Raw genomic sequence first — 101,487 nt, 5'->3', positions numbered from 1 at the left:
GGATGCCCACTGACCTTGGTACTGACTTGGAGATCCACAGAATTGTGAAGTTTTGTGAAAAGAATTCTGAACTTGTATTCATAAGAGCTGGTTTCAGGTATTAATCATTTTACCTACTTTCTGAGTAGTTTTGGTGGACTAGTGGACAAGTCACTTTCCCAATTCTGTGCCTCAGTTTCCTCATCTGTAAAATGAGAGAATGGGACTAGACAGCCACTCTTTGCTCCAAGTTTATGAACCTATGTTCCTCTCCATGATTAGTCCAGCCCCTCCCAAGTCTGACATTCTGTACTGTAAAGTCCTTCAACTCTAAATCCTATTCTTCCTAAATACATAATATGAACATGTATACAAATGTATACATGGCAGACAGAAAGTTAAACAAAGTGCTTTCAACTGTGGAAGATAAGGGAAAATTTATGGAGAGGAGATCCTTGAAGGAAGAGATTTTTACCTTGTAGAAACATGGAAGAAAGATGGTACATTACAAAGACTGTGTTATGAACTGATGATCTTCCACTCGAGGCAAGAGTCCCTTTCCAACTCTGTGCTTTGGCTATTAAATTGAGATAATAGGATTTGTATTTCCTGACTCACAGAATTAGTATAAGTACCAAATTTGATAATATATACCTTCAAAATATGTGAGATATATACCTTCAAGGAGCAGCTCCATTTCCACCACTTATAGGAAGTCTATCCCTGAGCCCTTCATCTACTAATTTTTTTCCCTGTCTAAGATTATCTTTCCTCTTATTATTAAATAATGTATGTATGTATCTTTTATGGACTTATAAGCACATATGTTCTCTGTCCAATAAGAATATAAGCTCCATGAGGGCAGGGACTGTTTCACTTTTAGATTTGTATTCTCAAATGAATGTGAACTATTTACATTTTTGATTTTCTTCCCGAGTTATTTTTACCTTCTGAATCCAATTCTCCCTGTGCAACAAGAGAACTGTTCGGTTCTGCAAATATGTATTGTATCTAGGATATACTGCAACATGTTTAGCATATATAGGACTGCTTGCCATCCTGGGGGGGGGGAGGAGGGAGGGAGGGGAAAAAACGAAACATAAGTGATTGCAAGGGATAATGTCGTGTAGAAATTATCCTGGCATGGATTCTGTCAATGCGAAGTTATTATTAAATAAAATAAAATTTATATATTAAAAAAAAAAAGATTTGTATTCTCAGACATTAGAGGAGTGTCTGGCATGCAGTAAGTTCTTAATAAATGGATATTATACTGCAAATTCTTTCATCATTTTGAGCTCTGGCTATCATTTACCTTTTTATCACCTACCAACTTGGAGACCCAAAAAGAACCAAAATAGTTTATAAAATATAGGCTTAGTTTACATGTAATTCTTTAAAATGTTCTTCTTTGAATACTAAAATGTTCATGTTTGCTAATTTTTTTAAGTTTATAATTTTTTTTAAGTGTAGATACTAACCATATACAGGACTAGTTAATTTTCTCTCACTAGTATGTCTTATGACCCCCATGTGGGATGATATTATTATTTTCAAAGTTTTACTGATGCTTTACGTTGATATACCACAGTCATTTCCTGATATACCCCTTCCTTTGAACCTTCTCTTATCACATAGAAAAACAGTTAAACAACAACAAAAAAGCCTGCAGACGAAACCAAATGTATCTGACAAGGTGTGAACGCTAGCTCCCCTACCCCTTCTCTGCCAAGAGGAAGGATTGTATTTAATCAGTTTTTCTCTAGGACAAAGATCAAACCCTTCCATTAGAAGATCAATCTTTAGTGTCCTTTCTACTTTCATGGCTATGTATGTATCTATCTATATATGTGTGTATATATACATACATATTATTTATGATTCTGCTACAGTACATACAAATCTTCCTAGATTTCTCTGGCTATTGCTGTTTGTTGTGGCATAATAATATTGAATTACATTCATGGACCAGAGATAGCCACTCAATCACTTTTCAGTGGATTGCTAACTTTGGTATATTATAATGAAATTTATAGATTCTCTCCATATTTGTTTGTGGGGAAAAAAAACCCTAGAAATTTATTCCTGTTGTAGAATCTGTATATTGCAGAGTATATACATGTAGTGGGATGGAAAGTAAAGAGGGAGATGTCAGATTAAGGTATCCAGTTACAGTAATGGAGGAAGATAATTAAAGACTAGGTGGACTGCTAAAACTGGAAACCAAACTGTCTCTGAGGGTCAGGAAGGTCAGGAAGCTTGGTCTCCTTAGGATAGAGTTCTTCGATTGGGGAAATTGTAGAAAAGGTGAATAATGTATTGATTTGCCAAATTTTGTGATATAATACAGACATGATTTACCTTGATTTTGCATTTGTAGAAGTGTCTATGATTTAAGATGCTGAATTGTGGGCATGTGATGGTCACTTTGAAATTGAAGAGGAGCGAAAATAAAAAAATAAAATAAAATAAAGTTATTATTTGAAAAAAAAAAGAATGAGATCCATTCTCCAAAACATAGTCAAACTGTAGTTCTTTTTATTTCCTCCATTTTGTTTTGTAACTCTCAAATGGTATAGTATTTTCTATTATGTCTATCTTTCTCAAAATTCTTTAAGCTCCACCAAGGTAAAAATCATGTCTTCTCTAAACTTGTGACATCCTCCTCCAACAACTTCAGAGTGATCTGCATGTTCTTTCTGGGGAGATGAGGAGTGAAAATAAATATCCTTTGGCCCTGACCAATATCTTAGAAATTGGAAGTCCCTAATCAGCATTATATACTGCCTTAATCTCAATTTTGTGACCTGTGTGAGCAACTCACCATCCATTTCTTTTATCGGTGGTCTTCATTCTACTCCCCCCCCCTTTTTATTCACTTCAAAAGGCTCACCATACTGTTTCCTTAGAAATTAATGATGGGATGTCATTTGAACAGTTTATGGTTCTATAAGTCAGAGGTTCGATAATTCTATGATTTCCTGATTCTAATATTCTATTTATATTGTATAGAATATACATGTTTCCTAACTCAGACTTGATTCCACATAGACATAAGTTTTTTTTTTTTTTGATAGCCATTTTGAGAAGGGACCAAAGAGGGCATCTAGCTAAACTTTCTCCCAATGAAGTAATATCCCTCATAGCATCACACGTCATCTAGATTGTTCAAGTACTTCCAGTTTTCTGGGAACTCACTACTTCACAAGGCAATCATTTCATTTTAAAAGCTTTTAGAAAGATTGTCTCATTTTAAAAGAGCAATGGGTGAGGAGCCAAGTACCATTTATAAAGGCTAGCTCTGTGATAGCTATCCAGGTGATCTTGGATATGGTTGTAGAACCCTTCTCTTCTCTGGCTATCATTTTTCTCATCTGAAAAAGTGGAATTGATGGTCTCTGAGGTCTATTATGTTCTCTGAGCAAGAGGGTTTCTGGCTGGAAACGTGCGGCATGTCAGTTTGTATCTGTTTATTGGTGTGGTTAAAGCCAGACCTTCTGTCCATGAGTATACCTGACTCAAAGTTTCCATTGTCACAAAGAATGTGAGAAAGTTCTCTTCAAAAACCCCCAAATATCTTTTTATCCTTCAGCCCCAGACCATTGGTGGAGAAAGCGACAAAAAGATTCATGCCAGAGTGAGTGGCGATGACCACGGCAAGTTTCCTCCTTCAGGCAGATGGATGTCAACCCTTTGGGATGGTGGGGGATTGGGAAGGGATGGCTTTGAAGTCTTACAGGAACATCGTTGGCATTTTGCCAAAAAAAATTCATGATAAGTCTAGGCCATTAAATTGAAAATTCTAAAATGTTGCTCTATATGCAACTGAATAAACAAAAGTATTATTGCATTTACTGCATTTGTGTCCTTATTACTTGGCAGAGTTTCTGGAACATAGTAGGTGCTTAAGAAACACTTATTGATTGAGAAAAAATGAATTTAGATATGGAAGGTATCTTAGAGCTCATTGCATCTGACCCCTTCACCTTAAAGAAAAGGAATTTGAGACTCAGACAAGGAAAGTGGACAGCTAGTAAGTGGCAAAGCTGGAGTTTGAAGCCAAGTCTTTTGATATACACTTATAGAATTTCAATCTCAGAAATCATCTTGTTTGGGGCAGCTAGGTGGCACAGTGGTTAGAGCATCAGCCCTAGGCAAGTCACTTAACCCCAATTGCTTCAGGGAAAAAAAAAAGTCATCTTGTTAAACTGCCTTATAATGTAGGAATCACTGTGCACTACTTGTTCAATAAATGTTTGGTGAATGGATGAATGAATACTGAATTTGGAGTCAAAAGATCTATGCTAAAATCCCTGTTCTAATATTTGTATGACTACAAGGAAGTTCTCTCTCCACTGTGGGCTTTTTTCTCCTCTTCTGAAAAATGGAAATATTGGGTTAAATAACCTATCAAGTCCCTTCTATTTCAAAATATGTGACTCTATGATCATTTTAGGAGTTGATAGGAAGGATCAGAAACATCAGGAAGAGTTTATGAAAGAGAGGTAAGGATAGGAAGGTAAGAGGAGTACCACAGGAAGTTGCAAAATGACCAAGGAGGGAATTAAGAAGATATCTGGATGGAGGGAGGTCACACTCTAGGAAGGAGGGGCAAGTGAGCAATAGGGTCACAAAAAACAGTAATGATGTAACTTCCATTCTAGCATCTCAGAGTTTGTAAAGAATTTTCTCCAGGTAATATAGTCAGGATCATTTTCTGAAAGCTTGGAGAAAGAACTATGAATTGTTCCTTTTATCATTATTTACTTCTCCTAGACTACTCTTACCAAACTTCAGAAAGGGAAAATTATATGGTAGACAAAGAAAATTGGGAGGGGACTTAGTTGAAAATAAAGAAGGAAACTGTACCCAAAGGCCATTATTTACTCCCTTTAAGGCATTCGAGCATCCTATGTTGTCTCCTGATTCCACCACCCTAAATGCAAATGCAAGCCATACAAGACAAGATGGCACCAGAGGCTGGAGAACTGGCTCTGCTGCTTAATTTCTGTGTCATCTTAGACAAGTCACTCTGATTTTCTGAATCTTTGTTTCTTCTCCTGGATAATTAGAATGTTAAGAACAAAAAGTAATAGTCAGTAGAAAGCTGGTCATGGAGTCAAGAAGACTTGGGTTCAAATTCTGCCCCTAACTCTAGCTGTGATCACACAAATCTCTCGCTTTCTTTGCCTGCCCCCCCTCCCATTTCTCCTCTGTAACATGATGGAATTAACTAGTGTCTCCTGAAATCCTTTCCATATCTAAACTTCTGCCCCATTGAGCTCCAACCCCGCTCCCAGCTCTGACTTTCTGTCTTTCTAAGTCGCCTGGCTCGTTGTTTCTCTATTAGTTTCATCAAGACAGCCCTTTCTTTACCACAGAGATGGTGTCAAACATCCCACACAGATTTTCAGAGAAATACCAAGTCTTGGTTTGTCAGCAAATGCCGAGCCCATATTTCATTTTCTAGGTACCATAACTGACTTTTAGACGAGTGATGAGCTGTCTCCCTCTGAGAGTCTGTGACATATCCTTGAAAGAATTCTAAGCGGTTCCCCCAACTCTACAACACATCAGTTAACCTATTTAGCCAAGAACTAAACACCCCATCATCTACCCCACCCCACTTCCGTGACCTTCCCCCCTTCCCTACTAATGGCATAACTTGCGCGGTCTGTTGCTAGTTTGAGATCTAGCCCATGGGCTCTATAGTTATCCTTGCGACTGACCTATCTATCATATTGCTCATGTAACTTGGGCAATTCCATGGGCTTCATTTTCCTTATCTATAAAGTGAAGGGTAGGAGCAGATGCTCTTGGGACTCCCACCATAGCTTAGTCTGTGATCCCAGGTATACCATTGAAAAGGCAAAAGTTGGAGAGAGATTGGTGAAGATGATGAAATATCTCATTTTTAAGGCAGTGTCTACACTGATTAGAGCATTGGATTTGAAGTCAGGAGACACAAGTTCAAATCCTGGGAAATGCCATTTACTACCTATATAATTTTGTTTTTATTGATCCCAAGGCCTCTCCTACCTTTAAATTCCCTATGATCCCATAGCTCTGTCCCACCAATAAGAGAATTCTTATTTAGTTCTCCATTGTTTGCTGAATTATTTAGCTTAGTATTCAAAGTTCCTTAATGTTAGGGTTCCACAAAAATCTGGCTACCAATATTTCAAGACATCTAACCTAAATGTAGTTTAAAGAATAGATCTTGAATCAGAAGGTTTGTCAAGGGAGATGTTACCATCATAGAGTCAACATGGCTTGAAGGATACTTCAATATTCTCTGTGCCCGTGACCTCAGACAACTTCAAGCAAGGATAGCACAGAAAACATTTGCAAGAATATTCACCCAACAAAGAGAAATCTGCCTTGTAGGGGAAGCTCAAGCCCCTCCCCCAGACCCATATAGTAGCCTTTCCTTCCTTGTAAGGTAGTCAACCACTTCAGTAGAGCATGCTGGTCTAAACACCAGCAAACACATTTGGAGTCTCCCTCTTTTTTTTTTTAACCAGTTGTGGGGTTCCTGGTCATCCTTTTTTGAGTTTTCAGCATCAGTATCTGACTTCTCAGTGCTAATGTCGATTACCCTTCTGATTACATTTTTAAGACCTCTCATTTCCCTTTTATTTCCATTAATACCCAATACTCCATATACACCTACAAGTTGTCATCCTCTGACCACACATAAACTCTTGCCTCTGTACATGGTTCTTCCTTCTTCTCCACCTAGAATGCTCTCCATCCAATCTGTCATCATCCTCTCTCTCCTTCAAAGCCCAAGACAAAAGACACTTCCTCGTTGAAGCTTTCCAGGATCTAATTAACCCTCATTTCTTCTAGACATGCTTTCTCCCTGCTGGACACTTCCACAGCATGATGTACCATTCTTATAACCCATTTACAACATCCTAATATTTAGAGCTGGAAATGGCCATCCAGGCCAGCCCACTTTTTTTGTTGAAGGTTAAACTTCCTTATCTTATAATTATCTTGGATTGTGGTTTTTTGGGGGGCACATGACACCTTTTACCTCCTTCATCCTTGACATGGCATTGGAAATGACTAAACATCAACTTGAGTTCTGCCTTCTTACTGGCTGTATGGAATTGACCTCTCTGGGCCTTAGTTTCTTCATCTTCAGATAAAATTATCAGACCAGATGGCTTAAAGTCTAAAGTCTTGTGTTTATTAAATTGGGAATATAGTTATAACACTAATAATGCAAATCATGTTGTGAGGACAAAACATTACTGAGAATATTGGCTACATAAAGGTAATCATCGAATGGCGACTTGTCTTTGGACTAGTTCTTTATGAAACCATTATAAAGGGTGAAAACAAAATAGGGGAAGAAGAGGAGAAAGAAGAAAAAAGAAAGTAAGAAATGAATGAAAAAAGGAAGGAAAGGAGGGAAGAAGGAAGGAAGGAAAGGAGGAAGGAAAGAAAGAAGAAAGAAAGAAAAGAAGGAAAGAAGAAAGGAAGAAAAGAAGGAAAGAAGGAAGGCAAGAAGAGAAGGAAAACTGGACAGGGATGAGGAGGGAGACGGAAGCATTTACTAAGTGCTTCAAATATTAACTCCTAAGGATAGGAATTTTGATTTACATATTTCCATTCTCCTCAGTATCTCAAATGGGGGCCTGCACAAAGCAGATGTTCTTGAAGTATTTGTTGAGGAGAACAAAACAAACCATTCCAAGGGTTTTTCATTTAAGTTCTCCTTAGCTGGGGTAAAAAAAAAATGAACTTGCCTTGTATCATATTTTTCTCTTTAGCCAATATGCCAGAGCTGAGAGGAGCCTTACAACATGGAATGTCAGGACTGGGAGGGGCCTTAGAACAGGGGATGTCAGAGCTGGGAGGGAGCTTAGAACAGGGGATGTCAGGGCTGGGAGGGCCTTAGAACAGGGGATGTCAGAGCTGGGAGAGGCTTAGAACAGAGAATGTCAGAGCTGGGAGGATCCTCAAATTAGAGCTGGGCTGATCATCCAAATCTATCATTATACTGAGGAGGAAATCAGAATGGGTGGGTGGTTTCCTTGGGTTCCTGGGGCACACCAGGGTCAGAGCCAGGACAGAAGCTCAGAATCCCAGATCTGGGGCCAATGTTGATCATTCTTCTATCTTCCCAGAGCTTTCAGTGCCTGAGGGAGCCACCTGAGGGTGGGGACATCCCAGTCTCTCATTACAGAGCAGTCAGAGCAGTCTACACCTCTGGGAGCCCAACTGACACTTTCACCAGTTCTCAGTCCATCCTTAGAGATCTTTCTTTACCCTGAGGAGCTAGAAATAGGTTTATTGGAATGGGGAGGAGACTTCCTCCTGCCTATGCCAGAAGCTTTTACACAATCAAAATGTCTGGTGAATTCATGTTTATTCTGCAGGACTTTTAGAAAGAAGGCAGAGTGTATGAGACTAGACTGAGAGATGTGAGGTTTGGGGCCAAATCCCTTTCCCCAACACAGTACCTGTGCAACCTTGAGCAAATTCCCTCTTTCCTAGGCCTTGGTTCCTCTTTTGTAAAATAAGGAAATTCATAAAAACCTAAGTTTAGGGATCTGAGAGACCTTCAGCACCTCTTTACTTTAATTTGGAGAAACTGAGGTTCTTCCTGGCTCTGAATCCAAAAATCTCTTAACATTTTGGTTTGATTGCAAGTTTGGCCACATTTTTAGCTCCCTAAAAAACAAGGAGCCTTTTCCTGGATTTCACAAATCTCTTTTTGTTTTAAATATATTTTGATAATTCTAATTTAATAAAAAATTTTGCCTTTGTAATTCTATGTATTTTATTTTATTCCTTTATTAAATAGCAGGATTCCAAGAAGTCTATAGGCTTTCCTGAACTGCCTGCCAATGAGTCCAGGAAATACAAGGAATTTAAATTTATTCCTTTAAACCTTGACCTCCTGGTCATTTGGCTGTTGATCGATAAGGAAAGGAGAGGGGTCAATGGCTCACTACCTCTCTGTAACTCTTAGCAGAGGGTTGAGACATATGTGGTCACCTGAACTCTTGGCTGAAACTCCAGAACCCAGAGCTCCCTGGCCTGTTTGCAGAGGAGAGTGATTGCATAAAGTACGTTGGTTCTTTGTGACTTTCTCTTCAAACTCTATTCTATTCTATTGACTCCCTCCATAAAGCCACAACCCCCCAAATGTATCTGGGGACCTTTGGGGGAGATTGAGAGAAGAAGGGTCTATCATTCTTGGAGCCTCTGCTTGCAACCCCCAGCTAGACTCTGCTACTGCTGGTTCCCACCCCCACTCTCTGCAAACACTCACAGGGCAAAGACCCAGACATCTCTTCTTAGTTTCGCCCACCACCTACTTCCTTTCTACCTTCAGGTAGGGGTTGTCCCTATGGGGAGGGATTGTCCCTATGGGGAGGGATTGTCCCTATGGGGAGGGGTTGTCCCTTTGGGAATAGGTGGAGGAAAAGACTAACAATCATCCTTGATGGGGAAGGGTGGGGTCATCTTGATGAGTTTGTGGAGTGCAGTGGAAAAGACAAGCTCTGGAAGTCAAATTAGCTGACATAGAGCCCCACCTGTGACCTTAGACAAAACCCCTAACTTCCCTTAATGTCCTGATCTGTCAAATGGAAGGGTGATTGGAGTTAATGGCCTCTAAATTAAGTCTCTCATCTTACTCACTTAAGTAAAAGTCTCCACAGCCTCTGAGGTCCCTCTTAGCTCTGGATCTATGAGCCTGAGAGTACAGGACTCTTACACATCTTCAAGGCAAATGAAAGGTCCAAGGTTATCTCTAAAGTAATAATGTGGGGAAGGGCTGTAATGTAGTAACATATAATGGGGATGGGCTAGTAGTGTCCAGGGAATTTGAGGAAGGGAGGACTCCATAAGGGTAAGGACAACAACAATGTTCCAAAGGTGGTGAAAGATCTGATGGGAGTGGAAAGCCAAGGTCCATTCTAGGTGAGAGCTGGAATGAGTGAAGGACTCAGTGGTCTTCTTTGAGGAGGGGGAGGAGGAAGAGTTATTTCTAGGGGGAAGGACAAAAACTATGACAGTGAGAACCCCAGAGTCCCTTGGGGCTGGGATGTTCTTCAAGAGTGCTAAGGATAAAGCTAGAAGCTGGAGCTGAACAGGACAGATGCTAAAATAAATCCCAGCCACTTTTCCCCTCCAGGCCTTTTACACATCCAGAACCTACTGTCAATGGTAATCAACTGGAGTAACTAAGACTTCTACCAATATCCTTGAGCCATTGGAGAACTAGTCAATGTATGTCAGTGAGGCTAACCTAGAGATCACCTCATTCACTTCCCTCACTTTGCAGATGAGAAAGTGGAAACCTAAAGAGATGTGAATTATCCAAGTTTTTACAGGGAGTTATTGTCTAATCATCAGACAATAACCATTCTGGAGAGTGATTGGGAACTATGCTCAAAGGACTGTGCGTACCGTTTGATCCAGTAATGATCCAGTAGTAATACTGGCTCTCACAAAGAGATCTTACAGAGGGAAAGAGACCTGTACGTGCAAGAATGTTTGTGGCAGCCCTTTGTATAAACTGAGTGGATGCCCATCAATTGGAGAATGGCTGAATAAATGGTGGTATATGAATGTTATGGAATATTATTGTTTTGTAAGAAATGACCAACAGGATGATGTCAGAGAAGCCTGGAGAGGCTTACAGGAACTGATGCTGAAATGAGCAGAACCAGGAGATCATTCTATACTTCAGCAACAATACTATATGATGATCAATTCTGATGACCGTGGCTCTTCAACAATGAGATGATTCAGGATAGTTCCAATGGTCTTGTGATGATGAGAGCCATTTATACCCACAGAGAGAACTATGGGAACTGAGGGTGGATCACAACAACATTCTCACTCTTTTTGTTGTTGTTTGCTTTATTTTGTTTTCTTTCTTTTTTTTTTCTTTTGATCTGATTTTTCTTGTGCAGACAATAATTGTGGAAATGTGTATAGAAGAATTGCACATGCTTAAATATATATTGGTTTGCTTGCCATTTGGGGGGAGAGATGGGGGAAGAGAGGGAGAAAAAATTGGAACACGAGGTTTTGCAAGGGTCAGTGTTGAAAATTATATACATGTTTTGAAAATAAAAAGCTTAAAAAAGGAGGGGGGCAATGTGGAGTAGTGGAAAAACTTCTGCCTTGTACTTGAGTGCCACTTGGTAAGTATGTCACCTTGAATGAGTCACTTCTTTCTGAACTTCAGTTTCATTTGCTATAAAAGGGGATAATTCTATCCATTAAATTTACCTCTCAAATAATATCATAAAGATTAAATTTGCTGCCTAAAGAACTCTTACTTACATAGCATTCTCCCTATGATAATACTCTGCTCTGAAGAAACTGGCAAACCCATTTTACAGGTGAGGAAGTCTTAACCAGAGAGATAATCAGGGATAGGAGTGTGCTGCTCAGGTCTCTCTGGAGTTCAAGTCCAAGGTTATTTGTCTCGAGATGTCTCTCATAATCATCCATCTACAAGAGCTTTACATATATGACCTGAGGATATTTTCAGCAGACACATGGATGCACATAGCCTAGAACACACACACACACACACACACACACACACACACACACACACACACTGCTAAATTCATCAGCTCTGGCTGGGGGTGACAGACCTTGGATTAGAAAAACTCCAATTATGTACATGGACAGCCTCTATCAGATTGTTTGCTGTCTTGGGGAAGAGGGCAGAAAAAAGAGAGGGAGAAAAAAAATGGAACTCAAGATCTAACAAAAATGAATATTGAAAAGTAACTTTACATGAAATTGGGGGGGAGGGAATAAAGTATTGTTAAGTTAAATATATATATATATAAAAGTCGGATGCCCAACGGAATAATACCGGTGCCAAAATTCACTCTCTTGTGTCTGCCTTCTCCATCTCTCGGGTCAGATTTCTATGTTTCTTTTTAGACCCCAGCTCCTGGGGAGCTAGGTCAGGCCGGAGGGTAGAGTATTTTCCTAGGCCAGCCCGGCTGGGCCACATGCACGTGTGTGAAACAGGCCGGCAAGGCCCGCCCCATCTCCTCATCACCCCCTGTACCCGTCCATCCACACACTGCGCACCTTTAGCCCCACCTCAAACTCCTAACGGGGACCTGGGAACAGCAGATGTAACTAAGAACTCAAGGACGTCACTAGGCAACTGAGGCTCCCCTGGGGGAGAACTTCAATCTCCCTGCACCTGCTTCCCCGGGGTGCCCATGGAGGGCAGGGGCGGGGGCTGGCTTCTTCCCCAGCTGTTTACAGCATCAGCAAGTTGATCCCAGCCCACTGGGGTCCCCCCCCAACCCTGGAGAAGCACAATAGTCTCTGGGTGGCCGGGACTGGCAAAGGGAGCTGGCGGTGCTGGGAGAAATGGAGCCAGGGGCCCTGGGCCAGTGGGGACAAGGGCCGGAGCAAGAGGCCATGGAGTCCGGTCATTGATCTGGGGCCCGGGAGGGGGGAAGCAGGGGGAGAGACCTTGAGCCTGGACAAACAGGGCCTCCTGCGGCCTGCATTCTGGCCCTGCCTTACCTGTGCCTTACAAAGGTAAGTCAGATTCTCTGGAAACGCTCTTCCTTCCTTCTCAGACTCGGTGCGGGCAGAGGGGAAGCCGGGCCCTGTAGCTTTCAGTGTCTTCTTCTAGGGGAGCGGGATGGCAGTGCCCTCTCATGATCCGACATCTGCTGGGACCCCAGACCCAGAGGACAGTGCCCTGGAATGACCACGGAGAAGCAGAAAGGGAGAAGAGGCAGGGGGACATTGGGGAAGGGGAAGAGAAAATGGGAAGGAGAGAAGTGGCCTTGGTACATGAGTGTTCTCAGAGAAATCTGACCCAAGATATTGAGGAGGGAAGAGGAAGTAGGATGAGTGGAGGAGGGACAAATGCAGAGAAAGATTGCTTAGAATCTCCCCCCCCAGCTCCCCTTCCCACCCCCCACCCCCCCCCCGGACGAGTGCAGTCAGGACTCCTGTTCTGTTTAGTTATATCCCGGACCCCTTGGCGGTCCTTCTGGTGAAACTCTGGGACCCTTCAGCATAATGTATTTAAAGGCATAAAATAAAATGCAGTTTTACAAAGGAAATCAGTTCTACTGAAATAAAGACCGATGTGGTTTTTCTCCATGCACATTCCCAGACCCCCTGAAGTCTACCCAGGGAGCTCAGGGGAAGAATTGCTGATGTAGCCCAGACCCCTCACTTGTCAGATGAGGAAAGAGGTCCAGAGAGAGAAAGGGGTACAGCAAAAGCCTGAGTATGGAGAGAGCCTGACTTGCTATCTATATGAATCATCAAGCTTTCCCAGACCTCAGTTTCCCCATGTGAGAAAGGGCTGGCTGGACTAGAGGGTCCCCGAGACCTCTTCCAGGTCGGGGATTGGACCGGGATGACAAAGGAAGCCGGGGACGGACAGCCATTCTCCTGGTTTGCAGTCCAGAGTTCTTGCCTCACATTAGGTCAGTGAGCTCTGGATTCAGGGACAGAGGGTGGTTCTGTCCCAACCATTTTACTGATCGTGCCAGGGACATGGACACCAGAGGTCACCTCTGGGGAGAGGGGGCGGGGTGGCCCAGCCCACCCAACCAGCGATTCCCAGATCCCCCATTCATTTCATCAGAGGCTTGCCTGCATCCTGCTGTTCACCCCCACGCAGGCCAGCTGGGGAAATTAGCGTTCTAGAGCTATTCTCCCTCCCAGGCCTGAATCTACTGGGCGCAATAGCCCTCGCCCAAGTGCCCAAGGGGACGGGGTGGGATCCTAAAACTATCTCCCTCCAAGCTCCTCATTTCAGAGACAAAAACTGAATTTGGGAGGATTGAGTGACCCAAGAGCCACAAAGATAGTAAGTGGTGGAGTCAGGTCCTCAAATGCCAAATCCAGCTTTTCCCCCAAGCTATTGAACTCTCTGTCAATTGTGGGGAAGAGGGGGGACAGAGAAAAGTGTATGGGGGGGGAGGTCACAGGACGGGGATGGAGCAATCATCAGGATCTGCACACACGTGTATGTGTACATGTATGCAGACATGCATGAGATTTCAGTGTCCCATCCTGAATTGGGAGCCAGGAAGAATCAAGTAAAAGTCCCAACTGTGATGCACATGGGCTGTGTGACCCTGGGCAAATTATTGAACCTCTCAGTGTTTTAAGCAACTAAGAACATAAATTGCAGAGAAGGTGTCTATCTGCATCGGGGGGAAATATCCCACTTGGATCTTCCCTGCATCAATGAGATCCCAAACCTGTCCCTGTAGATATGTATTATATCTATTAGGTGCATATGTGTATGTACATATTATACATATATTTATAGATATATGACTTATAGATATATAAATGTCTATTATATGTATTGGGTGTATATATATATATATACACATATAGATATGTATATATTTATACATATATATGTATAATGTGTATATGTATTTATTATATATTTATACACATGAGTGTATGTGTATGCATGTATGATGGATATATATACATATATTTATAGATATAGAAATGTCTATTATATGTATTAGGTATGTATATTTATAGATATATGTATATGTGTGTATATATGTATTTATTATATTTGTATACACATGAGTATATGTGTATGTATGTATGTATGAATGGATGGATGCATTTATACATATATTTATAGATATAAAAATATATAAATTTATAGAGAGAGAGATAGAGAGATATATATTATATGTATTGGGTGTTTATGTATACATGTAGGTATATATATTTATAGATATCTATGGATATGTGTGTATACGTATTTATTACATATGTATACACATGAGTATATGTGTATATATGGATGGATGGATGGATACATATGCATATATTTATAGATATTGATTATAGATATAGAAATGTCTATTATATGTATTGAGTGTATATGTATACATATAGGTATGTATATATTTGTAGATATATGTATATGTGTGTATATATGTATTTATTCTATCTGTATACACATGAGTATATGTGTATGTATGTATGAATGGATGGATGCATTTGTGCATATATTTATAGATATATAAATTTATATAAATATAGATATAGAGAGATATATGTATTGAGTGTTTATGTATACATGTAGGTATATATATTTATAGATAACTATGAATATGTATGTATATGTATTTATTACATATGTATACACATGAGTATATGTATGGATGTATGGATGTGTATATGTGCACTGTATATTATGTGTACCTGTGTATGTAAGTGTGTTGCATGTCTGGATGTTTACGTGTGAATGTCATGCATAGTATGTTGAAGAAATTAAACGGATTCTGTATCATTTTATAATGGACCGTATTCTGTATTATTGTCCTATTTCCCCTCTGCATTAGTTAAAGGAATAATTAAAAGAGAAACTATTACTGTCACACTTTTCTTTGAAGGCCTACAAGCTGAGGGAGTATATTTTCACCAGGTCTGGACTCTGTCTTCTCCTGTCCTTGTTAGGACAGGATTGAGGAGGGCCTTATCTCCCTAACAAACCCTTCTAGCAACTGGGGAGGGAGAGTTATGATTTGTTATCAGTAAGTGTCTGATTTGCATATCTATTTTATACCCATATATGTAAAAATTTCTTAGATAAAAAAGGTGACAAGAAAGTTTAAGAAGCAGCGCAGTAGACTGTAACTTTCCACTCAAGTTTTTTTCTACAGAATTTTCCCTCCCAGTCAGCTTTGTTTCTGTATTTCCAACACCTGGCACGGTGGTACATAGTAGGTGCTTAGTAAATGTTGACTGAATGGATAGATCCTATGGGAAACTCTGAGGGGTCAATTGTTACCGGTAGGGAAGGTGGGTTAGTCTCAGAGACAGCATGGTGTCCTGGACAAAGCTCTGGATCTAGGTTCAGGTAAGCCCTGAGTTCAAAAATCCCCCCGTCCCCTGATACTTGCCAGCTGGGCAGTTGTGGGACTGTTAACCCTCCAGAATTTGGGTTTGCTCATTTTCAAAAGGGGCCTAAGATGTCGGGAGCACCTTTTCACAGGGCTGCTGTAATGATGGTCTTACACAGTGTTTTGTGAGCCTTGAAGGATGATTTTTTTCTGGGAGTAAGGGGAGAAAGCGCCCCTCATAATCAGGCACACTTAAGTGTCACTTATAACTTTAGAGTTGCCCGGGGTACTGGGGAAGGATGAAAAATGTTGGAAGAGCTGCTATAAGTGAAGGGAAGAGTGCTGATTAAAGAGGTGTAAGGGGGTTGCTTTGCTGCGGTGAGGGCTCAGTTGAGGTTATGTAACAAATTTGCAGATTTGCCCAGATTTGTGATTTTCACCAGCTTTGGGTCAGTCGTGAATGACCAAGATGGTGGAAATGATCCAGGGCTGAGACTTGGCCGTACAGGGTTGGTCATAAGATAGGGGGACCCAGACTCAGAAACATGAGGACCATGGAGTTCAGTGGGAGGCATCTAGATGGGGAAAGGAGGAAGACGTGGCCAGGGCAAGAGTGGAGGCCTGGGAAAGAACTGAGAGGCCTGGAGATTATGGTCTGAATGAAGGACAGAGGTCAGGGGTTCAAGGCAGAGAGGGAGGGGTGGAATGAAACAAAAAAGGGATAAGGGAGTTTCAGAGTTCTTGAACGCTGACGTTGAATGAACACAAGGGTGATGGCTACAAGTGTTAGATTGAGTCAGAAATTCTTGATTTTCACAATTTGTGAAATACGTACTTGCAGATATTATTATTTTACAGATGAGGAAACTAAATCATAAACACATGGGCAGTATCAAAGTCAGAATCTGAATCTAGATCCTCTGATTTCTATTGATGTGTTCGAACCATTGGGGCTGGTCAACCTATCTCCCCCTAAATGTTGCTTCTTCTCTTTTGTCAGGAGTCCGGGATGGAGGATGAAGAACAGAGGGGCAATGAGCAGGCGGTCCAAGGGCAGTTATATGGGGGGGACACGGAGGAGCCAAGATCCAAGCAAAGAGGCCAGGGTCGAGTTGGGAAGGTGAAAGCCATTGACGATCCCAAGAGAAAAGGACGGCTTTACATCCGCCTGGCCCCTCTGTGGATCGCTCTGCTGCTGTTGGCAGCAGGTGGAATCCTGCTCTGGTATTTCCTAGGTAACTAAAGCTGGAGACATTGGGGGTAATCATGAGAGCTATAACAACACATGGCAAATGGAGCTTTGCCACAGAGTGCTGATTTCTAGGGTGACGTGTTTCCTCTCTGATAGAATGGATAGCATGAAACTCACACCTGTCCCCGGGTTCTATGATGGTGGTCCCCCTCCCAGGTGGCCTTTCTCCTTTGTGCCTCCCAAATGGAATTGTCCTCACGGATGGTGATATCTACTTTCAGCCCTAATGGCCAGAGGGATCATTACAATTAGGGAATCTGTTGGTCAGGGCTTGAGAGAGAAGAACTAGGAAAGTCAACCCTGAAGGTCAAGGATTGGAGCGGCTTAAACTAGGGTTTGTGGGTGATAGTTACAGGGAGGCAGATTCTGTCTTCAGATAAGGGACCTCAGAACAATTAAAGCCGTACTACAAGGGAGGAGACCACTTTGGGAGTCAGGACTTTTGCCTTCCCTGGAAGCATTCCAGACTTATTGACCACTTCCACCAGGCACCCTCGCCCCCCAACACTGCCAAGCTACCACTCAGCTCATTTTTTTTTTGAGCAGGATACAAGAGAGAGGTGACCGTCAGCCAGTTGTATTCAGGCAGTCTTCGGGTGCTCAATCGCCATTTTAACTTGGACCTCTCCCGCCGGGAATCCAGTGCCTTCCGCAGCGAAACTGCCAAAGCCCAGAAGATGGTAGGGAAAGGCTGAATGGGAGAAAAGTTGGGGTGAGAGCTGGTGGTTCTGTGAGGTGGGCTGGATGGGAGCTGATGGACCTGTGGTATAGTCTGGACAGGAAGGTGGGATGAAAGCTAACGTTTTTGTTATAGGAACTGCCCAGGGGGAAAAGAGTTAGAGGAAGTAATAATAATAATTCTGAGAAATGGGTTGTTCCCAAATTAGAAAGACATGGCCTGGTATCTTGAAGAGGCTGGCAAGGAATCAGATAAGTCATGACAATCAGTGATTCAATTTGAGCACCCAGTTTGTGTAGGGAGCCCTGTTGAAGGAGAAGACAGGATGAGATGTGGTCTTTAAGGAAGGAAGATTATAATCACAAGGGTATCTAATGATACTTCCAAAGGTATATACGAATGAGTGGATGCTAAGAGAGGGTTTGGCTCATCCGTAGGTTTTGGGAAATGAGAACCACACATGGAATGATGGATCAGGAAGGGTCTCATGAGATGAACAAAATGGAACAGTAACGGGGTGTGCTGGAGTCGAGATTGCTAAATTTCCAGTGTTAGCATTTATCCCTCAGAAATACCCAATAAATTAGAGCTTGATGGATTGTTTTATTAGTTATCTAGACTTAAGAAAGTATCAATAATGCAAATTAAACTTAAAAGTGCCTCATGCATACAATCACCCCATCTGAGAACTGATTGTTAAATATTTACCAGAACACATCTGGGGAAAAGTCTATGAAGGAAGTGGCCAGACAATGGGAGAAAGCTCTAGGTAAGGGGTGGGGTTGGTGTGTATGTGAAGGGATTGACAAATGATCTTTCTCTTCCCAGCTTAGGGACCTCATCTTTACTACCCGCCTGGCCCCATACTACAACTCAAGCACAGTGTATGCATTTGGGTGAGTCGTGGACCTCCTCCTCTCCAGCCCCTTTTAGGTAGATATGGTCAGGAACTATTAAAGTGGGAGGAACCAGAGAGATCATCTTATATAATAAAGCTTTCTAACCTACACCGAGTCTCTCAAGCCATATGATGGCCCTCCGGGGCGCAGAGAACTATCCTACTGAATTAATAAGGTTTGTGAAGATCGAAGGCAATAGTAGAACCTGTAGATAGTATCGAGATAGGCTTGATAAATGTTCTGGAAAGGACCTCAAAGATCAGTCAGTCCAATGTCTTCGGTTTACAAATGAGGAACTTGGGAATTAATTGATCAATTCAAAATCATTGAGATGGCGAGCCGTCAAACTGGGATTTGAACCATAATTCTCTGACCCCAAATCCAGTTTTTTCCCATTATACCACAGTGTTTCTTAATGAGTGATAGTCTCTAAAAAAAAACAACAACCAGTTTTTGATGTTTCAAATATCATTTATGATGCAGAGGTTATTAACCTAGAATCCTGAACTTAAAACAAAAATTGAATAAGTACATTTCAGTAAAATTGGTCCCTTTCAATTCTTTTGCATACATTTCTAAACATAATTTTGAGAGGGATCTGTGAACTTCACCAGAATGATGGCCAGAGGAGCCCATGATGCACAAAATGTAGAGAGCTCTTGTCCTAGACTAAAGTCCTTAACAGACAGCAGAAGAAAAGAATGATGGGAAGGGTTAAATGATTTACTTATAATCCCCCTGAAAAACCTTTGCATGTACTTATCTGAAGATATGTTTCCCCTTGTAGAATATAAACCCTTTGAGAATAGAGATTGCATTTTTTTTTTTTTTTGCTTTTGAATCCAGTACCTAACAAAATCTGTAGATCATTTATGTAGAACTGAAAGAGAGCTTGGAGACCAGTTAGTACAATTTTTCATGAAACTATAGATTTATAGCTATAAAGGGCCAGCCCCTATCATTATACATATGAGGAAGTGAAATCCCTATTGAGGTTAATTGGTTGACTCAAGATAATATAGCTATGAACTGGCAGAAATCTGAATTTGAACCCATGTCCTCTAATTCTGAATTCAGCCCTCTTTCTACTGCACCATATTGTGCCTGGAGCAGCCACCTAAAAATGTTTATTGAATTGAATTAAATTGAAATCACCATTCAGTGGCTAGTAAGTACCTGAGCAAGGGCTAGATCCCAAGATTCCCAAAGAGGGCGATCTCATGAGCTTCAAGAGAAGCAGAGGGTGCAGAGAGAGGGACATGATATTCCTGCTGTTCTCTGCCCTGCCCAGACCATCTCTGGAGGAGGAAGAGTCATTTCTGGATAACGAATTTTAGGAGGGATGTTGACAAGTTGAAGAGTGTCTGGTGGAGGGTAATTAGGATCATACCAAAACTAGGAATCATGGAAGGAAGGATGTCAACCCTGGGGAACAATGCAACTTTAATCTCCAAATATCTCTTAGGTGGAAAGAGTTTCTCTATTGGGCTGTTGGATGAAAAGGTGATTAGATGTGCTCAGCTTGCTCCCAGAGGGTAAAATGAAAACTGAAGGATGGAAATTATACGGAAGCAGATTTTGGGCTCATTATAAGTTTCCCCATAATCAGGGCTGTTCCGAAATTAAAGAGATTTTCTTGTTCAGGATCAGCCAGCAGTGAGTTTCTCATCACTCTCCATGTGCACAGCTGAATGATCACTCCTGGGGCACATTTTGGAGAGTGTTTTTTTCTTTAAGTCTGCACAAGGTGACTTCTAAGATTCTTTTCAATTCAATTCAAATTAATTTAAGAAACACATATAAAGAACCTGGGGTTTCCATAATCCCATACCACCCAAATGCCAAAATCAAAACTTTTACAGCTAGAAGGACCTCAGAACATAGAGTGCTATATATTCAAAGAACTTTAAAATGCCAGAGATCAAAGACCTTAGAATAGGGGATGTCAGAGCTGGGAGGGAGCTTAGAACAGGGGATGTCAGAGCTGGGAGGGAGCTTAGAACAGGGGATGTCAGAGCCAAGAGGGAACTTAGAACAGGGGATGTCAGAGCTGGGAGGGAGCTTAGAACAGGGGATGTCAGAGCCAAGAGGGAACTTAGAACAGGGGATGTCAGAGTAGGGGAGGAGCTTAGAAAAAGGAATTTCAGAGCTAAGAAGGGCCATAGAACATGCAATGTCAGAGCTTGAAAAGACTTTAGAACATAGAATATAAGGAGGAAATTTAGACCATAGAATGTAGATTCTGGAAAAGACTTTAGAACATGAGAGGTTAGGATTATAAAGGACCTTATGTATCATTCAAACTTACCCTCCAGTTTACAAATATGGGGACTGAGACATACACACATAAAAAAGAGATAAAGTGGAGAAGTCTTAGAGGTACTGAATTTGAAAGCAACGTCAACATTAACTTTTCTGAGGTCCCTTTCAGCTCTGGATCTGTCATTCTTTGAACATTTTTACACACTGTGCCTTTTTCCAGGAATTGTCTCATTATCCCCTCCTAGCATCCTCGATAATTAAGAGGAAGGGGAGCAGAAAACTGTTGACTTCTTCCTCCTTAGGGAAGGGCCTCTGACTTGCTTCTTCTGGTTCATTCTCCAAATCCCCGAGAGTCGCCGTCAGATACTAACCCCAGATGCCGTGAAGGAGGTGCTGGTGGAGCAGCTGCTGTCCAATGCCAATGAGACGAGTGGGACCCCTGACCAGGAAGAGTATGAGCTGGACCCTGGGGGTCTTGTTCTTCTGGGTCAGTATAATCAGAATGTGCTGAAAGACTGGAGGGATTTGGGAGGGAGTGAGGGTAGTCTTCCTCTCCCCCATGTAACAGAATAAAGTTGACTAAGGAAAGGTAATGAGAGAACAACTGGGGAGAAAAGAGAATATCTGAGATGATGGAAAGAAAATAGCATCTGCATTCACAGAGACAGGAACTAGGGCAGCTTTCCCTGTATTACCTTTATCTTGTACCTCCTTAGGTACCTAGCTCAGTAGTCTGCACATAGTAGATACAATAAATATTGGATTGGACTGAAAAGTGACATGGGCTCATTTATTCATTCAATCAACAAATATTTTATTAAGCTCCTATTATTTCAGAGGATCAGGCTAGATACTGAGGAAGGTAGAATTTGGTTTAGGTAGAATTCAGCATCCGCCCTCATGAAAATTCTAGGAAATCCTTGAGCAAAGCATTAAATTCTCATTGACTAAATGAGGAGGGTGAAAATAGATTAGCCCAAATGATCCCTCAAGTGCCTCCTGAGAGCCTCTATTAGGTCAATGAGTCATAGAATCCAAGAGCAGGAGAGGACTCCAAAAATGATCCTACCTGAGTCCTACATGAACAGGAATCCCATCTGCCCATATCTGAGAAGAGACCATTCAGCCTCTGTCTAAAACTCTCTATTTTGCAGTTCACTCTATATTTGTGTTTGTTTATTTTCAACAGCTCTAATTGTTAAGAAATGTATTTTTCTTTTAAGATCATTAAGTTGAAAGGAACCTTACTTAGTATCTCTATCGGTGGGTCTGAATCTATCTGATGAGTTCCAAATTATAAATCCTATAGTTTAAACCAACCTCCTCTTTTTACAAATGAGGAAACTGAGTCACAGAGAGATGAAGAGTGATTTGCCCAAAGTCACACAGGTAGCAAATAGTAGATTTAAAGTCCAACTCTCTCTCTCTCTCTCTCTCTCTCTCTCTCTCTCTCTCTCTCTCTCTCTGTCTCTCTCTGTCTCCCCCTCCTTCTATCTCTCCCTCCCTCCCTCTCTCTTTCTCTCTCTCTACCCCTGAAGAAAAATCTCTCCATTGAAGTAAAACATCACCTATTTTCAGCTATTCTTTACCTTATAGCTTTGGAGATCTTCCTTATGGTCCTGAGAAATAAAGTGACTTGTCCAGGGCAACACAGCCTTTAAGTAACAGAAGCTTTATTTCAACTCAAATTTTCCTAACTCCAGACTCAATTCTCTATCAATAATACAGAAAAAAAAGTCTCCTCCTTCATCTAATCCCTAGTCCAGACCTCCAGGGCCAAGTCTGATTCTTGTGAAGGCATGTGATTTCGTAAGTCCAGAACAGGAGAGCAACTTGATAAGGAAGAAGGGCATACTAAGATAATAATGATAAGAAAGGGCAAAAAGAGGGCAAGTTTAAGGGGAAGGAGGATCAGGATCCCTGCCCCCATATACATGCATTGGGCTCCAGGTACAGTTGCTCTGGGAATTTCATTTGATTTTATTTCTTTGATTTTTGTTTCTATTCATTTCTTCATTTGTTCCTTTTCAACAGAGACCAGTGTGAAAGACATAGTTTTGCTGAATTCTACACTGGGTAGGCAACTTTTGTCTCCCTTTGCTTTTTGAGTTTCTTTATTTTGCTTGGATGGGCTTCTGAAGAGTAAGGAGAGGTAGGGAAGGGCACAGGACTCATTGGGTATGTAGGAGGGACATGCGCTCGGGTAGTGCCAGTGTAAGAAACTAAATGAACATTGAGATGCAGCTCACATGTGTGCAATAAACTCATGATATTATGTGTGTGTGTGTGTGTGTGTGTGTGTTTGTGTATGTGTGAGTGTGTGTATGTATGCCTGTTGGGTACAAAGCTTTCCAAGTGTGTTTATTTCCTCTTCCTCCTTCTTCTCCTTTTCTTTCTCCTCCTCCTCCTCCTCCTCCTCCTTCTTCTTTTCCTCCTCCTCCTCCTCCTCTTCCTCCTCCTCCTTCTTCTTTTTCTTCTTGTTCTCCTTTTTTTCTTCTCTTCTTCTCCTTCTCTCTCTTCTCCTCCGCCTTCTTCTTTTTCTTCTTCTTCTTGTTCTCCTTTTTTTCTTCTTCTTCTTCTCTTCTTTTTCTCCTTCTCTTTCTTCTTCTCTTCCTCCTCCTCTTTCTCCTCCTTCTCCTCTTCCTCTTCCTCTTCCCCCTCATCTTCCTCCTTCTTCTCCTCCTTCTTCTTTTTCTCTTTCTTCTCCTTCTTCTTCTTCTCCTTCCTCTCCTCCTCCTTCTCCTCCTCCTCCTTCTCCTTCTTCTCCTCCTTCTCCTTTTCCTTCTTCTCTTTCTTCCTCTCTTCCTCCTCCTTCTCTTCCTTCTTCCTCTTCTTCTTGCTCCTCCTTCTTCTTTTTCTCTTTCTTCTCCTTCTTCTTCTTCTCCTTCCTACCCTCATCCCTTCTCACTTCTATTATCAAAAGTCCCTCTGTGAGCTTGGGGGTGGAATGAAGGCCAGATTGTTGATATTTGCAAGGAACCAACCTCTGTGGTATATAGTGTGGGGGGTGTGAATGTGGGTTTGGGGGTGGGGGTATGGGTGGATGGGAACACACATGCATACACACATCCCCCTTGTGTAAACAATTCAGCCCACAATAATGTGTATAAGCTTATGCTAAGGACTCCACACAGGGTAGAATAAGGGTGTGTTCTCTGAGTAATGTAAACATCCACCCCCTTCCTCCAAAGATGTGTATATGTGAAGGAGCATGGGCCTACTGGCTTTTTACTGCCACTTTCTGTGTATGTGTGTGTGTGTGTGTGTGTGTGTGTGTGTGTGTGTGTGTGTGTATGAGAGAGAGGGGTGGGGGTGAGGAAACAACTTGGGAGGGTGCTACGAGGGGAGGTGGCAAGGTTAGTGTTGATTCTTTCCAAGGGCTAATGACTACAAAGTGAGTTAGACTCCATCTGCCTTACAACCCTGCAGTTTGAGCAACGGAGAATATGGCTTAAATTTTTTCCTTTTTAAATTTAAAAAAACATATTTTTTTTCAGGTAGCAAAAACTAAGACTTATTTCTATACCACAAGATAATAAAAACAAAAACTGTATTACTATCCTACAAAGAATAATTAGAAATAATTCCTATAGTACTTTAAGACTTGCAAAGCACTCCACACAACAGCCCTGTGAAGAAGGTAAATATTATTGTGACTGTTTTACAGAAGAGGAAACTGAGATTCTGGGAGGTGGAGTGTTTGTTCATGATTACTCAGCTAGTAAATGTCAGTGGCAGGATCTGAAACAGATCCCCTCCCAGCACGCTTTCTACTTTACTGTACTGGTAGAAACTGTTTGATGTACAGTATAGAGTAAGGTTTTTAAAAATATAAACACTTAGATATGATCCAGGACTTTATAGTGGAGAGTCACAAACCGTTCAAGAGACCCTGCTCTCACCTCATGTGTGTTGATGCAGTTTCCTAAACTCCCTGAGGACTAATAGCCACCCAACAAGGAGAAAGTGGCTAGAGAGAAGGAAGAGTTAGACAGGACAGTTAGCCATCTTGCCTTGTGTACCAGCCAGGGGGGTGTGCATGTGCATGTGTGGTGATCCGTGCTTTTCCATGCGGCAAAGGAAGGGAATCAAATTGGCCTTGAGGGGCGAGAAGTGAAAGGAGGTTGTGGAAAGGATGAGGAGGACAAAGGGAGGAGGAACTGAATGAGACCAGAGATGGGGACACCAGAAAGTGGTCAAGGAATTGGGAGGTCTAACCCAGCATTTTCTTGACCCAGGAACTAACCACATCCCCGATCCCTGCTCTCTACCATGCCCTCCCCATCTCCCTTCTTTATACTTGAGCAAGGATCCTGTGTGTCTTGATTCCCTACGTCTCTCTTTAGGACTAACAGGGGCCAGGGGTTCTATCTCCCCTTTCCAGGGTGCTATCGATACAACTACATCAGTGAAGGCCAGATAGTGCGGCTCAAGGGCCCCGATCACATTGCCTCTAGCTGCCTGTGGCACCTTCAGGGTCCTGAAGGCCACATGATCAAACTTCGCCTGGAGTGGACGCTGGCTGAGTGTCGGGACCGGCTGGCCATGTATGATGTTGCTGGACCCCTTGAGAGCCGTCTCATCACCTCGTAAGTAACCCTCTTCTGTGACCTCAGGAAAGGACGAGGTATGAGCAGAAGGACAATCCAATGGGCCAGAGACGGTTAAAAATGAGGGTCATGTCTTAGTATTTCCCAGTTCATGACAAATCCCTGTATGGCCTTCCCCTCTCTGGACTACAGTTTTCTCATCTCTCAAATGAAGGGAATAGACTAGATAATCCCTAAAACTCCTCCTGTTTTTCACATTTTATATTCTAAGAGTCTATGTTTTAACATCGTATGTTCTAAAGTCCCTTCAAACTCTCACATTCAATGTCCTACCAGTCAATAAGCATTTATTAAGTGCCTACTATCAATCATTGCACCATGTTCTGAGGACACAAAAGGAACCAGAAAATATCTTTTGTAGAAGGTGGGATTCAAATGCATCTTGAAGGAAAACAAGAGCCAGAGTAATTCCTAAGACTCCTCCTTTATTTCACATTTTATATTCTAAGAGTCTATGTTCTTGCATCTTGTATTCTAGGTATCTTCAAACTCTCACCTTCAATGTTCTATCCTGTATTCAGTCATTCAATCAGTCAATAAACATTTATTAAGTGCCTGGTATGTACCAGTCACTGTACCCTATTCTGGAGATACAAAAGAAACCAGGAAATATCTCTGGAAAAGGAGAGATTTGAGACAGGAAGAACCCAGGCTCTTGTGCAATAGTCCAGGCACTGGATATTCTAATATTCTGTGATACATTTCCATGTGAACATTTATCCAAAGAATGTTATGCTCTACCATAATTCCATCTGTAGTCTCCCAGGAAAAATTAGCATAATTAGAGGTGGTCCAATGGTCAGGCATGGGAGTGTGCTGCTGGAGAAATTACCTAAATTTGAATACCTTCTCCTATTTCTTACCTGTATGACTAAGAAAGTCATCTCCCTTCCTCTAGGTCCATCTGTGAAATGAAGGGATTTGTACCAAATGATCTTCAAAGTCCCTTCAAACTCTAAATTTTACAAATCTAAATTTTACGATTCTATAATCCTTGTTGATCTTTAAATAAGCTGTCCATTGGGTATCTGGCATCATTAGGGTGCCAACAGTGCTCTCTCTACCCAAGGATCACAGTGCCAGAATTTCCACCATTCAATTTCTCTCTTTAATCCATTAACCAGTTAGCCAGTTATATCCATTTCTAGGACAGGCAAATCATTTGGAAGTTGTCAGTTATTTAAACCTTGTTATGAATTAGTTTGCTGTCAGCTAAAGGAAAAGGGGGTTTGAATGGGGGAGGGAGACAGAAAGGGTAAGTTAGGGGTATTCTGACACTTAGGTGGGAAACCAAAAAGCCACAAGACAGGGGGGAGGGAGGGCCTTCGAGGGAACCCCAGCATTATCTCTTTCTGCTGCAGCTCAGAACAAGACTGGGGTGAAGAGCCTCAGTGAGATCTTCTGGGGGCCTTGGTTTTCTACCAGCCTTGGTTGTCAGCTCCTAGAGTGGAGGAGCTGAGCCATAGGTCATTAGAACGTGGCATCTGAGACCTGGAAAGGACCTCATAGCCTTGATTTTCATTTTCACTGAGGCCCAGGGAACGGCAGCTTGCCAATGGTTCGATATTGGGTGCCATATTTGAACAGAGGCTCTCTGGTTCCAGAGATAGTCCTCTTCCCATTGGACATCTGACTTCTCTCCAGGTATAACTCTACCCTATCCATCTCTCCTCAGACATTATGGCTGCAGTCGCCAGGAGCCAGTGGTAGAAGTCCTGTCCTCAGGACACGTCATGTCTGTGGTCTGGAAGAAAGGCTTGTACAGCTACTATGACCCCTTCACACTCTCTGTCCAAGCCGTGGCCTTCCAGGGTGAGAAGGGGACAGTGGGAGTGGCTGGGGAAGGGGGGATCCTCTCACAACAGGGAAGGACTCACGTCCCTCCAATCCTTACCTGAGATAACCAGTCTGCCCCCGCCCCCGCCCTGAGGCTCTAGAGCTCTAGATACCAACACCCTCTTTCTTTTGACTCTCCCCCCTCCCTGACTATGAGCAGGTCAATCCAGCCTTGGGATGCACCAAAGGTGGTCATTCAATAGCCAGAGAACCTCTCGGGGATCTTTGAGTGTCTGCTCTCTCCTCCACCCACCTCCCACTCCCCCTTCTCTCATCCCTCCTTCCTACTCTCTTCCTGGCACAGAAGTAATGGCATGAGCCAGCAAGGGGACACAGGCCCTCTGGGCTTGTGGGGACCAAGAATTTACCTGTCTGTCCCCCAGGAAAGCAGGGGAATGCTTTGTAAAACTTAAAAGTGAGGCATGAATGGGAATTATTGTCATTTTATTATCTCTGTTCCAAGAGGAGGCAGTGAGGAAATCTCCCGACTTAAGGCTTTGAATCTTGCCTCTGCTGTTTATTTGGCTGCAGGACCCTGCCAAAAAATCACTTTTCTTTGAATCTCAATTTCCTCATCTGTCAAATGGGGTTTATTCATCTAGGGCTCTGTCCCCTTCACAGAGTTGTGGTGAAGATCAAGTGAGATGATTTTGATAAAGCAATTTGATATCCCAAAGAGCTAGCTCAGTTAAAACTGTTATTTCTGTGCTCTGTGTGTGTGTGTGTCTGTCTCTCTGTCTCTCTCTATTCTTTTCCTCCATCTCTTCTTCCCTCTCTATCTGTGTGTGTCTCTGTCTTTCTGTCCCTATGTTTCTCTATTCTCTTTCTCTCTCTCTCTCTCTCTCTCTCTCTCTCTCTCTCTCTCTCTCTCTCTCTCTCTCTCTCTCTTTCTCTCTGTGTCTGTTTCTCTATATTTTTCTCTTTCTTTTTCTTCTTTTTATTTTCTTTCTTCTTTTCTCTCTTTCTTTTTTTCTCTCTTCTTTCTTTCTTGTTCTACTTCTCTCTCTGGCTCTCTGTATGTCTCTTATTTTCCTTCTCTATCTTCTTCTCTTTCTTCTTCTCCTTCTCTTTCTCTGTATCTCTCTTGCTCTCTCTCACATACCTTCTCTCTCTTCTTCTTTTTCTTTTCTCTCTTTTTTCTTCTCCTTCTATTTCTTTCTCTGTCTCTGTTTCTGCCTCTCTATTTGTCTGTTCTTTCATCTTCTTTTCTCTCTTTTTTCCTTCTTTTCTCTCCTTTTTCTTCTCTCTCTGTCTCTCTCTGTTTCTGTTTCTGTCTCATCCTCTGTCTCTCTTTTTCCCTTCTCCTTTTCTCCCCCTTTCCTTTCTTTCTTCTATCCCATTTCCCTCCTTTCTCATGTTTCCCATAAATATTAAAACTAAGAACATGAGACACAATCCAATCCAACTCCCTCATTTTATAGATGAGGAAAGGGAGATCCACATAGAGGCAAACTTGCAAATCATACAATGAGTTACTACCTAGGCTGAGATTAGAATCCAGATCTTTCGGTTTCAAGTCTTCAATTACTTCCATGCCTTGCATAGCCCCTTGACTCTAACTTTATTTCAGTTCAATTCAATAATCATCATTTAAGTGTCTGCTTCACACCCTGCACTTTTAGGGGTGCCGGGGACAGCACGTACCCTAGAAGAGCTTACATTGTAGTTTTCCACTGGCCAGTACTGGTTTGAATTGTTTGACATCCAATTCAAAGCAGGATTTTCAAAATACAAACACTAGAGTACAAGCAAGACCTTATAACTGAGGTGACATCACAAGTGGTTCATGAGGCTACTGCCCTCATCCTCCCTGCAGCAGTACAGGACCCAATTTCTCCGAAGGATGACGGCCACCTAGTCAGGTGATAAAGGAAGGGAGGGTCAGGAGAATCTTCCCTGTGGGTGATTGGGTGTACGTGGCTGTGAAAATAATAGATAAACAGATGAAAACATACAGTATGTGCCAGGGCTTTCTAACAATTAGCAAAAGTGAGAAATTCTGCCCATAAAAGGTGACATCTGAGCTAAACTTTGAAGTAATCAAGATCAAGATATAGAAATGAGAAAGAAGGTAGTTCCAGGGAAAGGGGATGGTCTGGGATAACCCAGAAGTAGGGCATGCAAGGTTAAGTCAGGGAGTAGTAAATAGATCAGTTTGGTTTGAATGTGTGGGGGGGGGGGGAGAAAAAAAATGAAATTAAATAAAAAAATTAAAAATGTGAAAGAGAATTTAAAAATGAAAACCAATAGTGAGACCCAAGAGATCTGGGACATTATGCCCTCTTCCTTAGCCCTTTCTGCTGAGGATCCACACATATGGTTACCAGATTCAGTCTAACGTGGGGCCTGACCACCCAAAAGAAGGATCAGATTTCTTAAAAATGTTTGCTCCCTCCATGCATATGTTTTAAAAATAAAAAGCTTTAATTAAAAAAAAAACATTTTTTGCTCCTTAAATCCCTATTCCTGTATCCTCAGGAAGCATTATTATTATTATTATTATTATTATTATTATCATCATTATCAGGTTTATTGGGTTTTGACTTACATCTGGACCACAAAAGGGAGAGTAATTTTCTATACTCCCTGACTCAACTCCCTGACCTATGGCTCATCTCTCAACAAGAGAGATACAGAGAAAGAGAAGGAGAAGAAGAAAGAGAAGGGGCACACCCCATCTCTAGGTTGTCCCAGATCATCCCAGGAAGTGAAATGACTTCCTTCCTCATTTCTGAACCTTGGGATTCTTGATTCTTTCAAGGTTCAGCTCAGGTGACTTCTTATGGGATGGATTTCTTATTCTTCCCAATCATTAGAAAGCCCTAACACACATTGTGTTGTATTTTTTCATCTGCTTACCTTTTACACAGAGAGACACGTACACCAGGTCAGCTAGAGGGAGAATAATAATAATAATAATAATAATAATAATAATGATAATAATCATCTAAATCAGGTAGAGGGCAAGAATTTCTTTTTTACATATACAGACACAAAAATGCTTAAACCAAAAGGCCTTCTCTAACACATATTGAGGGCAGTTCGATGACACTACACAGAGGATTAGCCCTGGAATCAGTTCAAATACAGCCTCAGATTCTTCTTAGTTGCGTGAACCCAAACAAGTCAATTAACCCTTTGGGTCTCAGTTTCCTCATCTGTCAAATGAACCGGAGAAGGAAATAGCAAACCACTCCAGTACCTTTGCCAAGAAAATCTCAAAGGGAGCCACAAAGAGTCAGATAAGTCAAACCACTCCTATTGAAACAAGAATATATTGACAGAAAAACATAAATAAGCTAAGCAAAATTCAGTAATAACTGCTGTTATATTCATGAGGAAACTGGGAATTAAAGCCATCAAAACTCAAAGAGTTTGCCAAGACTGCTGGATTGACATTTTCTATTTCTACTGTCAGCCAACCGATCAATAAATATTCATAAGTACCTATTATATGTCCGAAATTATGCAAAGTATTGCAAAATACTTAAAAAAAAAACCTTTAAAAAATAAGGGCATGTAAATAATTAGGTACATACAGGAGGCAGTCATATAAAAAGAAGGAAATTTCGAAGGAGAAGGTACTAGCAGGTGCTAGGGAGGTGGGAGGTGACAAGGGAACAGGGCTCAGCTCAGGCTTTTCCCCTTCAATTATGTTAGATTCTTCTTGCAAGTTGTTCATTCCCGGCTAATTGTGAGGGACTTTGAACAACAAGCAGCCAGCATCGACTTTGCACCCAGGATCCCCAGCTCAACAGACTCCCAGAGCTACCCCCAAGTGTTAGACTTGGGGGTATTCAATCATTTAGGATCAGGCAGAAACAAAAAATAGCAGAGGCTCAGATTCAAGGTCACCCGGCTGAGCTTACTTGATCTAATTGCCACATGGGAAAGGATCACCCCTCAAAAGAAGTCCCAGAGCTACATGATGTTACCTGAAAGGACTAAGAAAGCCAGAGGCTGAGGCCGATCTTGTCCATTTAAAAATCCAAATCCTGCAAATCACCTACTCTTCCTGCTCAGAGGACAAAAAAGACATGGCTTCATCCTCCCTTGAGTACCCAAATCCTTCACATGAGGCTAGTATCCAGGACTTGGCCATTCCGAGATTCCAAGGGACTAAGCTAGGACAGTGGTCAGTCAGAAGCAGGCAAGACAGCACTTCCCATGCCCTGTTATAAGAGTAATTTGGGAAAAGGCTGGGAAGGCAAGTGGTTGGAGCCAGATTACATCCACCTCCATGACGGTCCTGGAGTTTCCTCAACCTGCCATGTCAGACCTTGTCTGTGCAAGAGACTTTGCTGAATCCAAAGCAGTCTAGATACATAAGCTTGGGCAAATCATTTTCTCTCCCTAGTCTTTGGGTTGTTATTACATAAAATAAGGAAATTTTACTAAATTGGGGATTCTAAACCTAGATTCATATATATATATATATATATTTATATATATATATATATATATATAATTATGTTGAAATATAGTTTTATATGTGCATATAAAACTGTATTTCAATATAATTGTTTTTTCCCATAATCTTTTACATGACATGGATTTAAAAACATGATTCTCATATCAATGATCTTCTCAATGGATGTGAGAGGGAGTGGGGGAAGAGAATTTGGAACTCAACTTTTTAAAAAATGAATGTCAAAAAATAAATTAATAAAAAAATTAAACCCATCATTTAGCAAAATCTGCAATATTAAAAGCATTTAAGCACATCTGTCCTAAATTACCTGTAAGACTCTCATGAAATCCCAGCCTCTCCTATCATGACTGTATCAACCACCCTTCCAACTTCTCTCTTCCTCTTAGGGCCCCACTAGAGTCCAAGGAGAGTTAGGTTTATTGTAACTTATAAAATTCTGGAATATAGGAAGACACAGAAAATTATTCCCATGGTGGATAGGGAGTTGGATTCAGAGCCAGAACAATTTATGACTAAAAGCAAATTATGAGTTCAAATTCAAAATTGTGACTTTATGCTTTATGTCTCTGGCTCTTTTTCTTCATCTGTAAAATGAAATAGATGATCTCAAAGGTTCCCTCCATCTTTAAATGTATGATCCTCTGATCCTCTGAACTGATTTATAGTTGTATAGATTAGGCAAATCACTTGACCTCTTTCAGCCTCAATTTCCTCATCTCTAAAATGGGCATAATTTGATTTAATTGCGCTGCTTTATTTTTTCCTTTCTCAGATTGCCAGGTGAACCTGACTCTGGAGGGCAAGCTGGAACTGCAGGGAAACATCAGCACTCCCTACTATCCCAGCTATTACTCCCCTAGCACTCATTGTACCTGGCACCTCATGGTAAGCTCCCAAGGACCCTGGGCTTGGTTTTATAATCCTATCCTAATCCCTTCCCATAACTGTTTTGTCATGGTAGAAAGAGAACTGGATTGGGGGTGCAAAGATTTGGGTTCAAATGCTGACTCTTCCCCCATACCCCCGAGGCCACCTCAGCTACCTGAATCCTCCTGGATTCCTTCGCCTGGGTTGGTCTGGCTGTTCACTCCCTGTGTCCCATCCTCTGCAGGTTCCATCTCTTGACTATGGAGTGGCCCTCTGGTTCGAGGCATATGCTCTGAGGAGGCAGAAGTATGACTTGCCCTGCACCCAGGGGCAATGGACCATACAAAATCGAAGGTAGGAGAATACCTGGGCTCTTTATCCCTGCCAACTTTACCTATTTCTATGGTCACCTGGTAGTTTTCATCTGAACCAGTGGTGGAACAGGAATAGAACTAGGTCATCAGGGGAAGGGTCATGTGAGCTTAAAAACTATGTCAGCAACAAGAAGTAAGGCCCAATTCAGGTGACCTCTTCTCCATGAAGTCTTTATTTAGTCATTTTAATCAACCAATCAATCAATTTTTTTTTTTACCAATTTGCTTATTTAATTAAATAAGCCTCATGTGTGTCAGGACCACACCAGGCAATAGGGCTATCGAGACAAAAGCATAGTCTCCAACCTCTATTGGGGATGGGAGGTGTGGAGGGGACACAACTTGTCCACAGATCAGACATTTCAAAATATGTAAATAATAGAAATGAAAAGTTTCATTGGCAGACAACCCTAACAGCTGAGGAAATCAGGAAAGGCTCCATGAGTAAAGTAGTGCCTGAGTTGAGTTTTAATGAAGTCAAGAGTTTTCAAGAGGCAAAGGCAAAGAGGGAAAGTGTTTCAGGCATGGTACAAGGCAAAGTCACAGAATTTCAAAAGCAGGACCTTCAATTATTTTTGTAAAGCCAGAGTACAGTTTAATTTGTCTGGAATATAGAATGCATGGGGAGTGGAGGAATACACCTTCAGCTTGGAAAAATAGGTTAGAACAAGATTTCAAAGGTTTCTAAATGCCACACAGGAGGGGGGTTCCTATGTTATCCTAGAGGCCAGAGAGGGAGCCTGAAGCTACTCAAACAAGAGAGTGATGTGGTCAGAGTTGTACATTAGGACTATCAGTGTGGCAACTGTGTAGAGGATCACAGAAGAATCGGTCATCCAAGCCAATCCATACATAAAAGGAATCCCTTACCATTACATAATGGAAAATGGTCATCCAGATTTTGTTTGAAGACCTTGATCTCCCTAGGAGAGAGAACTACCCATCTCCCTGGGCTACCCATTCTACTTTAAGATGGTCCAATGCTTTATTCTAGGGTTTCTCAGTCTAAATTTCATGGGATTTTTAAAATGTTTATTTTATAACTCTTTCTCATGGGATCTTTTAAAATGGTTTGATAAGTTTCTCAGTAACTCTCAAGTTCATGGAATTTTAAAAATATTTGGATAACTCTTTCCCAGTCCAGTGTAATTTCTGTAATTCTATGTATTTTATGTATTTGAAAACATGAATCTAAGAAAGGGTCTATAGGTTTCATCAGGCTGACTGCCCAAGAGGGTCCAAGACACAAAGGCGGTCAAGGACTCCTCTAGCTCATCAATATCTTTGGGGATCCTGACTGTTTTCCATCATCCCAACTTGGTGTCAGTTATGCTTTGTATGATCAAACCATCAAGCCTTTATCCAACTCATTGAAAAAAAAATATCTAACAGCCCAGAATAGAGTAGAGATTCTCTAGTACTCACTGGAGAATTCTAAATACATCAACTTGGAATGTGTGACAACTAATTTTCAAATCTAGCCATCCAACAAGATCCAAACTCATTTCATTATATTATCATCTAATTCACATCTATCCAGCTGATATGATACTTTACAGTATCACCTAGCTTGGCTAAAATCTAGGAAAATTGTAGCTCCAATATCCAATCATCTCTGGTTTAGTTACTCTGTTCAAAAAATGACAAGAGAGCTTAGGGAGGCCATCCTATTCTTTTTGTCAAATATATATATATACACATATATACATATATATACACACATATATACATATATATATACACAAATATACATATATATATACACATATATAGTTTTTTAAATATGCATTGCTTTATGAATCATGATAGGAGAGAAAAATTAGAACAAAAAGGAAAAACCATAGGAGAGAGAAAAAATAGAAAAAAAGAAGTGAACATAGCATACATTTGATCTCCATAGTTCTTTGTCTGGATGTAGATGGTGTTTTCTATTGAGATTGCCTTGGAGGCACATCCTGGTCTTGATAGAACCACCTTGATGCTTTATAATCATCATTTTCCTTCCAAGCTATCAGAAATCAGGTCAAATGTACTTACCTTTGGTATTCAGATGATCTTCTTTCTATTCTAAAAAAAAAAAAGTGAGACATTCGCTCTTCTTCAGTCTTGTTGATCTTTTCCATTTTTCATGATCATTCCAAGATCACAATTTGAAGCTCAAATTTTTTTCAAGACCCTATAATGGAGCTCCTCTGGGCCCGGTGATTTGAATTTATCAAGGGCTTCTTGGTGTTTCTCACTCTTTCCTAGTTATCTTGAAGAACTTTTTTTTTTCATTTTTGTTGGGTATTGAAAGTGCAACAATGAAAAAGGAGATCAAGTTATCAGAGTTGGGTTTACAGGGTTGATTGTACCTTCCTTGATCCCTCCTACCTGAAAATGATGCCCTCCCTCCTGGGATCTCTCAAAGCACATTACACAATTTCTCCTTTGCCCCACCAAAAATCTACCTTGTACTGTACATATTAATGTTGGTGTTCATGCCATATCACTCCCAGTAGACTATAAACTCCTTGAGAACAAGGATTGTCTCATTTTTCATTTTTTTCCCTGACCTCTGAACACGGAGAGTAGGAACTCAATAAACCTTGTGCTGAACAGAACTAATTCCTATATTTCTAAAGTGGTTTTCCAACATTATTTTAACAATAAAAATAACATGAGCATTATACAGTACTTTATATTGCAAAATAATTTAGTTATAGGTTACCTAATTGACTTACTTTCAGTCCACCCAAGAGCCCCAGCACCTTAATGTCACCAAGGATGCCAAGTCCCCCACCTGCTCCCATCCCCTGCTGTTCAATATCCATTCATTTCAGAGACCTGGATTCTAATTATAGCTTTACTTCATTTGATGGGTCTCCATCTCAGTGACAGCAACAGCCTCTGACAAATAAACAGGTGGATCAAATTATATCCAAAATTCCTTCCAATCTCGACTTTCATTTTCTATTCTAAGTTCCCTCCCAGTTGTGACACATTCCCTATTCTAAGCTCCCTTCCATGTTCATCCCCTATTCTGAGGTCCTGTTCTAAGTTCCTTCTTAGCTTTGATATCCCTTGTTCTAAGGCACCTCCAAGTTCTGTCATTCCTGGTTCTAAAGCCCTTTCCAGATTTGACATTACATGTTCTAATGCTTCTCTCTGTTCTAAGGCACTTCCAGTCTCTGACAACCCCTGTTCTAAGGCATTTCCCAGCTCTGACATACCCTATTTTAAGGCACTTCCCAGTTCTTGGTCTATTTTTTTTTTGCTTTTTTTTTCTGAGGCAAAAAGGCAGTTAAGTGACTTGCCCAGGGTCACACAGCTAGGACGTGCTAAGTGTCTGAGACCAGATTTGAACTAGCTCCTCCTAACTTCAGGCCTGGTGCTATATCCATTGTACCACCTAGCTGCTCCATGGTCTATTTTAACATTTTCTGCCACTATCCATCCTGCTCCTGTCTGAATCATTCCTTCAATGTTTCTTCATGTAGTGCTCAGAGATATGATATCATTGCTTCATAGATCTCAGTCCTCCTCCTTGATTCAGTTATTCTTTCAACAAAATATTTAAACACTTACCGAGTATGTGGTATTGTGCTAGGTACCTAAAAAGTCACAGAGATGTAAAGAACATGGTCCCTCCCCACAAAGATCTCCTCTTCTTGTAGGGAAATAAGAGAAGAAATGTGTGTATTAATTGACATAATTTACATAAGAGAAGCACAAACAAGGCATGGGGGAACTTAAAGAACAAAAAAATCAAGGGGACTTTATGGAAGAAAGCTTGGAAGGACATGGAGGATTGTGACAAGTAGAAATGGCAGAGAGGAGACAAGAAGAGGAGAAAAGGCACTCAGAACAGAGGGAATAATAATGTGGTTAAAGTCACTGAGGTAGGAGAGTTTGGGGAGCAGCATGAATGGTTCTGGATAGAGTGAAAGGGTAGAGTGGATGCTAAAGTTGGACAGATAGATTAGAGTATCAGAAATCTATATCTAAAAGGGACCTCAGAGCCCATCTGGTTCAATCTCCTCATTTTATGGGGGAGAAAATTCAGGGAAAGTAACAGAAATAGTAAATGGCAGAGTCAGGCTTTGACCCTAGTTTATCTGATTGTCTTATTTTCTTTCCAAAACACTGTTTTCTCCCTATAAACCAAGGTAAAAAGTATGGGATTTATCTTGGTAGCAATGGATAGCCACCAAAGATTCTGGAGCAAGGCACTGATGAGATCAGAGCCATCTATTTAAAAAATATATATATATCTTATTCATCAAATATACTGAAGCTTCAAGATTTACAAAATACTTTCCTCTCAATAGCACCTTGGAGTAAATAGAGTTGCTGTCATTCTTTACACCCACCTTGCAGATGAGAAAACTGAGACTTAAAGGAAGTGGCTTATTCAAGCTTACATAGCTGACATAAGAGTTCTCCCTCACGCCTGGGACTGAGTCGTATCTGCAGTTCTTTTTCCACCACGTCACACTGATCGCCCCGAGCTTAAAAAATTCATGATAAAAAAATAATACTCTAAGGTTTACAAAGCACTTTCCAACATCCTTTTGAGGTCAGCATTAAGTATTATTGATCACCATTTTGCAGGTGAGGAAACTGTGGCTCTACAAAAAGGAAGTGACTTGCCCACAGTCAGATGACTGATAAGGAGTGGGCCAGGAATCAAATGCAGGACTCTTCTGTCCCCCAGGTCCAAAGTTCTTTCCCCCATATCAACATACCTCCTCTTATGCTTGAAAATCTAGCCTTCCAGGATGGCTCTGTCAGCAGTTGATATATCATGTTCTTATGTTACCAAATCCATTATTATCAGGGGAATGAAAAGAAGGAAGCTGATGAATGGGATGTGTGGAAGTTTAAAAATAAAGGGAGTTTTAATATTTCTTTATATATCTACTTTTAAAAATCATATCGATTTTTTTTCACATTACAGACATTTATAGATTGCTCCCACTTTCCAAAAAGTTTTTCTTGTGATAAAGTGTTCAAAAGATAGATAACACTAATAATACATTGATATCCTCTGAAAGTAAATAGAACATTACACATCGATAGCATCCTTCCACCTTGCTACTCAATCTTTTTTATCCCTCCTACCCTCATCCCATTTTTTAAAAGAAAAGCAAAACATTTTTTGATAAATATATATAGCCAAGCAAAAAAAGAAAAAGAAAAAAAGATTCTCATCCTTGACTGAGCAACAGGCAGGCCCTCTTTGGAGAATCCCAGAATCTTATGGTTCAAAGGAAATTCAGAGGCCATCTGGTTTGAGCAATGGACTGAGAAAGATCCCCTCCACAATTCCCCCAACAAGCGGTCATCCATGATGCTTCTGGCTACACAACCACCATTTTAACTCGGGTTTTCATCACCTCTCACCTAAATGATTGTGATTGGTTTCCTAATTATTCTCATTATCCCAAGTCTTTCACCCCTCCAGTCCATTCTATACATCTCTGCTTCTTAAACTGTGAGTCATAGTTTAGAGCCTTGTAACTAAATGTGGAGGTCATAAAATTATGATTTATTATTGGTAAATGTTTGATTTATATACATATTTTACATATCTATAAACACTGGGTCATGTAAAAGTTTCTCAGGCAAAAAAGGACCACGAGTGGAAAAAATTCAGTAAATCCTGCTAGACTTTTTTTCCAGAGTAATTTTCCAGATCTGGCCATGTAAGAGTAGCTCCTTATTTTCTCTCAGATAAAATATGAGCTTCTTCAGTCTAACTTGTAAAGCAGTCCGTGACTTAGTGTTGATCTATCTTTCCCATCTCATTGGACATTTCTTCCTCTACCTATCTGCTGTTTGTTTGCTATACCACCATTCTCTTGGTTCCTCACATATACCATTCCATCTCCCACCTCTATACCTTTGCATTAGCTGTGTCCCATGCTGGGAAGGTACTCCCTCCTTACTATCACCGTCCCTTCTTCTACATGACTTCTACTTGAAGCCATTTCTATTCCCTCAACTGCTAGTACCCTCCCTCCAAAAGCATTTTGCTTTAAACTACTTTGATATATGTGTGTGCGTGTGTGTGTATGTATAAATACATTCTGCATATTCTAATATATATATTTACTGTCTGCCCATTTGAATGTAAGCTCCTTGACAAAAGGAGTTACTTTTTTTTATTTTCTCAGGACCTAATATAATGCCTGTCACATAGTAGGTACTTTATAATTATTTATTGAATATATGATTATAGAAATGTAGGCTATTATTATTTATTATTATCAGTGTTGTTATACTTGAATATATGAGAAATGGTTCTAGCAGCAAAGGGCCTGAGTTTAAATTCTACCTATGTTGGCAAATCACTTAACTTCTGAGAGAATGATCAATTTTCCAGGTCTTATGGTCTCTTTTGGCAATCTACTGCATTTTGGGGACTCGTAGTTTGTCTGGAAGTTTTTTTCTGACCTGAAATCCACCTCTTTGTCATGTATTCCCACAATTCCTGGCCTTGCTGGGGCCATGGAAAGCAAGTCTTGATTGTCCTTTCCTGCCAGCCCTTTAAATGCTCAAAAACAACTTTCCCTTTAGCATAATCTTGTGCTCCCATCCCTCTGATCTAAGACTTCCAAATACATCTTTTTAGTTTAGTATTATAATCTAATAGGAGGAACACTGGGACTTTGGAATCAAAAGATGTGGATTTGAATTCTTACTCTGATACAACTTAACTATAGACAAGTAACTTCCTCTCTGAGGGCCTGGTTGCTTCATCTGTAAGATAAAGTATCAGTAAGGTCCCGCCTAACTGAAAATCTTCATATCCTATGATCTTTGGGTAGCAGGGAAGGACTTATCTGGTGCCCCTTAAATGAGCAGACCTAGGCTGCCCCTACTTGCTCATGGCCATGTATCTGACCCTAAAGTTGGAAGAAGAGCATGAAAGAATATTATTTTATTTTCTGCTTGGCCTTTTCTGATTACAGAACCCTAGATTTCCCCAGTTCCTTCCTCCTCCCGTCCCACCCACTCTCACCCTGGAAGTCTCCATTTTATACCATTCTTGGTAGAGCAGTGTTACCCTCGTCACATTTCTGGGTATCATGATCTGGGTGTTTCCCGCCTGACTTCAATGATGAATCTGATATGGCAGACCCTGAAGAGTGGAACAGAGTTCAGAAAATATCTGGGGTTCTGACTTCCCTCAAGGGAACCTCCCCAGCAAGCCAGCAGACTCTTCCCTTTAGAGGTAGTATCAAATAAAGAACAGAGTTATAGACTTGGAATCTGGAAGCCTTGGGTTCAAATAACACCTCCTGACCGATTTACTTAAAACTCTCTGTGACTCAGTTTCCTCATTTGTATAAAAAGGGGATTGAACTCAATGACCTCTAAGGTCTTTTTCAGCTTTGGGTCTTATGATCCTATGATCCCTGGCACTAAGTACCACCTAATGATGTTGGGTCCACAGCTTTTTTTTTTTTTAACATTAAATCTCTCATTTCCAGGCTATGTGACCTCAGGCAATCATTTCTGACTCTCTGAGCCTTGGTTTTCCCAAGTATGAGATGAAAATGTTGTACTATTTATACTATTTCTAATATCTTCCCTCAATCTAATAAGTATTTATTAGATAATATTATTGTATTCAAGGCATGATTCTATATGTTAGGGGTACCTAGATTAAAAAAAAACAGTTTCTGCTTTTATGAAGCTTACAGTCCATCCTATATCCCACAATTAAATGATCCTAGAAGGCATATGGGAAAATAAAAGGAAAAAGAATGACAAAAAATAATTTGATCTTCCCTTTTTTCAACTCTAACCCAAAGGCCTTTCTAACTTTGGGACTCTTCAATCTAGAAATTCAAGAAAGATCACATAACATCCCTTCCATTGAATGCAAAGAAAAATGATCTTGTAAATACATTGTGCCTCATGTGGAGACTGGGAGCTGGCCAAGATAACCAGGCAGTTGTTACTTCTGACCTGAAGCAAGGCACTTAACCCTCTCCTACCTAAATTTCCTCATCTATAAAATGGAGATTATTAAAAAGAAAGAAAAAGAATAAAGAAGAGAGTAAAGTAAGTAAAGTAAATAAAGGAGCAAAAAAAGAAAGTAAACAAAGGAAAGAATAAAGGGAAGAGAGAGAGAGAGAGAGAGAGAGAGACGCAGAGAGAGAGAGAGAGAAAGGCAAACAGACAAACAGAGAGGAGAGGGGAGAGAGACAGAGACAGAGAGGAAGAGACTCAGAGAGACAGACAGACAAACAGTAACAGAGACAGACAGAGAGGAGAGGGAGAGGAGAGGGAGAGACAGAGAGAGAGGAAGAAGAGAAAAAACAATCCGCAAAAACCATGAACGCCCACTTTAGTGAAAGAGCTTGTAGGAGGCGGATTCTTCTCACACCTCTTCTGTGGGGCCAAATCTTGATGATTTTGTAATATCCCATTTCAACTGTTTTGTGAAATTTGATTCTTTCCGCTGACATTGTTATGGTCATTGTATCTAATGGTTTTCGGGCTTTACTTGTTCCACTCTTTGTTAATTCCTAGAAAAGTCTTCAATGTTACTCCATATTCTTCCTGTCTTATTTGTTATAACAAAGTAATTCTATGTTACATTCATGTGATGGGAATCTACTTTGTTTCCAGTTCTTTGCCTCTCAAAATGCTATTCTAAATATCTTGTTGTATACAGAGACTCCCCTTTCATTAATGACCTTCTTGGGGTGTATCCTTAGCAGTGGGATCTCTAGAACAAAGGGCATACTATTTTAGTCACTTTGTTGTTGTTGAATTGTTTCAATTGTATCCAACTCTTTGTGGTTCCAGTTGGGGTTTTCTTGGCAAAAATGCTGGAAGGACATTACCATTTTTTTCTTCAACTCATTTTACAGATTAAAAAAAAAAAAAAACTGAGGCAAACAGAATTAAGTGACTTGCCCAGGGTCACCCAGGTAGTAAATGCCTGACACTGAATTTGCACTCAGGTCCTTCTTACTGAAGGGCCAACACTCTACAACTGGATAGTTTCTAGTTATTTGCATAATTCCAAATCAGCAAACCTTTATTTACTTCCTACTATTAAGATACAGGGGCTAGAAATATAAAGAAAAAACTCTCTACCTCAAAGAGCATACATTTTAAAAGAGGAAAAAAGTGGACTTTTTAAAGTCTTTTTTTTCCTCTTCAGTATCCAAGGAACTCAGGGAAATTAATTATGATCTACTGGAAAAGGTTCTGGGTTTGGAAACCCAAGGTTTGGGTTCAAATTCTGAGTCACTGCTTTCTATCTTGTGACATTGGGTAAGACTTGATGTCTTTGAATTACTACCATGCCCCTCTCCGCCATCTTTAAAAAGAGAAGGTTGGATTAGATTATTGCCAAGGTTCCTTCCAGAATTCAGTCCCATCTCTGCCCCTTCTATTCTCCTGCTCAGACCAAGCACATAGGACAGAGTAGGGCAGACTGGGAATGGTTTAGATATGGAACTCTTGTGAGAACCTGCTCCAGTTCAGGTTCTTTTTTTCTTTCATTTAGCTGAAATTCACTTTCCCTCTCACCACTTCCCCAGCCCTCCCCATTTCCAAGAAAACCCCTCTGACCAGCTTCCACTTCCTTTGCTTTTTTCTCTCCTTTCTACATGTACTCTACTCTGACCTTTCCACCCAGCCTGGGTACTCATTCATGAAAGGCGAGCTGAGGGATGGAAACTTCTCTCCTGAGCCCAGAATCCAGACCCTTTCAGGTTCTCATTCCAGGAGCACTTATTAAGTTCCTGCTCTAGATCATAACTTGCTCCCCATCTTCCACACACACCTTCCCAGGATTCCTTCACTTTGCTCTCTTTATGGATGAGTCAATCCAGTTTCCTTATTGTTCTTCTCACAAGATACTTCATCTTCTAACTCCAGACACATGGGCTGTCCCTCCCCACATCTCAATCTCTACCCTCACTGACTTCCTTCAAGACCCATTTAAAATTCCACCTTCTGTGTGAAGCCTTTCCCAATTTCCATCTCCTCCATGAATTATCTCTCTTCTATCTTGTATGAATCTCATTGGTACATAACTGTTTACAAGTTATCTCTCCCGTTAGGCTGGGAGCTCTTTTAGGGTAGTGATTTCCCCCTCCTTTTCTTTGTATCTCCAGCCCTTAACACGGTGTCTGGCACATAGTAAGTACTTCATAAATGTTTGTTGATTTTTGACTGACTGTTAATTTACTGAGGATAGCCAAAGAATGAAATGAACTCAACTCCCAAGGAATTACAATGTATCCCCAAGCCAATAAATTTAGTGCCTTCAGCCCTTTTCCAGTCGGACTCAATGGACAAAGAATGGACTTCCTTTCTCTAAGGCAATATGAAAAATTGAATGAATAGTAAGTGAGTGAGTAATGGAAGAGAGAAAAGGAGAAAGGGAAGGAGGGAAGAAGGAAAGAAATAAGGGAGAGAGGGAAGAAGGAAGAGAAAAGGAAGGGAGGGAAGGAGAGAGAAGAACAGAGGAAATAAAGAAAGAAAGAAAGAAAGAAAGAAAGAAAGAAAGAAAGAAAGAAAGAAAGAAAGAAAGAAGAAAGAAAGAAAGAAAGAAGGAAGGAAGGAAGGAAGGAGGAAGGAAGGAAGGAAGGAAGGAAGGAAGGAAGGAAGGAAGGAAGGAAGGAAGGAAGGAAGGAAGGAAGGAAGGAAAGAAGGAAGGAAAGAAGAAAGGAAAAAAAGAAAGAAGGAAAGAAAAAAAGAAAGAAGGAAAGAAAAAAGGAAAGGAGAGGAAAAGAAGAAAGGAAGGAGGAAGGAGCATTTATTGTTTCTTAAATGCAAAGTATGGTATTAAATCCTGAGGTTATAAACCAAAAAGCAAAAAATAAAAACATGGGATAAAAAGTTATTCCTGCAGCTCTGGGACTTACCTGTTCATCAGCAGGAGTTGTTCTGTGTTTGGGGGCCACCTAGATGGTAGTTTTAGAGGCAAGATTAGAAGAAGAACTGGTGATGTGGGGGCACTGCTACTCCTGGGACACTGTGCTAGTCTCAGAACATTTGAACTCAGGACCACAGGCTGTGTCCACCTGCACGAAAGTTGGTTGAAGTGGTGACAGGGCTGCATCCTCCTGACATGTCTCCTCTGTTGCTCAGATGTTGCTGCTTTCACTGGTTGGCTTGCATGTCCTCACATATCTGTGTCTATATAGATATGTGTGTATATATATCTATATATATCTATAATGTGTGTATATACATATGTAAATATATATGTATATATAAAGATATATGTAATACACATATATAAAGATATTCATATATGCATATATGTATATATATACATATATAAAGATATATGTCTATATATGTATGTATCTATATATATATACAATATGTATATATATGTATGTTTATATACATTAATAGTCATACACTGTTAGTCTCAACTATACACACACTTATGATTTCATCCACGTAGAAAGCTTTCTGGTATGAAAAATGACTTTGTTCATACACACCATCACTTGTCAGTTCTTTAAAAGGATCCTGGATCTCTAGATAAGAGATTTCAGAAGCCATCTAGTGCAATTTCATCCTCTTGCTAATAAGGAAACTGAGGGCCAGTCTCTCCAAGAGTGACCATCTCCGTAGGCCTTTAGAGTTTACAAAATCCTTTCATATCTTTTTCCTCTCATTTAATCCATAGAAAAAAACCTCCAAAGTAGCCAGGGAATTGCATTGTTATCCCATTTCACAGATGAAAAAACCGAGTCTCAGAGAAGAAAAATTCTTTATGAAGTCTGACATTAATTTATGATTTATGATTGAATTAATTATTATGAATTAATATGAATTATTACGAATTAATGATGAACTAAGCTGTAGCCCCACACCTTACCCCAAGCTGAATGTAAACTCTGTGAGAGCAGGAGTTTGTATTGTATTGTGCCTTATCCAAGCACATATAAAGAGATTTTGTGATTGGGAGGGGAGTGAATGGTGATTCCATGACTGGAACTTAGGTTTCCAGGTGTATTTTCAGCTGCACTTGCCATTTCCTTCCTAGATCCTGTGAAACTAGAAATGAGATTCTTAGTCCTTAGGACTCTTGAATGTCCTGTTTCAATCACTCTATCACTTCTATCAATCACTATCACTATCACAATCACTATTACTGGTTCTGCACACATATATTGTATCTAGGATATACTGTAACCTATTTAACATGTAAAGGACTGCTTGCCATCTGGGGGAGGGGGTGAAGGGAGGGAGGAGAAAAATCAGAACAGAAGTGAATGCAAGGGATAATGCTGTAAAAAATTACCCTGGCATGGGTTCTGTCAATAAAAAGTTATTTAAAAAAATCACTATTACTATCTATTTACAGCTAAAGCTTGTGTCAAAATTTCCCTCCCACCACCATGGGCTTCTGAGTTGAAGATAGATGATTGTCTGGGTTCAAATTACTGCTCTACTCACTTGCTCCCTAGTCTAATCATTAGAGATTTAACTGCATAAGGAGATAAGAAAAATCTAAGTTTAAATCTTCTTTCTGTGAACCAGAGCATATTGTATGTCAGATGAGAGATTTGGGATTGGAAAGTACAGAGGTGTCAAATTATATGGCCCATGGGCTTTATGAGATGTACAGCTCTCCCATAAGAGGCCAGAACCAAATGAAATGTCATTGGAAAATGTTTAATGAAATAAATAAAATACAATAGAAATAATATATTATAGGGGGGAAGCTAGGTGATGTAGTGGATAGAGCACCAGCCCTGATATCAGGAGGACCTGAGTTCAAATCTGTCTAGAGACTTAACACTTCCTGGCTGTGTGACCCTGGGCAAGTCACTTAACCCCAATTGTGCCAGCAAAATAAATAAATTAATAATGATAATAATAATATATTACATTTTTAAATTAAGTTAAGATGTGGGACATAGGGATGCTTATATACAATTCAATGGTCTTTTTTTCCCTTGGAGGCAATCAAAATTAAGTGATTTGCCCAGGATCACACAACTAATAAGTGTCTGGAGCTAGATTTGAACACTCCTGAGGACTCCAGGGCTGGTGCTCTAGCCACTTGCACTACCTAGTTTCCCAGGTTCCCATTTCTGTTTGAGAATGACACCATTGCTTTAGGAGATATCAAAACTAAACCCCTTCACATTACAGCTGAAGAAACGAGACCCAGAAGGATTGATTTTCTCAGGGTCCTAAACATAATAAACCTTTGAGGAATGATTCCGATCTAGGTGTTCCTGACTCCATGTCCAGAGTTCTATTCACCCTACCATAGTGAATTCTGTCTGTATGACTCTGGAAAAGTCACTTCATTATATTAGTGTCTCAGAAAACCAAGACTACCAGTGTTAGATCAAGTGCTGAACTCACTGGGTGAAATCCCAGTTCCGTTCAAAAAGAAATATTTATTAAGAATAATAGACCCCCCCAAAATAATAGACCCCCCCAAAAAAAGTGGGTTTTTTTTTGTTTGTTTTTTTTTTTTTAGTGACTAACAGTCCTCCCTTCCCTAGTTGCTGAGATCTTAGACAGGGATGAATTCTTCTCTTTGAAGACTTTCTCAGGGTTGCCCCCCAGCGGTGGTACCCAGGCAGTATATATTGAAACTTAAGCCATAGGATGCCAGTGCAGGAAGAGCCTCTGAAAACTGGGGACAGGATTGCAGAATTTGAGGTGGAGAAGGCACCTAAGGTCATAGAGATGTTTAGAGGGGAAACTGAGTTCTAGAGAGAAGAAATGGCTGGGCTGAGGTCACAAGTTAATAAATGGCAAAGTTGGGGGCTTAAGTCTTCTGATTCCCAAGAAGAGCAGATTTGAGATTCAGGGAACCAGCTTCAGGTCACAACTGTGTCTCTCGCTGCCTTGTGTCTTTGGGCAACCCCCGATCCTTTCTGAGACTCAAGTTTCTTCTCTGGAAAATGAGAACTTTTTGGTATATACCATAATGTCTCTTAGCCTCTAATCCAGATTTCTCTTTTCATAGAAGGGGAAATGAATTGCTCAAAGTTGCACATGGAGTAAGTGGCAGAGCTGAGATTTGAACCCAGATCCCCGGACTCGAAATTCAGTGATCTGATTGTGCTATCCTGTCTCTGATCTCTAGTTCAGCCTCCTCCTCTTGTAGATCTTGGATACTGAAGTTCAGAGAAAGTGAATTATTTTTTCTAATTCCTTTAGGGAATACGGGGTGACAAGACTAGAATCCAAGACTTTTTACACCCAATCAGTGCTCTTCCTACCAATACATTATGCTTTTCCAAGGTCCTTTAAACATGTCCCTTCTCTAACTACATAAAGTACAGATCATTGAATAAAGGCCTAATAGTTCAAAAGTTCTTAGAGTCCAAGCCTTACCTGAAACTGTAATCTCCCTGACAAACTTTTATGCAACCACTACTTGAAGAACTTTAGGGATGGGAACCCCATTACCTCCCAAAGCAGCCTTTTCATTGCCCTACCCTGGTTATCACGTCATGGGAATTAGAATCACAAAGATCCCCGGCTTCTTATCCCAACCCTGACCGAAACTCAATGCCCTTTGTAGCAATCTCTAACAAGTCTCCACAAATATCCTCCAAATGAAAGACTCCAATGACAGGGAACTCACTATTTTTCAAGTTGCCCATATTTTTGGACAGCTCTAATCCTTGGGAAATTATTATTTCTTTGGGGTTGAAATATGTCTCCTTAGAACTTCTATTTATTAGTTCTAGGTCAGGGGAGAAGTATAATAACCCAGGAATGGGAGAACCCAGAAAGAAAGGAGTTATTTTTTCCCAGTTCTTCCCCTAGTGAGAGAAACAGAAGTCCCAGACTTTTCCATATGGAGGTAATGTTGAGTGGTCAAGAGTTCCAGGAATCTGTCTGGCCTTCTCTATAGGAGTAGACCTTCTACTTTCCTTCCCACCAAGGTCATGGTGATTAACTGAATGACCTCCCTACATCAGTGATGAGCCAATTACTACTCCTTTTAGGAACAGTGGCTCAATTACCACTGGGGAAGACTACAAGTTTAAGGAACCACCTGACCAAAGTCAATAACTAAATGTGCTCTATCAGCTAAGGAATGAGTGGAGTCCATACTGGATCATGGAAGGCTTGGGAGTGGGAAGAGTCCAGAGGCTGGCTCTTCCACTTCCCTCTCAATGATTCCCTCTCTAGGCCTGACTGGAAATGTTGCTGTTCCTGGGCATAGAAATAAATGAAAGCCCTCAACTGATTAATTATTTTATCAAAGTCGCACAAGGCAAAACCAAGTCTCCTTAACTTATCCCAATGTAGATTCTATTCCTTTGTTTTGCTTAGAGCCTTAAAATGTTAATAACCATCAGCATCATTTCATTTTATTGAATGGTGTGAAGTCCTTGCTTCTCTTTCACTATTTGATCAACTAAATTGGTTATTCAACCTAGTTTAATTAATGCCTTTGGTTGGTTGAGTGAGTAAGTGTATGATTTAGTAGACGTGCTCTCACTTGATAGTTATCTAGTTCTTGTTACTTTGGTGTGGGTGAGAGTGTTGGATTGATTGGGTGGTTTGTTCAATGTGCCTCCATGTTTCATAAGTATATATTGACCACTTGCATTAGCCTCCATCCCTTACTGGATGCTAAGGCTGGGGAATTGGGAAAGAAAAATATATAAGATCTGTCAATAAAAAGTTATTATAAAATAAAAGAAAATAAAAAAGAAAAATATATAAGAAAATGTCTCTGCCCTCCAGGAGTTTCCAGTTAGAATAGAAAGACAAAACTTTCCCTCTATGTCTGTCTCTTTGTGGCTTTCTTTGTTTGTCATTGTTTGTCTGTGTCTGTGTCTATGTCTGTCTCTGTCTCCTGTCTCTCTGTCTTTGTCTCTGTATCTTTGCTCTCTCTGTCACTCTATCTCTCTCTGTGTCTGTCTCTCTGTCTCCATCTCTGATTTTATTTCTGTCTTTGTCTCTGTTGCTCTATCTCTGACTTTATCTCTGTCTTTATCTCTGACTGTCCCTCTGTCTCTGACTTTATCTCTGTCTTTGTCTCTGTCTATCTCTCTATCTCTGTCCATTTCTCTGTCTCTGTCTCTCTCTTTCTTTGTGTGTGTTGTCACTCACACATATCCTACTAAATGAAACAAGATATGGTTTACATGCTAAAGTATGTAATTGGAGAATTTCCAGTTAAGAGTGGGATGTAGGTAATCAGGAAAGATATCCTGGATGGAGGGAGTGAGATCTGAGAATTTTCTGAGCACCTAGATAAGGAGCCATTTCAAGAATAGAATAGAGAGACTGAGGAGAAACTGTTCCTGTTCTTCCTCCTTCAAAATTATCTTATATTTGATTTTTCCATTTCTTGTACATAACTATATGTGCACATATTATCTCTCCCAATAGACTAGGGAGGTGACAGGCTACCCTGCCCTGCCTTGATCCAACCTCATAAATAAAGCACTTTGCAACCTTTAAAGTGTCCATTCCATTGATTAGAAGTGTTACCACATTTCAGGAAGGATATGGGGAAGTTAAAAAGTGGACTTACCCTTAGGGGGCATCAAGAAATGGGATGTTGAAGGTCTATAATCCAATTCACTCATTTAACCAACCAGTTTTCCTATTTTGGAGACTGAGGAGAAAAGGGCTTGATGTGGAAAAGGGTCATGTCTACTCCATGGGGCCTCACTTGTAGCCAGCAATTTTAATATGTACATGAAATTTTCTCATTAAATTAAGCCATCCCAGTATCCTTTCCTCCTATCCTTCTCCTCCCCTGCTCTGACCCTCTTCTTTCTCCTCTCCAGGTTGTGTGGCCTTCGGACCCTACAAGCCTATGCCGAGAGAATCCCCGTGGTGACCTCAGCTGGCATAACCATCAATTTTACCTCCCAGATCTCCCTCACGGGCCCTGGCGTGCAGGCTCACTACAGTTTATATAACCAGTCGGATCGTGAGTATGAGGAGCATGCACCCTGGTGTGTTTGTGCTCAGGGATGAAAGCAAGAATGGAAAGAGTATGGCCATTTGCTCAGCAGTAGGGTGATTTTCCTAGCAGACAATAGGAGTTTCTAACCTGCTGTCTTCTTCCAGTATCTTGAAGCCCTAACTCTAACAATTCCAAATTGGAAGCTCCAAATATGGCGCTCCAGATGAATTATGTGTCTTTTATCTAAGGAATAGCCTGGCTAAATTCAAGGGCTCATCACCAGGAAGTTGAGGGATTTCTTTTGACCCCAGAAACTCTCAAGATCCTTTATAACAGCATAGATAGAAGAGTTCTATCTTCATTGATGGAGGGGGATCAGCCCCACAGGTTTGAAGTCATGTTTTCTTGCAGTAGTGGAGGCTAGGTGTCTATGGGCCCTGACTCCTGCTCCCCAGTAAGTCAAGGTATATACCAGGTCCCTCCATTATTAACATATCAACTTCAATGGGATTATGGTCAACTTTCAAATCACAGATGTACATGACTATGAATCTCTCCAAGCAAACAGACTATAGACCAATGGTGATGTCAGTCTATTTCATACTTTTCCATTATTTGACCACTTTAGTAGTCAGGGACATCGTCTCACAACATTTCCAGACACTGGGATTAACACCCCATATTTTCCTCCCCTTCCCAACTTCCTCTCCTAGTAGGAATTAAAATTACTTAACTAAATATGGCTTAGGGGCTTTGAAAACCTCATTTCTGGTTTGTTCTGATGGATCTCACTTCTTGTGGTTCCAGAACACAGAAGAGAGACTCTCATTCTACCTTCTTCTGTGTTAGGGTTTTTTTTTTAGGAGGAGGGGTCCCTGCAAACTCCCCATATACTTCTTAAATTCATTAGCACAGTACAGAATCAAGAAGAACTGAGTATGAATTCTGCCTCAGATGTCAACTCTTATCAAGTTATTTTCCATCTCTCAGCCTCAAGTTTTTCATCTATAAAATGGGGCTATTAATCTACTTTCCCTCAGGGTTGCTGGAAGGGTCAACTATATTAGGTATTTTGTATACCTTAAAGCACCACATAAATATTAGCTATTGTTAGTTATTGTTATTATTCCTGAGAGCAGTTTCATCACCTTGGCTAGGGTGTCAACCCAGTCAGTTGTGTCACCAAAATCCAAATGGCCAATGTTGCAGAATTTCTATCCAAACATCTCAGCTTCCCAACAGCCTCATCACTTGCTATTTACTTTGCTATCCAAGATTCCACCACCACCATCCCACCATGACATCATTGACATCAAATGGATCTTCATGAGTCATGAGCTCATCATCATCATCAGAGAGGCAGTGGAGTACAATGGATAGAGCATCTTGGACTCAGGAAGCTTTTAGTTGTGTGTCTGTTTAGCTGTCGATGATGACTATTCTTTCTCTGTTTGTTATTCCCACGGGTTTTTCTAGCCTGTCCCGGAGAATTCCTCTGCACAGTGAATGGCCTCTGTGTGCCAGTCTGTGATGGGATCAAGGATTGCCCCAATGGCCTGGATGAGAGAAACTGTGGTGAGAGGTCTTACCCATTCCCATAATCCCTCTTTTCTCAACTCCCTCCCTGAGCAGAAACTATACTCACTAACTAAACTTGGCTTGAGACTTCCAAAACACATTTTCCAGCTCTCCAAATTCCCACCTCCCTGCCTTAGTAACTCTCCATTTGGATCCTGCTCAGATGACCCATCTTGGAGACCTACTTTCAATTCTTGGAGGCTCTTCCTCCAGAGCACAAATAGATCAAGTAGAGACTAAAAGATCACAAGTAGAGACTAAATGATGGATCTGGGAGGACCAGCCTAGGTCAATTCAACAAAGTTCATTCTTATATTGGTCACAGGGAAAACCTGTTTAAATCCCATCCCCAATGAGTCATCCTGTACTTTCTATTGGATGACGAAGGGGATCCTGATATTTTTACCCAGAGAGCCTACTACAGTACGTAACAGTGGAGGGGATACCCAGAGTAGTAAGTTCTTCAAAAGAACTTGAGCACACAGCTTGGCAACAGTAGAACCATAACTAAAATCTAGGACCCCCAACATCTGCCTCCCCTTTCCTTCTCCCCCAAGAAGAAAGTCTGCTCTTTATTCTTGTATACTAGAAATAGTACCAGTGAGACTAGGAAGAAGAACCCGTGAAAGTGGTCTGCAAAGACCTCGAATGATTTCTCTGCTGATACTTGATTTCTTTCTGTTCTTTGCCGGCCAGTGTGCCCATCCACCTTCCAGTGTGAGGAGGATAGCACGTGCATCCATCTGCCCAAGGTCTGTGACCAACATTTGGACTGTATCAATGGGAGTGATGAAAGGCAGTGCTATGAAGGTAAGGCTAGCCCATCCCCGAAATTCATTCATTCGTACATTTTATTCATTATTCATTATAAATATACATTTATACATTCATGTGTAGGCCCGGCCCTGTGTATTTCATGCAATCAGGAATACAGAGATCAGAACATTTTGCTATTTGCCTTCAGGAAGCTTCTAGTCTAGTCTAGGGAGGTGAGACATGGAAACAGAGAATCAACATGAGGCAAAATGTGTGTGAGCTTCAAGGTACACCCCAAAAGTGGTATAGAGGGGCTGGGGGAGACATAAATCATCAAGGGTTGAAGGTGGTCAAGGAAGGCAGGATTTGAAGTGGTCCTTGAAGGAAAGGAACGATTTGGATAAGCAGATGGAAGTATGGTGGGTTGAATGGTGGAATTGGAAAAACCTGAGCTCAAATTTAGCCTTAGATATTAGCTAGGTGACTCTAGACAAGACATCCTCTGTCAACCTCAGTTTCCTGGTCTTTAAAACGGGGTGATGATAATACCTGCCTGGAAGGATTGTTGTGAGGATTAAGTGAGGTATTGATATTTTTAAAGTGCTTAGAACAGTGCCTGGCAGATTGGCAGAACTTAATGATCCTTTCCTCCTTCCTTCCCTTGGTCTTCTTGCCTTCAGGTCCAGTTCTCTATTCACTGTGCCAACTACCTGTCTCAGACTCAGAGTTAGAATAGTTGCCCCAGAAATAGGGTTTCCTTCTCTATTAAAAATGATAGGATTAAATTAAAAGATCCCAAAGGTCTTTTCTGGTTGTAAAATTTATGTCACATCAGTGGGTCTAACCTCTTTCCTCTACAAATGAGAAAAACTGAGAATTTACAAAATTGTTGCTTGCCGAGGGTTCCACAACTCAGAATTGGGTTTACAAGACAGGACTTGAACCCTGGCCTTCCTAGCACCAAATTCTCTACACTAATGGCTCTTAAAATGTGATCCAGGAATTCCCAGAGGTCCTCAGGAGCCTTTTAAGGAGTCCAAAAGGTCAAAACTATTTTCATGATAAATCATTTTCACTTCTAATAAAGTACGTATCTATAGGTAGAACCAACCTAAACAAAAACTCTTTGGGGTCTTAAATAATTTTTAAGAGTATACTGGAGTTGTCAGACCAACAAGTTTGAGAACCACTACAGTATGCGACACTAAATCTCAGATTCTAATGTTCTGATTCAGGCAGAGGAAATACAAGTCTGGGAGGAGTTGAAACAAGGCTTCAAGAAAACAAATGATAATCATAAGCAAGTATGAGTGAGCTAGAGAAGGTTTTGGAGCAAGGGACTGCCCTTTATCAGAACCATGATTATGTAGCTGTAGATGGAAAGTACCAAGAGGCTTTTGGGATAAAACTCACTCTAAGGTGATAATAGGGAGAGTGGAAGGGAGGAGGCAGAAGACAAAATATGGAAGTAGAATTTTTAGGACTTGGTATCTAACTGGATATGGAAATTAAGGAAGAAGGAAATATAAAACAAGAATGGAAAGGTTGTCATCCTGTCAATAGAAACAGAAAAGTTAGGAGAGGAAGCTGGATGGTCAGAGAAAGAAGCAATAAAGGCAGATTATCACAGGATCTAATACTGGAAAGTAATGTGGAGATCAATTAACCCAACCCTCTTATTTTACAAATGAGGAAACTGAGACTAATGGAGGGTAAGTGGCTTGGCTACAATCAGAAAGGTAGCATGTTATGGAATCAGGATTTAAACCTGAATGGCCATTTGGGGAGCTCATAAAGGGTTTTTCTGTTCAGGCATGGACTGGACTAAATTAAACCCCCAGGTACTTTCCAACTCTGGAGGGTTTGTTGTTGTTGTTTTTATATAAATTATTTATTTATTTAAAACTTAAATGCAAAATAGAAAGAGAGAAAGGGATCAGTCTTTGTACGGCAGAATGTTCAGTCCTTCCACCATCTTGGCCACCTACCTCTGGAAGTATTCTCTCTTACCAAGGCCTTTTCTAAAAAGTAGTTCCCAGAATAGAATACGATTCTCTCGATGAGGTCTGATTTGGGCCACATAGAGAAAGGGAACCCTTCTTCTTTCCCCTCCCAGGGGTGCCTTGTGGGGCTTTCAAATACAGGTGTGCTGATGGGAGCTGCTTGAAGAAACCCAATCCTCAATGTGACGATAACCCTGACTGCAGTGACCATTCTGATGAACAGCACTGTGGTAAGGAGCCAAGCCAAGATTGGGGTTGAAGGGAAAATGTGTTTTATCTGCTTGGGGCAAGGCCAAGAATAAGTAGAGCATCTCATCCTCAGAATAGGGGTGAAAATTACCCTAGAGGTCAAGAAACTTGAGACCTTGCCCAACTTTGCCACTAACTCAACTGTGTGATCTTGAACAAGTAAATCACTTGGTTTCTCTGGGCTCTAGCTGTCTCATCTGTAAAATGGGGGTAATCATCCCTGTTCTGTCCATATCAGGCAGTCATATGATTTAGTACTAGAGAGTTGGTCTCATAATCAGAAGTCCATGAGAGCTCATAGTTTGTCCATTCATGCTTCAATGTTCTGCCAAGAGTCCATAATCGACAGCTAGACCATATCAATGGAGATGACAGAAACTGGGCTATGAAGATAGGGCTAGACATAGATATAGATATAGATATAGATATAGATATAGATATAGCTATAGATGTATGTATGTATAAAACCTTTCTATCCATCTATTTAGTTCTATTTTTACCGTGGCTGAGAAACAGCACGCCCTAGTGGAGAGAGAAGAATAAGGCAGGGAAACTTGGCTCTGACTTGGGGTAGTAATTAAATACTTAACTGATATAAGCCTTAATTCTTCATTTGTAAAATAAAATTCAATGGCAGCTCCAAACTATGAATCTAAGACCTCTATCTGACATTCTAGTTATCTAAATAGCAATTGCCTTTGGAACAAATGGGTATGAAAACTGGTCCCTCTCTTGGATATGGGGGGTACCCTTCCAGTGCCTTACCAAGGCCCATCAGTTGAATACATGAGTGAAAGCTGGCAAAGCAATCATCTGCCATCACTGGAGCACTGTCACCCCATCACTTATCTGTTGGGTGGATAGGTTGGCTAAAGTCTCCGAGGCTGGATACTGTATATTTAGATGTATCAGAGGGAACTTTAAAGCTAGAGAATCTTCCCCAACATTTTTATTTTAAAGAGTGTGCTGGAGTCAGCTCACACTATTCTCTCTGGAGTTGATTGTTAAAGTTACAGTGAACACACTACAAATCAGGATTCTCTTGTTTTATGGATTGTCTAGACTTAGACAAAATTATGGAGAAGATGGAAATAATGCAGATTAAACTTAAAAGTGTTTCCTATGCAAAATGAAGCAAATAGAACCAGGAAATCAGTGAATACAATAACAGCAATATTATAATGATGATCAACTGGGAAAACCAGCTATTGTGATCAAGACAATGATCCAAGATAATTCCAAAGGACCCATGATTAAAAAAAAATGCAATCCACCTTCAGAGAGAGAATCGGTGAACTCTGAATGCAGATTGAAGCATATTTTTATCACTACTTTTCTTGCTTTTTTGTAATATGGCTATTATGTAAATATATTTACATGACATCAAAAAAATAGCATAGCCCATGTGCTTTTTTTTTCTTGGAGAGCCAGTTGTTAAATATTTACTAGGCTGATTCTGGCTTGCCTTCCCATACTGAGCAGCAGAGATACCCAAACCTACTCCTGGATGGGAACCAGGGGGGTTGTATAATCAAAAGGTGATCATTTGATACAAGGAAGAGAGAGCCACTGTCTACCCTGAGGAAAGGTGTCTCTTTTCTTTAAGAGGATCATAGTTCTTCAGGGAAATCATTATACACTGACACTAATGACTTGCAGCTGTGACCCGGAGCTGGCAAGCAGAGGGACTCCACGGGCGGGCAAGAGAATGAAAAGGACCACGTTAGGGCTGGAAGGCTGAGACTTAACCTTGCCTCTTCTCTCTCTTCCTATGTGCCTTACAACACAACAACCCAGATTGTGGGCTTCAAGCTCCCGCCACCAGAATCGTGGGGGGTGCCACATCCGTGGAGGGGGAGTGGCCATGGCAGGCCAGCTTGCAGGTGAGGGGCCGGCACATCTGCGGGGGGACCCTCGTAGCCGATCAATGGGTGGTGACAGCAGCCCATTGTTTCCAGGAAGACAGGTAAGAAATTGAAAAGGGGAATAGGGCTGTGGTCTGTGAAGAGGGGCAAGGGGACAGTGAAGAGAGAATTGCAGGAAACTTTAGTGACTTGTCTCTTTAGTGACCCAGTCACTACGCATTGGGACAGGACTTATCAAAAGCTCCTAGAAATTGGTAGCAAGGTATCTAAAACCATCTAAGCTTTCTTCTAGCTCTACATCTATGAAATCTTTGATATGGTCAGTCAATATGAGGAACCAGAGACATAACCAAGAAGGGGCACCTGGGACTTTGTCCTAAGGCACTGAAATTTAGAGCTCCCAAAATTTGACACATGTACTCCAGCTATTAACTATATTGTTATATATATTATATTATTTTATATATAATATATATTAACTAATTTTGCTTAAATTAATGGATTTCAATTATTTCTTAGATTTCAATTACTTCTTATACTATTTTCCTCATCCTTTTTTTAAATGCCCACAAAATTTACAGGTCTAGCCAAAAAACCTTTTTTTTTTCTACATCATTAAATAAAAAGTTGATTTCCTGATAATGAATAACAAAATTGCTAGCAAATATTTTCTCTTTCATGGGCTGAACACTGATTATAATCAGGGACTGGTACCAAGGGGAGATAATGAAGGAGGAAGCTTAAAGAAAACTCCCTAACAATTGCGGGTATTCCCAGTGCAGGGAGGAAGTTTCCCATGATGGGAGGTCTCCAAACAAAGGTGATTTGTCAGGGATGTTGTGGAAGGAATGGCTGCACTGGAGCTGGATGGAAAAGAGGGTCCCTGAGTTTTGGACCTTCCATTTCCAAATTTCTAATTCTCTAACATTTGCATAGACCTCTACGGGTTCAAAAAAGCCATCATGTATCCCATAAGATTTGTCCCTATTAGGACCCCTGTATTTGATCTTATCAATCTCAATCTTTTTATTGCTGAGGCTAATAATCTCCAAGAAGGGAAAATGTCCTGCCCAAAGTCACTCAGGAGGAAGAGTAAGACATCAGTACAGATTTTCTTATTTCGGTTTCAGAGGATTTGCTATCTATCCTGAAAGATCTGCCAAATGGAGGGAGAAAGGAAAATGGAAAGGAAATCTGCATAGGAACATTAGGCTTTAGCCTATCGCTGCTTTAGGGAACTCTCTAATATAATAAATTGGGGGGGGGAGGGAGGGAAGTACTAATTTGCCTTAAGAGAAATTCAAGATCCGGTCCGTATCGATTTAAGGTTTACAGCTAACTCTTTAGAGCTTCACAAGAACTCTGTAAGGTGCTATTACATCCCCATTTTACAGATGAGAAGATTGACTCTCAGATAAGTTAATGACTTACCCAGGTCAAAGTAAATGTCTGAATCATGATTCTGGGAGGGGGCTCCTGATTCCAAAGGACTGGGGTTCCAGCCAGTGAAATGATATATGTAAAGCAGCAACAAGCTATTGATCCAATAAGCTACCAGCACTTAAGGACCAACCTAACGCCAGATATTATGATAGGCACAGGTAATACAAATCAACCAGTCAGCAAACACTTATTAAATACTTACTATGTGCCTAGCGCTAGCTAAATGCTAGTGTTACAAATAATCATCCAATCAACAAGCATTTATTAGGTACTTACTGTATGCCAGACATAATGGTAGGCATTAGTAATACAAATCTACAAGCATTTATTAAACAATATGTGTCACATACTGTGCTAGGTATTAGTAAGACAGATCAACAAAAATATGAATCAATAGTGTTTATTAAGCACCTACTAAGTGTGAGATCCTATGTTGGGTGCTAGTATTACAAACCAATTACCCAATCACTAAGCATTTATTAGGTACCTACTGTAGACCAGACATTATGGTAGGCATTAGTAACACAAATCTACAAGTTATCAACAAGCATTTATTAAATACTATGTATCAAGCACTATTCTAGGTACTAGTGATACAGATTAGCTAAATTAATAAATCTACAGCAATAACATTTATTAATCACCTACTATGTGCTAGGTTCTGTGCTAGATGGTAGTAATACAGACCAACTAAATTACTCAATCAATAGCTTTTATCAAGCACCTACTGTGTGCCAGGCACTAGGCTAGGTGGTCAACCATATTAATCAATAATATTTATTAAGTACCTACTATGTGCTAGGCACTATGCTAAATGGTAGTGATACAGACCAACTAAATTCATCAATCAACAGCTTTTATTAAGCACCTACTATGTGCCAGGAACTGGGCTAGATGGTTAACCATATTAATCAGTAGTATTTATTAAGTACCTACTATGTGCTAGGTACTAGTGAAACAAACCACCCACATTAATCAACAGCTTTTATTAAGCACCTACCAAATTTAGGCACTGTTCTAGGTGCTTGGAGAACTGGATCACTTGGCTAGTGGGAATAATCAAGTCTTCTCCTCCACTTCTGGCCCCTAGCATGGCCTCCCCTTCAGTCTGGACGGTCTTCCTGGGCAAGATCCACCAGAGCGCTCGCTGGCCCGGTGGGGTATCCTTCAAGGTCAACCGCCTGCTCCTTCATCCCTACTATGAGGAGGACAGCCATAACTATGACGTGGCCTTGTTGAAGCTGGATCACCCCGTGGTCCGCTCTACCCTGATCACACCCATCTGTCTGCCTGCCCCATCCCACTTTTTCCAACCCGGCCTCCACTGCTGGATCACAGGCTGGGGGGCGCTTCAAGAAGGAGGTAGGTATCTGTTAGGAAGAGAAGGGTCCAAATGGTATCTCTGGACTGATACTCATGGGCAGAAGGATGGGTTCAATACTACTGTGTTTTACTCCCAAGGAGACCAGAATAGAGAAAATGTGGAAGCCAGACTGTCCTTGGAGCCAAGATTAAGGCTGAAGGAGCCTCAGAGACCATGGAATCAAATCCCTTATTTAACAAAAAAGGAAACTGAGGCAGTGATCTCAGATGATCACTTGAAAAGTCATTTAGAGATAGAAAGCATTTTAAGGACCACACAGCCCAGCTTCCTCATTGTATAGAGGAGGAGACTGAATTCCAAGAGGGGTTAGGTGTAAGAGCTAAACTCTGAACCCAGGACCTCTGACCCCAACGCGAACACTCCTTCACAGTGCTCCTCCAAAATGAAAACTTAGGGGAGGGCTAGGAAAACTCCAAGTGGGCTTAGCTCCTTCTCAGCCCTTTTTCTCCCCCATACCTTACCCGGCAGGTCCTTCCAGCAACATCCTCCAGAAGGTAGACGTGGAGCTGATCCAGCAGGAACTGTGCAGTGAAGCTTACCGCTACCAGATCACCCCGCAGATGCTGTGCGCAGGCTATCGCAGGGGCAAGAAGGATGCCTGCCAGGTGACTGACATCTAGGGGATGTACCCCTCCCACTAGGCAGTTCTTAAAGCCATCAACTTAGAGCTGGCAGGAATTTTAGTGGGATACAAAAGACCTGGGTTCAAACTGTGCTTTTGGTACTGGGTGATGGCCTTTCTCTTCTCTGAAGGTCCATGTAAGATGAGGACATTGAAAGAGATTACATCCACAATCCCTTCCAACCCTAAACCTCCAGTCATTTGATTCCCAATCTGGAGTTCCCCTCTGTTTCCTGCTCTATTTCCCCTGATGGCAACAAAAGGGAAGAAAATTAAGACTCCCTCCCCACAGATAATCTGAGATCTAGAGAAAATCCAGTTCTCCTGAGGCTATCCCCAAGGGGGAATGATTCCCTGGGAGAGTAATAATGACAGTGCGATCCAGGCAGTGACTTGGGTTTGAGCTTTCCCATTAATACTTGTGTGCACTCAGCAAAACCTCTTCTCTCTTAATCTTTATTCCATCTTATATAAAAGGAGGGCGTAGGATCCTTCTAGCGGCAGACGAGGAGTCTATGACCTAATCCAGCTCCCTCACGTTACCAATGAGAGAAATGTCTCCCAGAAAAGCCACTTGCTTAGAATCATACAGATAGTAAATATGAGAGAATGGATTTGAATTTCCTCGTTCAAAATTCAGCAGAACCATAAAAGCTTCAGCTCCCTAGAAAGGGGGTGGGTAGTAAGATCAAGCAAAGGATCAGGGGAAAGTGGAGCATGGGATTTAAAAAGAGTAATTTCTTCTCCATATCGAACACATTATTCTTTCTAAAGACACATCTCTACCCACTCCATCCTTTATTCTTCACAATTACGTGCAGGTAGAGATTTATTAGAGATGAGGAAATTGATGTCCAGAGAGTTTAAGCATCCTGCTTCAAATCATCCTCCTAGTTAAAAAAAGAATCAAGTATCCCAACCTCAGGTCCCCAATAATATCAAAATGGAACTGCGTCTGGGAGGCCTGGGCTTCTATCAAGGCAGCAAGCTTACATAGTAGTTAGAGCAGAGACTTGGAGACGAGAAGCTTTCAAATCTTGCTTGAAAAACTTACTCGTTGAATCACCCTGGCAAGTCGCTTCTGGTTCCTTATCTGCAAATAGCAATAGTGTTTCCTGGTGAAGATTGTTGGGCAGATCGAATCCATCTCTTCCTAAATCTCCAAACAAAATATTAAAACATAACATGTTTTAAATTTAAATACAAATAATTTTGTATAAAATCAAAACATGACATGTTTCAATATTATAATTATAAATGATATGTCCATATATTTAATATATGTAAAGTGAAAAAGTACGTAGTGTTCTGCAAATCTTAAAGCATTATCCATCATGGCTATAATCATTAATCTGCTAGCAGTCTGAACCCATGGGCAACTCTGAGCTGATACCTCTGGGTCCTGTTGATTTTTTCCCTCTAGGGTGACTCGGGAGGCCCCTTGGTTTGCAAAGAGTCCAGCGGCCGGTGGTTCTTGGCGGGATTGGTGAGCTGGGGCCTGGGGTGTGGCCGACCCAACTACTTCGGAGTCTATACCAGAATCACTCGGGTGATGGGCTGGATCCAACAGGCTCTGTCCTGAAGATGCTGCATCTGTCCAGAGTAGATCCGGGCCTCCCCATCGGCCTAGCGTCCACCCAAGAGCTCAGAAGCCTTCCTCTGACTGGCTCTGCCTCTCCTATGTGGAGGATTGTGGGGGCTTTCTGGTAGCTGGTGGGAGAATTTGGATTTTTCCAGGGGGGTGGGGGAGCCACCATAGGGCTAAGCCACTTTGATCTACATCTCTCATTGCTCTGTTCTTCTGGGAGATGCTCCTGACCTGCTTCCTTATCCTACTCCAAGAGGATGCAAAGATTGACCTGGCCAAGCTCTGGTGACATCTGGACGGTGACGGCTTCCTTTCTCCAAACAGCATCAGACCGTGTTCTCTCCAAAAGCCCATGAGGCTGGGGATGATCCTAGTCGTGCAGCTTCCTTTCCTCCCAAATTCCTCTGGGCCTTGACCCTTGATCAGCTCTCAGAGGCCACCCCAGCTCGGACCCCTTTGGCCCGTTCAACCAAATAGGGAAACTGCTCTGGACACACAGTGGAGAGAAGCCCAAATCCCAGAGGTCCCTGAGATGAAAGATTCCCAGAGGCCTCCTTCTTCTTGGCCAATGTCAAAACCAAGCTTTTCAAGAACAAGCCCCCTGCTTTTTGGATGTGACAGTAGGAGGGTTTCCATAAGCCATGACTTTGGGGCTGAGGCAGTGCCTGAGCAGAGTTGCCAGGGAAGTTGGGATTGGGGGAAGCAGCCAGCCAGACTTCACACCCATAGCTATTAAAGGAGCTTCGGCTCCCATCCAAACCTACGGGGATTTTTCACAAGCCAAAGAGGAAAAGACTCTTCTCAGAGCTGAAGCTTTCCTCCATCTCCCTGCTCCTCCCCTGGATATTTGGTACCTCCGACCTTCTCCCTTCTCCCTACCTCCAGTTCCCACTATCTCCTTCACCAAGGAGAGGCTCAGGGAAAGTCACCTATTGAGACTTGGCCCAGAATAAATCTGATTTAAGAGTCTGCTGAGTCCAGTTTCAATGTGACCCATCTTCTCTCCAAAATTATAGGATCCTAGACTGGATGTAGAGCCAAGAGAAACATTAGATTCTGTTCATTTTATAGACAGTATAAACTCCTTGTGAACCTCTTTATTTCCTAGTGCCTAACGTAGAGTAGGTGCTTAATAAAGCTTGGTTGTTTAAGGAAACTGAGACCCAGACCAGAATAGTTTCTCATCTAAGGTCACACCAGAAAGATTTGAACCCTGACCTGCTGACCTAAAATCCAGTGTTCTATCTTGCACACCATGCCAAAGCAGACCTGAGGGACTGAGAACAGTTTCTGGGACTTGCTAAGATATCTGAAATATGTGGCTCAACAGTGTTTCCTTGGCCATCTTTGGACTTCTTACCCTTGTTCTTCTGCTTAGCGACAAATCATCAAAGGAACAATCTTTTTAAAACACGGGAGGACCGAATGATTCCTAGTGCTGTGATCCATGGAAGGACCCCGTCCTGCTGAAGTTAGGTTAGTGCCCAGGCCACTGGACTTGTAGAATTGGACCTGTAGTTTCTCCTTCTTCCCCTGGAGGAAAAGGGTGGGTTCCATCAAGGTCAGGAGCCATGAGCCCAGACCACTGGACCTGTAGCCTCTCCCTCACCCCCTGAAGGAAAAGGGTAGGGTCCACCAAGATAAGGAGCCATGAGTCCAGACCACTGGGCTCAATGCCCAGAATTGGACCTATCACCTCTCCTCCTCCACCTGAAGGAACAGGGTTCCACCGGGAACAGGCTGATTCTCTCTATGGAATCAAGAATCATAAAATAGAAATCCAATGGAAAGAATCCCAGGTTTGTAACCAGAGCTTCCAATCCCAGCTCTCCCATTTTTTTCTGGTGTAAACATGGACAAGTCATTATGCTTTAAGCCTGGATTTCCCCAGTCATCCAATGAGAGGATTAGATCGCATCTGAGGTCTTAGTATAGATGGTGTCTAAGATCTGCAGTCTAACACCCTCATTGGGCAGAGGCAAAAAGCCAGAGAGAGGAAAGTTCCTCATGCAATATGGGAGATGGTATTTGAGTCCAAATACTCTCTTCTTACCCCAGCTTGATGTCTCCCCCAGGAGAAAAAGGGACTCAGAAACCTGAGGTTTCTATCAAGACTTTATTATTAAGGCTGCATCCAATACAGTTGTGAAGCCCACCGCCCAGTGCCCAGGATACAGGAGAACCTCTTCCTGAGATCACAGTTTCACCCATTCAGCCCCACGCTCCGATTCTGAGTCAGGATGAGGAGCCTCAGTTTACCCTCCTTCAGGCACACCCAAAGTTTGCTAACAGGGCCTTTTTTCTCCTAACTGGAACAATCTGACAGAGGGCAGTCACAGGAGAGAGAGGGGAGTATTGAAGACAGGACCAGAAAAAGGGTCGGCTTAACACATCGGTGGGTAACTGAACTCCACAAGGCTGGGTTCTGCGGAGGGCAACATGGTCCTCCCCCCATATTTCTATCAAAGGGCGCTACCATGAAAGTCGTGAGTCAAAGGGAGGGAAGAGGAGAACCCCAGAACAGATCTGCCTTTATTTCTGATGCTTGTCCCCCAAACCATGGGGGACAACGTCTTCCCACGGAGGCCAGAAACTCCACCGTTCCCGACCCATTCCTTGGAGTTAAATACTATCGTCTCCCTGAGCAATAATTTATTGGGGAAAAAAAGCCAGTCCCCTTGGAGCAGGTCATGAGAACAGCTTGCATCCATAGTTTTTCTGAGTATTTTCATATACCAGCTCATTCCCTCCTCACAACAGCCCTGTGAGGTAGGCAAGGCAAAGGTTAGCAGCTCCAGTTTACAGACAAGAAAACCGAAGGCCACAGGGGATGTTATTGAGCCCACCTCAGTGAGGCTTGTCTTCCCTGATGAGAGAAACAGAGGGAGTTGTGGGCCCTGGAAACCAAACACTATTTCCTCATTTTTTTCAGGGGAAGGGAGAAGGATCCCTGCCCTGGTGCCCGGGTATCTGCCCTCACTTGCCAAGGGGAATGTCATCACTGCTGAAATGTAAAAAAAAAAAAAAGCCCCTATCCCAGCCTGACCAACCAATGTGAATCTATTGTGACATCTGTGTTTTTGAGGGGAGAGGGCAACAGAGGGAGTGCTGGGAAGGGACGGATGGGGTTGGCGCGACTGCTAGGGTAATGGCTTTGGCCCAGAACTGCCACAGGCCACAGTACAAAAATAAAGATTTCAGAACAGAAAACAAAAATTCCCGGAAGATGATCAATGTTCTCACATCTGGGAGCCTCTGGCTTGTAACAGCTAAAAGATAAGAGGGGTTGGGAGATGGGATGGGGGAGGGACGGGGAGTGAGCAGGAGAGTGTATAGGAGGAAGGGCAGGGAGAAGGGTGCACAGGGGGCCAGGTTAGTGGTAGAGAATAGGAAATAGAAAGGGAGAGGGAGAGAGAGAGAGAAGAGAGCAGATAAGTCACATTCATTGTCTTGGAGAGGGGCTGCTATCAGGCTGAGGATGGAAATGTTGGGGAGATGGTGGGAAAGCTGGACTGGAGCCCATGAATTCCAGCCTCTGCCCCAAGAATGAAAGAATGAAAAGGCTGGAGGGTCGGTCACTAATCCCCTCCCCTCTATTCCCCCTCCCCTTCATGTTCCTTCCCCTTTGTCTCCTCCCCAACCCCAACCCCAAGCTTAGGCAGAAGGGGCTCTAGGGCCTGAGCCCAGGAAAACAACTTCCCTTCCAAGTCAGGGAGGGGAGAAAGCCCAGCTGGTTAGAGCTGGGAGGGAGCACTGAGTCCAATCCCTTTGCAGAAGGAGCTACTGAGTCCCCAAGGAAGAAGCCACTTGCCCACAATCAAACAGCTGGTCAATGTTCTGGTCAAGGGCAGGGACTCAAACACAAGTTCATCGCCTTTTCCACCCAGGCTTTAGGACCTCGTCTTCATTGTTTCCAAGGTCTCAGGCAGCCGGATCCGGAGAACCAGGCTGCCTAAATCCGTGACATTGGGCTGAGAACAGCCTGAGTCTGAGGAGACTGGATAAAGGATCTCATTCTCCCCGAGGCAGGATGTTCCAATGGGAGGCCCAATGCCAACCGCGACGAGAAGATGTGATGATGGTTTCTGGGAAGCTCCTGAGAGGAAAGCCTGGGGACCCCGGGCCACCGGGATTGTTGTAGGAGTTCTCTTCTCACCAATTTCCTCTCTCTTCTTTCTCCCTCTTATCGGGGTCCTGCCACGTGTGAGCAAGTTCTCTGTTCCCCCTCCCTCCACCACCCATCCCCACCTTCATTCTCCTCTCATAGCTTCGAACCCCAGATCACGATGGAGATGCACCAAGAAAAAAGAAAAAGTTTAAAAACCAGTCCCCCTCCCCAAAAATGCTTAGCTTCGAAGGTAAGCCCCCTTGCTCTCACATCCCCATCACTGCAGAGCTCCACACCAGGAACTGGGAGCTCTGCAGGAACGGAGCGGATGGGAGTCCCACAAATGGAGCCTGATGATCTGGGGAGGAGGAAGGTGGGGCCCCCTCGGGACCCAGGGGAGCAGGCCCTGGAGAGGGGAGCTGCCGGAGCAGTGCGGGGAGGAGGCACAATTCCTCTCTAGAAAGTGTGGAAGCAGCCAAAAGGAGGAAGGTTCTAGAGGGACAGAATCCAGAACTGGAAAGGGCTTTAGAGGTGATCTAGCTCAACCCAGTTATTGGACAGGTGAGGAAACGGAGACTCAAAGAGGGAAACAGACATGCCCGAATCCGTGGACTTTAGATTTGGAGGAGACCTTCTAGTCCAGCTCCTTTATTTTCTAGAGCTGAGATCTGAACCCAGGTCTCCCGACACCAAATCCCAGGCTTTGGGATTACACTGAGCTGCCATGGACATCGTTGAGGTTGGAAGAACCATGCCCTGGAGGGGCATTGATGGTGCTAGGGCCCCTCAGGAGGGGGGAGTAGGAAGAGAGGAAACAGGGGCAAGAGGTGAGAGGGAGGAAGCAGGGAGCAGATGAGATCCAGGAGGTGGCAGAAGTGGGTGAAGATGAGATGGACCCTTCAGGAGGAGGAAGAGGAGGAAGCGGAGGAAGATGAGACGGCGAGAAGGGGAGAGAATGAGCAGGATCCCGAGACAGCTGCACTGCAAAAAAAAGAAAAAGAAAAAAAGAAAAAAAAAGAAAAGGCAAAAAGAAGGGATGGTTATGACCGGCGCCCAGCAGCAGGGACTGAGCTGATGAGGGCTTGTACCCAGCACCCCCCGGCCCCCAGCACAGCTCGGCGGCTACCTCCGATGGACTCTCACCAGAAGGGAAAGGTGGCTTTACGCTCAGGCTTTTACTAAAATCATTTTCCTCAGGGGGTTGCTGCACCTTTCTCGTCCGAATCTGCCTCGGCTTCCACCTGCACCTCATCCACCTGCACCACCTCCTCCTCCACCTCCTCCTCCTCCTCCTCCTGCCGCTCTTCCTCCTCCAGCTCCTCCTCCGTGCTCTGTGTCCCGGCCGGACGGACCCAGGGAAGAAAGAGTGGAGATTCTTGAAATGTGGGCCAGCACGGCTCCCGAGGCTGGGGGCTGTGAGGGCTGTGGGAGCCCGCTAAGGCTCCGGGGTGGGGGGAGACGGGAGCATACCTGCCTCCGGTTCCCCCGCACCCAGCCCAGACTTGTGCAAGGAAATCCCTCAGGGGGAGAGAAAAGGGATTAGTCAGAGGGGATGAGAGGATCAGAGCTGAGAGGTCACCTAGCCAAACCCTCCCATTTGACAGAGGAGGAAACTGAGACAGAGAGAGGGCAAAGCACCCCAAATCTAAAGTGAGAAGGGACCCTAAGGGTCAACTAACCTAAACCACATGAGGAAACTGAGGCAGAGAAAGGTTAAAGATGATACCTAACATCAGAAGGGACCCTAAAGGTCATTCAGTCCAATTCTTTCATTTTACATATGGGGAAAATGAGGCATCAGATTGTAGAATCCTCATTTTTGAGATGGAAGGGACCTGGGTCTAGTCCAGGCCCCTTGTTTTTTGGGATTTGCCCACAGTCAGAGAGATGGGGAGAAAATGTCAGAGCTGGGATCGAGATCCGGCCTCCAAAACAATCACCTTAAGCATCCCTTCGGCCCATCTCAGAGTCAACTTGAAATAAAGGGCTCAGAGCTAGAAGGGACCTTCCAAGTCATCTGAGGAAGAGGAGAAGGACCAACAGATTCAGAACTCAGAGGAAATGGGCCTTGGGGATTGGAGAAAGTCAGGTCCATGGGAAAAAAGGTCCTTGAAATCCATGCCCCTGACCTCAAATCCAGGGCCCTCACCAAGACATCTCATCCTTTTATAACTTTCAAGGGAGGGAGCAGATGGGGGATTGTGGGTAAAGAACTGACTTCCAAGCCAGGAAGGTCTCTGGGTCCTACCTCGGAATCCTACTGGCTGTATGACCTTAAGCAAGTCATTTAATGCTCAGTGTCAGGTGATTCTCTAAGGAATATCATTCTCTATGAAGAATATAAGGAGAGTTCCTTAGTTAACACCAATGCAATAGTAGATCCATTAAAAATTTAGCCTCTAGATTTAATCGATTATATAAATATTATATGATTATATTTTATATAATTCTAATAATACACACCATAAATATTAAATGTATATAATGGCAATAATATATAAATAGCATAAGAATTATAATTTACATAATGTTGTTTAATCACTTTTTTAGTCACGTCTGATTCTTTATGATTTTATTTAGGATTTGCTTGGCAACGACATTGGAGTGATTTGCCATTTCCTTCTCCAATTTACAGATGAGGAAACTGAAGCAAACAATGTTGTGACTAGCCCAGAATCACACAGCTAGTAAGCGTCTGAATCCACATTTGAACTCAGGTCCAGCATTTTATCCATAATGCCATCTAGTTACCCCTATAGAATTATAATAATATATAAATAGTTTAATAATTAAAATTGTAATATATAAAATTATACTAACTTGTATGATTATTATAATGTGCTAACATTATAATGATAATATGATAAATTTGGGTTTATTAATAATAGCTAGCACTAAAAGAGAGCTTTAAGATTTGCTAAGTGCTTTACAAATATTATTTCATTTGATTCTCACAATAACTTTAGGAAGTAGGTGCCATTATTGTTGCAATTTTATAGATTAGGAAACTGAGATAAACAGTTTAGATGATGTGTCCAGGATCACAAATTAGTTAATAAATGTCTGAGTCTGGATTTGAATTCAGATCTCCCTGAGAGTTCCAAGGTTCTATTCACTGTCCCACATAACTTTCCCCTAGTACTTTAAAAATTATAGGGTTACACTAAAGACCCTAAGCAAGTCACTTAACCCCAATTGCTTCCAAAAAAAAAATTAGCTATGTGACATCAGACAAGTTACATCTTATCTCCGGGCCTCAGTTTCCTCATCTGTAAAATGAGGGGGTTAGATCAGATAAGATATTCTTAGCTCTTTTTTGTGTCATGGACTCATTTGACATCCCAGCAAAATTTATAGACTTTTTCTTAGAATAATGTTTTGAAATATATAAAACAAAATACCTAAGGTTGTAAAGAAATCCAAGTATACTGATATTTTAGTGTTGAAAATATTTTTAAAATTAAAATTTTTATTTTTAAATTAAGTTAAAATTTAAAAACAAATTAATAAATGATTTGATTTAATTAGTAAAAAAAAAATAAAAACAAATTCACAGACATCTGGACTAAATGGCCTCAGAGGTCTCTTCCAGCTCAAGATAATTCCCTTAGCCTTAATTTCCTCATTTTAAAAACGAGAGTCTGGGATAGTTGCCTTAGAGGGCCTGTAAGTTCAATGCTAGATGTAAACCCGTGATCCTCCATTCAGTCTTTGACAAATCTCCCCACTTTCCCCAAGGATGAGAAATTCACTCCATCACAAAACAGCCCAATCTACCTAAGGACAACTAACTTAGGGATTTCGATAAATTGTCAGCACGTACTCGCCAAGGCTTCAGGAACCACAGAGGACATTATTACAAAGGAGCATGGGAGAGATTACAGAAGGGGCAGACGGACAGACAAAAAGACCTCTACTCAATGGGAGACCAGGCTACCAACAGGGAGAGCACAGGCCAATTCCCTCCTATCAAAGCTCCTCTCCTTGCTAAAAGTCAATGCTTTAGACATGGGAGGGTCAGCCTGTCTTTGCCCTGACATTTATCAGCTGTTCAGCACCATCTCAACTCATCCTTAACATCCAGAGTTCTGACTCCCACTCAGGAATTCCGACAAATGATTTGGAATTCTATAACCTGAGCCTCTGGAATACCCCGAGCCCCAGTTTATGGAAGTTCCTAACCATCACGCAGAGGCTTCCAGAAAAAGTCAGCCGGCCTCTCGGGCTCAGCCTCTAAGGCTGGCTGGAGAGCCACACAAAAGTGACCCAGCAGAGAGGAGGAAGCTGTCTCCATCACATGAAGGAGGGCTGGCTTTCCCAAGGCAGATGCTCATGCTGGGATGAGGCAAAGGCATCCCCAGCCAGCCAGGACCTTCCCTGGGGTCCACTGAATGTCACTCAACCAGCAAGGGCTGCTTAGAAAGAGAAAAGACTCAATTATTCAGGTCCTAGCCGCCCGCTCCTGCCAGACACAGCCCCTTACCTAGAAAGTGGCCGTGATCTAAGACTAACTTTAGAGACTCTCAGCCATCAAACAGAACCAAAGGCTGCCAGAGACGGAAAGAAGCTTAGGGATCTAAAGTCCAATAAATAAACTAAGGCCCTGAGACTTAAAATGATTTGCTCACATTTGGGAGTTTGAAAGAGAAAGGGGACTAAAATCCAAATCTCCTGAGTGCTTACAGTCTTGGATTGAGAATAAGCTCATCTCTCTGTGGCTAAACTCTAGCACCATCATGTGTTGGGTTCCCCAAAGTCCCTTCCAGGTCTAAGCCCTAGAATCTAGGCCCATAAAAGGAGTCTACACTCACCACAATCACTGTAATACCTGTTCAAGCCTCAATCCAAGAGCTATCCTTGCTTGAGCCTGCTTACTTTACATGAGCTCACAGACAGGAGCACAGCGTGGGATGAGATGGCCATGACTATGGAAGGTAATGGATGCCAGAGCAGGGAGGGTGAAGACAGAAGAAACAGGAATGGTGGGCTAGGAGAAGGGGAAGGGAAGGAAAGACTCAGTGAGGCAGAATCAGCCTCTAAGTTGGGTCTCACCTTGGCTTTCCGGCTGGGCTCTGAACTCAGTCCATTGGGAGAGTTGTACAGCTCCTTGGAGACAACACACAGGAATTCTGCCTGGTCCTCATTCCCATAGTTATAAGAGGACCCAATGTTCACCAACTAGGAAGGAAGAGCATGGAAAAGTTTCAGATTACAACGACGACACTGGCCATGGATTCTAAAACATGCTGTCGTTTCCTTATCCCACACAATTCAGTCGGATCGGTAGTAGGAGTATCATTACACTCATTTTACAGACAAGGAAATGGAGAAACAGAGAGGTGACGTGATTTACCCAAACTCTTTGGCAAACAGCAGTGAAATCAGGATCGGAACTCACTTTTCCTGATTCCAATTCTAGCATTCCACATACTACACTAGTTTCTCCTTCCATAGCAAGCATGTGGATCAATCACTATTCTCTCTCTCTCTCTCTCTCTCTCTCTTTTTTTTTTTGGATAAAAACTTACTAAAGGCCTACTATGAACATCACACTGTGCTAGGCATTAAGGGGCATAAAAAAGTTTAGGCAAAAACTTGATAAAATATGTATTCCATGAGGGCAGGAACTGTTCCATTATTGAATTTTGGTCTTTGTATCACCAACAGTAATCTTTAACAATAGTCTTTTCTTCACAAAGGCACCTTCACAAGGCAAAAGAGCAAAGCCATCAATAGCTCCCAAGTGCTTCTTGGATAAAGAGCAAACTCCTTAGCACGGCATTGAAAGTTCTCTGAAACCTGGTTTCAATTCACCTTTCCTTCACAAACCCTAAATTCCAGTCCAATGGTATGATGAGCTTTTTCTTTGTCTCCTCTTACCCTATGCCACATTTAGATGAGCCAACCTTGCCCGATTCCAACAAAAGTCCTTACTTTATCCAGATTAAACTCTTTTTTTTTAAATTGGGCTCGCCATCTTTCAAGAATCTTTTATTGATCAAGGATGCACAGAAGCAGCTACACCCAAAGAAAGAACACTGGGAAATAAATATAAACTGCCTAAGCATTTTTGTTTTTCTTCCTGGATTATTTCTACCTTCTGAATCCAATTCTCCCTGTACAACAAGAGAACTGTTTGGTTCTGCACATATATATTGTATTTAGGATATACTGTAACCTATTTAACATGTATAGGACTGCTTGCCATCTGGAGGAAGAATGGGTGGAGGGAGGGAAGGAAAAAATCGGAACAGAAGTGAGTACAAGGGATAATGCTGTCAAAAATTACCCTGGCATGGGTTCTGTCAATAAAAAGTTATTTTAAAAAAATGAAAAAAAAAAGAGAAGTAAGCTTTTCTTCTTCATAATCTTTATAACACTTCTTCTATGCTATGCTTTATCATACTCTACTTTCTATCATATATCTGTCCATCTCTCTCCATCTATCCATTCATCGTTCCACTCATCCTTTCTACATATCTATATAGCCATCTATCATTCATCCATCCATCGATATATCTCTCTATTCATCTATCATCTATATATCTATCCATTCATCTATCTATCCACTCATCTATCACCTATATATCTAGTCAGGCAGCCTTCTGTTTATCTATCTATCTATCTATCTATCTATCTGTCTGTCTGTCTGTCTATCTTATCCATCTATCATCTATCTATCTATCTTATCCATCTATCCATCATCTATCCATCATCTATCTAATCTCTCTCATATTCCCAGAGTCAATTGTAATCTCTGTGACAGTAGCTCTAAGCCTTTCTGTCCAATACCTACAAAAACACGTCCCACCCATCACCTACCTCCATTTTGCTACGCTCCTCCCCAGCCCTGCTGTACCTGCTCAAACCTCCAGCCATCAGACATCGTGGAGACCATCTGAGTGAGTTCTTCCTCTTGACATTGCAGTACTCGGTACACATGCTTAGGAGGCACCTGGGGGAGAGAAGAAGGAGATGTGAATGATTTGTAGGATAGGACAGAGATAGAGAGTGACAGCCATTTCTAGGGAAAGAAGGAGAACATGGAGTGAGATGACACAATGCAAGGGGGAAGATAGTAAATTTGGAGAAGGTTCAAATCTACTTGTTACCTATGTGACCTGAGTGACCCTGAGCAAATCATTGACCTCTGAATCTCAGTTTCCTTATCTGTAAAATAAGAGGATTGGACTAAATGACCTCAGAGAGCCTTTCTACCTCCCACTCTGTGCTCCTATAAATCTATAAATAATTTTGTAATGCCTGCACTACAGATGTGTCATGAGGCTGATGTGAGATTATATATGTATAAGCACTTTGCAAATCTCAAAGCACTAAGTAAATGTTAGTTATTATTGGTGCCATCATCAACATAATCAGCTTTCTTTTTATCTTATTCTGTGTGGCAGCTGGCTCATTGTTCCCATTTTTCTGATGAGAAAGCCGAGGTCCAGAGAGGGCAGCAATCTGCCAAAAATCATAGAGCCCAAGATCCTGGCTGTGGCAGGATGTGAGCTTTAGTCTCCTGACTCTCATTCCAGAATCCATAAGAGGAATTTTGGAGGTTGCTCTAGCTGCTCCCTCTTTACTTCCAAAGCATATGGTCCCATCTAGGATGGGCAGGAATTTTTGTCTTCTTATCCTCATGGCTCAAATCAAGCTGAGCAAAGGTATCTACTGTTTTATTTTCATAAGTACGTTGCCTATGAGGTAGGGAGAGATTAGAGTAACTCCTCTTAACCCAAAGCCTCCCTCTCTAATTATTTCCTATTTTTCCTGTATATATCTGTATATATCCTGTATGCATGTTGTCTCCCCCATTAGACTGTAAGGTCTTTGAGGTCAAGGACTGTTTTTTGACTCTTTTTATAGTTCTAATGCTTAGCTCAGTAGGCATACAGCAGATATTCAATAAATGTCTATTGATTAACTGTTGTCTCCCTCATTTGATTGTAAGTTCCTTGAGGTCGGGGATTAATTTTTGCCTCTTTTTGTAGCTTTAGTGCTTAGCTCAGTACCTAGCATACAATAGGCATTTAATAAATGTCTATTGATTGACTATTGTCTCCCTCATTTGATTGGAAGCTCCTTGAAGTCAAGGACTATTTTTTGCTTCTTTTTGTAGCTCTAGTGCTTAGCTTGATACCTGGCAAACAATAGGCATTTAATAAATATCTACTGATTGACTATTTTTTCCCTAGTAATTTATAACTTCCTTGAGAGTAAAGACTGTCTTTTGTACCCATAGTCCCTGGCACACAGTATGTGCTTAATATTGATCATTTAATAGACAAGCTCCACCTAGGGGATCTGAAGCTCCAAAAGGAGCAGGGTCTATACCCATCCAATAGGTGAAAGTCATTAGGGCTGGATCTGAGCCTGATTTTCTGGCTCCCAAGCCAAGAGCTTTCTGTATTCTAGAAATCTGGCAGCTCTGAATATCCCAAGGACATCCCATTAAAGGCTGGATTTTCATCCCAAGGACAGACGACATCAACATTTTGATAGGAATAAAACACAGTAGAGAGAGAGAGAGAGAGAGAGAGAGACAGAGAGACAGAGAGAGACAGAGAGACAGACAGAGACAGAGACAGAGAGACAGAGACAGAAAGACAAAGAGAGAGACAGAGACAGAGACAGAGATAGAGAAAGAGAGACAGAAAGAGAGAGAGAGAGAAGAGAGAGAGAGAGAGAGAGAGAGTGCTCTCAACTCCCTTTGTCTTCTATTTCTTCCCTTGACTTACCTGAGTCACTGTGTAGTCCTTCTCCTCCAGCCGGTCTTTGATGATGCGAATCAAGGGGCCGATGTTATAGAATTCTGCTTCCTCCAAGACTCCTAGAAGGAGAGATGAGTGTAATCAGTGATTGACATCCCAATTCTCCTCCCCAGGAGTGGTCTCCCTTCTTCCTAGCCCAGACTCCTGCCTCAATTTCTCTCCTGGAGTATGGGATAGGAGTCTAGGAACTTGGGGTTCCCTATTCCTCATAACTTCCAGGTGCAGTGAAAAGGGAGCTTGAGGAGGCCAGAGTTGGAATCTGGGATCAGTTACTTAATAGTTGTATGATTTTGGGAAAGTCACAACTTTTCTGGGTCACAGCTCTAAAATGAGCAGTATATGATTTCAGAAAAGCCTGGAAAGACTTATATGAACTGATGCTGAGTGACGTGAGCAGAACCAAGAAAACTTTGTACACAGCAACAACAAGATTACGCGTGATGGACTTGGCTCTTCTCACCAATAGGTGATTCCAATAAATGCCCTCTGTATCTAGAGAACTAAGGAGACTGAATATGGATAGAAGTATAGTATTTCCACCTTTATCATTTGTTTGTTTGTTTGTTTTTTCTTTCTCGTGTTTTTTTTCCCTTTTGGTCTTATTTTTCTTACATAACATGAGAAATCTGGAAATGTGTTTAAAATAATTACACATTTTATAATTTTAGGGATGGAGGAAGCAAGGGAGGAAGGGAAAAAATTTGGAACACAAAGTCTTACAATAATGAATGTTGAAAACTATCTTTACATAATAAAATCCTGTTGAAATCTTTAAAAATAAATAAAATGAGCAGTATAGATTAAATGAATCTAGGCCAGCTTGTGGTGCCATAGTGCAGTGAGCACTAAACCTGGAGTGAGGAAGACTCAACTTATCTTCCTGAATTCAAATCCAGCCTCAGATACTTACTAGCTGTGTGACCCTGGTCAAGTCACTTAACCTTGTTTGCCTCAGTTTCCTTCTCTATAAAATGAGTTAGAGAAAGAAATGACAAACCACTGCAGTATCTTTGCCAAAAAAGAAGAAGAAGAAGAAGAAGAAGAAGAAGAAGAAGAAGAGGCCAAATGGGGTCACAGATAATCGAGCACAATTGAATTATCTCTCAGTCTCCAGACTTTAAATCTATGACCCAAAATTTATGAGCAAAATCCTAATTCTGCCTGTGTGACTTTGAAGAAGTTACTCCCTTTCCTGGGCCTCAGTTTCCCCATGTGTAAAATGAAAGAATTAAAACAGATTATCTCTAAAGTTCTTTCTATCTCCAAATAGATGATCCCATGCTGCTTTCTAGATAATGTCCATTATCTATGGAAATATGTTTTGTATGATTTCACCTAAATAACGTAAACAAAGTTGTGTACCACTTTAGGAAGAGGGGAAGCAGAGAGAACTCAAAAATATTTAAATGAATATTTAAAATTGTCTTTACATATAGTTGAAAAGAATATTTTTTTTAAAATAGAGTTAATTATCTTTTTAAATGTATTTGTCTGGTTGTTAACTGGGGTTAAGTGACTTGCCCAGGGTCATACAGCTAAAAAGTGTTAAGTGAGACCAAATTTGAACTCAGATCCTCCTGACTTCAGAGCTGGTGCTCTATCCACTGTGCCACCTAGCTGCCCCTGGAATATTTTTTTTAAATAAAGAAAATAAAATATATAGGATTACAAAGGAAACTAAGTATACAAGAATATAGTTATTCAAACTGTATGGATATATATACGTATATTGTATTTAACATATACTTTATACTATTTATTTTATTTTATGTATTTATCCTATTTAACATATATTTAATATGTATTGCTATCAACCTGTTATCTGGAGGAGCTAGTGGGGGGAAGGAGGGGAAAAATGGGAACAAACGGTCTTGCAATTGTCAATGCTGAAAAATTACCCATGCATTTATCTTGTAAATAAAAAGCTATAATAAAAAAAAAATGACTTGGAAAAGGAAATGGCAAATATATATATATATATAGTTATTCGGATATCTGGGGTTTTTTGGTTTTTAAAGTTTACGGACCCCAGGTTAAGAATCCTTACTCTACAGTCAGGGAAATCTGCATTCAAATTCCCCATCAGACATTTACTAGCTGTGTGACTTTGAGTAAGTCAGCTCTTGTCTGTTTAACTTCAGTTTCCTCCTTAGTGAATCAGAGGGAGGTAGATTTAATGGCCTCTCTGCATTTCTTTTCAGCCCTAGCTTCTGAGGTCCTTGGATAAATCACATTTCTGTGATGCTTTTTTAACTCCACATACATACACACACACAATGAGGTTGGCAGTGCAAAAATTATCCCCATTTCACAGATAAGGAAAATGAGGGTCAGACAAATGAAGGGACAAATGGGAGATTTTTCAACTAGTAGGGTGGAAGGCCCAAATACAGAATCTCAGCACTAGTAGGGATGCTCAAGTTCAATCAGCTCATTTCAAAACTGAATAGGAACTTCTTAACAATGTCTTGGACAAGTGGTCACCGGCTCCCTCTTCAAAGCTCCTGAGTGTTAAGAGATAAGGATTCTCTCTACCTCCAGCACTGAAGCCCCACCTTCTCAGTCGTGGGCGTGGCTCATCAACAGTACTTCCTTCCTCCTCAGGGAAGGAGTCCCCAGTGGTTCTCCCAGCAATAAGGAGCCTGGGGACTGCCCTAGGCAACTGCCCTTGGGACCTGGAGCACGTAAACAGAGGCTGGCACTGCAAGATATCATTTGCATCTCTTTCCTCTGGGATTAGTGTCCGGGACCTCAAAACTCCCTCACAGGTGCCTGCCTGCGTGCAAGAGAGACAGAGACAGAGACAGAAAGAGAAAGGCAAAGAAACAGATGTATGGGATAAATGGGTGAAGAGAAAGAGAGACAGAGTCAGAGCGAAAGACAGAGAGAGAAAGAGACAAGAAGACACAAAGACAGGGAGAGAGAAAGAAATAGATATACGGGATAAACTGAATAAAGAGAAAGACAAAGTCAGAAAAGAAAAAGAAAGAGACAGAAAAAGAGAGACAGGTAGACAAAAAGAGAGAGAGACAGAGAAGGAGACAGAGAGAAAGACAAACAGATATATTAGATAAACTGAGTGAAGATACAGAGACAGTCAGAGAAAAGACAGAAAAAGAGACAATTAGACATAGACAAAGACAGAGAGAAAGAAATAGATGTATGGGATAAACTGAATGGGTTAAGATGAAGAGAAAGAAAGAGAGAGACAGAGTCAGAGAGAAAGATGAAAAGAGAGACAGAAAAAGAGAGAAGGTAGAGACAGAGAAAGAGACAGAAAGACAGATAGATGTATGGGATAAACTAATGGAAGAGAAAGAGAGAAACAGAGAAAGACAGAGACAGGTAGACACATGGAGAGAAAGAGAAAGAGAGAGAGAGAGAGAGAGAGAAAGGCACAGAAAGAGATAGAAATAGACACAGAAAAAGACAAAGAGAGAAGCAGAAAAAGAGACAGACACAGAGACAGAAAGAGAAAGAGAGAAGAATAGAGACAGAGACAGATGGAGAGAAAGAGAGGGAAAGACTGTGTGTGTGTGTGTATGTGTGTGTGTGTGTGTGTGTGTGTGTGTGTGTGTGTGTGTGTGTTTCCTGAGGACTAGGAAACAATCACAAGATTTTAAATCTAGAGCCTTAGAAACCAATGTGTCTAATCTTCTCATTTTACAGAGAAGGAAACTGAGGTCCAGAGATGGAAAGTAATTTCATAGAATCATAGCAGTAGAATTGAAAGAGACCTTAGTGGTCCTCTAGTCCAACATCCCATTTTTACAGATGAGGAGACTAAGGACTGAGGAAGGTAAGGATTTGACTAGAGTGACCAAATAGTCCTCCCTCCCTCTGCAGAACTAGTATTCTTTCATGGGTACCTTGATGAGGTGAGGGGCCCAGTAGGTGCTGAACTGCTAGTCATTGTGCTCTGTGAGGAGAGGGGCTCTGATCCAATTCCACCCTCAAACATCACTGTTTATACTGGGTGTGGGCACCTAGTCCCTGTCCATAAGGAATATAATATCTAGTTGGGGAAGGGCCCATTTAGCCAAATGACCTGGGTAGGCAGGAGGGGGGGAAGGGAAGGGAAGGGAGGGTGTCAATCACTGCCCCACCCCAGGATTCAAATCAATCCCTAAACCAACAGAGAACCTGAAGCCTGAGGAGAGAGAGGGAAATCTTCCACTACAACCATGGGAGCCGGGTTCCCTGACCAGGGTAGCCTCTTCCAGATTCCAGATCCATCAGCTGCCCTCCCAGGAAGCCGGCAAAGAAGCTGTCTGGCCAAGCCCAAGCTCCCAGGCCTCTAGGACATCTGTCTCTGTCCCTGGGCTCTCATACAGCCCGTTCCCCAGACAGTGCCAGGCCACGCCGGGCCCTAGGGCTTCTGGGAGTGCAGTCACTGCTGACGGAAGTGGAGAACAAGACTAGACCCAGGCTTCCTCTGAGATCCCCAGGCTCCCCGGGGATTTAAAGCTAGAAAGGCCTTCAAGATCATTTCCGACAGATCAGAATGGACAGGTGAAGGGAAAGGGCACTCTGGTGTCTGAGGACCCAGGTTCAAATCTCACTCCTATCTATTCCTAAATCAAATCATTTAACCTCCATAAGCTTCAGTTACCGTACCAATAACAGGAGGCAGTTGAACCAGAGGACTTGGGAGGGCCAAGACCCTTTAAGGTCCGGAGCTAGGATCCTGAAATCAGACCAGAGAGGTTTGCCCAGAGTAGCAATACCAGCCTTTGCACACTTAACCATTCTAGGGGATGATGGGCTGCCAAAGGTTCTAGCAGGTGGTGGGATGAGGAGGCACTAAATTTAGGGGGCACAGAGGATGCTTGTAATTTTCTGGGGAGTTGTTGCACTTCCCTTTTCCCACAGTAATTTTCCGGGGTCTCTCACTGTCCCCCACAAGTCAATGTTCCATCTTCTACTCAAGTTAAACTGCCTTTCGTTCCACTTGTCCAAGGTGATGTGTTTGCACGCCGGGGCACAGAAATTCCCAGTTACAGCTCTGAGATCTCTAGGCCAATCGATACAGCCGTGGCGCAGGAGCAAGTATTTATGGGTGGAAACCGAAAATAGGAAGTGATTCTGGGCGGCTGGAAACTTACCCTCTTCAGCCATATCCTTGTCCAAAACAAGCTTGCCATGACGAAGGAAATTCAGGATGGGGCCAAAGTAAGTGGGATCCCGGTCTATGAGATATGCTCCTGTTTCATCCTAAGGGCCAGAAAGAAGCAATGAGGAAATAACTGGCCTCCCTCCCACCTCCATGATTCTCCAGCTCCTTGTGACCCCTATTTAAATGCTACTTTAAACATGACATAACTGTGGGCATACACAAGCACATATATACACATGCACGCGCACAGACACACACACACAAACTGCAATGAGAAGAACATACGATTCGGAGTCGTATTCAATCCTTACTCCTCTCTGGTTTGTCTATCACATGGAGAATCTGGGCTAGATCATTTCTAAAGTCCTTATCAGATCCTGGGGCATCAGGAACCATCTCTTAATAGTTTCTATCTTAGGTCACTGCACAAAGCCTGCTTCAGTTTCCCATCTGTAAAGTCCAGTCACCAAGCATTTTTATTTATTTATTTATTCATTTATTTATTTGTTGTGGCTGAGGCATTTAGGATTAAGTGACTTGCCCAGGGTCACACAGCCAGGAAGTGTTAAGTGTCTGAGGTTAGATCTGAATTCAGCTCCTCCTGACTTCAGGGCTGGTGCTCTATCCACTGCACCACTGCCCCATCAAGCATTTTTTAAATCCCTTTTATGTGCCAGGCAATGTGCTGAATGCTGGGGATACGAAGAAAGGCAAAAGACAAACTATCCTCAGGAAGCTTACGATCCAGTGGGGGTGACAACAGGCTAACATTGACATACAAATAAGCTCTAGACAGACGGGACAAGGTGGAGACGATCCTGAGGAAAAAGGCTGCCCAGAAAAGCTCAGGGAAGTCAGAGGGTAGAGGCCGGAAGACAGAGCATTTCAGATGTGGGGGACAGCCAGAGTGTCCAGGAGTCTTTTTTTGGATTGCACGGTGGGGAGAAAAGTGAGAAGAATGGAAAGATGGGAAAGGCCCCATCAGGAAGGACTCTAAAAGTCAAACAGAGGTTTTGATATTTGATCCTGAAAATAATAGGGAGCCACTGCAAATTACTGATTGGAGGGAGGGGTGCTTGGTCAGACCTAGACCTCAGGAAGATCAATTTGACAGCTGAATGGAGGACAGACTGCAGTGGGGAGACACTTGAGACTGACACCACGCAGCAGGCTACTCCCGTGGTCCAGAAGTGGGGTGATGGGGGCCTAGACTAGGATGGTATCAAAGTAGAGAAGCAGGTCGATAGGAGAGCGAGGAGCCTAGAATGACATTTTCCCAGGGAGGCTCAGGAAAAGTATAAGCATTGGAACTAGGGCCTTGGAAAGACCTAATTCATTGAGTCCTGATTTTACAGATGAAGGAAATTGAAGCTCAGGAAGTGACCGGACTAAAACCACACAGTACATGGAAGAGATTCAACCCATTGCCCTTTTCCATTAATCCATAATAATTCCCACAGGGGAGACGACTGCCTGATCTCCTGTATTGGTATAGCTTTCCTTCGCTTACCTCCATATTCCTTATTTCTAAGGAGTCCCAAGGTGGAGATACAGGAGGGATTAATGCAGGCTATTTAAGCTTTAATTAAAGCTTAAAACCACAGTAAGACTTCTGAGACATCCCGTATTTCCATTTCACAGAGGAGGAAACAGAAAAGTGGAGATTTGAGTCAGTTGCCCAAGGTCACAGCCATGATCATCTGCTGCTCCTGGCCCAAGGCCCAGAAGGAGCTCCTCCTGGCCCAAGGTTCTTTCCCCCTGTCCCCCCCTTATGACAGATGGGGCTCCAAATGGCTGGCTCTGCTCCTAAATAATCTATGGAATCTTGGGCAAGTCCTCAGCCCCTGGAGAACTCAGTTTCCACTTCTGTAAAACTAAAAATGGTAGATGGAACAGATAATGGGATCCAGAACTGGAAGGGATCACCGAGTGTAATCCTTTCCAGGGAAGGTGAGATCCTGACAGATTGAAGTGACTTCAACGACCGCAGTAAACTTCCGAATTTGAATTCTGAGCTTCCCCTTTTTCTCCCCTTCCCCCCAGTCAGCTCCGGAGTGAGTGCGGATCCCTTCCCAGCTCTGATCCCATTGCTGAAGTTTTTTTTTACTCCATCTTTTGCCCATGATCTCCTGTAGCAGCTCTGGCCCAGGATCCCTCCACCTCCGCATCCCTCCCCGCTGCAGAAACTGGGGAGAACCGATCTCAGCCATTTGCGAGTTGGTGGGTGGACGGGGAAGGCCAGAAAGGGACCAATCCCCCCCTTCTCACACACACACACACACACACACACACACACACACACACACACACACACACGCTTTCTCTCTCAGTACCTCCCCCTCCCCAACCGCTCTGGGGGAGCGGGAAAGATTGGGGGTGGAGGATGGAGGGGGCTTTTGATGGAGAGAGGAAAGAAGGCAGGAAACAGCTTGGAGAGGAATGAGCTGCTTTCTCCCAAATGGTTTGGGGCCTCCTGCCAGCGACAGGGTTGCCATGGAGACGGAAATAGCATGCCGCTCCCCCACCCCCACCCCCACTCCTGCCCCCAGCCCTGCTTTCCCAATGATTCCCCGCCTCCGGTTTCTCGGGAAAAGGAAGGGAGGAAGGGGTTTGTTATTGTCCTGGCTCGGGAGGTGGGTGTAAAGGGAAGCAGGGGGGTTCCCAGCTGTGGACCTCGGGGGCAGAAAGGAGGCGCCCCCTCCCTCCCGAACACACACACACACACACACACACACACACACACAAGTTCTCCCCGGCACACTCCCGGAGGCGCGCCCCCACCGAGAGCAGCGCCCAGACCCGCAGCCCGGCTGGCCCAGCCTTACCCGGTCAGACTGCAGCTCCTCCCCCTGGCACAGCCGGCTCAGGAAGGACTTCTGCTCGCGGCACAGCGTCTGCCGGGTGGTCAGGAAGATCGTGCCCCCCACGTTGAGCCTGACCCACTTGCCCCAGCTGCCCGGGGCCCGGGCCGCGGTTCCCCCGAGGCCCGGCCCGGTCGGAGGCACAGCGGGCGGCGCGTGGGGGCCCCGGTCCCGCTCAGCCGCCTGCACTTCCCCACCCGCTTCCATCCTCATCTCTCTGCCCTCCTCTTCTGCATCCCTCCCCCTGCAGCCCAAGTGGAGGAGGCCTGGGCAGGTGTTGGGCGCTGGAGGATGCTGGGAGCTGTAGTTTGCTGGAGGCGCAAAGCGGAGGGTGCTGGATTGGCTGGGCCTGAGGGGAGGTGGGGGCGGGGAGTGCGGTGAGGAGGGATGCTCAAGGGGACCTCTACTCTGCCGTGCCCTCCGGGGCCTCATTCAGTTCTGCCCATGATAGGGCCAGGGGGTCACGCCCTCCTCTTGGGCATTCCGGCCTGTGATGGGCACACGCCAGCCAATTCCCCATCTCACCCCAGGCTCAAGGTCAAACTTACATTGAAGCCTTGAAGTCTTCCCTAAAGAATAAACCTCTCCCCAAAAAAATAAATAAATAAAATTGCCCAAGAACTATCCCTTTACATCCGTCCTCCCACCTAATTTAGTAATCTGCCCTTTAGTTTCATCATTCTCTAAAAAACCAAAAAAATCCACATTACATCAGTGGAATCAGTGGAATTTTTTTATTTGGCTGAAACGTGGCTCCTCGCCTCTTACTGAGCGGGCAACAAATCACCTTCAGGCCATTCCAGGGAACGGGAAGATGGAGTCCTGGGCTTCTGTGCCAGGCGGCTCCTGGCAAGTCGAGGCGAAGATGAAATCATACAGCTGGAAAGGACACTGTAGACGCAATCAAAGATGATAAAACGTTCAAGCTGGCAGGAGCCTCAGGATAGAGAATGTTAGAGCTGGGATTCACTGGAGAATAAAGATGTTAGAACATAAAATGCAGAACGGTACTCCCCGCAGGGACCGTTACATCATGGACTATGGACTGGTACCGGGGATCTTAGAACGCTGCATGGAACAACTTGAAACAATGTTATATATAGGAAAAAAAAACCTTAGAACACAGAATGTCACAGCCGGGAGAAATGTTAGAAGAGAGGATGTTTTAAAAGATGGAAAAAAATAGTCTCAGACCCAGGAGAGATCTAATGATGTTGTTGTTCGGCCTTCGTTTTTGAAGAGAACCGATGATACCACAGGTGATGTTTTGACTCGGGGGTTGGATTTCATAGGCTGACAGTTTTTCAAAATTCTCCCTCATTTAAATTCAATCCGTGCACAGGTCAAGTGAGTTAAGCGAAGCAGTTTCCCAAAGTCAACAGCCTGGCTCTTTGGAATCATCCAGGTCTAGTGGCAGGCCGAAGGTCAAGAGGATTGTGAATGGCTTAAGATGCAGACCCTGGTATCTCCCATGTCTTATTAAGCTCTAAGCACTTCACGGTGTCTTCCAAAAAAGGAAGAGGCTAGCTGGCTGCCCTCACTGAGTACAATTCAAAAGTTACCGAACCAGCAGTCTCAGTTACTGAGACAGGAAACACAGTACCATAAGACTGGAGAAATGAGAAAGACAGACAGGCAGGAGACAGAGACAGAGACAGAGACAGAGACAAAGAAAGACGGAGAGTCAGAGAGAGAGAGAGAGAGAGAGAGAGAGAGACAGAGACTCAAGAGTGTTTTAAACATGTTACTCTTGGAAGGAATGTAACATAAGACAGAACAAAAAGTCAGAGGTGGGAGGCATTTTTAAAGAGGAGATGTTCTAATGAAATACTACATATACAGAAGAGACCTTTGAACATAGAATTTTATAGTTGTTTTTTAGTTTGGAGGGTTGGTTTTTTCCCCACAGAACCAGCAGATACAATTGCTGAGATTGTATCAGAGACTTTTAGCCGATTGTAGAGGACTAGAGTACCATAGGACTGGAGAAATATGAGAGAGAGACAGAGATAGAGACAGAGACACAGAAACACAGACAGAAACAGAGACAGAGAGACAGACAGAGACACAGAGAAACAGAGACAGACAGAAACAGAGACACAGAGACAGAGTGTTTTAAACATGTTACTATCAGAAGGAACTTAGAATATAAGACATAGATGGAGAGACTTAGAGCAAAATGTCAGAGCTGGGAGGACTTTTGAAGAGGAGATAATCTCATGAATTACTACACACAGAAGAGACCTTTGAACATAGAATTTTATAGTTACTTAATTTTATTTTATTTTTTTTTACAGAACCAGCAGATACAATTGCTGAGATTGTGTCAGAGACTCTTAATGGATTGTAAAGGGTTAATAGGACTGGAGAACTAATAGAGTGTGTATTTATTGGGGGGGAGAGGGTGGATGTGTGTGTTTTAAACATGTTGGTATTGGAAGGAACTTGAGAACATAAGACATAGATGGAAAGACTTAGAACAAAATGTCAGAGCTGGGAGGTATTTTTGAAGAGAAGGTGTTCTAACGAAATACTACATACAGAAGAGACGTTTGAACATAGAATTTTATAGTTGTTACTTAATTTTTTTTTTTGCAGATACAATTGCTGAGATTGTGTCAGAGACTTTTAATGGGTTGCAAAGGGTAAACACGGTACCATAGGACTGGAGAAATAACAGGGTGTGTTTTAAATATGTTAGTATTGGAAGGAATTTGAGAACATAAGACATAGATGGAAGGAATTAGAACTAAATGTCAGAGCTGGGAGACACTTCAGAAGAGAAGAGGATCTGATAAAAGACATAGAATATTACACCCAGAAGAAGCCTTTGAACATAGAATTTTATAGCATAGAGTGGGAAAGAGCCTTAGAACATAGCAGCTTAGCTCTAAGATCTTAGAACAAAATATAAACACTGAAAATGATCTTAGAACACTGACTGTTTGAATACAAACCATCCCTAAGAGACCTTAAAACAGAGAATGATGCAACATAGAATGATAGAGCTGGAGACATCTTGGAAAATGGGATCTAAAATATGGAAGGGAGGTGACCTTGGGCATGGTAGTACGTACAACCTGCAACGTCAGCTTTGGAAGGGCCTTTAGAATATCATAAGTTTGGCCTGGAGGGGAGAGTAGATCTTAGACCTGAGGATGTCAGAAGGTAGAAGACAGAATGTTGGATCCATTCATCCAGAACAAGTTCATTTCACGGATCTGAAGTGGGACTGTGATCTATGGTGGAAAGAACTCAGGCTTTGCAGTTAGAAAGCTGCCGGATGTGAATGACGACCCCATTGTCTGAGAACTCTGTGGCTGTAAGCAATGTCCTTATCCTCTCTGCCTCTCAGTTTCCTCATCAGTGGGGATAACACTATCCCTGTCTGGACTCTGGTGAGGAAAGCCCTATTGAAAAGTGAGCTACCGTTATCTCTGAGATTTCTTCCAGCTCAGAATCCGATGGAGCCTATGAGAAAACGAGACCAAGGTCAGGTGACCTGCCCGCTGGCCCACATAGCTATTAAGTGACACAGCAGGGACTGGTACCCAGGTGTTTGGATTTCAGCTGCCAGTCTCTTTCCTCTACGTGAGCTGCTGTTTTAGGGAAGAGAGCAAAGAATTGTCAGAGAGCCCGCATTCATTCCCGCAATAGCTCCCTTCTCTTCAGACTTACTTCAACACCCTCAGGGATCCTTCTTTCTGTGAAAATGTCTTGTAGGGGAAAAAAAAACTAACAGAAGATATTAATAGCTAACATTTAAAAAGTATTTTAGGGATTACAAAGCACAGGTGTTATCTTATTTTATCTTCCAACAACCCTGAGTGGGAGGTGCTATTATTATACCCATTTTACAGATGAGAGAATCTCATTTTACAGAGTGAGATGAGTGATTTCACCAGGATCACACAATTAGTAAGTATACGAAGTAGGATTTGAATGCAGACCTTCTGGACTCTTAAGTAAGGTGATTTACCTAAATCCCTAACTCCTTTTAGAGGAAGGAATAATGATGGAAGCAATTTCTTATCAAAGAAAAAACAGGGTTGTTCTGAACAGAGGAAATGTGTCACTTTAAACAGGGAGAGGTAACATATCTAAGAACAGAGTGGGAACTGCAACAAGCCAATTGGGAGTTGCCTAGAAGGCAGCACATGGGGGGAGTGATGGCAACAACATTTAATACTTTTTAATCTGAAAAACACCTTTCCTTCTGACTAGGTATTTATTTAGACATCACAATGAAGGCTCAAAATCTCAGATAAATAGGTAGTCACGTGGAGGAGACATTATTTTTCCTACATTAGCTTAGACAGATAGATGACTTACCTCAGTCATTAGAGAGAGAAATGGATTGGTTCTCAAATGGTCTTAGTTAAGTCTTTTTCCCTCTCTTAATTGTCAGTTTCCTCAGCTGTTAAGAGGATTGGACCAAATGATTATTTAGGTCCCTCCCAGATGACATCCCCTGTTCTAAGGTTCCTTCCAGACTGATGTTCCCTGTTCTAAAAACTCTTTCCTAGCTCTAGTATAATAATAATGATGATGGGGCAGCTAGGTAGCACAGTGGGTAGAGCACCAGCCCTCAAGTCAAGAGGACCTGAGTTCAAATCCAGCCTCAGACACTTAAAAATTCTGAGCTATGTGACCCTGGGCAAGTCACTTAACCCCAGTTGCCTCAGCAAAAATTATAATGATGATGATAAATATAGTGCTATGTGTTGCTTTAAAGCTTGTCAAGAACTTTACATGTATTACCTGATCCTCACAACAACCCTGTAAAGTAGATGCTTTATCATAGTTGAGGAAATATAAAGCTAGAGAAATTGGCAGAATCGCATATCTAGTAAACATGTGTGAGTCTTCTTGACTCCATGAATGGGTCTATAATTCTCTGTTCCTCTATAAAATCAGAGGAACAAATTCTTCACTGATACAAACTTTTCCTTTTTTTCTCCCCAAATTAATAGTATTTTTTCAGTTATATGTAAAAATAATTTTCAATATTCACTTTTATAAGATTCCAAATTTTTCTCCCACACATAATCTGATATAGGGTGTACATGTATAATCATATTATCATATTTTCACATTAGTCATGTTATGAAAGAAGAATCACAACAAAAGAGAAAAAACACAAGAAAGAAAAACAAAAAAAAAAGTTTAAATAGTCTACTCTGATCTGCAGGCAGACTCCATAGTTCTTTAACTGTAGATGGTATTTTCCATTGTGAGTCCTTTGGAATTATTTTGGATCATTGCATTGCTGAGAGCTACAAGTCTCAAATTTGATCATCACATCACGTTGCTGTTACTGTATACAATGTATTCTTCGTTCTTCTTGCTCCATTCAGCATCAGTTTATGTAAGTCTTTCCAGGTTTTTCTGAAATCTGCCTACTAATCATTTCTTATAGAACAATAGTAGTCCATTACACTCATATACCATAACTTGTTTAGCCATTTTCCAATTGATGGGCATTCTCTTGATTTCCAGTTCTTTACCACCACAAAAAGAGCTGTTAGAAATATTTTTGTATATATCCCTTTCCTTTTCTTTATGATCTCTTTGGGATACAGCTTTAGTAATGGTATTGCTGAATCAAATGATATGCACAATTTTATAGCCCTTGGGGCCTAGTTCCAAATTGCCCCCCAGAATGATCAGATCAGATCACAACTCCACCAATAATTGCATCGGTGTTTCGATTTTCTCACATCTTCTCCAGCATTGTCTTCCTTTTCTGTCATATTAACCAGACCGATGAAGTGGTACCTCAGAGTCATTTAATTTGCACTTCTCTAACCATAGTGATTGTTTTTCACGTATCTGTAGTTAGTTTTGATTTCTTCATCTGCAAATTTCCAATAAAGACTTTTCCAATCCTACTTTAGATCTGTTGACTCGGTGTGGACTCTAAATTCTATGTTCCTGTGATTCTATGATTTCTGATGATCATCGTAGTTCTAAATTCCATAATCAAGAGACAAACTGAGAACAGATGGATGTGAGAAATTAGTCTCTGGAGGAGGAAATGATGAGCCCTTGAACCTGAAGAACACTGACTATACCTAAGGCTCCTTCCAGTTATGATCTCTTTAGACAATCTGGAACTTAATGGTAAAGAACTGTAAATTTAGAAGATGCTCATCAACTAAGAGAGATTGGACAATTTGGTATATAAAAATTAATGCAGTATATGAAATTATTAGAGACTATTTCAGAGAACCCTTAGGAATACTTTTATGAACTAATACAGAGTTTAGTAAACAGAACGAGGAGAATAATTTATATAATAACAACCGCAATGAAAACACAAACCATTTTGAAAGACTTAAGAACTCTGATTACTGGGATGACCCTTCATAATCCCAAAGGATTGATAATGAAACATGTTACCTACCTTCTAACAAAGGGGGGTGGACTCAAGATACAGAATGAGATATGGCCAGTGATGCACTTTGTTTTACTTTGTTATTTGTTTAGTCATTTCAATTGTGGCCAATTTTTTGTGACCCCATTTGGAGTTTTCTTGGCAAAGGTACTGATATGATTTGCCATTTTCTTCTCCATCTCATTTTAAAGATGAGAAAATTGAGGCAAAGTTAAGTGACTTACCTATGGTCACACAGCTAAAAAGTATCCGAGACCAGATTTGGACACAGGAAGATGAGTGTCCCTGATTCTAGGCCTGGCACTCTGTGCACTATGGCACCACCTCACTGTCCCTTGTTTTGTTTGATTATATCTATTTTTACCAAGGTTCTGTTATTATTTTCTTTTCAGTAGGACTAGGAGGATGGTTGGTTGTTGTCCTATGTTCTCAAAGAGACCAAACTAGCATTCACCATGTTAGAGCTAAGTTACAGTGCATCTGACTGTGGCTGATCAGAACAATAAGAGCTCAGAAGACAGATTGGGCACAAATAGTCCATATGAACATTTGGGGTGGACAGCTCAAGTTTCTTTTGAGCTACTTCAATTCTGCTTTGCTCATAGAGCATAGCAGTTTCTCTGATGACAGCAGTCCTATGCCAGCATCACCCACATCATGCAATCAATCCTGAAGTTCTTAAAGTGTCCTTGAATTGCTTTTTCTGACAGCCACATGATCCCTCACCCTGTGAGAATTTGCCGTAAAATATTCTTTTTGGCAAGTATGCATTTGGCATTCAAACAATGTGACCAGCCCAAAGGAATTTCCATCTCTGCAGTAGCATTTAAATACTTGGCAATTTTGTTCAAGAAATGACCTTAGTGTCTGGTATCTTCCCCTGCCAAATGATCTTCAAAATTTTCCTAAGACAATTCAAATGGAAGCAATTCCGTTTCCTGGCGTGGTACTGATAACACTGTCCATCTTTCCCAGGTAGAGGAGGTAAGAGAAAGAGTAGGTCTTTGTACAAATAGGTTTCTCCTCATTCTGAGAAAAAAAAATCAAAAGAGAATAGAAGGAAGCACAAACAGGCAGGACAGCTTGGAAAGTTACACATTATGAACTGATGCTGGGGGAAGTGAGTAGAGCCAGAAGAACATTTGACATAGTAACAAGATTTTGTGATGACCAACAGTGGATTTGGCTCTTCTCAACAATTTGATGATGCAAAGCAACTCCTAAAGACTTGAGATGGAAAATCTAGAGAGAAAACTAAGGAGACTGAAAGTGAATCGAAACATAGTATTTCACCTTTTTGTTTGTTTCTTTTTCTTTCTTGTGGGTTTTTTTACCATTAAATCTGTTTTTTTTTCCTTGCACATGACAAATATGGAAATGTTGAAAAAGGACTGTACATATTGAATCAATATCAGACTGTTTGTTGTCTTTGGGAAAGGGGGAAGTGAGGGAGAGAAGGAGAAAAATTTGGAATACAAAGTGTTACAAAAATGAATGTTATGTATATTTATTGTGTATCTAATTTATACTTTATATTTAACATTTACTGGTCATCCTGCCATCTAGGGGAGGGGGTGGGAGGAAGGAGGGGAAAAATTGGAACAAAAAGGTTGACAATTGTCAATGCTTACCCTTTAACAAGATAGTTTCCTTTAAAAAAAAATTGTCAATGCTATAAAATTACCCATACACATAACTTGTAAATAAAAGTCTATTAAAAAAAATATATATATATATGCATTTAACAGCTTAAATAAAACTGTTGAAAAAAATTTTAAATGAATGTTAAAAACTACATTTTTTAATTGAAGTTTTTTTTTTATATATTTTCAAAACACATGCAAGGATAATTTTTCAACATTGACTCTTAAAAAATCTTGCGTTCCAATTTTTCTCCCTCTTTCTCCCACTTCCTCCCCTAGATGGCATGTAATCCAATATATGTTAAATATGGTAAAAAGCATATGTTAAATCCAATATAGACATACATATTTATATGATTATCTTGCTGCACAAGAAAAATCAGATCAAAAAAAATTTTTAATGAGAAAGAAAATAAAATTCAAGCAAACCACAGCAAAAAGAGTGAGAATGTTATGTTGTGATCAACCCTCACTTCCCACAGTCCTCTCTCTGTGTATAGATAGCTCTCATCATCACAAGATCATTCTTTTTTGAAAAATAAAATACTATTCAAATGTTAAGAACAAACAAATGAAAAGAAAGTTACATGTGGAATTTAATATAGATTTAATGACAAGTAGTCGATAATAACATATGTAGAAATAGTCTTCTGTGGAGGGAGGGGTGGTATTAATTTCAAAATAAAGAAAAAGGAGAAAAAGGCTAAGATTAGAGATGTCCAGGGCAGCTAGGTGGCACCATAGTGCACAGAGTGCCAGTCCTAGAGTCAGGAAGACTCATCTTGAGTTCAAATCTATCCTCCCACGTATACTAGCTGTGTGACCCTAACCAAGTCATTTTACCCTGTTTGCCTCAGTTTCCTCATCTGTAAAACAAGCTGGAAAAGTTAATGGCAAAGAACTTTATTATCTTTGCCAAGAAAACCCCAAGTGAGGTCACAAAGAGTCAGACACAATTGAAAAAAAAAGCTAAAAAAAATTTAAAAAATAAAAAAGATAATCAGGAGCAGTTGATTCAACACAATTCAACAATGATAACATGCCTATGATGAATAGGGCACCATGCCCTGACAGTTCCTTATTTCTGTGGCAGATTGGGTCCCCAGAGGACAATGTCCACTAATCCCTTTAGGATTCTAGGGTTAATCCTAAAAGGTTAGAGGTTCTATCACTGTAACTAAGCCCCACTAATATGCTTCCTATTATCGATCAATCAATTGAATTCCATTAAGGAAAGGGATTTATAGGCAAGATTTGGCAAAAAGAATTGCTACAAAACACTTCTCTCAAACCAAGGCACATTCTGCTCTTATATACACAAAGAGTAGCTATAAAAGTAGTGGGGAGTATGTGTTGCAAGGAACGCCCTCCTGACCCTTGAAGCCAGATGTCATTTTTCTCCTTTAATAGATCCTCATAAAATTCTCCTCCTTATAAATTATTATAGACGTAGCATCCACCTGGGACCAGAGTGCTAGTGTCTTCTGGGGTACAAAGCTCAATTATTTCTCCTCGTTCAAAGACTCTTCCCTTGTCATCAGCCACTACTGCTTCAGCAGCCGTTCTTCATCCCCAATCTCTTTTCTGCTTGTCTACTGAGAAGGGAAAGATACCAGCTACTACTGGAGTCACACCTTATTAAATTCAGTCACTGCTAGGCTGAGTCACTCAGCTGCCACCTTGAAAACCCTTCAGATATTGTGATGTCCAAAAAATCATCACCAAGGCAAGATTGCTGCTTTGTCAAACCCTTGTTTTGTGGCTACTTTAATAATAACAACTCTAGTAACCTCCACTATTGAGTCTAGTCAATGGTAGGACTTCAGTATCTCCTGAATTTGTGCAATTACTTAAGTATTGAATATTATTATTGTTGTGATTGCTATTATTCTTATTACTATTATTACTTCCATCTCAGAATATTCATCACGATCAGGAAGGAATTAGCGCGCACAAGCGCGCACACACACACACACACACACACACACACACACACACCATGTACTCATGGACACACTGGGACTAGATGGAGTAAGGTGGCCAGCTGCCTTTCCCTGACTTGTTGATTTCACAGCAATCCTGCCTTGCTCTAAGCTGGGAAGGAAAAAGGAATTGATTGTTGTGCTGTTTGCACTTTTGTATGTACCTTCAAACACGCCTTTGCCCATTCAAGTCATCGGTTCTTCTGGCTTCATAGTGATGAGATTTGGGGTCTGAAATTTGCACCAGCAAAAAAATAAGATTGATGTAGACACATCAAATGTCTGGGTTCAGTCATGTGACAAATTCACAATGGCCTTTCTCTTTGCCAGAAGGTATTTTTTATTTATAAGAGGTTACAGACAAGATGAAAAGGTAAAATAAGCAGCAGAAGTGGTAAATATGAAATAAATTTGGGAGAGCAATAGTTAGCAAGGAAAGAGGTTTCAACAATTAATAATGATGACCAACTGATGACTTTATTATTCATACTCCTGATTATTAGGTTTGGATGGAAGCTGTGTTTGAGAAAGTAGGGTGGATAGATCACAGCATAGTATTCACCTTTGTTGTTTGTTTGCTTGGAGGGTTTTTTTTTTTTTTTTGGTCATCTTCCTCTCCCCTCTTTTGATCTGATTTTGCTCAGCATGATAAATGAAGAAATATGTTTGTAAGATTTGCACTTTTGGATTACTTTCTATCTAGTAAAAGGAGGAGAAGGAGACGAAAAAAATTTGGAAGATAAAGCTTTGCAAGGGTGAATGTTAAAAACTATCTTTGCATGTATTTTGAAAAATCATAGTAGGAAAAAGCCCAATTAGCAATAGAAAAGACAAGTTCCCCAGGGGAAGGAACTCACAATTAACCACTAGACAGGGAATACACCATGAGATGGAATATGGCCTTGACTGGCAGATTAAATTCAAAGAGGAGTTTAGCATCCTAAAAGAGTTAGCTAAAAGGAGGAAGACACCATAAGGATGGAGGAGCGATGGGAGGAAAAACACCAGGAGGCAGAACATTGGCAGGCTAAGCCAAAAAGGATTCAGCAAAGATGGAATGGGCCATGGGCAGATTTATAGGGGAAATTTAACCTCAGCGGTTTGACATCTGATTGGATACAGTATAGCGGGGAAGAAGGGGGAATATTACCCAAGACTCCATAGGGGGTGGGACTATAAGGTGGAGCTGATCCTCACGAGTGCCTTTCCCTGCTTGCCTCAGGGAGTAATCTTATAAGTACTTCAGACTTTCTCTGCCAACCCCACTAGTTACCCAAGATCTCATCAATAATGACTGAGAAAGCTATTCATTAGCCTGTCATACCAAGCCCTCAGCTTTTGGTTGGAAGTAGGCGAGTCAATACATGTTTAGATTAGAATTAGGTAAAGAATATGTGTGTATAATGTGAATTAAACCAGGCAAAAAATACCTGAACATGCTTAAAGGATTAAAACTATACTTGGAATATTCCTGCTCTTCAAGACAGCAGTCCCTTCTTCCCCCATCTCCCTAGGAGGCCAATCTGGCCCTAGTTGATTGACAATGTGGAGCTCTCTAAATATACACTATTTCTAGTAGGTAAACTATAGGTATATTGGTAGATGGCACAGTTGGAGCACCGGATTTATAGTCAAAAAGAACTGAATTTCAAATCATTCTCCAATTGATAAATGGTCAAAGAATATGAACAGACAATTGTCAGATGAAGAAAATGAAACTATTTCTAGTCATATGAAAAAAAGCTCTAGATCACTTTTGACCAGAGAAATGCAAATTAAGACAACTCTGAGATAACATTACACACCTCTCAGATTGGCTAAGATGACAGAAAAAGACAAAGATGAATGTTGGAGGGGATGTGGGAAAACTGGAACACTGGTGCATTGTTGGTGGAATTGTGGAGGAGCCAACCATTCTGGAAAGCAATTTGGAACTATGCTCAAAAAGTTATCAAATTGTGCATTCCCTTTGATCTAGCAGTGTTTCTATTGGCTTATATTCCAAAGAGATATGAAAGGAGGGAAAGGAACCCACATGTGCAAAAATGTTTGTGGCAGCCCCTTTTGTAGTGGTCAGAAACTGGAAACTGAGTGGATGCCCATCAGTGGGAGAATGGCTGAGTAAGTTATTGATATATGGATGTTATGAGATATTATTGTTCTGTAAGAAACAATCACCAGGATGAATTCAGAGAAGCCTGGAGAGACATGAACTGCTGCTGAGTGAAATGAGCAAAATCAGGGGCAACAGCAAGAATATATAATGATCAATTCTGATAGATGTGGCTTTTTTCAACAGTGAAATGATTCAGGCCAGTTCCAATTGTTCAGGGATGAGGAGAATCATCTACACCAAGAGAGAGAACAATGGAAACTGAGTGTGGACACAATATAGCATTTTCACTCTTTCTGTTGTTTGCTTGCATTTTTTTCTTTCTCAGTTCTTTTCCTTCTTGATATGATTTTTCTTGTGCAGCAAGATAACTGTATAACTATGTATACATATATTGGATTTAACGTATACTTTAACATATTTAACATGTATTGGTCTACCTGCCATCTGAGGGAGGGGATGGGGGAAAGGAGTGGAAAATTTGGAACAGAAAGTTTTGCAAGGGTCAATGCTGAAAAATTACCCATGTGTATGTTTTGTAAATAAAAAGCTTTAATAAAATTTTTTAAAAAGATAAATATACTCATAGAAAAAGGGGGAAAAAAGACCTGAATTTGAATCCAGCCTCAGGTGCTTGCAAGCTGTGTGATCCTAAACAAGTCCCTTATTACCTCAGCCTCAGTTTCTTTATCTACAAAATTAGGAATAACAACAGCTGTCACCTCACTAGGTTGTTCTATCAAATGAGAAATGCAGATAAAAGGTTTTGCAAGCCTAAAAGCTTTATATAAAGATTAGCTACCATTTATTACTGACTTCTCTTGACAGTTTAACTTCTCAATCTGGCTTTGACAATTGTCCCCGGTTCACCTCTTGGTTCTCTACCTTGTTACTTATACTGAGAAGTTAAATTCTTTCTCCTCCCTTTCCTCCTATTCTCTCTCTCTCTCTCTCTCTCTCTCTCTCTCTCTCTCTCTCTCTCTCTCTCTCTCTCTCCCCTCCTCTTTCTGTCTCTCTCTCTCTCTCCCTCCTCTCTTTCTCTCTCTCTCTCTCTTCTCTCTCTCTCTCTCTCTCTCTCTCTCTCTCTCTCCTCTCTCTCTCTCTCCCTCCTCTCTTTCTCTCTCTCTCTCTGTCTCTCTCTCTCTGTCTCTCTCTCTCTCCCTCCTCTCTCTCCCTCCTCTCTCTCTCCTCTCTCTCTCTCTCTCTGTCTCTCTCTCTCTCTCTCTCTCTCTCTGTCTCTCTCTCTCTGTCTCTCTCTCTCTCTGTCTCTCTCTCTCTCTCCTCTCTCTCTGCCTCTCTCTCTCTCTCTCTCTCTCTCTCTCTCTCTCTCTCTCTCTCTCTCTCTCTCTCTCTCTCTGTCATTTTTTGTTTCCCCATCCTTCCCCTACCCTCACTTCTTCTCCATCTCCCTTTCCCTCCCTTTTCTCTTCCCTTTCTTTCCCTCTCTCTCTCCTCCCTTTTTCTGCTCCTTTCTTTCCCCTTCTCTGTTTAATGAAGAAATCATGTTGTTGTTTTTTTAGCTTGGTTTCTAACAAATGCTTTCCCCCCTGCTTTGAAGTACATATTATTCCAATATTAAATGACATCCTGGGAAATCATATAACACCCAGATAGGTTGTTCTTTATTCCCTTGATGCTTCATTTAACTCCTATCTTGACTTGGTCTCCCTTTCTAGTACACAGCCCAGCACACTGACCCAGAGAGACCTCCTTATACATTCCAATGACACCAGGATTGCTAAATATGAAACAGAGTTGGGAGAATACATAGTTTCTAAGAAAAGGGTTTTTAACAATTAATGATGGAAAACACAAGTTCCCTAATGGAATTCACAGTCAACCAGGATAAAGGAAACACCCTATGAGGTTGAAATAAGCCCTTAGCAATCTATAGAGGAGTTTAGAACCCTAAAAGAGTTAACTATAAGAAGGAAGAAAAATAGAGATATGAGGAGAAATATCAGCGGGAAGGGAAGGGAAAGACACCAGGAGGAAGAGTCCTGTGGGAGTGTAACCCAAAGGGGTTCAGTAAAGCATGAGCCCTGGACATATTAATAGGGGAAATTTAACTTCAAGAGATTTGACATTACTTGGATTTCTGACCGGACAATACAAGGTAGGGCCATCCATGATCTCCACAGAAGGTGGGACTTCAAGGCTAAATGATCCCCATCAGTGCCCTTCCCTGCTAACCTCCAGGAATAATTCCATCAATACTTTAGTTTTTCTCTGTCACATAGTTACCTTATCACTTTTTTTTTCCCTGAGGCAATTGGGGTTAAGTGACTTGCCTAGGATCACACAGCTAGGAAATATTAAGTATCTGAGGTCAAATTTGAACTCAGGTCCTCCTGACGTCAGGGCTGGTGCTCTATCCTCTGAGTCACATCCTCTGAGTAAGGGTAGCTGCCCCTACCTTATCACTTTTCATCCTATGTATTTTGTGCCTTTGAAAGTATAATTCTCAAAAAGTGTCCTCTCCCACCTCCCCTTCTTGCCCTAACTCAATTTGTCATCAGATCCCTCTTGTGTAGGTGAAGATGAGGCAAATAATTCCTACCTAATCCAACCATCATATCTAAGGTCTACATTTACATTAAGATTAGTGCTGACCCATTCCACTCTAGGATCTTTGCCAAGAAAATCCTATGCACAGACAGTTGAAACAACTGAATACTATGTATAGGGCCTTCTCTGCTAAATGCTGGGCATTGGGAAAAAAAAAAAAAAACCACCCCTGGCTTCAAGGAGCTTGCATTCTAGTGTTGAAGTATAAAGAGTCTGACTGTATCTTCTCTGTACTAGCCCAACAAAATGTTGGGGTTTGGGGTATCACCCCAAAAATATATTGTGGTTATGAGCTTGGCTTTATGAATTTTCTCAAAAGAATTTGCAGCCTTAGACACAATCATTTTACTACACTGCTGAGAATTTGGGTTAAATTCTAAAAGAACTTAGCTAATAACAAGAAGTTAGCAATTAACAAGATAAGTTCCCTAGCAGAAACGCCATTAGCAAATAGGGGATTATAGGGTCTACAAAGAGTTCAAGGGCCTAAGAACTGTTATTATGATGCTTAGAATGTGGACTAAACCCCAAAATAGTTGGCCGTAACAAAGAGAAAAATGTATACCATTGACAGGCCAGCTAACCCTAAAAAAGAGTTAGGGAGCTGGTGAGGTACCGTTCAGTTCCTTTATAGGGGATTTATAGGACATAACTTGGCTTTCTACTTGGAGACAATAACTGTGGAGTTACACTGGTTCTTCTGTCAATGTAAAAGATTCAGTTAAGAATTCTATCAGAGGAACTGTGAATGGATACAATGATTCGGGAGAGCAGTTTGGAACTATGCTCAGAAAGTTATCAAACTGTGCATCCCTTTGACCCAGCAGTGTTTCTATTGGGCTTATATCCCAAAGAGATCTTAAAGGAGGGAAAGGGACCCACATATGCAAAGATGTTTGTGGCAGCCCTTTGTGCAGTGGCAAGAAACTGGAAATTAAATGGATTACCCATCAATTGGAGAATGGCTAAGTTGTGTGATGTTAAGGCAGGGGGGAAAGCATTTGTTAGAAAACAGTAATAGAATATTATTGTTCTGTAAGAAATGACCAGCAGGATGATTTTAGAAAGGCCTGGAGAGACTTATACGAACTGATGCTGAGTGAAATGAGCAGGGCCAGGAGAGCATTATACACTTCAACAAGATTATACGATGATCAATACCGATAGACATGGCTTTCTCCAAAATGAGATGATTCAGACCAAGTCCAATGGTCTTGTAATGAGGAGAGCCATATACACCCAGAGAGAGGACTATAGGAAGAGTGTGGATCACAACATAGCATTCTCACTCTTTTTGTTTTTGTTTGCTTGCATTTTATTTTGCTTCACTTTTTTCTTGTGAAGCACAATAATTGTATAAACCTGTATGCATACATTAGATTTAAGATATATTTCTAGCATGTTTAACATATATTGGACTACTTGCTATCTAGGGGAGGGTGGGGGAGAGGGCGGAAATTGGAACACAGGCTTTGCTAGGATAATGTTGAAAAATTGTCCACGCATATGTTTTGAAAAATAAAAAGTTTTAATTAAAAATATATAATAGTAAAATGCTTTAAAAAGAAAAAGAATTCTACAGAGACCTCCACCTGGGATGGGGCTGTAATCAAAAGTCCACTTGAACAAAAGGCCCACTGAAGGCAGAAAAGATCCTATCAGTGTTCTTCCCTGCTCCCTCAGACTTCCAGACTGTTTACAGCGATTCAGACTTTCTCTGCTAAGGTATCTGGATATCCAGGATTCCATCATTCGTGTGTAGGCAGATAGGTGGGGAATATAACATCATTTCAGGAAAGGAGAGATAAGTCACTAATGATTGGGAAATTCAGGAAAGGTTTTTAATAAGAGGTTATACCTAAGGGGAGCTTTGCAGCAAGCTGCACAATGTACCTTTTAAAACACAAGAACCTGGGCTACTTGGACGCAGGAAGAGACCCCAACTTCCTCTTCCTTTGTTCCATGGCTAGGGCAGAACAATCCCTGATTCTGGGGCTCCAATATCTGCCTTTCCAAACCGGTTTGGTAATTTACTATGGAACTTGGAACAAATTTCATGAGAAAATTGATGGAATTTTAGCAGTTATCCAGGCCCCCAAAATCCTGTTACTGGGACCTCATTACAAGAGCCATTTCCATTGTATACATTAATCCAATTCTAGAAATTATAGAAATGATGTAAAATCTTCTTTGAGATCATCCAATTTTCTTGCTCAAATTAATTCTACCAGTTTGTTTTCTTTCCCCCCCTTACTCTCCTTTCTTTATATAAACCCTTGTCTCCCTCTACTGGATCGCTTGTTTCCCTTAAGTAGGAGGATGTGTCAACCTTCCTTGCCCCAAGTCAAAGTCCAGATAAATGCCCAAGCTTGATTTGGAGACAGTTTGAGCCTGAATTATTTCAGGCCCTAGGACACCAACAGGATCACAAATCGCAAGTTGGAAGGGACCGCAAAGTCTTCTCATTTTACAGAGGGGAAACAGGCCAGAGAAAGTCAAGGGATTTCCAGTTAGTAAGTGGCAGAACTGGGATTAGAACCAGGCCCTGGGATTTTAGACCCAGGATTCAAACTCCAAATCCATCAATATCTTTTCAGTGAACCTGAGTTTCTTTCTCTGTAAAACGAGTGGGTACGGCTGTATTTTGGCATCACATCAGCTCCATAAACATGGGTAATTGCTGCACCCTTTGCCTTTTAGCTCTGCAGACCAGAGACAGGAGCAAGAGGAGGTAGAGGTGGAGATTTGGAAAGGAGCATGGGTAGATTTCAGTCCCAACCTTTGACCCCAAAGCCAATTGATCCATCCATCTTCCCTGCCCCTCTCCCACTCTATGATTCCTGGTCTACATCCAGCCCATCCTGCTTCTTGATCCCCATCCTTTATTACCAAATTTTTAGAAGCAGTCATCTAGGTAAGAACCAGTTTTTTCTGTCTTGATGTTTTGAACGTTTTGCCAGCGGCAGCTGAAGGCATAGCCCTGCTGTAAAGAAAATTATGGGAGAGCACATGCAGCCCAGAGCCAAGTGCTGGCTCAGCCAACCCCCCAGGGCAAATTTGCTCTCTATCAGGTCATCAGCCTTGAAGCCAGTCTCTGGCACCCATCCTAGTTTTCTTCCTAGCTAAACTTTTCCCTACTTAGGAGAGTCAAGGAGTATGGTTCAAATCTGACTTCAGATACTTACTAGCTATGTGACCCTGAATTAAGACACTTTGCCGTGTTTGCCTCAGTTTCCTTATTTGTAAAATGAGCTGGAGAAGGAAATAGCAAACCACTCCAGTATGTCTGTCAAGAAAGCCCCAAATAGGGTCATGAAGAGTTGGACAAGAGTCAACAATAGCACATAATTTATGCGATTATGATTATTTCTCCTTGCTAGGTAAAGGGAAAATTTAACTTTTTTCTTTGCATACCCAGTGCCAAGCACATTGCGTGTCCTTTGCTTTTACTGTTCAGTCCTTAATAATGTTTGTTGACTGATCAATGACTTATCAACAGTTCCAGGGTACCAGAGATGAAGTCTGCCTCCCATCTCCCAACAGAAAACTAATGGATTCAAGGTAGACAGAAGGAGATACAGATTTTTGGATATGGGCAGTATGAGAACTTTGCTTTGCTTGATGATGTATATTTGTTAGAAGGGTTCTTTTTTTTAATTTTCAGTTGAGAAAGGATGTAGGAAAGAAACAAAATAAATGCTTGTTTGTTGAAAATTAAGTCAAGCTAAAAATGTATGTTGATTAATTTTTCACAGGAAATACTATGTATTAACATCTCAGAATGAGTTTATTATAATAAAAAATATCAATTTAGAGAAGCAATTAGTTTCAATGGAAAGAATGGTTTTCCAGTCTGAAGTCTTGGGTTCAAACCCAATTCAACCACAGACTAATTGTGTGATGTTGGGTAAGTCACTCCCCTCTGGAGCCTCAGTTTCCCTCTCCCCAAAAGGAGAACAGTTAGATGACTGTAAAATGTTGGATGAGATGTTCTCTAAAATGGGTTTTAGTTCTGGAACTATAATCCCCAAATTCAGTTTTCCTAGATTCCCTAACCAGAAAGGCAGCAGGCTTTCTTAGGTTAGTCTTTAAATACAAAAATACAGAAACTAAAGAAAACTGATCAAGCCCAGATAAGTATCTGCCAAGAGGCATTAGCAAAGTCACTCTGTTATGACAGTAACACAATGAGTTTCCAACTGAGTTCTTTGGAAATCTGTGAGAGTCGTTGTTTGCTCGGAGATCTGATTCTGTCATCCCACGGCATTCAAACTCATCTCCTTTTAGAATGTCAAACCCCCAAATTACCCAAAATGACATATAAGACTTAACTACTGCTTTAAAAAAAAAAAAACAATCATTCCTTGATCTATAAAAAGTAACTTGGAAAATGTGGGCCATCCCTTACTTTGAGACACAGACCAATGGAATGGCCAACAATGGAAAAAAACAGATTAATTGGGGAAGGGTGAACTTTATTAAAGAAAAAAAAGGCA

The 101,487-nt window shown here is 41.6% G+C and overlaps 2 protein-coding genes across 7 annotated transcripts; one reads left to right on the top strand and one right to left on the bottom strand.

Annotated features, from left to right (window-relative positions):
* Positions 1-16,854: 16,854 nt before the first annotated feature.
* On the top strand, positions 16,855-62,393 carry TMPRSS6 (transmembrane serine protease 6). The gene is made up of 17 exons (XM_051961771.1): positions 16,855-17,080; positions 17,644-17,777; positions 18,605-18,672; positions 21,240-21,424; positions 22,972-23,013; positions 25,322-25,526; positions 27,223-27,359; positions 32,588-32,700; positions 32,927-33,036; positions 49,817-49,962; positions 51,415-51,513; positions 52,213-52,326; positions 54,389-54,505; positions 56,322-56,490; positions 58,923-59,194; positions 59,685-59,821; positions 61,262-62,393. The coding sequence occupies exons 1-17, from the start codon at positions 16,855-16,857 to the stop codon at positions 61,418-61,420; spliced, it is 2,433 nt and encodes an 810-aa protein (XP_051817731.1). The 3' UTR covers positions 61,421-62,393.
* Positions 62,394-63,528: 1,135 nt separating this feature from the next.
* Positions 63,529-82,923, bottom strand: KCTD17 (potassium channel tetramerization domain containing 17). 6 transcript variants are annotated; one of them, XM_051961766.1, is made up of 7 exons: positions 82,253-82,893; positions 79,417-79,525; positions 74,279-74,370; positions 72,394-72,489; positions 70,587-70,712; positions 66,745-66,865; positions 63,529-66,515 (listed from the first exon to the last, which is right to left on the bottom strand). In XM_051961766.1, exons 1-7 carry the CDS (start codon positions 82,718-82,720, stop codon positions 66,244-66,246), a joined length of 1,284 nt encoding a protein of 427 aa, XP_051817726.1. In that variant the 5' UTR covers positions 82,721-82,893; the 3' UTR covers positions 63,529-66,243. The 6 variants fall into 6 exon arrangements, 4 of the variants coding, with proteins under 4 accessions (XP_051817726.1, XP_051817727.1, XP_051817729.1 ...); XM_051961768.1 differs by having other exon boundaries at positions 66,346-66,510; positions 82,253-82,905; XR_007947692.1 differs by having other exon boundaries at positions 66,413-66,510; positions 66,678-66,865; positions 82,253-82,923.
* Positions 82,924-101,487: the final 18,564 nt, after the last annotated feature.

Source organism: Antechinus flavipes, chromosome 5, assembly GCF_016432865.1.
Source record: "Antechinus flavipes isolate AdamAnt ecotype Samford, QLD, Australia chromosome 5, AdamAnt_v2, whole genome shotgun sequence".
Lineage (NCBI taxonomy): Eukaryota > Metazoa > Chordata > Mammalia > Dasyuromorphia > Dasyuridae > Antechinus > Antechinus flavipes.
The sequence above is the reverse complement of the archived record's forward strand: the minus strand, read 5'-3'. Positions and strand labels throughout refer to the sequence as shown.

Coding starts and splice junctions, on each gene's coding strand:
- TMPRSS6 (XM_051961771.1), top strand. CDS start 16,855: ATGGAGGATGAAGAACAGAGGGGCAATGAGCAGGCGGTCCAAGGGCAG. Junction 17,778..18,604: donor CTGCCAAAGCCCAGAAGATG/GTAGGGAAAGGC, acceptor TTCTCTTCCCAG/CTTAGGGACCTCATCTTTAC. Junction 27,360..32,587: donor CCAAGCCGTGGCCTTCCAGG/GTGAGAAGGGGA, acceptor TTCCTTTCTCAG/ATTGCCAGGTGAACCTGACT.
- KCTD17 (XM_051961766.1), bottom strand. CDS start 82,720: ATGAGGCCCCGGAGGGCACGGCAGAGTAGAGGTCCCCTTGAGCATCCC. Junction 72,490..74,278: donor AGGACTACACAGTGACTCAG/GTAAGTCAAGGG, acceptor TCTCTCCCCCAG/GTGCCTCCTAAGCATGTGTA. Junction 70,713..72,393: donor ATGGCTGGAGGTTTGAGCAG/GTACAGCAGGGC, acceptor CTTCCTTCCTAG/TTGGTGAACATTGGGTCCTC.